Source organism: Hippocampus guttulatus, chromosome 18 (assembly GCF_054856545.1).
Source record: "Hippocampus guttulatus isolate MCC_2025c chromosome 18, RoL_Hgut_1.0, whole genome shotgun sequence".
NCBI classification, from domain to species: Eukaryota; Metazoa; Chordata; class Actinopteri; order Syngnathiformes; family Syngnathidae; genus Hippocampus; species Hippocampus guttulatus.
The window spans coordinates 4,483,173-4,621,559 of record NC_141278.1 but is presented as its reverse complement, the minus strand read 5'-3'; the positions used below and the strand labels follow the sequence as shown (position 1 = coordinate 4,621,559).

The window sequence follows — 138,387 nt, the reverse complement described above, 5'->3', positions numbered from 1 at the left end:
CTGGATTCGTCGTTTCAGCAAATATATGATTTGGGCCGTCTGAACGGCGTTTGACGTCACCAGGAAACTCAAGGGAGGGGGAAAAAAAACCCGAATGACTGAGGGACAGTAGAAATTACAGGCCCAACTTGTTGCACGGAGCTAAGATTTGGGCATTTTCTTCCAGTTTCCAGTTACATGCAAGTTCAAATCGTGCTGTCAAGCAAGGCGCCCTCGGTAAGGTGCGGCCAGTCCAGACACAAGACCTCCTCCCAATGAGCACATGCAAGTTTCCAGCAGGGGGGCGCGCACACAAACACAAACAGGCACCCGCCAAACACAAGCACCCAAATTCAACTCCGACTTAAACTATTATTTCAATTCATTCTCCAGAAATGAGATCGAGCGTGGGGCTACAACCGTCGTGACAATTTTCTGTTGCCGCTCTTCTACATGCAGGGGCCACTCCAAAAACAACTCAGAAGGAGACACGAGGCTGCACAGTAGTTACATTGGAACTGTATTGGGAATTGCATCTGATTTACGCCCAAAGCAAAACGAAGAAAGCCACATTTATTAGGACTTGACACGTGGGAAATGTCTCAAAATGCCGTGAACTGCATAACGCTATAACATATAATCAAAGAAAATGTTGAGGACGTCTATTGAGTCGACAGATAATGTTGAAATAATATATCAATTTTTTTTTTGGGGGGGGGGGGTGAACGTTCCAAACCACATGCGAACATTTTCGGCTTGCTTTGCATCCAGACCCGGATGTGCTTTCACGCACCGTATTTTCAGATGTACATAATGTGCTAAAATTGAATCTCTGTTTTCAAATCAAATCAGTCTGGCCCCACATTACATTTAAAAGAAGCTTGGAGGCCCGATCCATAATCGATGATATAGTCTCTGGTGGGAACTGGGTGCTTTGTATTCTGAAAATGCGCGGTAGTCGGCTACATATGATGAATAAGTATCACAAACGCAACAATGCAACCCTTTCTTCCCCGTAATAAAACATAGGCCATGCCCCCCCCCTAGAATTTAATATAATCTTATCCAAACAGAATATTAAAGCAGGCGGACAAAAGACAAGTGGGCCTTGCATGCAACCGGGTGATTTCGGTTCAAGATCGAGGACTCAGATGTCAATATAGAGCGACTTTCAATGACAACATTTAGCGATATAAACGTTCATGTTCGTCACACATTACATTTTTTGACCCTTCACAAGTTTGATCTTCGATTGTCGACCAGCAAAATCTTCCTTTTTTTTTTTAAGCACGTTTGTTTTTAGTGTACCCCAAATGATTGTTTGGCCCTCGGTAATTGATTCGTGGCGTAATTTGTTTTGCCGTTATGACGTCATTACTTTGGGATATGTAGCCGCTCCCATCACGTGCAATGAATCACACTTGTCCCGTCTTCTCTCTCACACACACACACACACACACACTTCGTTATATTCTTGTTCTTCACATAACCGTTTAATTTAAAAAAAAAAGTACAATATAGGGCAGAGATTGAACGCAATGGCGGCCAGGCTCTAAAACGAAAAAACGGTTTGCAAGCAGAGACTTGTAAACATGTTTCTCAAGTGATGCCAGTCTGACGAAGCCGGATTCTTGTGAAACGCTCCGGCTTTGCACCTGGAGTGTTACCCTGCTACTGATGTTGGCCCACTTTATGCCATGAGCCCAGCGCCAATTTTTGAGTTCAACGCATGCCCAACGTTGGAGTCTCGCCCAGGTACAGTAAAAGTGTTTGCAGGGATGAGACAAAGGTTTCCAGCTGTAGTCACCCGGACGAGTTTGGCTCCAAGGTCAGCGAGTTACGTCTGCATGCGTCATCGCTTTCAAGGCCAAACTGAAGCGACGGAGAGAATGAGAGAAACGGGAGGGGCAACAAAATTGTTTGATTTCCGTCCAGTTTACGAAGCTTTTCTCCTAAAAAGTGCATCAAAACATGTGCGTAATTGTGTTCCCCAAAATTCTGGTCTATCCGTGGATCGGGTTACGCGTGTACTGCATAGACTCCATGGTCAAGTTCAAGTTGGGCTGCCTGCTGCCTCATAAAAGTGAGGGGTGCATTAGACCCCCCCCCCCCCCCCGACCCTCTTCCTTGAACTTCCCCCAGCAAAGAAGAAGTCACGAGTAGAGTTCTGCTCTATGTCACAAAGAATGGCCCAATTTTAATGGCAGCGGTGGCAAAAGTACTTAGGTCGACTTAAGGAAAAAATACAGATACTCGTGGATGACAACAGTGTAAAAACGCAACTTTTATTTGGGGGGTGGAGGGTGAAAACAATGACGTCATTCAAGTTGGACACATTTTTCAATCTAAATTACTGATATTGAAGACAACAATATCAATTGGCACAACAAAGCAAGCAAGTTGTTGGGACCCAAGAATGTGCAGAATTGTTTCTTTCCTATATCTAAGAAGATGGACAATGCAAGGAACAATTAGCTCCGTAAACGGTTATTTCTTTGTTGTGAAATTCGGGAAAGGTAATATTCACAACAGCGCAAGCAAAATATTTCCTCCAATGCCGAAACCGAATTTTTATTGGTTTTGTTGCCTTGAAGTTTTGAGTTAACCCAATTTTTATTTTTATTTAATTACTTTTTTTGGGGGGGGGGGAGGCTGTTAAAAGTAGAAGCACTGAGTCAACTTATTTACTATAAGTAAGAAATGGTCTGATAGGTACTGCAGTACAAAACCAAAGTATCTATTTTTACTGTCAATTATAGCCTATGCATGTTTCGAAAGTGCGAAGAAGAAAATCACATGACAGGTTAGATGTTTAGCAACGAGCTTCTTGGCTCCACAATTTATGCTATCAAAACGTCTCGCTAAAGTTATGAATTGAACTACAAAAAAGAAATATACATCATCAAATTAGTTTAAAAATATACACCCATATCTTATGTGTGTGTCGATATATATATTTTTTTAGATTAGAGCAATCTTTTTTTTTTTTGAACCATCGGGTCTCCCACACGACGATGCAGTTTCAACGGATTTCGTGCACAACGTTAAATTCCCGGATGGGGACGATCTTGCTTTCTCCAAATCATCGTCAATGCTCCCTCGTTCACGATCCAACATTTCACCAGTGTCTTATTTTTCCTCCCGATACGATCACAATCACTCAAAATCAACGTCATCTGTTTATGTCGTGTGATCATCCACGTACCACAAAAAAAAAAAGTCAACATGCTATTTGCCAAACTAAACTTTTTGGACTGAAACATATCCCTTCCACCTGTGTATGTCTTCATCTTTTTAAGACCCCCCCCCCCCCCGACACACACACACCGCAAAGTCTCCAAGCCCCTTCCGCTGTCCTTCCCTATCTAAAACACACACACTATAAGTGCCACTACTGTAAAGCAACCAAGGTCATGACGGTTGCGCAAAAGCCTCTCAAACGCGTTATCTCGGAAGGGTCACAAGATTCCATCTGCCCTGGCCAAGCCCGGTTGCATAACATCAGGTAGCACAAAACAACAAGAGACCATCCAAGAGAGTTTGTTGCCAAGAGACAACGACAGCCAACTACCAAAATGTTTGATACCGAATGCAGACAAGCTTCTGTCTCATGTATGCGCACAACTGAACCAACATTCTTAATCCAAAGATTTTTTTTTGTTTAATTGGACACTTACGCAACCCTTAAGCTTTACGACAATATCACCGAATTCAATGTTCAAACTGTGGACAATATAAAGTGTTACAGTGCCTGAAATGTTACTCGGGGGGGGGGGGGGGATCCAGTATGGGGTGCATTTGAAATACTTTTGAGTTGTATTTCATTTAATTAAGCACAATAGATTTGCTTTTCAACCCTTGTTTTGAATACATTTTTTTTTTACATTTTCATTGAATCATTTTTCAAGCTTTCCCCCCCGACACACATTTAAGTGGAATGTGCATGACTGAAAAATGCATTCCACTTTTTTTTTTAATGTACGGTTCAGTTGCATTTAACTTTTTAGTACAACGCATCTGTATTTTAGAACGGTTCTTTAGTTACCATTTGTGCAATACATTTGAATTGAATCAGGACGGAATTGCAGCGTCGCTTTTATTCTCCGATATTCCAACGCGCCCGTTGATGTTCAAAAATGTGCTCCAAATGATTTCTTTTCAAAACATCACGACAATCCAAACAGCTCGAGGGGGTAACGGAGAAAGCGAGATTGTGCTCCTTTTCTCTCCATCTTTTACAGGCCGGATGAAAGAGTTGGGGGAGAAAAAAAACCCCAAAGGAATTTCCCCACACTTCTCGGCAAGCAAGCAGGGAGCGAGGGAGGGAGGCTGGGGGAGGGGAGAAGACCCACTCGGGCCTTTACTTCTGTTCGACAGGCGAGGGCGCACAAGGACAGCAGAGGATGCTGCAATTTGAAGCTTCCCTCCCCAAGTAACTTCATGACACGACCCCGCCCAGATGCACGGCCACGCATCACAAAACCCACCTTGCCTTGCCTTTCAGCTGCCCGACCGTATCGACAAAAGTTGGGCTGTATCGAGACGCGCGAGGAAAAGTGGATCAACTCTCAAGGGGAAATCGCGGAATGTTTGCAAGGTGGAGCTTTGAATTGGTGACAGGAATGCACACCAGACACTGGGTGTCATTTCATCTCAATAATCAAGTCAACAGAAAAAAACCCCACATCATCCCTAATAATCTACTGCGCTGTCAAAGTTACAATCAGGCCATTCGGTCAGGAATGAATCTGTGAAAGTGTGCAAAATGAAAGGAGGCGCGCAGACGGGTGGGGGTGGGGGGGTGACCTCATACACCGACAGAGATGAAAATCACGTCATGGCGCCAAGCTTTAAAACTGAAGGCAGCAGGATATTTTTTTTTTTGAACGGGATGTTTCCTGACTTGGCTCTTAACGCTTAAAGACTTCAATGTCAAAGGGTCTCTTATCTAAACGGACCCTGCGACTTGACCTTTAAGGACTTTACTTGACTCCACTTATGGTAGGGTGTGCGTGTGTGTGTGGGGGGGGGGCACAAGAGAGGGATGAGCTGCGTGTGGGTTTTGCATGTGGGGGCTAAGGGGTGGAAAGAGGTGAGACAGCATGATTTATAAATACTAATAACTAGCTAAAATGGAAAATGTCTATCTGGAACGAGAGTTGCCCAAAAAATACCGACACTGATACTTGTTTCAAAGTAAAACTATTGATTCGACACTTTTACTGAACTAAAGGGAAAAACAACAACAAAAAAAGTACAGAATCGGAATTGTACTTAAGAACAAAATTTAAGTAAATTCTCACCATACGAAATGGTTTCAATGTAAACTTGCGCAGCGCTATTGAAGAACAACAAATGCAACAAAAATAAAAACACAAGATATGCTCGCAAAACGTGTTGTCGCGGCTTTAGGAACTGACTGAAATTAACCAAACTGAAATGATAGCTCAACCGCAAAAACACCATGTGTTTTGTTTTGTTTTGTTTTCCAGATTAGATGCAGAACATTTCAACGCCAAAAACTGTTTTTATAGTCATGGGACAAGACGATGTATTCGCTGCCAATCATGGTGCGGAGAGCAAACAATTGACTCTTAAATCAGGCCGTGGACGGGGAAAATGCTGTCAGTGCTTGTCCCAAGTCCCCAAAACCAAATCGGCCCATCAAAATTTCAATCAGTGTTAAACTTTCCTTGAGAGAAAGAAAAATAATTTTCCCAACCTATAAGAAAGTACAGGTATCCGTTTTTAAATGGTAAAACGTCAACAGAAACCAATTTTAACGTACTGTACAGACACTGAGAAAATATATTTAAGTACAGTAACAAGGTGTTATTATCCCACCGCTGACTGCAGTTTCGTTTTGGAGTTACTATTACAAAAAAAAAAAAAAAAAGTGATGTGAACTCAACATTTCAAGGCAAAATATTTGCAGTTTTGAAAATTGGCTTTCCTGCATTTCACAACACCACCAACAACAACTAAATCCGAGTTGACAACACCGTCTCTTGTATCTTTCCCCCATGCGAGTGAAAGTAATAGCTCGGCAATTTGCTTGGGCGGAAACTACTTTCCTGCTTTGCCGTGCGAACCAAACATCGTCGCCATGAATGCCAATTGATATTTCCAAGTTGATCCAACCTAAACGACTGTTTTATCCAACCCCGCCGATATTTTTTATTTTTTTTTACACATCGCAACTCACGCCACCATTGCGCCTTCCGTTTAAATGTACGATCCATACGTGACGTCACGGGGCATCCTCGAACTGGCCTATTAAGACTGGCAGCTCGAGAGAGAGAGGTGGGAGGGGGCGAGGTAACGGTGATCCCTCCCAGAGCTCCTTCTCCACACTCTTCTCTCAGGGTCAGACCGGATTGCATCCAGCCTCTTTTACTACAAGCCTCTCCTCCTTTCCTTCCTCCTCCTCCTCTTCTTCTTCTTCCAGACTCGGCCCACAACACGCCACCGCATCGGCCATCACACTCTCGCCCCACACACCCGAAAAACAGCCTGACATTTTTTGCTCACCACGGGTTTTTTTCCCCCCACCTTCTTTGGGATTGTTCGCGCGGGATGGAGAGCCGAGAGGAGATGTTGCAGGAGGCTCAGCCGCGCAACGGCAAGCCGGCTTTGGCGAACGGGAGCCCCGGGAAGCCGGACCGCAGAGGCTGCTTGACGGAAGCGGTGATGGAGGAGATCGCCCGCAGGAATTTGTGCGCGGAGATAGGGGACAGGCACCGGGGCGATGGGCCCCACAGGGACGGCAGCAGCTCGGACACAGAGTCGGACTTCTACGAGGACATCGACGTGAGCTGCACGCCGGAAAGCATGGACTACCCCTCCGCTAAGGGTACGGTACGAATGATGTTTAGCCAATAACGATGTCGAATTCCATCAGAAATACAACTGCAGTTTAACCCCAAAAAATAAATAAAAGCTGCAGTCACGGGTTGTTATTGCTACTTTTCTGCCAATGCACCTGTATGATGGAAATAAAATATACCAGAAACATTAAAATATTAGCGTTTTGGATGACATGGTCTTAATTATCAGCAATAATTAAAATTAAAATATTGGCGTTGAAAATTTTAAATGCAGTGTCTAAAGGATTGATGTCAATTTTTATTTTCACAAATGTTGAAAATAAATGACGGCATGACACCGTTCACTTTAAAATTACAGAATATATTATTATTAAGGGTATATGGCGTCCTTTTGACCCCCCCCCCCCTCCCAATTTGTCACAATCTCCATTTTATACCGTTATCGTCTCTCTCTAGGTCGAAATGGGGAATCGCCTGGTCTGCCAAGCGATTCCGGTTCTGACCCGGGTAAGAGCGTCCCAGGTCAGAACTCTCTGTCCTACTCGGCGGATCAGATTCGCAGGTACCGCACAGCCTTCACCCGGGAGCAGATCGCGCGGCTGGAGAAGGAATTTTACCGGGAGAATTATGTGTCCAGGCCGAGGAGGTGCGAGCTGGCTGCCGCATTGAATCTACCGGAAACGACTATTAAGGTATGATGGAGAGAGAAGAAATCCTGCAATAATAAAGGACGAACTGAGCTCATTAAAATGAATTTGTTGGAAAAGTATAATACATAAAATCACAGTTGCTGTTGTTGGGTCAAAAATAATCCAATTGTGGGTTAAAAAGCTATTTGGGTCAATGTGACCCCTTTTTTTTTCGTGCAAAAAAAAAATCCATGTGTAATTTTGGGGGGTCATTTTGGATCCAACCGTTTTTTATAGACATCAAAGTAAAACCAATAGCGTTGAAAGGCGAATGTCCACACAAGGCAAAGCCAGTTCAAGTGAGTTGTTATGGTCTGTAATAGAGTTGGGCGGGTGGTTAATATTTGACCCGGTCCGTCTCCGGTCCCCAGGTGTGGTTCCAGAACCGCAGAATGAAAGACAAGCGTCAACGTCTGGCAATGACGTGGCCTCACCCCGCCGACCCGGCCTTCTACACGTACATGATGAGCCACGCAGCGGCCACGGGGAACCTGCCCTACCCCTTCTCATCCCACCTGCCGCTGCCCTACTACTCGCACCTGGGGATGGGAGCCGGCTCCACTCCGGCCCCCGCCACTCCTTTCCCCAACGGCCTGCGCTCCCTGGACAGTTTCCGCATGCTGTCCCACCCCTACCAGAGGCCGGAACTCCTGTGCGCCTTCAGGCACCCGTCCTTGTACCAGAGTCCGGCTCACGGGCTCGGTCCCGGGGGAAGCCCGTGCACTTGCCTGGCCTGTCACTCGGCTCCATCCGGCGGCCTCTCATCCAGGGCCCCGGCCTCGGACTTCACCTGCTCCCCAACGAGCAGGACTGATGCCTTTGTCACTTTTACGCCTTCCGTGTTGAGCAAAGCTTCAACCGTGACAGTGGACCAACGGGAGGAGGTGCCACTGACCAGATAAAAAACCCTCAAATCTCCCATACGCAGCATATCGCCTTTAATACTCTTATATTTAACCCAATTGCAACAGTCTTCAAATTGGGACCGGACCATAAGAGCACAACAAATCATTTGGGGAATGGTGGCATATTTAAAATAAAAATATGACAATTCGTACACACGCACACGAGCACCAAAAAAATAATTTCGAGGTAATGAAATATTTCAATTCCTAATTATTTTTTATTTTTAGGTTATGCCGTTTTCCACATCCGTAGAATGATGCTTCCAGAGGCTACTTCTAACAAGGGGTGGGGGAAGAGATTCGTCAACGGGGCCGGGGCCGTCTCATTAGCGGCGGATGTCAGCCATGCGCACATGAAATTACAGCGTGATGTATATGTAGGAGCCGGTGAATTTTGAGTGCGGAATTAATGATTACACCAGGAAGGGGATGGTTGCTGCCGAAAGGTAACAAGGCGCCAGGGGAGGGGAATTCAGAGGAATGGGGGGGGGGGGGGGGTGGAGAGTGGACAATCAAATATCTAAATAAATAAATATTTGGTGTTACCTCCTACAACTTTATAAGAGCCAGCACATCAATATGATTATCTTTTGATCACAGTCTATAATTGCTGCACTCGTTTTTAGTGTACATTTCTGCATTTGTCTTTCCATTGATTTTCTGTTATAAGGATGGGGTTGTATCTCGACGTCTAATTTGCAATAAACTGTCATAAAAGTGCAGCTGGCGAGTTTTCTTATGGTCATTTTCCAGTGTTCATTTTCTTGGGGGTCCATATTGTTGGCTCATAAAAGCCCCCCCTGTCGCCCCACCTTCCGATAATAATTTTCTTCTCAAACGGTGGGCGTCAAGATGAGTATGAGGCCTCCTATCACGTGATGGGTCCGCTAGATTGACCGTGACACTTGAGTGGTCCCTGTGCTTTTTTTTCCCCCTCTCGCAGCCACTTAATAGAGAGAGGAGCGAAAGAGAGAGAGAGCGAGAGAGCGATACACTTGAGGTGCAAAGAGATCGATCGCGGACCAATCAGTTGGTACTTAATTGCACGAGTTGACTCAAAGTGATTGCATTGAAAAACCGATTCAAGTCACATTTGCAGCCACTCGATACGCCCGAACGACTGCTGGCCTTTTTGGCATCCTTGCATAAAAATTTACGAATATGATTCGGACTGAAATATGGAATTACGGTTGCAGTTTTGAGCATATGCTGCACTAGACCATTAAGAGGCTTTACATGCATTTTTTTTCCATTTAGCTGCAGCAAAATGGAGAGTAGGCTCATGAATCACCTTCAATGTTTTTTGAATTACCACATAAATTAAGTTCTAGTTTGCATTTATTAACCCTACCACCTCAGATATTATTGTCAAATGCATTTTTTTTTAATTACAGCATCTCTCCTTCCTTCACAAAACACACTTCACGTATACAAAAAATATTTTATATATATATATCAATCAGTATGATACAGACTCTGCAAAAAACCGCACAGTAATCAACACCTTAAACGAATACCTCACTGGCACACAGACGCACACAAAAAGAGCACGTTCCTCCTTTATAACAGCACAGCTTTTGACCAAGTTGGGGTCAGTGAACACATGACAGGAAACACAAAAATAAAACCATTCATCACGGATGCATCATCATCCATCCTCGCTACACAGAAACCAAGAAAACTTCTCCGTCATCCCGGTGCCCCCGATGCGTGCTAATAAGACGGTTTCTGCACCCATGCGTGGTGCAACCCCCCCCCCCCCCCCCCTACACACACACACACCTCAATGCACTCCCCCTCCCAGCTCCATCTTGATTGATGGCCTTATTAACTGCTGTTCTTGTAAGTGTGACCACGCTGATTAAAATGCATATGTTTGGAACAATACACCGTTTAAGACGCGCGCACGCGGGCAGATTTATGTAAACTACCAAGGGCTGTTTTCTTGGGAAGGGACGAGGGTCATTCAAATGGCTACATAATAATTAAAAACAAAAGACGACACATCGAGGAGCCACCGTCTTTCAAACAGGTGCATCAGGGTATATATATTTTTCATATACTGTACTGAGCTCATGTGGGGGGGGGGGGGGGGATTACAGGCAGGTTTAAGACGCATGCACGGCGCCTAATGCACCAATTTCACTCAATTTCAGCACACAAATACAAAAAAACCCCCAACACATTAATTCAACATTGCATCAGTCGTAAAAGGGCGAAATGGCGCACAGCTCCCCAGCTTCCACTCGATCACACAAAGCATTCGGATAGGGGCGGTGCAGTGCAGATGTCCCAAATTGAAGCACACACAAACGCGCTGCCGCTGTTTAAATTGGCTTACATCCCTAATTTACAGGCCCTCCCCGTAGAACGCAAAGGGCTGGCGTGGGGTGGAGTGAGGGAGGGGGGGCGTGTGTGACCCAATCGCGCCGTAATGATGATGAATGGGAGATTAATACACATACAAGCAAGACAATTTAGACCTTCATCTGTTTAAATAGGCTTCCAATATCACAATATCATTTGGAAGCGGGGGTCACGTTAAATCAATGGAGGGGGGGGGGGGGGGGGGGGACACGTGAAAGTCATTCTAACCGGCGTCTTTATCAACATTATTTACAAGAGATTTTGCAAATAGAACATAGAAATGACAATTATGACAAGACAATCAGACTTGTTTCTACCAAACATTTTCGAAGCCCTCGTGGGCCTCACAACACAATTGCACCGCCAATAGACACAAGCCTTCAATTCGAAAAGCTGTAAACCACACCATGAGCAATCGTCTTTCTTCTCAATGCAAGCACAAACATTTTCGGAATGTAAAAGCGCTCCTACCTTTGTTCGACGTCCGGGGACTCCTATCCAAAAGGAAAGCACGAATAAAATATATTCCTCAGGTGCAAGAAACGTAAGGCTTACAAATAGGGTACTCCCAAACATGTTACATTTGAAGTAAAAAAAACAAAAAAACCGAATTATCATTCGTGACATTTTGTTTCAAAACGAGACCTCACCATTGGAGCATTTTTGAATGGTGCACCCCGGGAAAATTCACCTGGAATCTACCACTTGGATAGGGGTGTTCATCCTTTCACAGGTGTGGAGTACGTTAATAACTTTAACACAATAACTCACAAACATCACGTGGGTTCTCGTAGACCTCGACATGCTTTCCGTTCGAACTGTAATCAGATTGGAGATGGAATGACATTGAACGGCAGAAGAATTTCACATATTGCACCCCCGCTTGTTAACAGTGGTTTGTTCTTCGAGCTTTTAAACAGGTGTGGCGACGCCCGCTCGTCTTCTTTCTCCGTACCGTAATTGTCACAAACGCTCCCGAAACGCTTGTTCTTGTCTCATAAAATTGAAATGACATAAAATCAACAACTGACCTTACGGTGGCTCATTGCATGATTTCTCATTTTCCAATTCACACAACTGTGATTCAATTATTTGCAGAGCTGAATAAATTCTCCTAAAATATTACAATATTCCAAATCATATCACAGGGCTTGTGATATGATCCATTGTTACAATTAATATTGACTCTGATGAGCAAGTGTCGGCAATGTTGTGAGAGTACCATGATTTCATGATTGTCTTCAACTTTATTTTGATTGTCCAGCTGCTATCCTCATCAGATCATTTTTGTTTTGTGGGGCCTCCCGCAGGATGCCTTGCAATCGACCAATATTGCTTGAAAATGATTTAATAAGCACTTTGTTTTATGACGGCGTGTTATTATTTTACAACCCACTCGGCGGCCAATGGCCGTGTGGATGCGTCCAATTCTCTCCGCACTTCATTTTATTTTACAGCTCGCTGGCTGCGTTTACTGCTCTGCAACCATGGCGGCTGAGGGCCACAGGAAAGTTGTTCAAGCCCCCCCCCCCCCCCCCCCCCCACACACACGAGTCCAAAAAGTTCCCACAGTCTCACTGGAAAATGCTTTTGTGTAAGTGTTAATGGCAGGAAGGGGCTCACTTTTGAGACTTGAGCTCAATATGGTCATGTGACATGGATCCAAGGGTCAACCATACTTGGACTCTCCACTTTTATGGGTAGACACAAAATACATACTGTATATCCACAAAAAGTTGGGTTGTTTTGATCCAAAACAACCCCATGTTGGGTCAAAGTGACCCAAGGAGCAGGTCAGGTTATTTTTGTTTCCGTAGTTTTAAAGGTGTTGCTATTTCACTCAGCTTAGGTTACTTTTAAGCCGGCGTTTTTCAGAGTGTATACTCGCACGATTGCATCCACGCTTTGGTGCACGGAATATGCTCGGCTCACAAAATGGCTCACCGCTGCAGTGATGTATCCTCATTAAGCCCCCATCCTGCGACTGTCACTGCAAGCCCCTTGGTTCCATTCCTGGCCAATGAGTGCCCCCCCCCTCCCCTTCAGCCACCTCATCCCATCGGCACGGTGAAGTGCCGAGTTGTCCTCCTGACCTTTGGATGCTGCTGACCAACGTTTGTTGTTGATAGGATCGTCTGAAGGGATACCGAAAAGCCTCAATGGGGAATCTGGTTTCGAGACAAAAGGGTGTCAAAACGTTTTACTCCAAAGATAGAATATACACATATAAAAAAAAAAAAAAGAAAAATCCAACAGCACTTTAAACCTTTCAGGGACTGTGGTTACTAGAGTGGACAGCTTATCATGTCATCAGGTTACAGGGTGCATGAAAGGGTTAACATTCTTCATTTTTAATTCATTCATTACTGACTTACTTTACTTATACTCTTTGTTCTCCTACTTTCTTCCTTTCATAACTTGAGTCCTTAAAATTGGGAAAACTAGTCCGGGAGGGCTCCAAGAGCCAGCCCAACAATTGTGAAGGAGCTGCACAAATCTCTGACAGGTTCCGGCTGCTTAGCACATGTCACAATAATTTCCCGTCTTCATCTGTGTGGGCTATCGGGTCAGGTGGCAATACAAAAAGCCTTCCTTATGCGTCACGTGGAGACGGAAATCTGATTGGGCAAAAATTCCAATATCCTGGTGGACTGTTCGTGGAAAAGCCTGGAGGGGAAAAAAAATAAAGTAGTTAAATTTAGGTTGATGTACTACTGTAACGTAGCATCGGAAAACTCCAGGGTGTATTGGAGTCAAGCATGCTCAATTAGGGAGGTAAGATTACACCATGGGAAACGGAGCAGGGGAGATAGCGGTACCAGATAGCGAGGGGATCAGAAGAGGAGCTAAGAGCCTGTGCTTAGTGGCCTAATGGATGACTTAAAAGTGCACTCGCACTCTTTGGCCAGGAGCAGACTTCCCTAAAACTATAAAACGGAGGGGACTGACAAGGTAGAGGTGGGGTCAAGTGTGTGCGCGTTTGTTTTCCAACGATGTCAGGACATGATTCTGTTTACACAGACTTGCCTTGCTTTTTGGGGACAATCATAAAAGACTAAAAGGGTTTCAGTTGAAATAATAAGTACGTGCGTATTTTTTTTACTTTTAGTTATTAACAACCCACACACTGCCCAAATAAAAAAAAAATGCTGATAAACATTCTATATATGATTTCTATCAAAAACAGGTTGACACGGGGGGGGGGGGGGATTCTCTGAAAAACATGAAAGATGCCAAACATGAAAAGAATATTGAAAAAAAAAATCGGCAAATATGAGAATCCGCAAACTGCAACCGTAGGGGTAGACGGTATTCTTAAGTTGTAATATCACCAGTAACCAGTAGAGGGCAGAGATGTCTGCATGGCGCTAATTGTCCTACATAGCACCCCAGCAGCAGTGATGAAAAATCCTGGCCCCCTCTAGCATTCAAGTTGCCCATCCTTAACGAAAGACGAACACGAGACCGGATGGCGAGTTTAATTAGACGGACAAGCTGATGTAAATAGACCCGCGGCGTCTTCGGGTTGTGACTCACGGTTCAGGAAGCCAGATTCCGAGTTCGGAGGTGGAGGGGGGGTGGTTTGAACAAGGGAGTCCTGTTTTGGTCATCCGAGTCTTACTCGGGAGGAATGTTGTTAAAACCTGCACGAGAAGATGCAATATCTCCACACGAATCATCAACGTGTCAATAAATGCACCACTGGAAATAACGCCGGGACGAGATGGAAAAACCAGACCGCCCGTCGCGGCTGCATCGGGGATGAAGAGGAAAGGAAGGAGGATACGTTTTATGCTGATGCTTTGTTTGTGACGGCTGTCCGCTGGATGAAAACAGGGCCTCTTTAACGTCTCGTGGGTTAATGGAACTTTTATGAGTTTGTCCTGCAATCATGCAACCGCTGGCGTCTCCGAGCCTCTCGGCTCCCACGTCTCCGTCTCTTTCTATCGTAAGGCAGATCAGAGGTGAGCCGCTGCGGCGTATCTGTAAACACCGCTCTCCGCACGCCGCCTTTATGAGGACGGGGACCGCGTCTAAAATGGCGGGTGAGTCACTGGCCTGGATGAGTTTACATTGGGTAAAGACTTGTTTAGGCAGTGGTTAGTACGGTCAGGCGGAGGAGCGTACGCAAAGCAGGACAAAAAAAAAAACAACTCCAGAAAGCCACCCTACCAAGAGGAGATCATTGATTTCACTTTCTGCAGCGTGGCAATGGGCGCTTAGCTCAAATTAAGGAAGCGGCTCATTTGTTTTAGTAGCCGGGCACACCGAGGAGTCATCACATTGCTTTCCCGATCCCCCGCCGCTTCAAAAGTCAGCCGCCAGCATAAAAAAAAAGGTAGACGGGGAAGAAGGGGGCGAGGGCGGGGATTGATGGAGAAAGGCATGGGGGGAACCTTTCCCATCATAAAGCACGACAGAGTCAAGAACGCCCGAGTGTCAGATACAACTTTTAATGCGTAGCCGTGACTCACACGCGGGCTTGTCACGAGGAGTTTTATTCACTTCCATCATCGGAGTGTCGATTGCAATCATGGAGCGAGCTGAGAGGCATGATTGACGCGGTGGAATCAAAGGCGTTGTGGTGGGGAGGTGGAAGGAGCGATACAAAGGAGCTGCCGCGCTGAAATCAGCTGCCATACCATCATAAAGGGGATTATTTTTTGGGGGGGGGGGGGGTGTTGGAATAGGGAATTTGGAATTTGGAATTTTCAAATCAGTTCAACACAATCGTTGTGCAGCCCGGTGTGCTCAGGGCGAGTACGTCTGGCTCACAATTCTGAGGTTGACGTCCGAATCAGAACTCAAAGCTGGAATATTGGCATGAAACTATGACATTTCTCACTAAACTGAAACGGTATTTCTGCGTGCCGGATGAAAACTGAGGGGGCTTGGAAGTAGAATGAGATTATTTTCCACCAATTGGGGAAAACTGATTTGCATGCACTAAGGCATGAATCAGATGGTTAGCATGAATTACCGTGGCTGCTCAACAATCATAGCTCAGCCTTTCAGTCCGCTAGCTTAATGCTAATGCCAAATAGCAAATATGCTGCAGCGCTATTTACCTTTTAGCAACGGATCTAAAACAAACGGTGTGGCGGCAACGTGTACATTGATGTCAGACTGATATAAATCGCTCACGACTAATAGTGCCGTACTGATGAGTTGAGCGAGGAGTTGAATGAATCCCAGGTTTTGCGTGAATGCAGCGGGGATTCATTCAATTTTCACCACTGCCAATAGGGATCCGGATCTTTCTCTGCATCATCGCGAGAGGTTTACTACCGTCCTGCTCGATCCAGCATCAAACCTACAACAAGCCTCGTCGGCCTCTTGGACCTCTACAGGAAGCTTCCGGCTTTCGGCTGTTTGCGGTCAAGCTGGCCAGCTATCAGCTACTTCTGGCGTCGACTTTTATTAGAACGGCATAATAACGTTCCATCACTGGAGGCAGCCAGCCAGATCTCGCCCTCCCGATTGCCCACGGCCGATTGGCTGCGATGGTCTCGAGAAGTCATTTGTCACAGTCACCCTCCCGTTTTCTTGGCTCTCCCCGGCAGTGAGTGTTTAAGTCCTCGGAGGACGGTTTGAGCATTCCATCTTAGTGCGGCATCGAGAAATAGGGAGACAACTATCCACCCACACTCGCCACTCGGCAAGTCAGTGGAATGACATTAATGAGCATTTCATTTTGTCCCCTCGCCTTCTATTCCTCACACGCAAGCAATATGATTGCGCTCGCGCAGGCGTGTGTTGGTGTGAGTCAAATCCACCCGGCTCTAAAGGAACCAATTATAGGTGTTTATGTTGCTTTCATGCTTGTAAGCGTCAGGAGAGAAACATTGCGGCGCTCACCACCTAATCAATGAGGTCTTGAATCCCCCCCCCCCCCTTCACCCCCACCAGCCCTGCCGCCCATTCCTCTTCCTCTCTCTTTCCCGCATCTTGCTCTCCCTTGTTCCATCTCTTGTTCAATTAGCGCGAGACAAGCATAGCGTATCAGTCCAATTGGCCATGAAGAGAATTTTAAACGGAACGAGATGAACCCATCGCAAACAATAAAAGCCATAAATCCTCAAGCTCGGTGTAATGCGCCGATGTGCCTTTGATCGGATGGCGAGGAGTTGAACGGTGCGCCATCAAGGTTGAAAACTGCGACCCGTATCGGAGGCACCCGCACGAGCCCATCTTGGAGCGCCCGCCCACGATGCAGACTGAGACCCGTTTCACTTCATCGTGTCACAATACACACAAAAACAAATGCTGAGTTCCTAAACCGCTTCCTGGGTAGCAGATTGTGTTACTTTTCCAACCAAGGTTGGGTTATTTACTTGAACTCAGCAGGCCGGGTTGCGAGATTGGGTTTGGGTGAGCTGAGGAGCTCCAGCTGAGTGCCATGATTCTTACAAAATGTTGGTGATAAAATGATATCTAATTTTATTTTTAACAACCAATATACTGATAAGCCGGTAACTCATTTCTTGGTAGCCTTAACTCAGCAGTGTGGGTAGTTTGTACCCCATTGTTGGGTCAAAGTCTTGATCCAACGCCCCGAATCAAATCCTCAATCCAATGCAGGAGGTATTGATAACCCAGCATTTGCTTTTGGGTGACTTTGTCGACAAAGCTAACTTTTGAAACAAGCTGTTGTCATGGACACGCAAGCGCAGATTCATGAGGTAAAATAAAAGGGTTGGGTCAAAAATAACCCAATTTGAGTCAAAAGGAGACCGACCGACTACTAGGGTCGATGTGACCCCACTTTCTTGGTTGTTTTATACAAAACGGTGGAAATTTGGGTATGGGGTGTTAAATACAAAACAGAAAGTTGGTTTCTAATTGACCGAAGTTGTGGATCAGCACCTTTTTGACCCAAACTGGGTTATTTTCAATGCGTCTGTTTTTAGGGTAGCAGCTATCGCGCTGATCCGAGTGTGTTCTCGCAACCCTAACCAATTTGAACAACAGCAGGATCGAAAAGCGGCACCTGTAGCGTTTGCATGCGCTACCCGAAGGCAGACAGAGATGAATGTGGTTTACCGGGATGCTGCGTCACCCACTGGGTATTTAGGGGCCCACCCCGGTGGGTGAAGCGAGATCGGTGGGGCCTGGCCGGGGCCCTGTAAAATTAAAAAACGATTACTCACCTCAGACTTGGTCTCCGTGGGTGCCAGGCGGCCATGTCGTCTGACGGCGGAGATGATCACTCTTCCAATGAGAGTAATTAATGTAATGAAGACTACTGAGCATGTGCGGCAGTGTGTGAGGAATAGAGCGCATGTGCTGTCGTTACTCACAGGTGACACTGTGTGTGTGTGTGTGTGTGTGGGCGCGAATGTTGCAAGTGTATTGTGGGGAGGAAAGGGCGACAAACATGTCTCTCACGTAGATGAGAACAACACCAACACAACTTATTACAATTCCTGTAGCATAACATGCAATAGGATTGGAATTATTCTGATCAAGTAAAATAACGCTGTCGTACAAAACTGAGCATTTAGTATCTAATAAAGAAGGAATTATTGATACACCTCATGGCTTGGATCTTATTAATGGTAGGGGATGCATTTTAGGGTCATATCGAGGTACATTTTGCACTCATTCATCATTCAAGTCCTTCTCCCGCCGGTTACATCCGTACAGTGGCACCTTGACTTATCAGTGCCCCAACTTGCGGGTTTTTCCACATTATGAGCCGTCGATGAGTCGAAATTTTTATGGATTCTTTTTTTGCTTTGTGTTGCAGCCACTCGAATCAAATAAAAAAAAAAATGTAAAAAAAAAAAAGGAAATGAGTTGCTGATGCACTTTTGGCTGTCGGGTAAGCCATCAAACATGGCAACAGAAAATGAAACACATTGCGCAATCGTTCCTGATGTAATTCATCAGGCCAAGCCCCATTTTTTTTTAACTCAAAAGTACTTGAAAAAGTGGGGATATACTGTGTCAACATTTCCTATAAAAAAACAAAAAACAAAAAAAAAACGTTACGTCCCCCCCCCAAAAAAAGTTGTGGTATTTCCATTATGAACCCTTTCAGGCACAGCGGTTACTACATGCATGAAAGGGCTAAACATGTAAAAAAAAATAATAATAATAATAAACGGCAGTGGATTTTGGGAGGAATACAAAGTGAGATGGAAGCGAGTTTATTCATATTGTTGAACCTTTTGCCCGTGTAGTGGGCCGACGTTGCACAGGCGCCGCGCAAATATATTCTAATACAGACGTGATGCTATAATTAGCTGTCATCGTGATATGTTATATGCTAACCTACTGCCTGCCTGCAGTGAAATTATCTTCACTAATGAACCTAAGCGGAGTCAATGACTCAGAAAGGGGGAGGCGGTGTTGTCAGCTAAACAAGACTTGTTTGGGTGTTGACGTGTAGACTCTGCCGCCGTGCACCGGGGGGCCCGGGGGCTAAATTATTATTGGCGGCATTGTGGCAAAGATATCAAGTCCACAATACTTTACAGTGAGGGGCTTGTTATGCGCTGCTGGGCAAGCTATTATCGCTGCCAGTTTCCAGTAGCTAATTTAGCTGCATGTCACTTTGGGTGCTTTTGGAATGAATCACTCGGATGCTATAAGGAGCCAACAATACCAACCCCCCCCACCCCCCTCACCCGGGGACCTCGCGGCCATGCAGCATGAACCCCCACCGTGCTGATTGCTTGTAAAAAAAAAAAAACAAGACGTTAAGCAGCAAAGAGGATCCAACAACGGTCATAATGGGGAAATAATGAAGAAAGTCACCTCAGGTATTTATCATAGCAGCGGGTTTGAATGCTGAGGCAGCAACGGACGGAGGGGCTGGTTACCACGTAGGCCATTAACTTCAAAGTCTTGAAAGCGCGCTAGCTCAAATAGGCTCCACGCTCACATTGGTGCAGCTTTTGCAAAATGCGTGCTGGTTTCCAGTTTGAAGGCGACACATACTCAAATTTATGATTCGTTTGTCTCAAATTGGATTTCTGATTTAGTTCAAACCTTGAATTTTGATTTGTGAGGGGGAATTTTCACAGCTGAGCCGTGACTTGCGAACAGCGATACAGTGAGTCACAAAACATTGACGCAACCGTCAAGGAGAGCCACAGTCCACCTTACAGAGCTTCTTTAACCTGTCCAATTTTTAGCCATCGGCCGAGCACATCGAAAGAAAAAGTACAACACGCATACAGCTGCCGATATGAACTGAAAAGGGTTCAAATGAACCCTTTCATGCACCCTGTAACCTGATAACATGATAAGCTGTCCACTGTAGTAACCGCTGTCCCTGAAAAGGGTTTTTTTAAAAAACGTGCATTAAATAATCGATTTAAAAAGTTTCTTCGAAGCAAGTCTACTACATTATGACGAAAGAGTATGCGTTGACATCAGCTATGTTCGAGTTCAGTGTAAACATGCAGGCGGCCAAGCACGGATACACCTAAAACCCAAAGTACACAGAACACAATTTAATGAACATTTTAGTTCCACGGGGCAAAAGACAAAACGTAGACAATTATTGTGACAACAAGTTGCTGACGACAGATTTCAAAAAACACTACAAACAAAATGAAATATACATTATGTACATTTGCTTGAGTCTTGTGACTTGAAATCCAAATGAAAACGGACAACAGGAAAGACGCAAAAGTTTTCCAGTGAACAGTGTTTGACGTGGAATAATACGACAGTGGCATCGAGGTAAATTTAAGTGGATTGGGTAACATCCAACGCCCCTGAGCATTGCGCAGCGTGCCCAAAGTGCAAAACTACACATCGAAATCTCACCATATTTCACAACGAGGAGCAGGTCCTATCGCTTACCAGTGAACAACTTTTTAAGTAAAAAAAACCCCAAACAACAATTGCTACGATCATCCTGAGGAAAAATAACGGGATCAAGTAAACCTGAACTGTGTCCGTCTGTACCTTTGGTATTCCGAAACCGATTTGAGGCCAGGTTTAGCATTTCCCGGAATGTTGCGAAGTGAAAAATCGGACGACGACGACGAGGGCTTACGATGTCGAATAATTGGACTGTAGATCCGCCTAAGTGCAAACGTGTCGTCTCTCCTGAGTATTGCGGGACAAAGCGGCTCGGGTGTGAGATTGTACTTAAGCGTGTGCCTTCCGCTTACTGTCCCTCCTCCTCGCGCAGGAACTGGAAGACGGATGAGAAGTCCTTGTTGGCGTAGCCGCGGGATCCCATGACTCTGTAGATCTGGTGGGCAAGAGAACCGAGAGGAATGGGCGTCTTGGTGTTGGTGGCTGTGTTTTGGGCCAAGCCAAGATCCTGCATCGGGGAGAGAGTGAGGGAGGAGGAGGAGGTTTTAGACGGAACAACAGCAAAAAGAGTACGTCGCGGGTTTTCCCGCATGAACCCTTTTGCGCACCCCGTAACCCGATAACACGACAAGCCGTCCACTGTAGTAACCGCTGTCCCCGAAAGGGTTAAATGGCGAACCGCATCGGTTTCATCCGATATGGCAGATCGGCAATTGGACCACAAAAAGGGTTTTGCGCGGAGCATATGGACCATCAAACTGAGCAAGCCAGCAGACATGTTAAAGCCCGAAATGTGTCAGCTGGTGACCGTGATTGAAGTCGCCGGGGCTCATACATGCGGACGCACAATAACTGCGCGCTCCCACTATATAGCGACAGCTTCACGAATGAGCAAAGTAGTAAAAAAAAAAAAAAAAAAGAATTAAAAAATAATTAACACAGTAAATCGCACATGAAGCAGAATGGGGAGAAAGTAGGACCAAGGGGGTAACAAGCATCCGCCTAGCATTTGATTCCCTGCAAAATGGACGATTAAGTGAATCGAGTGGAACCCAAAACGAAGACTCAAAACTTGAAGCGCATTTCAATGGACGAAAAAGATATATTTTTAAACACATTGAACAAATGAAATTGTCAGAGGCGCCTGACAGCGGCGAGTCTGCGTGAGAGTTTCTGGATGCGAGCTGTGGCAGACAGCAGCATGACAATTTTGCTCGGGTTTTAGCGTTTCCACCGGGAACCGTGGCTCTCCTTTCCCAAAGGAGGGATACATGTAAGTTTTGTTTTTTACCTTGGCCATGAGTGTGGTTCCAAAGCCTCCCTGATAGTTGTTGGCAGAAGGGACTCCCTCCATGACACCGGGGACAGGATTGTATGTGTCACTGGACCAGCAGCGACCCGAGGACATGTTGAGGATCTTGGCCAGAAGTTTGGGGTCCAAACCCAGTCTAGAGGGAAGAGCTAAAGAGTTAGTTCACACAAACGAGCCTCTTAATCGCTTAATGAATATATAGAGAGAGATTTGAGTTTACGTTAAAAAAAAAGTACATTTGATGACATTTTGAGAACTGTTGGGATATTTCATTCATTCCATCTCTGGAGCCATTCAAGGAAAACCCCTTGAGGCGGAGTGAGGCAGGGCGTAAAGTAAAACATGGGAGAAAAATGGGTGCGGGGCAGCGCATGACCCCCGTTGAACCTTGCGCCCGGCCGCGGCCATTCCTCAGCGTTAATGGCTGAAGGTTTTGTAATGGCGCCTAATGCAGTATTGATGTTTGGCGCCACGTCCATCCTTCATCATCCCTCTTTCACGAAAAAGAGAAGTGGAAGAGGAGGAGGCGAAGTGGTTTAAGCAGCATGGGGGAGCCATAAACCTCACTGTCACTGAGCGTTTTTTTTTTTCTTTTTTAAATCTCCAGCTGCAGCGGCAGCTTCCGATTACGCATGCGAGCGGACACACGAGGAAAAGGAAGACGCAGGCGGCGTGATGGCGGAGAGGGAGTAATTCCGGCGACAAATCCGCAAAGGAACGCTCGCCACGTCAAGCCCAGTGTTAAGTTTGGGGCCTCATGCTCGGCTCGGCTGTCAATATGAAGGCAGAACCATCACGGCGCCCGGCAGCCTCCCTCCACTTCGCTCTCGTTTTGCCATTACTGCGACAGTACAGCTTTTTATTCGCCGTCTACGAACGAATTAAGGATGGTTTGCATTTACAAGAGCTCCATGGCTTTTGCCTCCTCGGCTCTTTCGTATCCCGTGTTGGATATGGAAATGTGGCATCAGTGGATCTCTCCTCCCTGATGGCTTTTTCAATCATAGCCGCCCCCCCCCCCCCCCACCCACGGCCCCTTCCGCATCTCCTGTGCTGACACGTCCCCTGTCTGAGGACTCCAGGGGACATATGTTTGACATCACCACCATCCCCCTTGCGCCACCCCCCGCGTCCACTTTCACACCCCCCACCCCCCCTGAAAATTGGACTCCTATGCCTGGCGGCCCCTCCCTACGTTCAGGGTCAGCAGCTGAAAAGGTTACAAGCTGGGCGCACAATACAAGCGCGTCCTGAGCGCACGCATCATTTGTTACCGGCGAGCTGTTGTCCTCCGTTAACGATAAATCAATGAATTTCCCCCTCCTGCTCCCGTCGCAGGCGCGCGAGCGTCAACCGCTCAAAACGGCCACGGTTGTTAGCCTGCGCGGTGGAGGTGTTCCTCGCCCGCGGTAATTTGCGCGGCGAAGGCGACATGTCACGCTTTAACAAGATTGTCACGGACACGCGCGGTCGCAGGCGGTCGACGCCGACGTGTTGCTGTGCGATGCCGACGATAGAAATGTGCTGGCGGAGATGTGATGGAAGTGAAGAGAGCGCGTTGTTTTATGTGCAAGCGGGTGGAATTCAGTTTCGCTGCGATTAGCTCCTCATCCTCACGTGACGCCAGACGAGAGCCTGACTCCTGTTTTGTTATTACACGGAGGAGGTATCGAGCGGACGCACGAGCCTGAAAAGTTTCATTCAGGGAGGCAACGAGCACATTTATAAGCGCTAATCAATTCGAGAAGATTTAATTCCTCTCCGCTAAAAACAGCAGTCTGTTGTCATGACCTTTTTCAATCGCCCGCACTAGCGTATGAATGGATGCAAGGTAGATGTGCGAAGCTATAAATCCTCTCCTTTCACGTACACCACAGGTGTCAAACTCAAGGCCCAGGGGCCAGATCCGGCCCGCCACATCATTTTATGTGGCCCCCTGAAAGAAAATCACGTGTGTCAACTTGCATGATCCTTATTAAAAAAATGTACCAAAAATGCCAAATTGCCGTGTGTCATAAATGACGTTGAAATTTTGCAAGAATTCCGTTACCCTTACAAGTAATAATGCGATAATGCAATTAAACATTTTTGTGGTTACACTGTCATAATGTCCCTTTGGGGGAAGACGTAACTCAAAAGTGGCCCGCGACAAAAATGAGTTTGACACCCCTGACGTACTCTTATTTTAAAAAAAATAAATAAATAAACAGTTGGGCCACTTTCCGACTACTTCTCTGCGGTCCTCCTCCGCCCCTTTCAGTGACTGCTTGACTGCTTGCAGAAATTACAGCAGGCACAAATGAGGCAGGGGAGAGTAGAAGGGATTAAAAGGACAGAATAAAACAAGGAGGAGGCACAAATCGGGACGAGGAAAGCGAAGCGGGGAAGAAAGACCGCCTGAGCATGTGCGCGCGTGAGCTTTGTAATTGTCATGGGTGGCGATTCCCTGCACTCTGAGAAAGTCACGCTCCGGTGGAGACGGGCCGAGCCTCCATCCGAGATCAACAAATTAGCTTGCTGAAAAGAACTGTGTGTGCGTGGCTGAGTGTGAGAGAAAATGGTGCGGTTGGGCCCAAGCGGACAGGTAAGGTTTTTGTTTGGAGAAATGCCAGCTTTATTAGCCGAACCTTGCACGATAACATTTTAGAATGTCAGTGTGTGCATTTCAGGACAATGGGTCCACACGATAATAAAACCTCTCTAGAAAAAAAAAAATGCTCACAATTGAAAATCAACTTTGGCTCAAACCTAAAAACAATAATTGGTCAGAATTTCTTGTCAAGGCTTTTGCGTCTTCGTTATAATGCGCACGGTCATTTGGTCAAAGCGCGCAGGCTTCGGTGCGTCAGCATAGAAATGGGGCGGTGTGCACACGTGTGTGTTTGTGCAATGCTGCAACGTGTAAATCCATTTTGCTCCTTTAACGCCGCCATATTTCAGTGGCCGAGCGCGGTGGCGGGGGGGGGGGGGGGGATTTATGTGCGACGACTCATGCCAATTCTATTCTTCTGCCTCCGCCATGATAAATCAGTCGCACCGCCACAGCTGCCCTCGGCCCGTGCGCGCACTCATGCGTGTGCTTCAAATCCAGGTGCGCCGTGGCATTTAAGTCGTCAAAACCCATACAAACTAGCACTGAACGGAGGAAGTAGTAGGGAGCAGTGTATTTTTTGGAAGATTGGTCATTTACATTTACGATCTCAGGAAAACAGAGGCCTCGAAGACTATTTGTGGAATCCATATGAGAAAAAAATCTGTTTCAACCTGTTCAGGATATTGGTGATTTTTAAATTTATTATTATTTTTTAATCCTCAATCTGACAAGATCCTATTTTTAACGCCCTAAGAGGTCATCTCATTTAAGTGGTGCCCACTGACAGGATCCTTGGTGAGAGCTCAATCTGTAGATGTAAATCAGAGCCAGCGACTCCGCCCCCTCATCCATCTCCCGAGCAGACACCGACCTCTTCTGCACTTTCATAAACGAAACATTTCAAAATCCGGACAGAAGCAGTAAATACAACGACGGTTACACTACGACTACGGTTTAGTCAGAATGAGCTGACCTGATGCCGAGGTTCATGGTCTCTGCGGTTCCAATCATCCCGATGGCCAGCAGCATGTTGTTGCAGATCTTTGCAGCCTTAAGAGGACGACGAAAAGAAGAAAAACGTCACCTGTCCGGCATACGATTGCATACCCCCCCCCCCCAAGAGACTCATTTTGTGCGTAGGCTTGAAGTTGTGGTTAAAACAAGGGGTGTCAAGCTCATTTCACATTGTGGGCCACATACGGCCTCGATAGATGTTAAGCGGGCCGGACCATTAAAATGATACCATACTCTGCTATAAATAACCAAAATATAGTTTCATGTCTTTCCTTTGTTTTTGTAGAAAGAATCACAAGAACATTAGGAAAATGTTGAAATTTAATGAACATATCTTTTACAAAACATTTGACAAAATGACTTGACTCTCTGTTTCAATTGGCTGTCTAAATCTGCTCATAGGTCCGAAATCCTTTCTGGTATAGTATTCCTCGTCAGGCTAATAATGGCAAAAGTTTGTCGTTTCTCGGGACATACAAGTTCAGCCGCCTTCATCATGCACCGTTTAACAAAGTCACCGTCGGAATACGGCTTGGATGCTAATGCTATTTCGCTAGCAATTAGGTAGCTGGCTTTTACTGCTGTGTTGGGTCTTTCTCAGTGACAGAATGAGACTGCTGATGTCCTCTTCTCTGATCAAAACAATGCCATCTTCTACTGTGATCAAAACAGTGTTCCCCTAGCGGATGATCCATTAATTGCAGCTCACTAAAAATATGAATTCTGTGTCTTTTATGTATTTTTTCACTTTTAAATTATCCCGCGGGCCTGATAGAACCTCCCTGGGGGCCGGTTCCGGCCCACGGGCCGTATGTTTGACACCCCTGGGTTAAACTGTGCAGGCACGGGGGGAATCACATCAGTGAGTTTTTAACCTGTCCGGTGCCAACTTGTCCGCAGTAGATGACGTTGGCTCCCATGCAGGTGAGCAGCTCCCGTGCGGCGTTGTACTCCTCCTTCGCCCCGCCCACCATGAAGGTCAGCTTGGCCAGGCTGGCAGCTCCGACACCTGAACGCACCACAGCACATGAGAGTAGATAGTAACTGAGGTGAACACCTATTGTACATTTACTGAATGTGAATTTTTCGAATCGTTGTAATCATTCTCTCTCCAACCACACCAGTTCCCTTTTAAAAAAATGTTTTGGGCGCGCAGCGGGACTTGAACCGATTGATGAGCTGCTGCCGCTTCCGCTCCGAGTCCGAATTAAGAGTAATCAATCACAAATAGAATTATTTCGAAAGGAGATGGCTACATCAGCCACTTGACTGTGTTTCAAAAGGTCGGTCGGCTTTGCGCTGGTGCCACACGCCCACGGCGGGACCGGCGTGTTAAGTGGCGGCGCACCATAGGGACAGACGCATCTTTAAAAGCCGATTGTTGCAATCATCCGCTGCACAGCCCTCGTGGGAGCTCTTGCCTTTTGTCCCGTCAGCCCTTCTCTTCGCTCCCCTCTCGCAAACACACAGACGTGTATCCAACGCGCGCACAAAACACAGCAGCTGTGCCTGAGGCCGCCCCCTCCTCTTGGGGCTATCAGTGACATGCGTGAGGGGTAATTAACTTTACACTTTATCATGTTCAATTAGGCATCCCTCCCCATGCCTGATGGCTTAAGGAGCGTGCCATGTTGTGGGAGGCAACACCCCCCCCCATCCCCTGCAGTCTCCACAGAGTCCTTAATGTGACACTATAAGACTAGCGTTTCCCCTTAAACGCTTTTGTAAATATCCATTGACAGCCCCCGCCAACAGATTACTGGTAAACGCACATGCAAATCCACACAGAAAAAGATGCCCAAAATATCAAGCAGCTTGCTCGAATCGTCCATGTTTGCACTTTTAGCTTCCCCCCCCCCCCCCCCCCCCCCCAAAGGAGGAGGGGGAAGACTTTCAAAATCTCTTCAGGGCATCGTGAAACCGCAAAGGAAAGGCCTCTTAAGACTGAACACCTAATAATGGCAGTGTTAATAATTAAACAGGGATTTGCAACTGGCAAAACAGCAGAAATCACATTATCAGTGCAGGAAAGCGGCTAGAGTCAACGCAACCAAATAAATATACGGTACTTTTATTTATTTTTTCATTCCTACCTCTTGTTTAATTAGCCCAGCTACTGTAGCATGTGTGACGACGTTCAGATTATGTCAGTGCTTAGTTGTCATCATCGCTCTCTTTCGACCACTGCAGACGCACAGTCAATATCCGTCATAATCACAAACGTTTGCTTTGCACATCATTCGAACGATCCACTTGCTTCCAGAAGGGGTTGCTTTCTATTGTACAACTGTTTGGCCACCAAATGACATGTTTATTTGTAAATGAGTCACAGAAGTTGAAAATAAGGTCAAAAAAAAAATCAGGTGCTATCAGGAAAAGTATAAGAGTCTTTTTTTTCTTTTTCCCAGCAGCAGACAAAAGTCCCGCTTTAAACCCATCCACTTAGAAAGGGCAGCGCGAGAACTACCGCTTAATTAGCAAAGATCACAGTTTGCGGACGACTAAAGAGCCAATTATTGATAGCACAGTCCATGTCCCGATCAATAGAACTCACTAAAAGGGAAACCAAGAGGAAGCTCGAGAGATGGGGAGACACCAGAGGATAAGACCAAGCGCTCTCGTCTGACCTCCCAACACTCCCTTCCCGCAAATCAACTAATCACCCTAATAAGCTCTTATGATATGTAGAGGATTTCTATCAGCAGTGGTCATGCAGGAATGATGGACGATCTATGTGAGTGAGAGAAAAAAAAAAAAAACAACAACAAAAAAAAAAGATCACTAGCATAATGTGTGTGTGCGCATCCGCTAAAGTTCAGCCGTTGTCACTAATGTGTGTGGCGTGTGTGTGTGTGTATAATGCAGTTTTCTTTGCAGGGTGAAACACTTTCACAGTGTATATTATGCACATATGCATCAGCGTGCGTGTGCAGAGGGACGTCCCGTTCTCGGGCCGGTTGTGTCAGAGACGGATTAAAGAGGAATCCTAATGAGGCTTCCCGAGAGCCCGGGTGCAACGGCTCATCCATCCCAGCGGGAGTGACAGTCGTGGATCGTTAGCACTGCACAACCACACGGCGCCCTCTAGGGGGAGGGGGAGTCAGGATGTGTGTGAGTGTGTATGGGGGTAGGAGGGCTAAGAAGACAGAAAGTTGTTATTATGATGCAATAATGGATTTCGTGTGTGTGTGTGGAAGCAAGAAGGACCACTGTACTGTCTCAAAGCGATGCACAGCTAGCGAGTATGCTAACGTTAGCATGCGGATGTGTCATTTGACCGTGAGCATTGACCGACCATCCGAGGTTTTATGTCACCCGTACAATAACGGCTCTGCATGCTTGGAACCCAAACGGTACCCGTTTTTTGCCAAATGGTCTGCTTCAATAGCAAGTCCAAACGGTGCCGAGCCGAGCAGCGGATGCGTCTTGAGAGTTGAATGGAAATTGGCTGCTTCATGCTGTTGTGTAACAGATGGGGGGAGGCACTGCGACGTGTGCGCAAAGCGGAGGTGCTCGTAGCCAACGACGCCTCTACACGCCTCTCCTCCGTCTAAGCTTCTCCTGCAGCAAAAGTTAACGAGCAGGCAATCCAACATTATTAGGGCAGATGCTTCGCAGCACGTCATTAAACATTAACGTCAGAGGGGCGAAACTTGCGGAGGCAAAGCAACATCAGAGAAACAATTTCGGGGAAGCCGGTTTGTAGTGAGCACTGTCATCGGTAGCACAAGGTTCATAACACTAAACAAAACAAACGACAAAATAGACCCAAAAACATTATCACACATACATACCCATAAAGTGACGTCCAAACCTCTCAGAAAGTTGCAGTCATACAAGTGGGTTTCACACAGGATAATGAACATATGTCTGTGAGTATTGTCATACTGTCGGTCTACATGTGTGGCTGCACCATTTGTGTTCTTATGCGTTTTGACTGATGTACTAGCATTAAGATAGTGGACTTCCATTAGACAAAGTGGTGTTTGGATAAATACACAACTTGTAATTCTCTCCGTTTTATGTTTAGTTTTGCGGTAAACTTCAGTGTTGATGACCAACTTGAAGGAACCACAATGCCCCCCAACCCCCTCCTAAATTGCTGCCAAACCGCTGCTTGTTCCGAAGTGTGGTGCAGCCATCAAGCGCTTGTAACAGAATTTTTTGCTTGCAACTCAAGACGAAAAATAAAAATAAATAATAAATAATAATCCATCATCTGAGCGATGGCTTGCAAGGGCTCAAGGTACCAGGGCACAACGCGTTTCATGGCACCACTTGAGTTTCCAAGTCCACTTGCTGTAAACAAACGCAAGCTTGTTTGCGACCAAGTTTTCTCATCTAAGTTTGGCTTTCTTTTTTCTTTTCCCCCTCCCCTAGGAGTCTATCAATGGGAGTTGACTGCCTGCAGTTTAAGGCAGCGGGGGTTAGGATGTTTAGAGGCCATCAACACAGCCTCATGTGGTCCACCATCATAATTACACCCACGGGAACATTTCTTTCTCAAACAAATTAAAAACCAAGGAAGGCGCCATAAAACCCATAACGGATATCAAGTAATTCAGTGAAACAGTACAAGGGAGTATGCTGGCCCAAATCACACGCACACATAAAAACGTACTGTCAAGTGTTATCTGCCAACTTCACTCATACGGCACTGTTGTGTTTGAAAGAAACTCTTTTTCAGCTCCAGTTAATGAGTGCAGAACCGTGAGAACTAAGTCATACAGATGAGACAGTAAATATAATCCAGTTTAGGCATCAGCTTGTATTTTAGGGCTCCGGTAGCTGCAAGTTTGCCATGCCCCGTCTATTGACCACAAGACCAACTTTAATAATCATCGCCATCATCGCCATCAGTAACCGTTCAATTCCGCCGGGTTCGAGTCCGCTCGATGGTAGGTGACAGGAGAATGGAGTGGGAAGGAGAGATCCGCAATCAATCGTTTCTCTTCCCCGATGAGGCTCATTTAGAGAGAGAGAGAGAAAAAAAAAGCGTAAACTAATAATGGTGCACAATTATTCTGCATGATAATGATAAAATGATAATGGCTGTTATCACAAGTGTCCTTCAAAATGAACATCATGCTAATTCCTCCGCATGTGAGTGACATTCGAGTTACATTTGACGGACAGAGTGGGTTCACATGACTCATTCACCAGCTGACTCTTTGTCTGCACGTGCACACAAACACACACACGGGCACGCACAAACATACACAACAGATGACATCGGGCAAGTGAGAGCCAGTCCACAGCTGCTGAGTCTACCTCCATCTGGAGCGCGGGCTCGTGTGCCCCCCCCCCCGCCTCCCACTCCCATCAGCATCCCCCCTCCATCGAACGCTACCCTGACTTCTCTTTACTACCCTTCCATTCCCATTCCCTCCCATGCGCACAGCCGTGTCACCACAACCCCGTCAATGGGAGGCTTGTTATGCTAATCGAGTCTTTGGGCCGCTGTCTCGCTAGTACTGGTTAGCCATCAAAATGACAGACTGCGACTGCAACGCCCCTCCTTCCTACTCAAGCTCCAGTCATCGGCCTTCGAGCTCTGAGACTCGTCTTCTCATTAATCCCATTCTCAGACCGGATTAACCTGGCCTGAGTTCTATCTCGGGTGGGACTGTTTTTTTTTTCTTCCTTCAATGTAACTGCATTGAGGTAATGAGCATGGAACGCATAAAGAAAATCGAATCTTCTGGGAAGTGTCATTCGGATCGATGTCCTGCCGGCCCGTAGGTACAAGTGTCAAACGGGTTGCGTACACAATCGCCACTGTCCGTTAAGAACAGAGATCATCACATGTGCCGTGAGGAAGCTATCCGATTTAGTCGCCAAAATATTATTTCTTGACGACAAGTAATGCATCGCTCGTCTTCTATCTATGCCAAAGACGTATCGTGAAACGCAGAAAAATTAAATGATGGCAGCGTATCCACTTGTTGCAAAAGTGATACAAGATCCTTGATGTCTCTTCGACAGCCCCATTTGTGAGGAAATTGAGACGAGATCATCATTATTTTAGCGTACGTACGGTTTTAGCGCCATTTTTGTTTGGTGGCGCGCTGTGAGATGTAATATAGCGCCTTGGCTTGAGAACGGTTGGCTAACACCAAATTAGAGAATCGTGCAGATGTGAGCAAAGCATACCCGTAAGTTTTAGGAATAGATATGATAATCAATTCATCAACTTGTCTTCACAGTCGCGGGTAAGATGGGCCCCATCCCATCGGACTTTTTGGCTTGAGGCGGCTTGTAGCCTCAGTCTCAATCAGCCCGCAGCCCAAAGAAGGACAACATGACATCAGTGAAATATAGCCCACAAAGTCCTGCGGGAAATATGATTCTGCTGAACTAGACTTCCAAACATTTGGTGAGATTTTCCCATCCTATTAAAATATAGAAGAAAAGAAATACATTTTCCTCATGGTCGCTAAAGGCAATGGAGCCAAATGCCTATATCGAGTACATTTATAGCATTGTTACTGCGACCGGCGTGGATTTATTATTTGTATAGCAGACAGGCCACATTCACTACATACTGTCTGACATTGCGGTCTGGCATCAATTTTACTGCCTTGTGAGTCGTTGTTTTTTTTTTTTTTTTTTAAATTGGAAATAATGGTCCGTGTTTCCGATGAATAAATTTTGACGTTTATAAATGTAACTGAAATCGCAGGCCGGTACACTGGCAAGACGGACTACAGACAAAACCGTTGCCGGCCTTGGTTTTGGAAAAAAAAAAATCTCCTTCAAACTTGAGAATGACGTTCCAACAGTCAGCAAATGATACGCTGCAACCAATGAACTGCGTTTGATGTGGCGTGGATATGATTAGTGCTGTGTGTAAATAAGCAGTCGGTCGAGGTCTTTTAAGGCCTCGCCAATGAGCAGCATCCGCCTGATCCAACAACAGCTCAGCTATTCTCATTTCCATTTGCGGCAACATTGCTTTCCCAGTGCTGGGGAAAAAAACTCACACAATGAAAGTTGGGTTTTTCTTGGGGTGGGGGGTTAAAGCCGTCATGCGTGGCACACAGGCACCAACACAGGCATTCTGGGTGATTACTGCTAACGACCTCGCCACGTGTTAGGCAAAGCTTCTATTTTTGCAAGTTGTGTGCCAACACCCTTGGCTTGTGACATAAGAGTATTGCATTTTACGGGGGGAGAGGGTTGTGCGAGTGAGGGCGCTATAAGGAGAGCCGAGACCCAGTCTCGGCGTGAATATACTGCACAATGCCCTCATGTAGTCGAGCTGCATTAGCATTGGCACTAGCCAAGGTTTTGCAGATGCCATTGAAGGAGGCTTGCCAAAGAAAACGTTTCTTCCATCTTGGATTAAGTTATTGAATTTCTAAATTGACTTGTAGTCCTTATAATAATGATTATATTAAATTGGTAGCGCCTTGACCTGTTTGGCTGTATCTGGATCGGCAGCAGGAATTTAGAGTTGGGTGGGGCAGTTTTGCCATTTCAAAGGCAACGCAGGTTCCTGTCTATCACCAGTTTGTGTTTTTATATGCGGATGGTTGCAGACTTCAGCCTGTTTAGAATGATACATAAGAAGAATTAAAAAAAAAAAAAACACGACGGCTTCCGTAGGCCTTTTTCACAGCAAACATTTGGATGATTCTCAGACTGAATGACGGAACTGTTTTTAAAACTCCACAAAAGCGTGACAACTCAGGACTTCCATTGAAGAGCAAGCAAGGGATTAAACAATAATCATGAGCACCTAATTCAAGGCGGTGCTCTGCTTACTGTGACATGTTTCGCTTGGCCTGTGGAAAAAAGCAGGGTAGTCAGAGAGCCCAGTTTTTAATTTTCACAACCCTCTGTGTGCACCCTATTTGGGTAGGGTGCCATCTCCTGGTAGGAGCAGAGTATATTAATTAGGTTCCCATCAAAGAAACAAATGTATGTAGATTAATTATTTTGGTTTGCTTATTTTGGTGTGCTAATGGAATGCACTCACTCAACGCAAAGAGTTTCAATGAACTACATATTTTTCTGGTTTAGAGAATGAACGGATGGACGTAAAATCTAATTTCTGAATGTGGACGGCATAGCTCATTGCTAATTGCTAAATAGCACGCAAAGAGTAAAAAAAAAAGGTCAATCATTGGTCATCTCGGGCTCGTAAAAGAGGCTTATTTGGGAGACAGGGAAGAAGCACAAACCTTCACAGAGGAGTGCACACACTAACTGTTCACTGTCTGTCGTATGTAAACAGCGTGTGTGTTAAGGGAGAGTATCTGGCTTAAGGGATCTGATCTCCAGTCGCTCGCTCCTGCAGACGCCAGCTGGTAAACATGCCAAAGGCCCAGTCTGTGTTTGTAAGGGGAGCGCACGGGCAGCGGAGTGTGTCGTGATTAATTTGGCATTGTGCAATCGAAAGTCAGCTACTGTCACAAATAGCAGGCGGGCGCGTTCCCGGAATGTGGCACGCTTGAAATGCACACCGAAACCCAAATTTACTTGCGAGTCTGATGAGATGATGCGGCGGACCGCTTAACGGTGGAAGGGTCTCCCTCTCGTCTTATCGTCCTCCTCTCCTCTCCCCCATTTGAGGAAAGCTTTTCTCCTCTTTATGACTCTTTATCCCACATGAAAGGCACGAACATGGGATAGCCGCCATTACTGCTCCATCAACATGAAAAAGCTCTGACGTGGGACTTCTCCAGCACGGCTCGGCCCATTAAGAGCGACGGGCGATCCTGTGCTCTGTCAAGGAGCCATCACGAGCAGACAGCATCGTCATAATGAGGACTTAAAACCTCAATCTTGCCTCGAGAAGCTCTCGGTCAAATGCAGCAATAAAATCCCGAGATGGCACCTGACTGGCTCAGTAATTACAACCCATGTTGCGGTATTAACCCTAAAGGTCCCACGGTTTAAATTGACAAAGAGTGCAAGACAGGTCAGGAACTTGGCAATGGGGTCACAGGATTACCACTGCGGTGGGTACAATTGGATTCTTCTTTACTTTCACTCCTTTATGTCTAACACCAGAGCGTTTGGTTAAGCGAGAAATAAAACTGAAGTAGTAATGGCTTAGAAAATAAAGTCCTTCAAATACATTTTCCCTCTTTAAATAGTGGCCTCTGCTCTATGAGACGTCATTCCCCAAGTCATCAGAATGTCCTAAACTTGAATGAATAAACGCCATTGATGGAGATGCTATCATGACGAGCCATAGATTTTTTTTGGTTTGTTTTGCTCAGTCAGCGGCGAAGGTTTGTGAGTTTTGCGCACGGCCTATGGTCGCTCATACTCGGAAGCTTTTGCTGCTCAGGACGATACAGGCTGAAAAGTGCAAAATGTTTTACCTCCTGACACCGGTGCGTCCATAAACACAGCGCCCATCTTCTCCGCAGCTAACGCCATCTCTTTCGAGACGGCAGGGTCGATGGTGGAAGAGTCGATCAAAAGTGTCCCCTTCTTTACTTTCCTAATGATAAACCAAACTGAATTTTAGTTCCACATTTACGAAACACAGCAAATGTTCTTTTTGCATGCATAACACCTGAATCGGGAAAGTATCGAAAACATACTTAAGGATGCCGCTGGGGCCTGTGTAGACTTCTATGACGTTTGGACTGGAAGGAAGCATTGTAAAAATGCGGTCTGCTTTCTCAGCGACTTCTGCAGGGGAGTCCACTACCTATAAAAATAAATACATTTCATACGTCGCCAAACACAAACACCCTCTCATTGAGCAAAAAACCTCCACAGAGGTGGTCATAAGAAACTACTGGTAAGAGTTGTCAAACTTCAATCGAGTGCCCGTAGGATTTGAATTAGGTAGACTGTCACTGGTGGATGCAGCATTTCATCAACAAGTCACCAAATTAAAAGCCAACTATTTGAGCACAAATATTACAACCCCCCCAAATTACATATCTCCCCTTTAAAATTCATTGACAGGTTGTGTGTTACCTGGGCACCGAGATCCCGCAGCTCCTTGCAGGACTCAGGAAAAACGTCAGTAGCAATAATGGGGTACCCATTTTTCAGCAGGTTCTTGGCCATGGGACTCCCCATGTTTCCCAAACCAATAAACCCAACTGGTGTTTTCGAGGCCATTGATCGCATGGACACTGAATGGGGTAGTGGAGGGGTTAGGGGTGGAGAAAGATGGAATCTTGATGAATTGAAATTCAAAGGCGTGCAGTAGAGTACAGTAGCTGGCTGCAATAAACTCCTAGCTTAGTTGTGACAAGCCAAGTGACAAGTCTCATTCAGTCTTTTGCAAGATTAACGTTCCTAAATAAAACACAGCATGGGGGGAACGCAATGAGAATCAGATTAAATATCATCAAAAACATTGTTAAATGACGTGCAAGTCACTTACAGCCAGCTTTTGGGAACTGCGGCCAGGCTATTAAACAGTTCAGGCTCAGCCAAAGCCCTGGCAGGGTAACAATACTAAACACTGGCAGTTTACCAACCAGACAACAAAAAGGCTTTACAATTAAGTACAAACGACAAGTCTATCTTAAATCTGCCAAACCATAGTAAGCCAAGTTCATCACAGTAGTGCTAATTAGACAAACAAGGCTTACTCGTGGTCCAGTGCCATCAGAAAATAACAATAACTGTTGAGTGTTTCGAACAACAATTTGCGCCAAGTACTGGTTCTTTTCACTGTCTCATATCGGCTTGAAAAGTAAATTAATCGTACATGTGATGAAGTACTGTTAGGTGCTCTTTAAATATTGTTTTGGTTATTGCAAGAATTGAATATTTATAAGCTCTTGCATGGTATTTATCCGCCATGTGGACCTAATGAAATGCATTTGACAATTGATAGATTTGACAAATGATAGATTTGAAATCACACCAAACAGAGAACGCACACAATAATAGTAGCATTAATACATCACATTTCACATACATACGAACATTTAATGGCTAATGTAAGGTTACAATTATTGCACGATGAATTCTCAGAGCAGGTGGTCAACAATAGAATTATGACGTCAATGTGTTAACCCAGCTAGCATTGGCGAACATACTGGGGAAGTCACGATAGCTAGCATTTTCTGGGTCCGAACACACGGAAATATAAGACAGAAAAAACGATACATTACCTAAGGTGGGGTTGACATGTTTATTCCACTTTAATAAAATATTTCGACACCCTCTCAACAACGCTGCCATGCTTCTCTCCCCTTGACCTAGGCAGTAGGCATGAAACCGTGACAGTTTTCCACGCCGGTACAGCAAACTCGAGCAGTCATGATTGAAAGTTAGTTCAACCAATTGTAGTTTGAGAATTGCCACCTTAGCCAATGGAAATGAGCCAGAGGCGGGGTATACTTTGTTTTTACACGTAAATGCCCTTTAGTCGTGAATACTCCCAAAATAACACTAATTTATTTTATATTAGCCACTTTTGAGTAGACTTACAGGCAAAATATCAGCAAAAAGAGCAATTTGATTGCGGTGTGCCTTCATTTTATCAATCTCTTTGCAGTCTCAGCATCCGTAGCCGCCTCCTCATCCCGGAAGTTGTCCATCGTTGGCTTTCAGGAAGCGGCGCATCACCATCGTCTGTGTTTTCACAACATCGCAGACAGGACAGGGACCGAAACAACGATCAGATCGTGAGATATTCCCTTTTTCCCAATTTGGGGTTCTTTAAAATGGATCCTGTTTACTTTTGAAGCCGATTTGACATCCGTGATGTTGTCGGTTGAGCCATTCTATGTGCAAGCTTCGTCACGAGTGCAAGCAATGTCTAGCTAGCGTATGACTTGACACGACATGGCCTGTTCCCAGGCTTAATGTTAGCTGCTTAGCAACTATAATTGAGACGCCGACTGCATAGTCAACATCGGATCTCCTCAGAGTTGAGCACACGTATGGCAGTTAGGATATCTGCAATAACGGAGGATCGCGTACTAGCAGATCTATAATTTAACAGCTCATTTGTTTACCTCATCTTTTTGGTAGACTGTTTATACAAGGGACTGCTTCCATTCGAAAGATGTCAGCAACAAATGTGCAAAATATGGATATAAAATAGCAGTAATATCCATCAATATCGTTTCTATTGTATATTGCAGGGGTTTTATCCATTTGTCATGAATCCACATAGGTAATATAATGAACCCCCCCCCCCACACACACACACATAAAACAGATATCGTGAGGGTACTATAAAGGAACTGTCCCTTTGTCTTGTATTTTGTACAATAATGTGTATGACATCATGTATTATTTGATGTGCACGTTCAAGGAAGTGGGCGTGTCAAACTTGTTTTCATCTTGGGACAAACCGTGGTCATGGTGTTGCCTTCAGGAGTGCCGATTACACAATACACCATAAACATTGGAAGAAATTTTAAGACATTCAAACCGAAACATCAACAAGTCTTTTTCGTAAAGCGCTCCTGCAGTTGGCTATTATCCATTTTCATGTTGGCTGACTAATTTCGAACAGAAGTTAAGAAAAACAAAAACTTAGCACCCATGACATGAAGGACAATATCTGACCCGTTTTAAAGGAAGCCGTTGGACGTCAAAAAGTAAGTGGCTGATGCTCACCTTCTTTTGCTTCGTTTCATCCACAGACAAATGAAGTGAGCGGCAGATACAATGTCCTCGTTCCAGGTGGTGGATTCCTCACCTGGCAGCAGTCTCAGTATCATGGAAACATCCAACTTTGCACACGTCATCTTCCAGAATGTTGGCAAAAGTTTCCTGCCTCAGGCACCCCTGGAGTGTCGCTACACTCTCACCACTTACATCACACCTCACCCCAAAGACTGGGTGGGCATCTTCAAGGTAAATCATATGCTCATTCAGACCCTTGCAGAGTAATTTAGATGACACCCGCCTCCACACGAATAGCTCAGCAGCTCGTCCAAGCGCCGCCGACGCTTCAACACAAGCTTTGATGTGGTGGCTTTGCAAGCAGTAAGAGTGTACATACATGGTGGACTTGATGCAGCAGATTGCACTGGGGGCTGGGGGGGGGGCAAACATTGTGAACCACTTTCCTTTACCCATTTGTGTCTAGGTCATCAATCTGATCTCTCCATTTACTCTTGAATCAAGCCTATACAATCTAAACCGAGTGAACAGGAAATGCAAAATAAGAAACTAAATTAAACTCGTTTGATGCTTCGGGCCTCGTGTTGGAGAAGGCATCTGATGTCTGTATCTGAGCCCTCACACAATTCCAGAGGATCTGGGTGTTGTCTGTGCACTAAACAGCATTCCCAGCAACATTCAGTCTTGTACATATCACGCCTGTTTCGGTGAGAGAGAGAAAGTGGAAGCTGCCAGGATACAGGGATGACTCACTGCATAGCCTGACATGCTTCAATCCAGTTGTGCAACGACGCCTCCTAGTGACTGAAAGTGTTCACAGCCTACCGTGTAAAGGTGTATTGACTGCAACCCCCAGCATTGTACACTCTTGTCAGCGTTTGTAATTTTCCTATCAACCCATTAGTATATTTCTCTGTTCGAATGTTGATTTATTTTCAATCTGATGAAGCCAACAGCTGTCTAAAAAACCCCGTGAGGATTTTGGTCGTGGCATGTTTGTTGGGTGAGGAGGGACAAACCCGCCACGCAAGAGTATAATTTAGGTGTCATCGTGCCATTCCCTCACACCTTGGCTGAATGATTGATAGTCACCGTGCCTGTGATTACTTTATAACATCACTGCCGCTCTGGAATGCACACCATACCAAAGTCAACTTCACTCTGCAATTAGCCAAATTATTTATGTGTCTTTGCTGTTCTGCAAACACGCGTGAGTAGACAAGCCTAGCTGGCGGGAGGCCATTGCAGGCCAAGACAGAAAGGACAGAAGCACGTGTTCTGCTTTTTCTTTATCGGATGAAACTCATCACAATTTTCCTCAATTCCGGTACCGATACCCCTTGATGTAGTAGCATCACAAAATAGAAGCAGCTAAACGCAGCTGTGCCGTTAGTCGATTTAGATTTAGTTTTAGATTTTCCAAGTGATGTGCACGACACCAGTTAAGACCCTGCATTTTTGCACAACTTTAGAGGTAACATTTTATACATTCAACTTAGAAAAAAAAAATGCGGATCCCCTTTCCACAATCAAGCGGTCTCCTGTCACACATTTCGTGACACGTTTCAGTGGCATGCATCCTGCTCCTTCCTGCACAGCCACTAACGGCTATGCGGCTGCCATCCAAGTGAGAAACTCTTGTGGCGCGACATTTTTTTTCTCATAATTAACAAAGTTGTCGCACGCGTGAGCGCGGCTCTGCAATCACGCGGACATGAGCTTGGAGCAACAGGTTTATGACGCGGGACTCACTTTCATCATCTGCCACCTTGCAACACATGCCGTCCAACTTCTCCCTTGCTATTTTGTGTAAAATTGTAAAACTTTTCTTTGCCTCACCCACACCCCCCAGCAACACACAGACACAAATTTTACACGATCACCCGCGAGACGCACTCCGTGTATACCATACATAATACATCGTTTGTTCGAGTGTAATATCCCTGAACTTGTCATGTTGGCATTTGTCTTCCTGATAATCGATGTGACAAGCAGAGCTTCACCCCAGTCCTTTAAATCGGTGCCTCGGCGCAAGAAAGACCGTGAACCACTGCCCTACTACCTCTGCAGTGGTTCACGGTATGTAACTACAGTAGTATGACCTAAGTTGTTTTGATGAAGGGCAAAAATAGTACATGCCGAATTGCGATTCAAATATGTTGATACTGGAGTAAAGATCTCCTGGACATGCATGCTTTTATTCTACCTTTCATTCCTCGCATGTGGTGTGTCCTCAGGTGGGCTGGAGCACAGCTCGAGATTATTACACCTTCCTGTGGTCCCCCATGCCTGAAAAATATGAACCAGGAAGTACTGTGCACAGGACTGTGGTGTTTCAAGGTACACACGCCACGCGCGCACCGCTTTAAGACGGCGTGCCGACCCAGGCTTTTCCGAAGTAACTTCACAATTTTATGACGCACATAAAAAGCAGCACTTTTTATTTCATAAGGAAACATAACCGCACATGTCGGGCCGAGGACTTAAAGCGCCTCTGAAACCGCACGGTAAGGGCCTGCAAACTAGTTTTTACTGTCCCTGGAATGGTCAGATTTTTACACAATGAAAATATGAGCGCATGCTGCGATGTGTCACGAGGCAGTAGACGCGGTTTGCAGATGGATTTCCTGCACTTAACGCACCCTATGGTGAACCAGGCGAGCGAAAGACCTTCAAATCACAGTAGACATTAGTGGGGAAAAAAACAAACATCTAATTTAAAAAAAAAAAAAAGTTTGTGCAGAATTGAATCAAAATGAGACTTTCTTCAGTGCGAAGCAGATACAGGTATCAACCGAAGACTCCGACTGATACATCCGTTCTTCTATCGTCTAGGTTACTATGTTCCCAAGTCTGATGGAGAATTCTACCAGTTCTGTTACGTGACACACGGCGGTGACATAAGAGGGGCAAGCACACCTTTCCAGTTCAGGTCAGCCACACCCACCGAGGAGCTGCTGACTGTCAGTGAAGATGACAGCAATTCAGACATCCTGGTGGTCACCACCAAGACTGGCCTGCTTGAGGTACGACCCCTTTTGCATGTGGATTATCGGCCATTCGATTCTCTTCAGCCTTGGACACACACACACAGCGCAAAGTGTTATCCGAATAAAACTGTACATATTTGACTTCTCATTCTTACCGTTTGGCAGCGCGTGGAGGAGGCGCAGCAGGAGCGCAGGGAGCTCCTGAAGGCCATGCGGCTCCTCCAGGAAGAAAAGCAGCAGCTGCAGGATGAGCAGAAGCGACTTTCCCGGGAGCGGGAGCAGGAGAGGGAGACGTGTTGCCTGCTGCGCACACACAACCAGGTCAGATTTGAAGACCGTAATTATTTTGTCGGTGTAGACTTCCAATTAACTGTTTTTATATGTTGGAATGCCGGTCCGTCATAAAATTTTGCTTTGGATGAAGCTGTTCCGTGGTGGAAAAAGGAAAAAAAAAAAGGTTTGGGGACTGCTGCTGAAAATAGTTCATAAATAGAAGGCCTACGCAACAATGAAGGTGATGAAGTTCAGTATGTACTTTTCTTTTTTTTTTTTAAGAGCCGGAGCCGGTTTCTCACCAGTGATCACAAGTCTAAAGTCTTCAAAGGCACCGGATTTATGAATAATCTGCATCCAAGCTCAAGAGACACACAATTAGCTACGGCATACGTGTGTGTCTTTAACTCTGCGTGTATGTGCACGGCAATCTTTTGTCTGCGGCTTTAACGACCCAGCTCAGTGGGCCGGAACGAAATTGCGACTCCCGATTTCCCGGGCATCCGGCGTCAAGGACGATGCCATCGCAACCACAGAGTTTACCAAACATGACGTCAAACGCGCACTCACACACTTGCAGGTCCACTGGGCTCCCCAAAGCACACACACACGTACACACACACTCATTATGCTCGCAAACCCTTTTTGGCCATGTGTGGAATGAGAGGAGGGTAGTTCACAAAACCGCCGTAGCCCTGGCTGAGGGACAAACACCCCTCAGTCACGCGATGGCTTTCTCACAAATTTTTTTCTTCCCGTCTCTGTTTCCTTTTTCATTTAAAATTGTTTAGGGCTGAAATGCATACACAGCCATTTGTCAAATTAGGTTGACTCTTAAAACACGGTTGCTAATTGTAACAAAAATTTAAAATATATATTTCTGTGAAACGCATAAAATGTTTTCCACTCCCCCGTGGCTACTATTCGTATTAATGGCTAATTTGACAGACTAGTTTGGCTGGAAGATGTGATCTGATTGATCAGCTTTGGATTCTTGTGCCATATCGCCCTCTAGCGGTGGTGTGTGGCGCAGGCCCAACGTCAGCAGGCTGCTTTGAGTTAGACTTTTTAGTTGCTCTTTTTACGAAGGGCAAAATCGCCATAAATTACAGGGGTAATACACACACACTCTGTTATTACTACTCCACTTTTCATTCAACTGCATTTTCGAGATGTATAACCTGTGTGTGCGCGCCTCAACGTTTATTTTTACAGTCGGCACGTCACGCTTGATGAAAATATCCTTTTGAGTTTTACATGCGATGCTAAGTACATTTTTTTTGTGGCTGCTAATTTTATGACTACACTTTTTTATAAGGTCTTTATGAACTGCTAAAGTGTTTCTCAAACAGCAGCCATAAAAAAAAAAAAAAAATCTTCGTGATGTTCGCAGAGCTAAGCCCTTTGGAGTCATGTACCAGTGCAGCTATGTGTGTGCATGCACTGTAAATAAATTGCAAATGAGGGTGTGGAGTAGCTCTCATTTGGTGACAACTGATTTTAGTCGCGCTTGATTTGCTGCTCCTTGTCATTGATTGACGCACAAGTTCAAACAATTTTGTTACCTCGGGAGATGCGCCACGTGAAGACAACTGACATCCTCTTATCATTCATTGATCGCAGGCACAAGCCACATGACATTTGTTCGCGCTTGCCTTTGCAGCATACCACTGCTGTTATTTGTCATGTTGAGCCTATGACTTTTCCAGAGAGTGACTTGAACATCTATCGCGATTATGACACACGCATATACAATACATTGCACTTTTCATTCTTAGTCATTTGACAGCAGCAGGAAACGACGAAATTCATATTCACATGTCCAATTTGTTATCGCCGTCTCCTTGCCTTGCAATTTTCAAGTCAAGATTAGAGTTTATTGCTCTGCTGTTGTACGGTAGCAAAAGATAACATCATCTGAATGGAACGCGGCGAGATAACGAACCACCTGTCATTCAGTCGCCGGTGTAGCGTGACTCACCGTTCAGCCTGCTGAATCACGCCGCCGAATCCAAAGTCGTGATCTTTCCGCATGCCCTCTCTGTTCCCCAGGAGCTCCTGCGCTCCTCGCAGTGTCTGTCGGAGGAGCGGGAGGAGGTGAGGAGGAGGCTGACGGAGGCGACGGATCGAGTGCGCCAGCTTGAGGGGGACCTGCTGGGCGTCACTCAGAGAGGCCTGCAGAAAGAGACAGAGCTGGATTGGTGAGAGACGGGACGGCTGCCAACGTCCATCTATCATTTCTTCCCGTGAGGAAGGGTGTCGGAAGCTTTTGTCCCTGCCTCCTAATCATATGAATTAAATGCTGACATGAGGCGCGGGGGAGCGGGCTTGTAATTGAAGAGACAATAATTTCAACGAAGGCGGTGTTTCCCAATCTGATGTTGTTTGCCCCCCCCCCCCCGCCCGTAATTATAAACTACAACAAAAAATCAAATAACACCTCTCTGAAAGTCGCAATAAAAACGGACACACTGATCTCAAACTCTGTAGCCTGCGTGACCGTCTGAAGAAGCTAGCAGCCGAGCGGGACACCTTGGACAGTCAGCTGAAGAATGAGAAAGACGAGAGGGACCTCTACAAAGTGAGAGAAAAAGAAAAACACTTGCTGACCAACAATGAGTTTCTCCTTCTGACTCGTTTTGATCTTACTCACACTCGTCGGGCAGGCTCATCTGCGCAGCACCGAGCTGGAGAACACCAAGCTGAGCGCCGAGCTGCAGATGCTGAAGGCAGTGGAGCTCAACCGAGAGGTGACAATCGCTCAGTTCCAGGAGGAGCTGGAGAGGCTCAGGAGCTGCGTGGCCCAGCGGGACAGTTTGGAGAAAGAGTTGCTCACGCTCAAAGCGGAGAAGGTATTATTTGTGACCAATGCGCAAGCGAACTCATCTAAAGACACGCTTGTGCACAATCAGTGAAAAACCGCAATTGAACCACGCAACTCTAAATGTGGACTTGCGTGTGTGGACCCTGTAAAAAAACAAAACAAAACAAGGTTATTATTGTTCATGAAAATTAACAAAATAGGTGACACTGAAGAAAGATTTCCATTAACGAAATGAGATAAAAACCAGAGTGCTTTTACATTTTTTTTTAAAGTTAACTCGATCTAAACTAATACAACTCCTCAAAACTAAACTACAAACAAATACTTTTGGAAGTAACATCAATTCACAAGCCCGTTCTCTAGGCTAATTAAAACCAACTAAATTGAACCCTTTCATGCACCCTGCAACCCGATAACATGATAAGCTGTCCACTGTAGTAACCGCTGTCCCTGAAAGGGGTTAAAAAAAGGAAAAGTCCAAACGAAATGAAGGACGATGAAGAATTCCAGAGTATTCTATAACCTTGCTTCTCTCTGCAGGCCGAGCTGACACGTGTGCGCGAGCAGCTCCGTCAGGCTGAGGAGCAGCTCGCCGCGTCCCGTCAACAAGCGGCCTTGCTGGCCTCTGAGCTGCGTGACTCAGCCAGCGCCCGGGACCATTCCATGACCGAACTCTACCGCGCCCGCCTGGAGGCTGATAAGCTCCGCACCAGCCTGGCCGAAGCGCAGGCCGAGTGCCAACGCATGGAAAGTCAGCTGGACCGCATGAGGAGCTCTGCACACAAGGAAGTGGTCAGTAAATCACGAAAATATTGTGTATCTCTTTGTATTTGGATCCATTTCAATTTGCATCAGCTCAGTCAGGTTTTTTTTTTTTTAACTCATTCACTCCCAAAGACGTTTTTAAACGTCTTTTCAGACTTGGTCTAGAATTCGCTGGTCCTGAATGAGTTTTAAATATTTTTACATTTCCAGTTTTTTATGTGGATTTTTTTCAGGGTGTTGGCACCGGTGGAGAGCTAGCACCCGGTGTGCTGATTGTCTCAGAGGCGGAAGCCGAGCTGCAGAGGGAGGTGGAGGAACTGAAGCTGCGCCTCCACATGGCGGCCGAGCACTATAAGGAAAAATACCGAGAGTGCCAGCGGCTCCGCAGGCAGGTGGCCAAACTGAACACGAGCGAGTCACACGCGGTGAGTGACTGTGCGGCAAAACCAGAAAGACGCAGCTCAAATATTACGCATACATAATATTTGCATATGTTTTTTGGTGTGCACAGGAGCACAAGAGAAATGCATCTACCGAGACAGTCTTGGAACCTATGACCCCAAGTCCTGAATCACCCACGGGCGGTATGATTTCCCAATTGAAAAGGTCAAAGGAGCCTTTTTGACAACATGATCATCTCTGAACTTTAATTTTTTTTTTTTTTTTTACAGGAAGTATTGCCGCAAGAGCCCTCCAAGAGGCTTCCACCTTGACAATCAGCACTGAACTTGAAAACCTGGAATGTACACACGGCAGCACAGAGATTGAGGCGAAGCAGACTGAGAACAAGCCGACGGGGAGCGCCGAGGCGGAGGGAGATGTGAACCAACAAGAGGAGCGAGAAGAGAGGAGGGAGGCCGCGCGGGAGGACAGCCTGCGGCTGACAAGCTGGGTGGAGGTGGAGACCAAGTGGGCGGGCGGCAAGGGGAGCGCCGAGGCTGAGCAGACGGAGGGGGAGGGGGAGCCGGAGGGCAGGAGAAGAGGGGAAGGAGAAACGGCAGAGAGGGAGCAGAGCAACTCAGTGGAGGAGGAGCTGGCCCTGATGGAGGAGAAGTGGAAGGAGCAGTGCGCCATCAATGAGACTCTCAAACAGCGTCTGGCCAATGAAGAAGAGCGATTTCGAGTGAGCTGCCTATTGTACTTTTACACTCTTGTGCCACATTAGGTGGAGCTCCAGAATCGAATGAGATCCTACGAGCGCGAATGCCAACTGCAACCACAACATTAAATGTGCTTGAATAAATGCCTCCCTGGCATTGTCAATCAAAACTGAGCGTTTTGCTCTTTGTCAGCTCCCATTAGGGAGCTGTTGTACCTAATTGATCTGTGGTGAGGGTACAGTAATTTAACAAAAAAAAAGTAGTTAATGGCCCACTATGTTGGCTGTGTAAGGAGCTAAGACATAAACGTGCAACAAGCTACAATCCCAAAACAATGTGACTATCATTTCAAACCCGTCTTACAACATAACATAAATGGCTTCAGTCAGCCACTGGTTTTGATCCTCGCTGCACGTGAGCAATGTACGTACCACGCCAGGTACAGTCAATGAATGCGAGCAGCGCAGCCAATCTGAGCTCACTGCTTTTTTCTTGCCACTTCCCCTCTTTGGGGCAACCTTGATTATCACCCTATAGTGTTACGGTTTCATGAAAGAATATCTGGCATGTGGAGCCTCAAAACCCAGTAGAGGGTTGCGTTTTTTTGTCGCACCAATTACCCAGGCATAGCTCCTTCTACCCAGCACAAACTACTACTTTCCCTTTAAAAAAAAAAAAAACTTTGGTGCCATGTTGTGACATCGTAGGGAGTTTCAGAAAATGTTAAACATTCACTCCCATTATTTCCGTTACTTTTGAGGTCTGCTTTTCCGCACCCGAACACCTTGCACCTTAACAGCCCAAGTTAAGATGAACCTAACGACTTGAGCGCAACCGTGTTTATCGGCGCTATAAGCAAAAGGCTAACCCCCCCCTCGCCCTGGCCCCCACCCCGCCGTCTTTGATCGGACCTCCTGTCTGAGTTGAGGGACTCGTGTGTCCTGTGCGGCTCTTAATGGCTGGGGGGGGGGGGGGGGGGGGGGGCAGCCGCCGACTGCCATGTTTTACGACTGTTTACATCAGGCGCAGAGGGGATGAAGCCAGAGAGAGAGACAGACAGACGGTACTGCTGACTCGCCACCTGAACTTCACCCTCTAATGCTGCACCATAAATCCCTCAGAGGGGTGGGCGGGGAGGGAGAGCACCAGAGGAGATGAAAGAGAACTGGGGTGGGGGGAAGTGGAAAAAAAGCAAACACAATTCAAGAGTTGGGAAAGTGGGCCGGACAGACAGACAAGAAGCAGAGAGTGAAGCCGAGGGGATTTGGAATCTTTGTAATGGGATGAAATGAGAGACGACGAGACATCCACCATCCCGCTGTGTCTCCCAGATTTACTGCCATCCTGTGTTTTGGCGGCCCGCGGTCCAAGATCAATAACAGATCAACAATGAAACTCCTGTTATCGGGGAATTGTTTCTCTTTCAGGTTCCCTGCAGGCGCTTCCCAAGCTGAACTAAAAAACTCTGGAGTGAAAGGCACCTTTGCTGGTTATTAACTTCTATTCCGTGTGTGTGTGTGTGTGTGTGTGTGTTTAGGTACAGATGGCAGAGCGGACCAGCGAGGTGATGGAGTTGAAACGTGACCTTGCCCAGGCTTTGAAAGACAAGGAGCGACTGCAGGAGGTAGGGCTGGCCGGTTGATCAATTTCATTAATTTGTTAACTGTCAGGGCCGTCATAGTTTTGGATGTTCAGTTTTACGCAGTTTCGGGGGGAATTATTGTTTTATTTGAGCTTAATTTTTATTGGTTTTAGTATTATTTCATCTTCTTTCATATTGGTGGAGTGCAAGAAGAAAAAGACACTTATGAAGTGAAGTAAACTATATATACTTTTATGGCCGTACAGTAATATTAAAATCAACATGAAAGTTCATGTATGACATTAAACGACGAAGGATGAAACCGAAAGACATTTTTTAAAACGTCTTTGGGCGTGAATGAGTTAAAACCCATTGAATTTGTCACTGGTAGTTGGAGCCACTCTCAGATGACAACAAGCAAGCACAATTTAGAACATAAGTATCCAGAGGGACACGGAACAATATAAAGCGTTTACAAGTGCAGTAATCCCGTGACAACAATAAGTGTGTAAACCATGACTCTCATTATGATATACTGTATTTTAAAACCAGAGAGCTCAGGCCTCCAGCCATCCAGTCCTCCTTCCTGGTGCACTAAATCCTCAGAGTTGATTCAGAAAATGCATGTGCTCTTTAGTCACGTCTTTTTCTCCCTTCTGCTCCCCCACTCATTAATCTAGCCATACCTACCTCCACTCCCGGTGCCATTATTCCATGCAAATGCCAGGCGGCGTGTCTGTTTCACCTCCCAACCCTGGTTGAAATGTTAAAACTGCTAACAGAGCACTAATGAAGTAATCCAGGGAGGTCGGGGGGGGGGGGGGGGCAAGTCTGACACCCATTACAGTAATGAGTAGGCTACTAATGCTAGTGCGTCACATATTATCACAAAGGGCAGCAACAGTGTCGAAAGAAATTAAAGTTGGGACGATTTGACGTTCTTCGCTAATTCCCCCCCAGGAATTGTATCTCTTCTTGAGTCGGCGAAGAGAGCAGGATGCCCACGGTGAAGGCGCTGAGGTCAGGCAGCCCATGGTGCTGCGCTACCCGCTGCCCTACCCCCAAGACCCCTCGCCACCTCCACTGGTACCGCAGAGGCCCGCCGAGCTGCAGTTTGGCAATCCTTATGCCACGGACCCCATGCAAGGTGCTGTATTGCCTTTGTGTGGCATCACGCTAGTCATTCGAAGGGTTGCGGTTGGCGACCCCAGTCCACGTTTTCCCCCGAAATCATTTGCGATATATCTTTGCAATCGACGTTTTTGTTTTGAAATGTGTTTATAGATCGAGAAGCGGATGTTTCACTAACTCTCGAGCAACTGAGCCGTCCTCCACCCGAAGCCCCAACTTGCGCCACTCCCTGCGCCCCTCCAATCACTCCATTAAATCCGAATCCCGGCCCAGTGGCACCAGGCTGGGACAGAGAAGTGGTCTGCATTCAGCCGTCACGCAGCACTAGCCCCCCGGAGACCATGGAGCGCCCACCCGCTGAGCCTCAGGCCGTAAGAAAGGATGCACATTCATTTGCCGGATGTAAAATAAATGCCCTCCGTTCGAATTGATACCATTCATGGAAAAGTGCCATTGCACGCATTTGTTGGCCTAGGTTTGATGTCCATCAGTTTGAGATTTTAAGCGATTTTGCTAACCAATACTAATGATGAGCTTCACGCGAATATGGTTTATTCGTGTTCAATTCTTCAATCACGGACTACAGCCTTTTACGGTTCGATTACGTACATGCTAGATGTATGACGTTGATAATTTATGACACGATTTTAAGTTTTTTGGCGCCATCTTGTGGCTTTCATACGTAATCCCAAACTCAGTTTGGCTACGGAGCCGTCAATTCTTTGCAGGAGTTATGCAGCAGGCCTGGCCCCATTTCACAAAATAATGAAGTGCACAGTACATTACTTGTAAGAAATAATAAATCATTTTGCTTCACCGCTTTGGGACATAATTGTTTGGGTCATTGTTGTTCATGCTTACGTGCACTTTGTGTTGTAGGCGGGCGACGGGGCTCAGCCTCCTTGTGACCATCAGTCCAGCAGACCTGGCGAAACAAGAAGCAGCTTCTGCTTTGACTCGAGGTAGTTCACACAAAATGTATGTGCGTGTGTGTGTATAGAGAGAGAAAGAGAGAGATGCATAAAAACATTTTAAGGGCCTCTTCCCATGTATTTTTTTTAAACTAAAACAAGCAATAAATTAATCAGTGTCACAATAGACTCTACCAGATTGATTATACGCAAATGTTTTTGTTTTATAGAATAACCTTCCCACTAAAATAAAGGGAAATGACTTGGCCCATCTGTCCACTTTCAAACTCGCAATAACCAACGCTTATCCCTTTGTCGACTGGCAATCCCACAGGAGTGACGTCCACAAGCGCTGCCCGCTGTGCGAGGTGATATTCCCGCCACACTTTGAGCAGAGCAGCTTCGAGCAGCACGTGGAGAGCCACTGGAAGGTGTGCCCCGTGTGCTCGGAGCAGTTCCCCCTTGACTGCCAGCAGCACCTCTTCGAGAGGCACGTCCTCACGCACTTCGATGGCCACGTGCTCAACTTCGATCAGATTGAGTGATGCGCCCCCGGGCCCCTTCCCGAGTGTCATTCTGTTAGCTGTTACAGGTTCGGCTGTGTCGTTAAGTGTACAATCATCGGCACGTTTTTTGCAGGTTACAGGTTATGTTAAAGCTGTTTGAGAAGTTATTCCAGATCCTTGATAGCCAATTTAAAGTTCATGCACTAGTCTGCTCTTTGTCCTCACTAAGTCCTAGTTTTATATTTTTTTTTCCACTGCTAATGTCACTTTTAGCTTACTAGTATGCAGTTAGACCGTACTAGTAAATATCCGTGGTACAGGACCAGGCCCAACTAGTAGGCAAGTGTCATGCACTGGTTTGTAGCTTGCCTATCAAGGATGTTCAATACATTATCCAACAGCTTTCTATATGCCAACACATAAAAAGCTTTGCTTCCACTTTATTATTATTATTATTTTTCCTAAAGCTCAACTTCGTTTCTCTGAAGCACCTTTGGCAGCGCATGTGGATATTCATGTGTTCAGAACAATGAGAAAAAAAAACAGACACGCCCCATCTGCTGTAAATAAATCTAAACAGACATTTCAACTGTAAATGCAAAGTGTGATACTCACGAATGGACTTCCAAACCAGAAGGCTGCTCTGCTTCAGGAAATAAATTTAAAATAAATAAATGAATCAGATGTATATATTAAAACTATAATAATAATAATAATTATAGAGTAATACATTTCAATGAATCTGCACTAAAAAGAAAATGGCTTTATTCCGAATGTAATGTACATAAGGAAATATGTGTGTGTGTGTGTGTGTGTGTGTGTGTGTGTGTGTGTGTGTGCGTGCGTGTGTGTGATATGTACTGTTACTGCCCTCGGTTTGGTCATCTTGATGACTGCTGTGCACTTTTCTGCTTTATGTTCTGGTGTTCGGAAGATCTTGAGCAAAACGACAGACGGAAGACCGTTTGAGCATTTATTCCATAACCTCGATACCCATCTTAAGGTTCATGTTCTAGTAAAGTGCTGGATCTTGGAAGATAGTGAATAAATGCTGAAACTGTTTTCCATGGTCATCATTTATGTGGTCATAAATTAGAACATATTTCGAGTTCTCATGAAAAGTCATTGCTCTGTATACATGTTAGACCTCATGAACGAATGTCCTCCACGTGTATCGACATGGCTCCATGACCGCCGCTGTCATGACGTGAGCCCCGACGGTGTTGTTTCTATTCAGGCTTTACAAAACCGCGCACCAATCACAAGGCCTCCGTGTGTGTGTGTGTGTGTGTGTGCGTGTGTATATGTCGGTATGTGAATGGCAGAAATCTTGATGAATAAATGAACATATCCAAGTGCATGTGACCCTCAGTCTTTATTTTTGCACTTTATTTTCCAGGCGGGTACCTGTTTACATTGAAGCAGCTTCTCTTTTATATCGAAAGACAGTACCCCCCCCCCCCCCCCCCCCACTGAATACAAAACACTTATGTCCACGTTACATACGAAAATATAATTTAAAAGCACTTAACGAAAGGACATGTTACGATACATTCACTGTACATTGTAAATATGGGACTCCCGCGTCTGGGGGTTGCACCCACCCCACCCACCTACTCGACGTGTGGAATACTGTCCTACCATTGGTCCATGTTTGGAGTTGTTACCATGACGAGTTTTAATGACACAGCTGCTCTGGATCATGGAGAGGAATTTTCTTAATGCACAAAAAAAGAGTGGAGCATGAGTGCAAATGTCACTGGACCCGTGGCAAACACAATGCTCTTTTGATCATGTGGTTCATGTCTCTTGATATCCCCCCCCCCCGCACCCCCCCCCCCCTCCCCTCTCAAGAGGCATTGCGTGACAATATGAATCCTTGTAAGGGATTAACACCACTACTGTCCTGCCTGCTCCACAGGAGTGACCTGGCACAGAGACATGACATCCATTCACAAAAACGACACAAGAACACTCTAGGCTGATGTCTTGATATGCAAACAGACTCTCAACACACACTTTCACACACGCACGCACGCACCTGGAATGCTGTCATTTACAACACACAGAACAGGTTGCCGGTGCTACTGTAATCTCTCTTTTTTTTTTAAGTACAAATCAACCTCAGAGTGCATGCATGAGAACATTCAATGTACACCCACTTTTTTTTTTTTAAGGTTGGCGAACACACAAATATGGCCGCCCTGTTGTTCTTCCCCTCCCACCCAACCCCAATCAGGCACACGGTATGGTGGATGTTTGGCAGTGAAGAGCTGTTGGCAACCGTCATGGAAAGAACAAAAATAATAATAATAATAATAATAATATGTTGGCAATTGGAATGACACATCCAACAAGGCGCTCTGTATGAGAAGAAAGGGGTGGGGGGCGGTCTACGGGGCCCCAGATATGACATTGCAAAACTTAAATTGTGGACGCAAAATAATTTGCGGCTGAGCATATGGTAAAAGGAAAATTCTGCGCGCAATAGAGAAATTATGTGGGCACAATCCACTTTCTCTATATGTTTAGCTTCCCATGTACAAAACGAACATATGGGTAAGCAAATGGAGCGCTGCCTTGCCAGAAACTTATAAGGGAAAGTGCGCACGATTTGCTTACTACTTGTTCAGGAATGATGTTCATGTTATCAATATGTATTTTCTGTGCACATTACACTTAATTTATGGCCCCGAATTTGTGTTTGGTGCATTTGTTGCACATAACTTCTATCCATCCATCTTCCGAACCGCTTTATCCTCACTAGGGTCGCGGGGGGTGCTGGAGCCTATCCCAGCTGTCTTCGGGCAGTACGCGGGGGACACGCTGAACCGGTTGCCAGCCAATCCCAGGGCACACAGAGACGAACAACCATCCGCGCTCACACTCACACCTAGGGACAATTTGGAGTGTTCAGCCTGCCATGCATGTTTTTGGAATGTGGGAGGAAACCGGAGGACCCGGAGAAAACCCATGCAAGCACGGGGAGAACATGCGAACTCCACACAGGAAGGCCGGAGCTGCAAGTCGACGTGCTAACCACTCGACTACCGGCCCGCCTTGCACATAACTTGTGGTCATAAATTAGAATTCTGGATCCACAAGTCTTGTGGTAGCAATTTCATATTTCATTGTCACAAATTAGCTTTCTTTATCTAGTGTTCCTTTCTACGCACGGGGATAGAGAGCGTGAATAATTTACGCCCTCCCCAAAGAAGGTCGGCAATCGCTTAGCGATGGCAGCAAAGCACTACCATAGTCTGAATGAAACCCCTTGGCCCATAGAAAGAAAGTGCACGATGGCAGCAAAACACTGTCGAAATGGAGTTCCTCAACTCACTTCTACAAAGTGCCTTGGCGCCACGATGCGACAAGATGGTGGAAAAGCGCCTCGCTTCACTTCAACATGATTCATTTGGCACCAAGATACCCAAAGATGGCATCAACGCACTTCTCTTGTTTAAATGAAGCTCCTCAATCCACTTCAACTTCGTTAATTAGCACCAAAATACCACAGGAGAGTGCCAAAGTCATAAAGACTGCTGGATTTAAAAAATAAAATAAAATCACTGCATATTGTGGCCATAATTTACATAATAATAAATGACTTTGTCATGTCATGTCTGGGGCTCCATAATAAGCTGTGAAAGTATTGAACATGAACCGGAGTATTAGAAAAATATTAGCGATGAAACTTCGGACTATTCAAGTCAAAATACTGACAATAAAATACTGTATACAAAATAAAGTTTGCAAATAAAAGGTAACTATTCATGGATAATGCTTGTGAATAAGCGTATAGTTTTTATATATATACACAACTACATATGCGTCTACTGTTTATATAGCAACATACCTATTTCAAATAGAACTTAGGCAGAACCCCAGACGTTCCTGTGAGGCCACCAATCCAAAGTCAGCAAACAAAGCAAAATAGTCAAGGCGTTTCCTGACTTGGATCGGAGCCTAATAGGCGGGGCTTGCTTGCACTTCCTGTCAACTTCTTTAAGCACCTTATGCAAGTCAAACCGAGAAATCAAATGATGATAGCAAAGACGAAATGTGCAAATGTACAATCAAAATAAAACAAAAGATATACTTTTGGAAATACGCGTGATATATAAGGTGGATAGAAAACGTAAATAGTCATGTAAAAAGACCTTAAAGCATGCACTTTACTGTGAGGTGAGGACCTTTTCAAGGGAGCCCTTCAAGGTCTAGCCTTGAATCTTGCGCAGAATCTCGGTGGAGACGGGCGGGTGGAAATTGATGGTGTGGTGCCTCAGGCCCTGCGATGTCTTGTAGCTCTTCCCGCAGCGGCACTTGAACGGCTTCCTCACACGGATCTGCGTGCGGTGGCCGTTCTTGGCGTGGTACTTGATGCCGTTCACGTTCTGAGACGAGGGGAGACGCCAAGCGTTCACTTTGACATGCAACGTTGCACCAGAACCTTTTTTTTTTTTTAATAAGCATAAATCTTAACGAGTGGGCGTAGAGTGATCGGGAACGCGTCCATAAAAACGTCAACAACTCATCAAGTGCTCTGTCATGTTCACATGTGTCAATGTGACATTGAAATTACCTTTAATGGCGTTGTAAAAACGTCACTATTGTTAGCTACCGGAATCTGATCTTGTCAAGGGTGCCTACTCACTACTCGATGCTTCTCACTCACTTTTTGGTAACTTTATAGATTACAATGGCACCTCTAACAATTAAATGTAATGAAAAGAGTTTAACTCTTCATTGTACAGCTCCTTCTGGTGAGTACCCTCAACCACCAATGTTAAAAAGTAACAGTAATCTGGCGCGTAAATGTACAGACTGCGCTGAACTTATTCTTGGATATATGAGAGAAAGATAAAGCTACATTTCCTCTGTGGGAATATTACAGTTAGGCTGAATAATCGAATGTTCCTGTCCTCTTTAAAGGTCTCACACGCAACAGTCATGTGACAGTAAAGTTCCCATACAAGCCCACAAATAGAAAATAAATTAATCTGAATGAGATTCTTGTTTGCTGTTGCATGATGACACAACATAACATTATCACGACTTTTAATCATGACAGTGTGGTTTCCCTTTTTTTTTTTTTTTAAAAGAAGGGCAACGTGATATTCTATTTGCATAACATCCATAGAACTATGTGGGTTCCGCCACCTCACCTTGTATCTCTTCTTGCAGCCCGGCACGGGGCAAGCAAAGGGCTTCTCCTCCCCGCCATTCATGCACATGGAACTGAGGATGGACTCGGAGCTGATGGCGCTTTCGGTGGTCCATGACTCATCACTGTCCGACTCCTCGTAGTCTACCTCCTCTTCGTCGTACTCGCTACCTGTAATCGTTCATATGTTTGACGTATAACTACAATGACGTTGCACCGGAATGTTTTTTTTTTTTAATTGTCTGTCTACATGTGTTGAGGCACCGTTAAGGACAATAAAATCAATGCTATTCATTAGCTCCTCATTTGGTGTTAGCATGAAGCTAGCGGAAGGCAAGTTTGGTGGTTGTTTTAAATCAACAGTGCATACTATTCTTTGTTTTACGTTTTGTGTGTGTTCGTGTCAGTGGACCACATGCTCTCACACAAAGGGGGGGGGAAAAAAAAAAACAACACCTTGCCTGTATTCTCATGAGCCTGTGAGTGCAGGGATTGGCACCTGGAAGGCGATCATTAAGTGGGAGTGATCCCCATTGCGCAGGCTGGAAAAGTACTCTGGAGAATAGTTTCCACTCACGTGCATGCACACACCAACAGACTCAGGCCCCCACACAGGAAATGCTGCAACTCCGCCATGAGGAAATGGATGGTACTCTGGCACATGTTGAATTGTGTGCCAAAAGTGTGTGTAAAAGTGCAGAACTAACACTACGTTTAGGAACCATTTGGGCTGCTCCTGAGCTGTGCACATGGATACACACACATACACAGCCCCATGTGAACACACAGTGTGACAGCTGCAATGTAATTAAAGTGTTGACTGGTCTGCTCACTGCAGGAGCCTCTAAAACACACACACACACACACACACACACACACACACACACACACACACACACACACACACACACACACACACACACACACACACACACAAACGCACGCACAGTCTAATGGGGTAAAAAGAGCTCATCCGAGTATTGTGTGAACCAGCGAAAATGTCCACAAAATGACAAAAGCTCACACAGCAGGACATAGAATCAAACAGTTTGTACATCATTTTATGCTTCAATGCGCATTGACTTTCTCCCTCTGGTGTGTGCGTCTTAGCCACCCCTTGGGGGGGGCGGCAGTATAATCAACATACGATGAAGAGTTAATCACAAATAAGACACGCACCGTGCACACCTGTCGTACCTGTCGGCGTGCTACTGCGGAAGGAGGAGGAAGGGGTGATGGGGGGCGTGACCGGCGGCGTCAGGTTGCCGCTGGTATGGCGAGGGGGCGTGGCCGTGCTGTTCCTCGACACGGCGCCCGTGATGGACAGCGAGAGTTTGGGCGTGACCTTCTTCTTCAGGGTCTCCTGCTCCCGCCGCGCAGCGTCAGTCATGAACCTGACGACAAACGCGTCAGCGGTTACGAACACGAAAATTGCGACAGCTATGTGGACATTTCCACACTTCTTACTTTGTTCGGTCGAGGCCATTTTCTTTTTCTTTTTCTTTTGTCTGCGATCTACTGGATGACCACCAAGTCTTTACATTCCCGGGAGGACAGTGCGGAAAGACTATGTCGCGATATTGAAGAGGTTTAAATGACGGTCACTAACAGCCACCATTACAAGTGATAGATTTTGACAAGATCGAATTAAGCTGAACAATCTGCTCGTGAAAATACATCTCACCTTCATAGAACATATTACGGGGACTGCAGATGACATTTACAAGTTTGCCACGTTAACAATTACTCTCCCACTCCTTATGAAAAAAGAACTCGCTCTCTCTTTCAGGCACAGACATACTTCTCCGTGTTGCGGCCTCAAGTGATTTAAGAGGCGAGTGATGTATTGGTCTGCCACGCTTCCAAACAAACAAAAGCGCACGCACGCACGCACACACACACACAAACAAACAAACACACAAACACACACACAAACAGCGCCGCATGAGCTGTCGTCCTGAGTTAGGCGTCTCATGTCTTCTGCGGTTTTCTCTGCCGCTCTGTCAATGAGTCACAACATTGTCGAAGGGAAGACATCCGTCATTTGGACGGCTGCCCCCCCTTAGGCTAAATGAACAGATGCAAAGGTGAGATTCGACGAGGCGGCGCAACGCTGCCACCTAAAGACAGGGCGACGGTACCTGTTGATGTAGCTGAGGGCCAAGTAGGTGGGCTGCTGTTGCTCCTGCTTCTCCAGGACCCGAGGGTCTGTGTCTTGAGACAGAGAGAGGGTACGCATTTAATCAAGAGGACTTATCTGTTCTTTCTGCCTGATAAATTACTGGACCATTCACCACGGTTCGTCACGAACGACACATCGCATGCAGTCATGGGTGCCCATGACGGCTTCTATGAACGCATCTTTGGGGTGTTCCCAGACTTTGTGTCTTGAGAGTCACAGAAAGAAAAAAAAAACTTTCACATGTGAGTAAAGGAGACCCAAAGGCGCTGGGATGAATGTAGACAGTGTATTGCTAAAACACACACAGACGTTCTTCGGGGAGACTTCCGCTCCCTGAGGGGAGCACCATTAAGTCTGCCTGCCAACCTCCCAGGGAAACCAGTGGAGGGCTGGGGTGGGAGCTTGCTTGTGGGGCTACTGTGAAGTGCCAGCGCCATCAAGTGTCCGGCATGGGAACGCTCAAAGGAACCCAAAGAACCACCACCGGACCCTAGCGTGCTAGTCGGCATAGCAGTACATGTGGCGTAATGGCTATCAGATGGCTGTGATGAAGGAGTTGAATCATTTCAGTGCAACTGTGAACAAAACACACGCCGAACACTCCTTTTTCCAGCCCCCCCCCCCCAAGTGTGGCTCTGTGTGTGTGTGTGTGCGTGCCAGCCATCTTTGGTTTTCAGACTTTCACACCTCATAATCTGAAACAAAAGCAGACGTCCGACAGAGTGGGACAGCACCGACGAGAACGGCAAATGACTAAACAAAATATGACACATAAAATGTGCTGGTGTCTCAATTAGGGTTCCGTAGATGTTGACATTTGAGCAAGTCTGCCATATGACGGCTGATGACTGGAAACACACACACACACACACACACACAGAACTGCATGCACGCACACAAACACAAGAGTAATGCAATTAAACATATCGGTGGTGGTTGTTCATCAAGGTGGGGGTAAAACGGCATACAAAACGCATCCCTCATGAGATACTGGAGTTCACCGCATGGCAACCAGCGACGGCTTTATGCGGACACGACGCCAGAGAGGTGAGCCAGGTGTGCAGACGTTGCCATGTTAAATGTGCGCCGCGTTTACGACGTCCGCTCGCCTGGCAGCACAGGAAGCTGACGGGCAGGAGGGGAGCCGCGTCTGTGTGCTCTGCTCCTAATAGGTTTGACTCATTCCAGTAACCAATGGTGGTAACTACAATTTGGGACACAGCTCTTGTTCTGCAGGACACTGCTGCAAGCGCAACTAGAACCAGAAAAACAAATCGATCCGGTTCTTTTAGCGCTTGTCAATTCTGACATGTCTCAGATTCTCAAGGTTGCATCCAAATAGGAGACAGCAGTGCTCTAAACGTCAACTGTTTTATCAGCGGCACACTACTGCCCCCTGCCGACCCATTACAGTGTGTGCGTGTGTGTGTGCGCGTGTGTGTGTGTGTGTCTCCCTCCACGTTTTGGAAGCAGGCCAAGAATGCACAGCTTGTTTTGCAGGCTGCTAATTAAGCCACACACCGCATTTTAACGTGTTTCTCAAGCAGCAGGCAACCGGATGGAGGCCAAGAACTGGGAATGTGGGAGGGGTTCAAAAATAAATTGTGAGAGAGGTAAACTTCCCTGTAATTATGCACCGCGGTACATGGCATGGCACTTGGGGGCCCGGCGACTTCCGCCACGCGATGATGTGTGAGCTTGTGTGCACGGCCTGAAAAAAGAGCTTCCACAGTTCCGCTTTGGGGATGCCAGTCCACTAATTGCGCCGCTACACCATCACAGGTCATTCAGGAAGTAGTATGGCACGCGCAAACACACGCACACACACTTCCCCGTGTGTAATTATTAATATATTCAGTATTTAGCTCAGATTTTCATGTTTTTATTTTCAAAGAGAAAAAAAAATATGTAAGCCATTATTTCAGGCAGGTGACGATGTGATCTAATCACCTAACATAAAGAACTATCGCAAAGACTCACGAACTGCGGCTGCGGGCGGATAATCGTCACAAAAACAAGTCAGAACGCCGACAATATTTGACCTGATGCTCATCAAGTCGCAGCGTGTATTCAGGGAGAACAAAGACGTTTGGGATTCCCCCACTTTCGCCCCCGGGTGTTTTTCTCCTTGTTTGAATCCTCACCGCTCTTGGCTTATTTGTGCTACTTTTGTTTTCTTTTGAGGTTGCGGGGCAGGTTGATGCGTGTGTAGGTAACACACAAACCTGCGCAGCAGGCAGATGGGCCTGACATCACCACATTCCTCAGACCTGACCTATTGGGATAACAACTACTCAACACGGTCTTCTGAAAACGATTCCCTCAAAGCAGGGGCTTTGTTACTGCTGAGTTGTTATCTCTTTTTGTAGGATGAGGTAGTCGAGGCGTATTAAGGGCTTCTCTCACGGAAACACTCAGCTCTTGTTTACTGAAACGTGTGTGGAGCGTTTGAATGAACGGAGGGGGAGGGATAAATGTGGCACAGGCCAAGTAAGACCACAAGAGGACAGTATTGTCAAACGAAACGCTTTGGGTCGTCGTGATGGTGGGGGGCCGGGGGTTTCAAGAAAAAGAAACTGCATGCACTTCGGTATTATAATGGAATTTTGAGGGGGATGAGAAATGAATTCTATTCCCTTTAAATACATTCCGGATGCACTCCATCCCACGCAAAATAGGAGCTCAACTGATGCACCGAACTATTTGGCGCCGCACTCCCACCTCAACCCCCTCCTAATCGTCTTGCACATCACCACGGTAACTGATCTGCGTGAGCTATTGATTGAACTTGTAGCTGGGGAGGCCGCCAATGACCAGCTGCGGCATTAAAATCGAGCGTAGCGGCCGGTCATTAAAGGGACTGGTAAATGACCTCCCCGCACGCTTGATGGCCGTGGGCTCGAGGGTCAAACTACAGTGCAGACGGGGGGGGCCTTGATGGGCAAGTGATAGCTGAATAATGTGACTGAGGAGGGCACATTCATCCGTTCATTTTATACACCACTTGCCCTCATAATGTCACTTTTTTATGTCTACTAATGTGTCCTATTTTATCATAGGCTATCTTACCAAGAGTATGTCAGATCTATTCCCAGATTCCCCCCTTTCAACTCACGGGATGAATAAGTGTCGCGGAACGTGTGCAGCCCCCACCCCCTTTTCCACTCATTCACAGCCCATAAACACATCCCCTGTTCTGACCCTAAAGTGGTGTGACATCACATAGGGTGTCCTCGCCCATACTGAAGGCCCGGCCTTGCTCTTTGTGGACGAGACAGCAGGTGTGCCAAGTTGACGCCGAGGCACTGCCTCCCTGACCCTTTTTCGAGACTGCCAGTTGCCATGGCGACTGGCTCCATGAAACCTCCGGTCTACGCCCACCGTCATCCACCGCTTCCTTCAAACACACCATGAATAGTGAATATTGATGGATACACATATTAATTCTCATTGTCTGCCATCTCGTGAGAGAGCTTACAACATAAACTGCTAGCATAAACAAAGGTACATTGAATGCCTGCAAATTTCCAGTTCGGCAGTTGAGAATTCACCGATTGGCTAATTTTGTGCCCAGGCCGGAACTGTAACATTTTTACTTTTGCACTAACCTGTTGTCAAGATGAAGTGAATTGAGGACTTTTCATTGAGACAAAAATGGTGCTTTGTGGCTCACTTATAAACCTTAAGGGAGGGTATCAATTGTGAATTGTCTCAATTCACCACATGGCAGTGCAGCATTTTTGGTGGACAATTTAGGTGAAATTGGCTAAGTACCTACAGTAAACCTCATGTGGTAGGGATGCTTTAAATTGTGGTGCGAGGGCAAGTATAAATTATTTGTCTGGGTAAACTTAATGAAAAGTGCAACAAGTTGAAACTTGTGCATGGGGGGGGGGGGGGGTGGTGGAAACCAAAATATGAGTAATGCGCTGAAGTCACTTCAAAGTGACAACGCGCTTACGTCAAAGAACTTGAAAGGAGTGATTTGTTAATGCGGTCAGACACCTGAAGCAGACGCGTTCAATACACTACCCGAGTGGCATCAGGCCCGCTGGGGTCTACGTTGAAATGTTAGCTGGCGAACCGCTGTCTGCTCAGGATGCTAATGACACTCATATGCCGCTGAAGTGACGGTGGAAAATGGCAAACACTGACGATAAAAAAAAACGCTTAGTTGATTTTTGAACGTCGTACGAGTATAGATTAAGTAAAGGAAAAAAACGGAGGAGGCTCCGCGCAAAGCCCCAAGCAGGAATAGCGGAACCCTAGCCTATGAGGCTTTAGCTCGCTAGCTAGCGGCGGCTAGCTAGTTAGCTCTCTACACCCCCCACCCCACCGCCCCACCCACCCAGGCAGACTCACCGATGTGATTGTCTTCGATGTGGACGATGAGCTCGGCGAGAGACTCGAACTGCAGCCCGCAGCCTCCGAACCTGCAGGAGTTGGAGAAGAAGGAAGCAGCGGCGATGCCCGTCATGTTGTTTTCACCCGGGGGCGCGCTGGTGCGTTGACCGGGCGGAGGGGTGGGCGGGAGACGGGGCTCGGGGTGGGGTGGGAAGTGGGGGTTCTTGCGGGAGCCGGGGCAGTGGAAGCGAGGGAGGCAGTCTGGTAGTGAGGGGTTCGGGGAGGAAACGGGGAGAAGAGTCCGGAGCAGACACCGGGGCGGCCAGACGGACGCAGCTGGGAGGCAAGCTCGGCGGTGGGTGGGGGTTGGGGTGGGGGCTGCCTGGTGTCAGCTACGTCATGACCTGCTTACCTGTTTGCAAATGTGAAATTACAAAAACACACCGCATTCATATTCTCGCCACATTCCTCATTTCCGCGTATTCTAACCCCCAAATTTCACAAATAAGCAACAAATGACGTTGCAAGTATGATATATGCATTAGAGTAAATGCTCATACATACTTTTGCAATGAGCGATGTGTTTGCACCAAATTTACACCCCTCCTCCAAATAAAGTTCAACCTCGGTTTTATCGTCCTTCTTCTCCAAGATCCTTGCGAGTGTTTTCAGTTTGTGTTGGTTTGTCGCACATGTAACGCCTGGATACAACTAAACGGAAGCTATTCTCATCTTATTACGACGGGGATGGATAGTGACAGACATTTCTCTTCCACTAGATGGCAGAAAATCCAGATATCATACATAAAACAGAATTATGGCTGTTTTCAAATCAACAGGTGTCAAAAATGTTGGGCACCCCTGCATTAATGTAACAGTTGGATTGAGTATAAATCCATTAGCTATACCTGGAGAATATGAGGCAAGAATTAGCTTGCTGCTGGTGATTTTACTGTTACTCGGGTCATAAATTCAATAAACTTGTCATACGTGTGTATCAGATGCCAGCTCGATGAGCAGCAGGATGAATTCTGAAGTGTTTCCGCCGATATTCACTGGGCACATTCAGGCAAATGCTTCAAAAGTAATTGGACTGAGCTTCACAGTGCAGATGGACAATGACCTGAAGCATACCGCAAAGGCAACTAATAACCGAAAACTGCTAATGCAGCCATGCAATAAATCATTCTGAAAAGAAGGGGGAAGCTGGGGGTTAATTTTGCCATGGCAGATGACAGCAATCTTGTCATGTCGTGCCCCATCTCACTTTTAAAAGTTATTCTGGAGAGGAATGACCCATGATTGTCACAGATACACATAGAGTGGTAAAGGTAGATGTAACCCAAGTGATATGGTTTGCCCCTCAGAACCAACCCTTGATTTCCTGGCTGCCGTCATTCGCTTGCGAATGGGACCACCCCCTCTTGTTAAGTGTTACTGTGCACTGGCACGCACTCTTGCTGTAAAACATCCCCTATCTTGGCTGAAAACAAAACTCTGATTCACATCCACATGGGGGGAATGGCTGTCCACACACCATGACATCATCACAACTTCCTGTTTGGGCTTGTTGCCGCGGCCCCGCTCATTTGCATACTTCACTCCATTGGTGGATGATGAGTCAGTCGGGCTCAGTCCCATTTCGCACTCGTACCACAACAAAAAATTCACTCCGCCAGTCTGCCCCAGCTTGGCTCGGGTGCAGGAAAGCCTGACCAAACGTGGCAGACATTACTGCCATTATTGGTTCAATGGACACGTGAATGGACGCTTTCCATTTGTGCTCTTGAGGATGTGAAACGTTTCTAAACTAACAGTTCATTGGATTGAGGCTCGTGAGTCCAAATGCTGTAATTTATTTCTAAGTCTTAGGAAACAAAGACCGAGGAGTATATGGATAAGTGGTCAGGGAGAATGCAGGCCTGTGATCAAACAGTCAGTGGCTTGACCCCCCAGGATTTCCAAGTATCTAATTTTGAGGTGCTATTAAACAACACACCAAATTAAAGGGCAAAAAATGTGTAGTGTCAGTATCACAGCAATCATTCAAGAGAAAAGTATGAGTAAAAAACTATTCAGTGTACATTTACAGTATTCAAATTTTATTCATGCTAGGCATGAGCAACAAGAGCTTCCAACCCAGTAGGAGATGCATGAGATTGGAACCCACCACCTGACAAATGTGAGGGAGACATTTAAATTTACGCAACAGTGTTTCACACAGTGTGGTGAATGGGCTCGAGCACAGTTCCGTTCTATTTAACTTTTAGGTTTAATACATTTGCATTTCATCTGTAAAAACGGATGCTTTAAACATTTATTTCGGTACATTTTTGATGTGCTATATACATTTTCAGGTATACTGTGTAGCCCCTAAGATTTTTTAAGTGCATTCGTTTGCCCCTTATGTTTAATTGCTGTGTAATGTTTGGACTACATAATTTTATGAAGGTTTACAATAATATTAAATATACGTTGAGGAATAAAACTTCTGTATGGTTGTGATTGTCCTGTATTTAAATTTTGGACGATATGGTTATACTTGGAGGGCTTTTTTTCGTGGTACTTTTCCATTGATCCATCGTGTTTGCAGATGAATCAGTCACCGGAGTTCGAGAGCGTCGCTCGACTTTGACGCCTACTTCGACACGACGACGACGACCACGGGACGTCCCGTCGCGCTGCCCCAGCAGACAAAGGCCCACCCGACGGTTCGTCTCGCCACGAGTGGGCAGCCCGGATCGAAATCAAGTTGCTGAAAAGTCTCCCTTCACTTCCCTAACGCGACCGGCCGGTGTGGAGCTAAGCCCCGCCCACCCCAGTCCGCAATGATTTAGAAGTTCAGGAATCCCACGTGACGTCACGGGGGATGATGTAATGCGACTGTAAATAGAAAGTATTGTAATCTCGCGCCAGTCCAACGTGGTTCCTCGCGCCGCTTGTCCCTCCTCACTTGAAGGTAAGCGAGCGGCCGTCTGCTCCCCATTCATAAAACTTCCGAGCAGCCCTCGCAACTTGGTGACTTGTTTTATGCTTTCTTTTTTTTTTCTATGATTTTTTTTTTTTTTTTTTTAATTTTAACAGCGGTGGGAAGTTTGGGGTTCCCGAAGAGCGTCTTTTCGCCGGTCGGTGGTCTATTTGGGGGCGATGACAGCAGCTCAACGCCGTACCGGACTTGTTTTTGTTTGAAGGAACTTTGGAAAACACGAATACTGTACACTGGATCGTCACGGGAAGAGGACTTGATGCTCAGAAGAGCCGAGCCGCTAATTTTGTTTTGAATGAACTCCAAATGCGATGTTGACATCCGGCAACAGCAGGAAGTTAGTATGCATCATCATTATTATTGTCATCATTTTTAGTTTTGCTATTACTACCACCTGTGGTATATTTTATGAAATATGACATTTATTCTATTCGATGGAAAATAATTGTTTCTGCTTCTAGCTCCTATTACTTCTATTTTCTATAACAATAATAATATATTACCTAAAATATTGTTTTAAAATATTATACTGCAAGTACACATGTGTACTGTATATATAGTGTAAGAAATAGTCTAGTTATGTACAATTTAATTCTGGTTATCACTACTTTTAGAATAAAAATACACAAATATATGGTTATTATTATTATCATATTGCATACACTATATGATGTATTATTTGTTGAATATGATAACTTATATATTACATTTACATGACATTATTCATGTCACACATTGAATATCATATGCATTAAATATAAGTAAGCAATATTATATTCAAATATATCTTTTTCTAATTATATAAATAATGGGTATGTGATTCTTTTACATTTATTATTTTAATCTGACAAATATGGAATATTATGTTTAAGATATATTATAGTTAATATAATTATCTCACTTCCTACTTCTATTCCTATAACTTAAAAAAAATCTAATGCACGATTATTATGCATGATTATTATTTAAGCAGGTAAAGAAAGCAGTCCAATTTCAGTGACTATCCCAAGGTGTTATCAGGTGTAAAATGACAAGATGTTGTCTGGTATGTTGTTGGAATTATGTTTGTAAAAGTTGACGTCACCCTGGTTCGATGTAACCAGTCTGACAGAAGGTTTTTGCTTGAAATGTGCTGACTCGGCTCATTTTCCAAGCACTGCTCAAAGAGGCCACGGGGCCATAAACTGTACACTGTAATGTGCAAAAAAAAATCTCTATCTATCTATCATTTCTTTTTCCATCTTGACACACGCACACTGGACACTTGCTCACACGGGCGTGTGTGCGCGCGCACGCACGCACACACCTATGAAGTCACCTCCACTTGCCAGGGGTTGGAAAATGGGGGCTGAAGCAGGTTCAAACCTGTCAGGAGTGGGCCGGTGCAAGCCCTCCCCTTATGCCGCCACCTCCTGCCCTCATTCCATTCATTGTCGCCGCCCGCTCTTCTCTGCCTCTCTCTTTACCCCGCTGCCATTTCCAGTCCAACACCTCAATCACCTTTCTGTCATTTTACACCACGTATCCCATCCATGCCTGACGCCCCCCCAGCCCCCTCCACACTTGTTTCTACGTCATATGGAGGCATGTGCTTCTGACCCAAGTATCAAATAGTCTGAAAGCCAGTACAGTAAGCCAACTTTTACAGTTAGTCTGACGGTACACCACCAAACAAAAATGCAGAAAAATATCAACTCAATCATAATATTGACTAACTCATTTTGAAATCGAATCTAATCTAAAATAAATCTGCTCGCAGGAAAGCTGTGATTTATTCTGCTGGATCAATGGCAACAGGTGGCTAGGTACATATATTTATTGTACCTTCTGCCATTGAATGGAATAGCATTTTACTGTTCTGCCTGCCACTTGACATTGCTGGCATGGACTGTCGAGCAAAGATATGCAATTAATGAATTATTTTGGACCAGTGAAGTCAATTAGATCATTTCCTGAGGCACCTAAGGGTGCCACAGCAACAAAGTTGCAGTAAACGAGAGAAAAAACAGCCAGCATTTTGGATTCATGCCATCGTTTGGGTGCAAGTGTCCCCAAAAGTTACACGGTTGTGTTTTTGGTATGGATTACAGTTGCGAAATTGGAATTTTGGTTCAGTACAGACATTAACCAAACGTCACAATTGGTAGCCGAGATTGTCGTGTTCTGCTGTGGGCAGAATCAAGATATCTCCACGTACAATGCAATCTAAGATCCCGTTTGGTGCTGCTTCGACTCGCACCGAAGGGATAGTTTTCCTCAGGCAACGGCAACTACCTCAGAACACCTCATTTCTCAGTGCAAACACACACACTAGGAAATGGAACACACACTATCAGAGGTTGCGGGATTTGGCTCTTGGAAATATAGGACAGAAGATGCCTCCTGCATGACATCACTGCTTAGTAACTGCAAGATGAGTAAGATAGTCCCCTCGCATGCAGTGTGATTATCCTGCTGCTAAACATGCTGCCCTCATTCTCTCTTTGTGTAGGCCTGCATATGACATGAATGACAAACAGGACGGGCCTTATGTGTGCGAGGCCCCTGGCTGCTCTCAGGTCAGTTTCAAATCGAGCTCCAATTCTGAACATAGCCACATCCCCAGTTATAAGTGGGTGTGCACACTTCTGCAACCACGGCTGTTTTGTTTGTTTGTTTTTTCAATTGAGTTGGACAGGTTGCAGGTCACGTTAATGGTGGGAAACGTTTTCAAATGATGTATCTTTTTGTTGTTTCTTTTTTTTTTTTGTAAATATATCCACTACATATGTGCCCTGCGATTGACTGGCTCCAGTGACCAACAACCCTAAATTAGGACAAGTGGGAAAGAAAACATATGAATCCTCATCTGTTGATCTCATTTTCATCCTGCAGCGCTTCCAGTTTGAGGAGCATCTTATCATTCACAGACACAAACATGAGATGACCCTCAGATTCTCCTCCACCAAGACGGATACGACTTTTACCGGTGAGGGAGCACGCACAGTTCAGGCTCTATTTTAAATGATTTATTTTTTTTAATTTTTTTTACCGCAGTATTCACACTATCCTCCGTCAGATTATCGTCAATGATGTCACCATCTGTATCGACCACTTAAAATTAAAAACAGCGGCCGCTTCAGGCGTCGGTTTTCACTGAGATGATAAATCAGAAAAGGAACCGCGACGTGTCAGTCGTCAGTGTCAGGCCATTGGGTTCGACGGATGGTCACGTGACCCGGCCGTAACCATGGAAGCGTTTGCATGTCTGGACACTTACTGTACTTCGCCATGATTTAAAAGCTCTCCCGTGGTGTTGTATATGTGACCCCCCTCTAGACCAGACGCCAACTCCCACTCGGTTTTTGCAGAACTGTGAAGAAGTTGGTCTGTTCAAGGAGATAGAGGAGGAGTTTCTTCAGGAGCAGGAAGCGGAGGAGAGCAAACAGGTATGTACCAACTGTAGGGGAGAAAATGTAAATACAATAACGAGCGTCATTTATTTGCGGATTTTCATCACGCTCTTTGATTGATGGTCAGTGTTATGGAATATAGTGACAACAAAACACTTAAGTACACGAGTTTTAAGGGATCTGGTGCCAAAATGCCTGTTGAAACAAAAGAGAATGTGTTAATTTGCTGCGGATTTTCTGCCAAAATGAAAAGGAACAAATGAATTATTTGCTTTCGGGGGCCACGTAAAATGATGTCATAGGCCTTATCTTGCCACCGGTCCTTGAGTGCTTCAGTGATTCAGACATAAATACTTCTCTGCCTCCATGTTGAGCCACTAAACTCTTTCGGGAGGGGGCCATCAATGGCTCACGTATCTTCGCTATTCGCTAGCAGGGATTTGGTCCCCATTCCCGTTCAATTGCAGAAAGAACACAGCAGGCCATATGAGGGCCCCGGGCCAGTCTTTTGCCACCACTGGTGTGTGTGGCATGAGCATCGTGAACATGACTACCAAGGCAGTCTACCCACATCAAAAAAACGCATCCGGCTGTTTTGCCGCTCTTCCCGCAGACGCTTTCCCATAATGGGCCTTCTTGTATGAATCAGCAGCAGCTCAAAGCCCAGCTCAGGCACCCACAGCAGCAGCCGGCGCTGCACCATCCCCACGCCCATTCCCTGCAGCACCCGCAGGCCCACGGCCCAATGATTGGCCCGAGTTGCAGCCTGGCTACCCAGCAAGCCGTATCCTCCTCCATGTCTGGCTCGGTCAACAGCCAAGCTCCATCCACGCTCACACACTCGGGGTAAGTATAATTGGTAGACACACCCAATCGGTTAATACCCATCCTCATCGTTTCTCTCAAAAGTGAGAACAAAAATAGGAAACGACAGGGGGAAAGCTACTTATTACGAAAAACATTACGCCCCCGGCACCCAATGCTTATGGAGATCCGGACAGTGAGTAAGTCGCTTTCATTACTCCCACGGATTATGATTACACATTTCAACAGACAGATGGGATTAGATAATCCTCTAATAGTCCCAGGACTGGAAAATCTATACCGCAAGGAATGAAAAAACAAACAATAAATTTGTTCTAAGCTATTTTTTCCCCTGTTGGTTAATAAGGCAAAAAATTTTTTGTTTTTTTATCTGTCTTGGACACATGAACTGTCTGAGAAGTGCCCAAAAACGCCACCTTATTCACTCTCTCTGCGGGAGCCGTGCGACGTTATGTTACCTCAAGATTTCAATTCTGGGTCATTTTTAGGAAGTAACAAATGAAAATAGTTAGGTCAAATACATTTCACTAAGCAAGATTTGTTTAAAAAATAAGTCGCTGTTACGCTAAGGAAGTGGTCAGGCATCGAGGTAGCATCTAGCAATTTGTAGCATATTAATTGAGCGTTTTAACATGATTTTGGGGTGCTGTTGTGTTGCCACTGTGCACAATGACATATTGTGGCAATCTGTAGGCAGCCATCTTATATGATTTTCTGTACAGTAATTCGGCAAGCAGCTGCATTCAGACAGCGTGTCCACCAAAGTGTTGCTAAATCAACCAGGGATCAAGTATCTGAAGGTTTCCCCTGATGTTTGCCTTCGGTTTCCATAGCAACCAGGTCCCCTGGCCGTCCGCCTGAAGGCCCCGGTAGAAAGTATTGCGGTTCCGTCGAGAAATGCTGCTTTTGGACCGTCTGCACTTCGCTGTAAAGCTAAATGGTCCACATGCCTCAGAATCAGTCATGACATCATCTGCGATGACCTCAGCACGGCCGTGAAGGCCCCACACTGTCACACTGGCCGACGACCAGAGCGGTTCGGTCGACACATGGAACCATCCCCTGCTGTGATTCCTGAGCTTCTCCTTTTCGTCCTTAGCTGCCCCCCCCCCGCCCCCACCTGTACACAGTATGCCTGCTCTCAATTGTTGTCATTTTTATCACAGATAACAGTATACTTTTTACATTTTGCTCACAGAATGTTTTTTTTTGAAAGAACAGGAAATTCCAAAGTACTGTGAATCAGCCGAACCACAATCGATGAAAAATAGGTGATATCGAAAGCCCATTGAAGATTTTTTTATATGACTTTAGCCCTTCAACACACTTCAAACACACTTAAACTTTTGGGAAAAAAACTTTTTCAAGGGTTAGGCCTTCTACTTGAACAGTGTGAGCTATTTTGCCGCCTCTGACTGGAAGTACAGTACATGTCATCTATTTACCTGTCCCCATTTTATCTCAGCTCTGTCTGCCATTCCAACTTGGATATAAATGTCAATTTGCACCTCTGTCTCTAAGCCGCATTAGCGAAACATGAACCGCACCCGACCCCCAAACCCCCCTCTCATTCGCCCTCTCTCTGGTTGACAACAGACCCGTTCCTGGTCCGCCCTCCTCTCTCCTCCACATACGCAACAGACACCGTCAACCGCTGCCAGCCTCACTGCCTGGCACCCTGCCCGACCCCGCCATGCAAGGGGCATCTGCTCAGCACATGTCCGTAAGTACAGGCGACTGGCTCCGTGCGCCGTCTCTGACCTACACGCGAATCATATTATTCTCAATCCGAATGATACACAAGACGCAAATACACTGCATAGTGGTTGAGATGCCCTTGTGGTTGAAATATTCATGGCTGACAGGGGGAAAAAAAAAGCACTTCTCTCTTGAGGATGAATTGTCATATGTATCAAACAAACAGATGGATGTGACCTTGTAGGGAGGGATTGTTTGTTTGTTTTTCTCGGGGAAAAAAAAAAGACAGATTTTTGCATCATTCATTCATCATATTCTTCAGATGGAGAAGCAGATGTCTTGTATAATGGGTATACCAGGCCCCATAAACAACCCGTCCTGTTCCTCGCCTCAGGTACTGAACAGTTAGCTATAAAGGAAATATTTTCTTCCCGCGTATGCAGATCACTCCCCTTCTACTCTGCTAAGAACATCAGGCCCCATAAAACTCGATGGCTGTAGGAGCAAAGTAAGAATGCAACCCGAATCATGACACGTTCTTTTTCAGTTCCCCTATAGCGATGTCGTAACCTGTCTGTCTCGCATAAAAAAGAACCCCCATCGATTTGGAATCATTTGCCATGCAAGTTCAAGGTGGTAACAAAGGTCACATGTTAAATCGGTGGATATAAAAAGTTTACACACCCCTGTTGAAATGCCACGTTTGTGTTGTGTGATGCAAAAAAAATTAAAGCAAGACAATTCCACCATTAATAACTTGTTGTATTCAATTGTGATAAAAAATGTTGAGATGGGAAGTCAAAACAAACAGCTTAAATGATGTGGTTGCACAAGTGTTCACACCCTTCAGGATCGAGTCGGCGCACATTCACGACCGTTCAAAGTGCCTCTGATGAGCCCCAAAATGAAGTTCAGATGTTCTAGTAAGATTTTCCTGACTTTTCTTTTTCCTTTTTTGCTTGGTGGAAGAAGCCTGAAAAATCTTGTGTCGCCACTGACTGCTTCCTTCCACCTTGTCAAAGGCCCCAGTTACAACTGAATACAACCGGTCCAGAAGCATGATGCTGCCGCCGCAGATGAATTACATTTCCTCAATTCGGATAAAGTGTATGCAAATGCCTCGATGGTACAGTAAAAAAGCTAAAGTGTGTCAGGTACACTTTCTGTCTTTCTCTACTGATGCCCCTCAGTCAGAAATATCAACGGTGTGTGTCATCCAGGCCAAGGAGATCCATGATGTAATCACAGGCCCCACTGTCAGAGTGTTTCTATGTAGTAAACAGAGCTGAAATACTCGTGCCCCGTCCTGTTCCCTCCGTGCGTCTGCGCGTGCGTGCGTGCGTGTGTGTGTGTGTCTGTGAGTGTGTGTGTGTGTGTTTGTGTGTCTGGTAAAGCTGGCACAGACAGCTGAGTGATCTCATCCTTGGCAGCCGTTAAATGTGCTCCCTTTTTTCCCCTGTCTATGGATGGTTGAAGTGGAAGAGGGGTGGGGAGGGGATGGGGGGAGTCAGCTTGCCTCTCTTAAAGAAATATTGTGTAACTTGGAGCAGATAGCAATATTGCCATGGAGGGGGGGTGATGTCATGCTGCAAACATGATCCCTCCCCCTTTCCCTCCCTCTCTCGCTCTTCAGAGCTCTCTTGCACACTCGTTCTCTCCTTTGTCAAGTGCAAGAGAAAGGTGAAATGCGGTTTTAATTAGCTGGTCAAATATGCAAGTTATTCACACTTTTCAACCGCGGACCACAGGAATTCGCTGACATTTGTTTTTAACTGTTTGATTTCAAATAGGGGCCATTGTTTGACTTTCTTTGAAGGAAGAATCTTACTGGTTTGTATGATGTCATGGATTAACAGGGGGTGGGGGGGGGCTGAGGGCAAACCGTTACACATTCCAACCTTGTGTCTACTTCTGGCCAGTGGTCCTCAGCTTTTCGATAACAAGAATGTAACACAAAGGTCATGTGATACACAGACCTTATTGTGAACTCTCCAAACTTTTGGAAGAAACACTTTGAAAAGTATAAGAAGTAGGGCATGACCGATATGGATTTTTATTTTTAAGGCCGACTCCACTATTTGACAGAATAAAATTCTGATCACTGATTAATTGACGGATCCATGAGAAAAAAAAATACATCATGAATAAAATAACCTCCTTTTTTCATCCCTTGAAACAGTAAAGATATGAATTACAGGCAGAATAGTTGATTGTTTTACATGACTTTGTCCTTTAGTATTTGTTTAACTTTTTATTTGGGGCTCATCAGAGGTTATTTACATTCCAAGTTTTGTGCTTCCATTTAGAGGTGCAAGCAGATGATGGGGCATCCCTACCAACACCAGCACCCGATAATGGCTCCCGTAAACAATACTACGAGCGCAATGATGGAGATCATGTCACAGCGCCACCAGGCTCCTCCACTACAACACCCCCATCATTCCCATCACCATCCTCAGCTTACCGCTCCACCCCTCAGCTACCATCAGCGATGTCAGCCAACCCATCCGCAACACCTCGGAAACCCCCACAGCCACGCTCACCCATCAAGGAACGCACCCGCTCACCAATCACCCCCCACCCACCTCCCCCAAGGGTCACCCCCTGCACCTCCTCTGTCTGTACCTGCACAGGTGTGATGCCTCTTCATCACCGGTCGGCTTCTTCAACTCATCTTTCAGCATTGAGATATCACCGTGCTTTCACAGGTATCGCCGGTTCCGCAGCAAATGCACCCCTGTCAATCGCCGCACTCCCAGCATGCACTGCAGGCAGGCGGAAGCTGCAGCCGGCGGAGGAGGACGACCGACCAAGACCCCGACGAGCGCAGGCAAAAGTTCCTGGAACGCAATCGAGCGGCCGCTACCCGGTGCAGACAGAAGCGGAAATTGTGGGTGTCGTCTCTGGAGAAGAAAGCCGAGGAGCTGACTCACACCAACCTTCAGCTACAGGTGCAACGCAGCGCTTTCTGACAAGCACACGTGTTTTGTGGACAGGTTTCGAGATGTATTTTACTTTTCCCCCAGAATGAGGTGACGTCACTGAGGTCGGAGGTCGGTCAGCTGAAGCAGATTCTCCTCACCCACAAGGACTGCCCTGTCACAGCCCGACAGAGAGAAACACACGGGTACAACAGTAAGTAACGCTCCCATTACCCTGCACTACAGCCCAAACGTGGCCTTATCGCCCTAGAAACCATTTAAAGTGCCGCAAATTCACCCCAAATAAACTTCAGCCGTTCTAGTAGACTGTGCTTCGTGGCACAAAAAAACTCATAGTGACTTCTGATATCCAATGGTGTCTCGAAATGAATCTCCATTCACCTGCAATGCAAAGGATTTTGTTGAATCGTTGCGCATGCACCACACAGGAGCACGGCCCAGAGTCCGCAGGACAACCAGCGAAGGATCAAGTGACTTTGATTGACAGCTGTCTCTGTGTCCAGCTGCAGGGGTGAGTCCGGGAGGAAGTCCCACCCCTGTAGATTCTGCGTGTCACCGGCAGGCCATCCAACACAACAGCATCACCACGTCCTCGGTGAGAGGCATCACACAGCACGAGCCCAAGCCTGGACGCTAGAGATCGGATTGGATTATTTTGTTTTTTTTCAATGTTCACATCATTCGCTCTGTCCATTTCAAATGGTGCATAAAATGCCTTCTCTAAAAGCTTTTTCGAATGGTTGCAGCATTGAGTTTTTTTTGGACCGCTAACTTAGGGACGCTCATTTCGTTTGGCCTTGCTCGTGTATCTTGCACTAATTTTGAAAGCTCCTATTTTTAACAGAGCATGAATATTATGCAAATGTGCACCTTTTGCCTTCTCCTCAAAGCAGAGGCAGCTTCTAAAAGAAATGATGACTATATATTTTTCTACAATTCAGAATAAGAACACCTTTTTAGATACAAGTGTCGTTGCGTCATAATTTCGAATCAATACGTTGTGTTGGAAGCCATTTCATGATGCAATATTTCCTTCCAGGCACTTTTGAAATAACTTTCTCTCTGAAGCTGAATCCCTGTTAGCATAATTTAATTTGCACTTGAGTTTGTCTTTTTGTACTGTAAAATGGTGACTGTACATCTATAAAATTAATAATTAAAAAAACAATTTTATTCTGCTTTGTTCCGTTCTTGTTGAGCATTTTTATGTCGTTGGATACAGTACTTGAGTGGTCGAGAGCGCCCTCTTGTGACCGATTTTTTTTGCTCTTCTGCAACAGGGTTTGTGAAGCGGCCTATGAAATGTTGCTGCAAGTCTGCTCAGTCTTTATTTTAATGAAATCTCTTGAAATTGTCAAACTATTCTATATGTAATGTCATTTTTTTGATAATGAACTCATCCTAATTCACAGGTTGACCAAATAATACATAAAATAATCATTTTGAATTGTGCTTCATAATAAAGTCAGGTTCATTTCAGCACAGAAATAAAATTCCATCTCCAGGGGACAAAAATGTTATGAAGATCCCTTTAATGACAAACAAACCAAAAAAAAGGGAAAAAACATTGTAGAAAACAGAACACGGTACACATTGACATTAGGATATCTGTAAAAGTGAAAACTAGCACCACAGTTGAAATCAGTGATTTATCATTCATTCTCACACACTCGCATTAAAAACATTTCAAAACAAAAGCTCATTTGAAAGATCTTGCAGGTGGGAGTAAATGAAAGGCACGAGTAGAGAAGAGGATGTGTGTGGTTGAGGACTTTTGTCTTCCTCTGGGCTCTCGAAGGGCCCTGCTGACTCAGCTGCACATGAGGTCATGAGGTGTGCAGCGAGAATTTATCCAATTTCCAATCTTTGTTTATCTACGTCTGCGACGTATAGGCACAGGCAGAATGGTTAGATAATGCTCGACAAGATGACAGAAGTTAGAATTAGCTTGAAAATCATGAAAAAAAACAAAAAACAATCTTCTCCCTCCGCTCTCAAACAATGAGGACGTGTCCATTGAATGTGTGAAACCACGCCCTCCTTTACAATCCTAGTCGGAGAATCTGGGCAGGTCAATGTCTCTGCGAGAGGATCCGGTATCATGAACGCGGTCACAAGGGAATTCGATGAGGTCTCCCAGTTCTGGTGGTACCAGTCGGGCTGGGCGACTGCTGTGGTAGCTGGTAAAGTCGGTGGACGCGGTGTTTGCTACGTTAGCCCGAAAAGGTCTTCTGGTGGAGTACATGTGGCGTACGTGAACTGCCGACTTCCTCCTCTGCAACCTCTTCTTGAGGCTGCGTCCCAGCCAGACCAATCCCAGGATGAGGAGCAGCACAGCATTCCCGGCCAACGTCAGCACCGTCACCAGCTGGAGGTTGGCGGTCGAGACCGAATCCTCCGAAAGAGTGACCAGACCTGAGCAGTGATCGCGGGGCGCCACTTGACACACCGAACCGGAAACCACGCCTTCCACGCACACCATGTAGGTGACATCCGGGCGGAGCTCCCGCAGGGTCACTGAGCGGCTTGAGCCAGGGCTGTAAACGTAACGTGGAAACCGGTCGGATGTTCCAAACCGGTCAAACATAATCCGGTAGTGCACCTCATCCAGGACTGGACTGAGTCCAGGTGTCGCCCAATAGACCGTGACTGTAGTGCTCGTGACCTGGTCCACGGACACATTCGTGATGAAATGGCTGTTGAACGCGCACGGATCGGTGATGATCGATGGGGCCCCCTGGTGGTCCATCCTAAGAAGATCAAACATTTCTATAGGTGGGATGAGAGTAATGGAGGCACTCTCCTGGGTCCCATCATGACTTGGTGTGGTCTTTTGCTTCTCTGGTTTGGTTCTGGAAAGTTTCCCACCAACTTTGGCACTTTTTCGAAGTACGTCTGTTGGTGACTTGGATCGGTGAGAGTCCTTTTTAAATGAATGAACCAACAGTGGCACCTCTGTCCCCCCTTGGTCTCCTTGTATCCCCGCCTCTTCCTTTCCTTGTCTTGTCTTATCCCGCTTTTGTTGCTTGGGATCATCTCTTCCGCTTTCTTCCTGCCAAACGTCACCCTTCATCTTGGCTCCCTGGTTCCCTTCGGGTGCGCTGTGGCTCCCGCACAAATGGCTCCAGTTCCCAACAGTCTGTAACTGGGAACTGTTCACATGGTCCAGGGGGGTGCCCCTCAGGGTTGCTGGGTGATGACACCGTACAAACACATCAAAGAGTTTGCCCTCAGAATGTGTTGCCGACATCCATCTTTTCAGCTTCTCGAGGCGACAGTCGCAGCTCCAGTTGTTGCCATGGAGATCCAGGTCGCGAAGAAAGTTATTTCGATTGAAAATGTCACCGGGTAGGCTTGTTAGGACGTTATTCCTTAGCTTCAGAACCCTGAGATGTTTTAGGTGAATAAATGCTAAAGAGGCAACACGAGAGATCCGGTTGCGGCTAAAGTCCAAATGCTCCACAAGCTCCAGAGGATCCAGAAGCCCGGCCGGGATGTCCTCCAGCTCATTCCCATCTATCAGGAACTCTTTGAGGCTTGATAAACCGAGCAGAGTACCCCTGTGCAGATGAGCAATCCTGTTATTACAGAGAGATAATGTGGACAGTTTGTTTAGATTGTGGAAAACTTTATTGCCGACGTGTTGGATCTCATTTTCAGACAGCAGTAAAGTTGTCAAGGCTGTGAGATGCGCAAAGGTGAGAGCACCACGCAGGGCGGGCAGCTTATTGTGGGACAGGTTGAGAAAGCGCAGGTTGGCAAGTTTGGAAAAGGCATTCCTGTGAATGTGTTGCAGCTGATTCGACTCCAGATGAAGATAGCGCAGATTGTCCAAGTCTTTAAAAAATGAATCCTGCAAACTTTGAATTTTGTTGCCATCCAAGCGCAATTTAACAAGATGGTCCAAAGTGTCCAAAAGCCCTGGCGTTATTTCAATGATGTCATTATTATTCCCATAAAGGACTGTCAGCTTCTTCAAGGGCTGCAAAGTCCCAGTGGGAATGTCAGATAAACGATTATGTCCCAAGTAGAGCTCCTCCAAATGACACAGTTTCTCAAATGCTCTAGGATGGATGCTTTGGATTTGATTGAACTGTAAATCCAAACGTACTAAACCGGTGAAGCTTCCCAGGTCGACTGCAGAGATGTTTCCGATGAAGTTGCCCCCGAGACTCAAGACCAGCACCTCCTCCCGGTCGCCGCTTTGAGGGGGGACAAAGCGCAAACCTCTGTTGGCGCACGTGAGACGCTGTGGTTGCTGGCAGTCACAGCGGTCGGGACAAACTCCAGGGGAGGCGAAACCACGGAGGCACAGCAGGACCACGCAGATCCCTGCCAGGAAATAGTCGGTCTCCATCCCCACGGCGCTGGTGACACCGGTGCGGCATTCGCGTCCGATTTATCAGGCGCAATTGCATCCGCACTCATGCGCCGGGCAAAGGCTCCATCACCACGCGGCTTAAAAGTGTTTGAGCCGTCTGCGGAAACGCTCACATCCCCAGTAAACCTCCATCCCCTCAACTGGTCATCTGCTGTGAATTACCCACGCACACTCAGATGCACCCAGACTCGCGCACTGGTGTAATTTAGTCCCTCCTCTGCAACCGTGACAAGCGAGCTCGTGATGGTTGCAGGGTGGCGCGTGCACGCGAGGAGGTGGGGGTGGGGGGGGGAGACTTTGACCGAGTTTCCTGCTCGTGCGCTGTGCGCAGCCTGCCGCGACAACGATCCGCTTGAATGGACGTAGCAACCGTTAACACTCCAAAAAGAATGTGTGGAGTGTCAACTAAGCAGGTTTTTAAAGGCATATTGTATGATTAAGTTCATATTTTCATTTTCATTTCGTGTGTTTGTATTTTTACCTCGAGGGACCGAAATATTGCTGGCATTGTAGCGTCTTCTCATTAGTACACCTTACAATGAAGGGGGCGGGAGGTGCACACATGGTTCACATTTGCAGGCAAAGGGATTCAGGTCGCAGACATCGGAGGGAGGCCAAATCTGATCTGTCAAATCGAGAGAAAGGGATTAATGTGCGGATATTGAGCCCAGTGAGATGGATTCCCCCCCAAGACATCTGAACATTTATGACCAATGAGGTAAAATGCTATTAGCCACTGGCACACATAAGTAGTGTCATTTTTTTTCTTCCAAAATATACTTGCAGATTAAATGCCAAGGACAAACACAGGCACGCACACAAAGACACACACACACACACACACACAAATCTTTTTCGGTCAGAGCTGAGGGTCAATTGCTCAAATCACTTCCAGAGCCAGCTCGGATTGGATGACTTTTCTTCAACAAAAGCTCCAAATCCCCCCTTGATGGGCCTGATTCTCATGCTCTCATCGGTTGGAAGACATCAGACTGAGATGGGAGCTCACTCTGAGTCAGGGTCTGTATATGACAGACAGCAAAAGGCAACCCTTTGGGAAGCTCCTACTTTCTAGGAGTCATTTCCTGTCTGGCCATATTTCTCATGGATTCCCATAATCCCCCTCTCCCTACACATTTTGCGACTGCGGAACACACACAGGAGAAGAAGACATAAGCCACCATGACTGTTTGCCTGGTTTGTGTTACAGCTCAAAGATGATGGCTTTGCGCGTTGGCATTGATGTAATTCATTAGAGGAAGCATGGGGGAGGTGGGGCTCTTTGGAACTGGAAACATAAAATGAAACATGCACGGCAATAAATTGTAAACGAGTCAAAGGGATGCAAGGAGGAAGGAAGGAAACGTGTTCTGGGGCCTGACCCAGATTGAAAAAAGAAGCTGGTGCACTCGTCAGCTGTTAGGACCCCGCGCGGAGCTGTCTGCCACCGTGCCTGCGCCGGGTCAGCCTGCAGCTACATCAGCAACTATCTCTGTCTCAGGGTGACGACCAAGAAACACAAGCGTGAAGCACTCTTCTTGTTTCTACGTTGTTTACGTGCATCCTCCCAAAACCGGCCGAATGACTCTCCCCAAAGCAATAAAGTCAAAGCAAATGTGCCCGAGTAGAAACATGTGCATCCTGTAGTAAATCAGATTGCATTCATCGCTTTCCCCTCTGTGGGCCTGACCCTCACCAAAGAGTCCATCCATATGGGACTGTCACGAAAACAAATCCTAGCTCTTAGTGTCTCAAAAGGAAGATGAATGGTATCTTCGTTCCTGCAGCATCTAATCAAATAGACTCGGTTAGCTTGCCACAGATTGTCACCTTATCTGACAATGGCACCTATTACAAAGACTAAATCGTGAACATTTTTGTGTTGGTTACTCGCCGGTGGAAATCAAGGAGAGGAAGCGAAAGAGGCAGCGAGGAGGTGGTGGACTTGTGTGTTTACAAGAGCAACAGCTGGTGGGATCATTAAGAGCTTTGCACACGGACTCATGCTCACGCGCACTGAGACATGCAGTATGTGCGCCCGCGTATGTTTGTGCGGGGGTGAAGAGAGCATGTTTATGCACTTAGAGGGGGAAGGTGAAAGAGACTCTTTCCTATCTGTCACTCGTGCTTAGAAAGGTCTATGTGCACAAAAGATGAGGATGACACAGGCGCTGTACACGATAAAAATATTGGAACAGCAATGTGGCCAGCTGTGGTGGGCGGTCAGGCCTCCAAGACCTCATCGAAACGCCATCAGAAACGCTGACCTACATTTACAAACTCAATTGTAATATTTGTTCTTTTATCCATTTAGTGTCATCTCATTGGATCAAACATGTACTTTGTATAAAGGTGGAGGAAGTGTGGGAGGGACACCTTGGACAGGAAAGCGGCAAACCTCCATCTTCCCATTGCTCTCCAGCTGGCTTTCATTCCAGGGGGCATGTAATGCTAAGAAAACTCACACGATACAGTGCGTATAACAAAAGAACAATAAAGTCCTTGTTGCACAAAAAAAAAAAACCACACACCCAATGTAAGATGGGGAATGCATTTCTTGTCTGCATTCCGTTCAGCTCGAGTCCCCGCTTGCTTGACCTCCCGAGGCAAATATGTTGAGGAGAGGGGGAAGAAAAAGAGGCGACAGCGCAACTACAAGAGCTTTGGTCTCCTCTGTGAGAATGCAGAAGGGGAGAACGGAAGATATACTTCTGCATCTGGAAATAATTACAACGCGCCATTGCCCTGTTGAAAGGGTGACGAGTGTAGGGGGGGGGGGTATGATTAAAAAAAAAAAAAGGAGGAGGCCACGGGATAAAGGAAAATGAGTGAGAACAAGCCTTTGATGGAATATGTTTGAAAGAAACTGCAAATCATCAGACTGAATCACGTAATGACTCAGAGAATGTGCCTTTAGATCTTATCAAGGCAATGCCAGTGAGTGAGCACGAATCCCATTGAAAACCTGAACTAAGGAGTGTGAGCATGGACAACTGCATACATTCAATATCTGTATGCTTGCACCTTGCCCTATTACCAATTACTATTAGATTAAATACCACCCCCCGCAAAAAACAAAAAACAAAACGTGGTCTCCAGTACTCATTCGAAGAAAGCTGAGGCATCTGATTTGCAGCTGTTATTTCTCAAATGAATTGAGTCTGTTCAACATCGCCCTCTGCAGTGACAAAGGCCACATTGAAAATCTTAAAGTGGAACTTGCACAACCGCGCAGCTACCGAAAATTGTCGTTGTTTGCGTTAGTCAGTCAATTAAGACGTACAATTGCGCTCGGTCCCAAAATATACTGCGTTCACAAACTAGCATTAGCGAGCTGTGTTCACAAACTAGCATTAGCGAGCTGTACTCAAACATTCCTCATCACATACCTTTTTAATTGTTTCAAAAACATATTGTCAATTACTTTATTCTCTTATCAATTAGATGCTGAATCGACGTGAAAGCTTAGTTAATGTTTGACTAGCTATCGCTTCGCTAAACTGTGAAGTTAGCATGTTAGCACCAACCTGTCTGTGGGTTTCATATTCACGCGTTAGGCTCTTGATGTCCTCGTTGTTAATGTCTCTCATCTTTGAAACTTGCATGTTGCCATGCTCTTTTTCAGGTTTTTATCAAAAAACATCATCCTTGTATCCAAATATAACTTCGGAGTCCCCTCAATGATACACATGCTTCATTTGGGTGGCGTCCGCACCTGCTGAGACGGAAAAAAAAGGTGACTGTCATCATCTAAACCAATTTGAAAATATCTATTTTCAAACTGAACAGACAAGAAAAGTCAGGACATAGTTCAAATCTAGGTCAAGTCAGTTCTCTCGCAAATTTGAGTTAAGCAAGACCTACATTTCAGATGTACTGTCTTCACAAAAGTATGCTAATAGGGATCTTGTTTCCAGAGGGACTTGTCAAGCTAGTGGCGACAACCGGGACAACTTTGCAAATAAAAAACTTTATTTGCAACTTGATTTTTTTTTTTTTTACTTGATTTTTTGAAGAGATCATTTCGGGCAATAAAAAGTTATCTGTTCTTCCCTGAAGAACATTCCAATCTTCGCTAGTATGCATTTTTTTGCGTAAGCATTTAGCATGATGCTGTCACACTGTCAATCATGCATGTTGGAGGTGTCTTTGTGAGACAGAAATATGATATAGGAGATGTAAATAATAGCTATTCAGGAATCCGCTTTCGTTGTGTTATTTTATTAATGAGCCACTCTGTCTCTTCTTTCGCTTTTCAAATTGCACAACGTTAAAGTGTTTGAAAGTCATCGTGGGCTTAATGCATAGGTGTCAAACTCAGGTCCTGGAGGGCCGCTGTCCTGCATGTTTTCCAAGTCTCCCTGTTTTAACACACCTCATTCAAATGAACAGGTTCAATGTCAGGCTTCCGCAGAGCTTGCTGATGATCTGATCATTCGAATCAGGTGTGTTGCAACAGGGAGACTTGGAAAACACGCAGGACAGCGGCCCTCCAGGACCTGAGTTTGACACCTATGGCTTAATGCATTAGGCCTTGTCACATCTGAATGCATGACAGGTGTGGCTCAAAATTTATGTCCGTGCCAAAATCACGCGAGGGTGTGTTGCCTGTTGTTTAGTCTGCGCACAAGGAAATGTGTTGTTCTTAAATGACAAGTCTCCTGAAAATGATCTCTCTTTATTTTCCAAACATTCATCATCGACAACATTAGGTATATGTTCAAATGAGAGCCAATGCATGTGCTCTAATACACGCTTTCAAATCCCAAACACCTTCAGCCATGGAATCTAAGTAAGTTTCTGCAAACACTTTCCTAAATGTTCTCCTCCCTTTGAATGTTAATTATCCAACCTCCTTGTTGCTAAAGAAACAACCACAAGCAGGGAGGGAGCACAGCCCTGTGCTCATGCAGAGGGAAATTTCTTTTGTTGGATAAACAAAACCTGAAACAGCAAGGCATTCCGAGGAAAATAGAGGTGTACTCATCAGAAGCGCTTCACCCCCATTTGCTTATTCTCGTACACTGCAAACAGACATTTCTCACTTGTGTCTGGTTGAAACCACCATTTACTGTAGACTGTCTAAACAATCTGTTATGTAACTGCAGGTCTTACAATGAAGCCAAGTAAAGTGTAAAACTTGTTTTTTTCCCCGCAGATGTACCACACAATTACACTCGTTGAAATAAACAGATTACACAAACAGGTGTAGTATTTTGTACTGAAGAGAAATAGTGACATTGATGTCACTGTAGTTGAGAAGTCATTAAGTACAAATACGTTATTACTGTACTAAAAAGTACTCCAGTATTTTTCTTCTGACAAGTTTTTAACTTTTACCACCACCATTTGAAAAGAGATGTGTACTTTGTCGTCTACTTTGTCGCAGTGTCACTTGCAGGTACTTTACATAGGACTGGTAAACAATAAAGTGATTCAACTTTGTGTGCAGAGATTATTTTTAACAGTACAATTCATTTTTACTTTTGTGGGGGAGGGTTCCATACGTATCCGTCCTTCTACTTAAGTAGAGCCAATGGGTACTGGAGTTTCCTACCTCTGCATCGTTTTTTTATTTTCTGTCCCTTTACACAGCTCGAATGTTCATTGTTTTGACGCTCAACTTTCAGCTTATTAACGCCATCGGCAAATTGCAATTCTGTCCACGTCATTCGAACGGTCTGTTTTTGTGAAACCTTCCTCAATCGCATCCCGTGTCTTGATGCCGGCTTGTGATTGGCTAACACAAGCGTCCCTCAACCCAAACGCCACTCAAACTCCGCCTCTTTCCATAGTTTTCGAGCAATGAAGCGAGGAATCGGGAGGACTTCCCGGACAGGTACTTCACCTCTCTGCAACCAGGATGCGACGCGGTTGTTTTCACCTCTTTTCTCCCCACTAACACCACCAACTCAGGTAGCTATCTCCATATTAATGTCAACCCTCGTTTTGAATAGCGCCGCGTCGTAATCGGGTTTTTGACGGAGGAATAAAAACATCGCTTTCGATAGAATGACTAATGAGACTGTCGTGACATTTGTGGGCCAACCAGTGCCTGAAAGCAGGACCGCATCGAAATGGGGAATTGATTGAGTTGCGAGCGATGCTTTGAGCGCACCGGTTTGACGATGAAGTCAGGAGTATCGGACTCTCTCACTCCTGACGAATTGCACCGTTGCCAGGTCGCCGTGGGAACCGAACGTTTTAAACTGGACACCTGTGGAGTTTATCTCCATTCAAGAATGTTTATTAGCTATTTTAGGTAATCGACGTTGCCGCCTGTCTACAATTGCCCGATTACTGTTAGGAATATGAAGCCTTTTTCGAAGTCATTGGTGAAACGTAGAAAAAATGACTTTATTTCAAAATGTTATTATTGTCTTTTACTAGGCACTTTTTCACTTTTTGTATGCGCTGTGTATACACTACTAATTTGTCAAAATAAAAGATGATGCCCTCAGAAAAACTGTCAAAATAAAAGATGATGCCCTCAGAAAAAGTAGGTACTCGATGCTGCTTTTTGATTTCATGGGGTTAAAAAAAGCTGAGTAATAGTCCTAAAAACAAACCAAATCTAATCGGGTCTGACTGAAATGCCTGCCTAAGCAGATATGAAATCTGTAACGGCACTGTACAAAATTGATTTGGGTCTGTATCACAATAGAGGTGGATTTGATAGAGTGAACTAGAAGGTAACAGGTGAAGTCACAGTACTGCCAACGTGTTTTTCCCCATTACGTTTTTGGGTGTCACCATTCAGATTGGCTGATATTACTGATTTATGATTCTGTCACTCTTTACAGTACACGCCTACAGTACTTAAAAATATGTGAAACATTCCGCCTTGATTAATAGGCCACTCTGTTTAATTGTCATTCCTTATTCAAATTGTTACGGTGTATTTCACGCCCCCCCCCCACCCCTCAAAAAAAAAAAAAAAGACAGGTAGCCTCATTGGATGTACTTCATGTTTTGTTCCCAAAGCAATGAGCTGTAACATCAAGCTTGAAAGTTATCCTAAATGACATGGTCTGCAAACGATTGCAGGCTGCTGATGTCTGTATTCAACCAATACGGGCTTTTAAATTGAAGTTAAGCATGGTGTTAAAAATATGCCCGCTCAGCGCTAGACTATGTGGACATGATGTCAGAAGGTCAGATAAGGGCTGCTAAGTGCTGCTACCACCATATGTTTTCCACAAAACGGCTGCTATGGTTTTGTCACAAAATTTGGGTGCTTGTGAGTCGGTTTAAAGCAACTTTACTCTCACAGTCTGATAATCACAGGATCATGCGCAGTTTTCATCGGATAATTCCCGGAAGGAGCTTTGCCGCAAGATTCTGGAGGTTTACCGGAGGGAATATCACCCATTTGCAAGGACTTCTTTGCTGTCCATTTCGATGCTAATCCACTGCAGGCGATACAGCTTGTCCGGTTGACAGCATCTCGTGCTGCTATGGATAGCTGTTTGAGAATTTATTCAATATCGTTAATATCCCGCGTAAGCGCCATGCACAGTATTCGCACACTCTTTGTCCTCCTTAATAAGACCGCTCAGCACACTAGTAGCACATTGAATAAATGCTCAATTGGCGTTCCGTGTCGATTACTAGATGAATCACTCGACGGATTGGAAGAATACATGCTCAAAGGCCGATGTAGTAGTTGTGAAACGACGTCTGTTTATGTCACTCTCGTTCACGACTGGAAAGTCCAGTCTGACATTTTCTCAGGCTGGAACTTAGCTCGTGTCAAACTTCCGCAAGACAATCGAGATGGGAAAAGTTGCAATCTGTTCTCACGTGACAGAACGAAAAATATTACTGCAATTACTGCAAAAGTCCCGATTGTCATTCATGAATGACCCTCATTCATTCAGCCGGTCGCGTTTGCATTGACTCTTCTTTCCTTTCACCCATTTTACCAAAAAAAAAAAAAAAACCCATAATTTTGCTTCACCTTGACGCCTTTCTTCCCTCACGTCTGCCTTGTGACTTTGCCAATGACATAACCTCATTGCGCCGTTAACGGATCATTTACAATCGTTCGTGTCATTAATGATTGACACGTTTCGGGATAACGCGGGTTTACCAGTTGCCGATAAACTGCAATGAAATTTCAGACCGCTAGTGTTACCGTTTCACGTTGTAGTTCTGACCTGGTTTTCTGTCTGAGGGTCAGAGTTGTCTTTAGGCCTCATCCACCCAGCAATAGAAAATAAACCGCGAACTGTGTTGCGCTACATGAAGCTGTTCAAGTGTGTTGTTTCTATGATGTCTGTGTTTTGAGTCCAAGCCCCAGCGTGGGGATTCAATGTGCCTTTAGACACGCTTGCTATGGTGTACCAAAGCACATTCTTTCCTGTTGATGACTCACCCCCTGGGCACGGCCGCGAGGGAGGCCCCCGAGATAGCGCAAAATAGCACACACGCATTTTAACCATGACACTGTTTGCATAGGCTGCATGGAGCCGCGCCTTATTATTAAGTGCACTCTACACAATTTGCCATTTACGTAAACTCCGAGCAGTCCCTGTCAGCCATTTTGGGAAGCATTTTGTTGCACAGGTCTCTCGCATTCACTTCACAGTATCGTGCACACGCGGGGCGTGGCTAGCAAACGCTCATGGCTCTGCAACAAAAGCATGAACAAACACAGCCCGGTTGGGGCATGCGTGGCAAGGAGAGGAATGTCTGTTTTATCACAGCGAGAAGCTGATTTTTTTTTTTCTCATCTCATGTAAACACGAGCTAAGCATTATCACCAACAAGAACGCCACGCTTTTCACCGGCCTTTGTTTCGATGCGGGATTGTTCTAAAAACAAACTGAAGCATCTAGGATGAGGAGTATTTACCAGTAAAAAAAAAATGACAACCGTTTGCGGCAGGAATAAGCATTTTTAAGGGAGGGTGGCAGGATGTCCACACAGGAAAGCCGTAGCCAACATTTAAACCCCTAACCTGAGAACTCGTGAGGCGGATCCCCTCGCCACTCGTCCGCCCTAATTTTAATATACTTGCTTGCTTAAAATAATTGCACTTTTACGGGGGGATATTATCACTTCCATTTTGGAGTTTTTCCGGTTGCACGTGCACATGAAAAGAGCGAAACCCATTTGCTCTGTCCTCGCCTGAGTTTCTCTGAACCTGTCTCGGCAGCACTGCCTTCCGTTGCGTGACCTTCAAAGGTCAGAGTGGCTGCCGTCTGCCGCTCCACTGTGATCCCCAGCGCTGGACTTGACGCCCAAAAAAGGGACGACGACAAAGATGATGTCGCCATCGCCAACTCCTAGTGACAGTAGTGGCTCTTCGAAGCAAGATAGTAACCAGGTGAGGGGTTTTTTTTCTTCCCCCTTTGGTCAACAATATGAGTTTGCTGCAGATGAAATGTTTTTGTCAAACCTCTGCTATGTGCTGTTTTTCCCGGTTCCCCCTTGCAGGATAATTGGGAAATTGTTGAGGGGCTCAGGGGGGCTCCTGCCGTCATGCAGCAGCCTGAGCCACAGCGGGGCTTCCTGTTAAAGAGAAGGAAGTGGCCGATGAAAGGATGGCATAAGGTGAGCACCTCATAAAACAGGATTGGAGGCCCATAGCGTATAATTCATCACGTGGGCGTCTTAGCGCAGCGCATGACATGAAATAATTGTTGTGAAGCCAAATCTGTGTTTTCAAAAATGACTGCTGGGAAGTCCTCATCATCTCACCTGCCATCTTATGACGTCTCTGGTCATTTTTCTGTTGATTGCTTTCTTTCCTGTCACCCTGACTGATCCTCATCCTCCTTCCTCCTCCGCCCCTTTTTTTTGTCTTCGCTCATCAATGCCATTCAGAGATTTTTCGTGTTGGACAAAGGCATCCTGAAGTATGCGAAGCATGGCACGGATGTAAGTATCTCCTTTGGACTGTTGTTGTTGTCATTTTTTGCATGCTAAGGCGCACTTTGTTGAACTGACAGCTGAGAAAGGGAAAGATTCACGGCTGCATCGATGTCGGCCTTTCCGTCATGACAATCAAGAAGTCAACCATGTGCATCGACCTGGACACCGAGGACAACATCTATCACCTCAAGGTACCGTCGACGATCCACACGAAACACGCATCCAAAACGGGCCGCCTATGACATCATTCGATTCACGACTCTTATTTGTGGCACCCAGACAAAGTCTCCCGAGGTGTTTGAGGAGTGGGTGTCAAAGCTGCGTCATCACCGCGTGTTTCGGCAGAACGAGATTTCCTCGTATCCTCACCCTCACCACTACCACACTCACACCTTATCCTCGCCCGCTGTCACGGACTCCATAAGGAAGGTAAGTTGCGTCAGTGCGGCTTGATTTGCGGAAAATCGGTAATTAGCAAAGGGCCAAATTCATTTCATCGCCCTCGCGCGCAGAGGGCTTCTCTCCCCAAGCAGATGTCGATCCATCAGGCCAAGGTCAGCTCTTGGCTTCACTCCTCAGAGGACATGAACAAGTGTGCCAAAGGTTTGTTTGTTTTTTCCCCACAACTCGCCTTGCCAAGAGGTCTGGCACTTGAACGCCACACGCTCTGGCCAAAAACGTTCTGAACCGAGGTTCGACTGAACTCTCTTTTCTTGCGGGAACTTTGGTCCTCATGGAAATGATGTTCTTTCCCTAGACTTGGAAGAGTGTGAATCCCACCTCCTGGAACTCAACCTGCTGCTGAGGAGCATGGAGGTCATGCATCGCACATACTCTGCGTCATCGATCAACGCACTCCAAGTCAGCATGCCACGTTCACTCTTTGTGCAGCTGAGATGAAATCGGCGTCAATTTTGGATTGTGTGCGGGCGCTCGACAGACGTCATTTTCTTATGTCACCACAGGCATCGACTTCTGATATCTCAAAGAAAGAGAAGAAGACAAAGAAATGGCGAACCAGGAATAGCAAAAACAGCAAAGTAACAACACAGGTATTTATACCACATATTTTGTCGCCGATTCATTTGGAAGGACTGGCTTTCATGCTGCCACGTATTTTCATTCTTCTTTTCGCCACTAAGATGCCTCAAAATAATGCCTCCAATCCCAATCTCCCAACGATGGAGGCAAACAGCCAAGAGGTCTGTCCGGAATCTCCGGACTCCCCCGTTGACGTTTCTCGCCTGCAAGACAACTTCAACAGGCTAGCTAACAGCAGTGAGTCTGTTGATGCCATTTTTCTCCCGTGACGTAATGTGTGTCGTTTTAATCACGTGTTGTTGTTTTTTTTTCTGTTTGTTTCTCTCTCCAGTCCACAGCACGCTGAAATCAGCGTATAGTTCCCTGTCAGCAGAAAGGGAGAGATTAAGGCAAAGCATCGAAATGCAAGCTCCCCAGCCGTTGCAGGTTACGGCCTTAAAGACCACCTACGGCTCAGTGAGTGACACGGCGCCCCCCCCCCTGAGCGCGTGCGCTCATGTGATTGCTCCATAACCACGTCCTGTAATAATTCGCTCTGTCGACTTTTATCACCCGACCAGGATTGTCCAGGCGAAGGCCATTCTTTGGTCCACCAGGCATCAAATGAAAGCAAAGCGTCAATCGCCGAGTCGATCTCAGAGTTCTACGATGCGCAGGAGTACCTCCTCTCCTCGTCCTCCTCTGAGAATGAGGTGATGCTCGATCGACTTCGGAAGCCTTCTCCTTTCAACGCTGGTCTTTTCAAAAGACTGTTTTATTCTTCACTCGCAAATCAAATTTTTGGAATTTCCGATTTGAATTGATAGATCTCAAGCAAATTAAATCAAAACATGTCCAGCAGGGGTCACCGTACTCTTTTATTTATTTTTTAACTGAGAGCTACAGCTTGGCGACTGATCTACTAACTACCTGCAATGATTTACCAGGATAAGGAAACAGATGTGATCATTTCAAATGATCACTCTCACCGAATTCCCGGGAAATCACAATGTCCCATCACGGGTGAGCTGTTTTTCGAACAGGCCCGCAGTCTACTTCAGGCGCTACTTACAAGCTTGCCTGATGAAAATCAATCAAGCATTGCGCATCAGTGAGGATGTGCGTTCAACTCTAAACTCACGTTCATCAATAAGATCTATGAATCGCCTGAGCCTGATCGCACATGAAATATGTTTTGATTGTCGCAGCACCATAAAGCACAGTTCGGGAAAATGACCTTTAACCTCAACCGACGCGTCAGTGGTCCAACGGTTGGATGTATGGAGTCATTCGGTGTCGTTGTGGAAAATGTTTCTCTTTGTTCATTCTGGTCGCCTGCTGACCTTTCACGATTGCTCATCGCCAGCTGTCCGACGACGACTCGTACATCAGCGACGTGAGCGACAGCATTTCCGTGGATACCTGTAGCAACGGAGGGGGCAGCGAGAGACACGATTCAGGTAGGCGAAAGCCGCGGCGCTCTTTGTATGCACGAGTCCACCTTTCTATTCTGTTCAAGGCAAGCTTATCCCCTTCCATCTGGGAGTGGGACAAATTCCTCTTGCGTGTTTATTTTCAGAGACTCATTCACTCCCAAAGACGTTTTTAAACGTCTTTCCAGACTTGGTCCAGAATTGGCTGGTACTGAATGAGTTAAATGAACGTTGTGCTCAGTCAAGGCGCGCAGAACAAATCCGGAAAGTGCCGTGTTCATTTGAGAAAACCGAATTCGCTCTGGTCTGTGATCAAAAACTCAAAGTGCAACGATATTTTTTTAAAGCAAAGCCAGTTTAGCATCTCAGTTGTTTTCTGGTTCTTCCTCTCTTATTTTTTTTTTTTTCCATTCAACGCCTCCCCTCGTCAGTGAGTAGCGTCGGCTCTGTGATTCGTCGTCGCACCACGCTGCCCGCTCCCAGTCCCCCCTGCAGCGTGAGTCTGTGGAACATCCTCAGGAACAACATTGGGAAGGACTTGTCCAAAGTGGCGATGCCGGTCCAATTGAACGAGCCACTCAACACCCTGCAGAGGTTGTGTGAGGAGCTGGAGTACAGCGAGCTGCTGGACACAGCCAACAAGACCGCCAACCCTTACCAGCGTATGGTGAGAGGAGACAGAGCTTCCTCTTGAAATGTGAAGAGTAAAATTTAATGACGCCTTTCTTCCCCCACAAAGGTTTACGTTGCGACCTTTGCGATTACCGCATACACGTCTTCCTACTATCGAGCTGGAAGCAAGCCTTTCAATCCGGTTTTGGGAGAAACCTACGAGTGCGACAGACCTGACAAGGGCTTCCGGTTTATCGGCGAACAGGTAGGTTTGACACGGGTAACGTCAAAGTTTGAATTTGACTTTGGAATGTTGTACTAGTATCGCTTTGTCATTCCCCTCGTGACGCGACAGTCATTTGAAAAGATCGGTAAGCGGCGGGTGACTCATTCTCGTTACCCGTGTGAGGCGGAACAGCACCCTCTTCCTGTTTTCTGACGCATTCACCTAACAGGTTACACAGTCGAGTAATTAGCTATTTTATTTTTTTAATCCCTATTATTTTCCCTTTGTATTTGCCCAGGTGAGCCATCACCCGCCTGTGTCAGTATGTCACTCGGATTCAAAGAACTTTTCTTTTTGGCAAGGTGAGCATGAAGGACCTTTTTTTTTTTTGTTTGTTTGTTTCTGCTGCTTCTCGTCATGTTAAAATGTGCGTCCGCAGCAGTTATGTTTATTCGATGGAGACATGATCTTTCTAGCTTGATTTGTGAACCCTTAACACATTTTGTTCTCTTCCTTTTGTAGATGTTCGGTTGAAAAATAAATTTTGGGGAAAATCCATGGAAATTGTTCCAATCGGTACGACCAACGTCACGCTGCCTTCGTAAGTCATTCACTTTCCTTTTTTGGGTGATAAATACCGCCGTCTTGTCCGGGATAGAGAGGTCTTCTGTTGATTGAACTTGATAAATTCCCCAACTTTTGAAAACTACAACTGTATGTATTTGGTAGGTTTGGGGACCATTATGAATGGAACAAAGTGACATCCTGCATCCATAACATCCTCAGTGGGCAGCGTTGGATTGAACACTATGGAGAGATGACCATCAAAAATGTCAACAGTAACACTTGCGAGTGTAAAGTCACATTTGTCAAGGTCAGACGCGACAGAGTGACTCCTTTTGATTTATTAGTTAGTCTCAGTCTATGTTCTTACACTCTTTATTTAAAAAAAAAAAAGTAATAATAAAAGGTGACCTCATTTATCCTCATGTCATTTTATGTTGTTTTATCAAAACATGACTATTGGAACATTTATTTTCAGACTTTCCCTCTTTGCAACACTTTTCATTCACTATCAAGAGCACAGCACCATCTGTTGACCAAAGAAGGAATTACAAAAAAAAGTTTTAGGCAGCCTGAAATCAAATCCTTTCGTGGATTAATTAGTAGAGTTACGACAGGACCATGTCAGAAGGTCTTTGATTTTACATTTAGTTGTCCTTTTATCTCTTTCAGGCGAAATCATGGAGCTCCTCCGTCAATGAGATCGAGGGCGTGGTGACCGATTCCAACGGACAGGTTGTGCACTCCATTTTTGGGAAATGGCACGAGTCCATTTTCCAGGGCCACCCGCCTTCTGCCACGTGCATCTGGAGAGCAAGTGAGTCAAGGGCCATTTTACAAAAAGGAAGCGTTACTTGCACCTTACACTGACATCATGCAATATCTGCGGATTTGTTTCTGTAGATCCCATGCCGGTGGACCAGGACCAGTACTATGGCTTCACTCAGTTTGCAATGGAGTTAAACGAGTTGGATCCCACCATCAGACCTCTACTGCCCCCTACAGACACACGCTTCCGATTGGACCAGAGGTTGCCTTTTTTTTTTTTTAAATACATTTTTTCTTTCTCCTTCAAGACACTAAGTGAGTGATGTCGAACTTCCTTTGGCCTCTTTGTTCAGGCTCTTGGAGGAGGGAAACGTGGAAGGAGCCGAAGAACAGAAGCAGAGGATAGAGCAGCTGCAGAGGGAGAGGAGGAAAGTGCTGGAGGACAACAACATGACCCACCGACCGTGCTTCTTCAAGTATGCCGCCACTGTCCTTGTGTGTTTGGATGCACAATCGGACGTGTGTCTTTCTTCACCCACATGACTAAGAGATAACATATACCCGTGCTACTGTATCACAAGTGAGAGTCTGCATACTCCTTGAGCCCCGTTATTTTCAACCAAGCATACATTTGGTCACAAGAAACACACGCGCATTGTAGGTACACGTAACAGATGCGTGCTGCATTTATATTTCAACAAAAGTGCAAAGCACGTTTCGACGACACTCCTACATTTGAAAGTTTGCCTGTTGTAAATTTAGTTGATTTTTTTTTCCCAAGCACCAGCCATCATCATTTGTTGACCACTTCCCCTTTTCACTGTGGGTTGACCTGACGTGTCGATGAGTCAATTCCCCTAATTGGCACGAATGTCTAAAGCTTGAAGATGACTAATCGCCAATCAGGTGTTTTTGTCATCGCTGGTCTTTGCGTCGGCCAATTGACCGAAGCCTTTAGATTCGCCCTTCAGCAATGAAATGTTTGGCCAACAAGGCGACAGTCCTCAAACATCTGCACCAGTCAGTATGAAAATAAGATGGCTGTGGATGACAATAGCTGCTATTCCGATTGCCGCTAGCAGCTGGACCATCAGACTGTTGGCGAGGACAGTGGAGCGAAGTGACGCTGTCGCTGTTGCCGAAATGTTATTTCTAATCGTGTGTGGGCAACAACAGATTGACAACAAGGACTTTATTTTTTCCCATACTGCAACGAGCACCGACCGGTTCGTTAGTCCTAGTGCAGATCATGGCCGTACTGCGCTATTAGCGTGTGGAAATACTTGACCAAAAATGAGACTGGAAGCACAGTCACATTCATAATTTGAAAGTCTGCCCGCAAATGCCATAAAAGCACAAGTGAAATTGAAAAATGCGTTTTTTTTGGGAGGAGCCTTGCTACGATTTCCTACCTTCCAACACGCAGTACTATGGAACACAAAATGGCTAATTGAAGAGAGGTCAACTGGAAACTGACCTCATTCATCAAGAAAATACTGTATCCACACATGCTTTTATTGTGTTCACAGAAAGTCAGAAGATGACACATGGGTGAGCAACAACTCGTATTGGGAGTTACGCAGAGAACCCGGCTTCACTAAAGTGGACTTTCCTGTGCTGTGGTGACCTGTCAATTCAACTCGCACTCCACTCGACTACAAATTATCAGAAAAGGGAAGTCGAAAACTGAAGTGGGGCTGGAGTTCAAGTGGCCCTGATTCATGTCACAGTAACCAAAAACCAACATGGACTTCCTGTGCCCTCTTTTAAGAGCCAGCAGACTCTTTTCCAATTTCACCACCTTCTTTATCGTGTACATGATTGTCTCATTTCTATTCTTATTTACACTTTGTTTGTGTAGACTCAAGGTATACTGCATAACAGAGATTTATGGCTCACCTTTTACCAAAGTGCCTTTTACTGCAATGCTGCACACATTCAACTGCTGTTGCAGTTACTTTTTCCAAAAAAGACTTTCAAATATCATTGGTCAAGGGAAGAGGAAAAACCACAGAACTGTTTAAAAAAAAAAAAAGTACAGAATTACAGGAGCGGATCCCGAGCAGTGTTGCAGTTCCCGAGCGACTTTGGCTCTGTGGTATCCTCCAGCTCATCATACTCTGGATGGACGGGAATCTCAACAAAAAAAAAGGCACTGGTGCTTCGAAAGTGGTAATAAATAACACTAAAGATCGACAACTTGCTCGAGCTTTTGGTTGGTTTATTTCAGAGATCAAACTCCATGTAAGATCGGAACGATTTGCCTTCTGATCACTGCACTCATACAACATCCTGAAAGACAACATGACGACTCTTCCAGGGTGACGGGGACACTCTGTGACTGAAATATATTTGCAAGTATATTGCTCAACAAACGCACATCTATTCTGGGTCGACTTCAAGGAGTTTTACAAATTCTGACTCGACAAAAGTTGTCGACATCGTGACAAATCAGTCTAACCGTCTTGATTGTGGTTTTAGGGAGGACTGCATTGCATCATCGTGCATGCATGGATATTGTTCTCACATATCTCTCATGCAACTACGTGAGAAGAAAATTTCTAGTTGCCGCTTTTCATCAGATTCTTATTCTAAGAGGTGGACCTCGTGGAGGCATTTGACTGAATTTGTCTCCTACAGTTATTTGGTTTTATGGATCAATATACTTCACGGCAACAGGAGAAGAGAATAGAACGAGTTCATTTGAAGAAATGTCTTGTGTGGTTCACAGGCTGGTTAGTGGGCTTGTGAGCTCAGAAGTTACACTTGTGTGTGTGTGTGTGTGTGTGCCCCATTTCTTTGTGACAAATTGAGATGCTAGCCGAACCACAAAAATCCCCGATCATGTCATACATTGCATCACTTTCAGTATTTCCTGTATGCATTTTTAGACTGAAAATTTGATTGAGGCAAGGACAGCTCCTGTCTTGGAAACACGCGAAGCTTGCCTGTGAAATTGAGTCCAGCTGAGAGTGCCAGTGGGAGGAGGCACAAGTCTGCGCATAGACTGGAAAAGTGTCATTTCCAGCTCGCTCACACACACACACACACCATCGTGCTGCTCCCACCATTTTCTAATAACTGCGAGAGTGAGCAAACTCAATCTACTAAACCCAAGTGGACGACTATTCGCCCGCCTCGGTGACATTGACTTCGGTGACAACGTCATCGCGGGGCTCGAACGGCGACGTCACAACCTCCTGGCAAGGTAAGTCATCGATAAGTACTACTTTAACCTCCCTTTGCGTGAGGTAAACGCTACATTGGTGGCCTTAGATTCATTTCTCACTTTTGTCGGGGGCGTCTTATGTGATTTTAATTTGAAAATCCAAGTCATGAGATTCGCTTTGGACCGCGGTGGTACGCGCGAGGCGCGTGTATGTTGTTGCCGGACTTGAGGAAGGTAGTCAAACGCATTTTTTTTTAAATGTCACTTTCAACTTCTTGTGCTTCTAATCTAATGATTCAATTCAGAGTTCGCATTTGAAAGAGCATCGTTAAGAACTGTATGGACCGGAAGAGATTTCTCAGATGAAAATATGTCATCATGCAGTGGCGGGTCCTTTTTTTTTTTTTTAACCTGCATGGGCCTTGAGTGAGTGGGGGACTTCCCTGACTTCATCCACATCTTCAAAAACACCAACCAATTACAGCAGCTTTCAATGTTATGCAACACAATCGAACAGCACGCAAGTGTGCCATGTGCAGCATCTTACTAGTTGAAGTTGACTGACGCGAATTTAGTCAAACAACATGAATTAGTTCTTGTGCTGTATGGGTGTGACAAAAGCAGGCACATTTGGTTGGAAAGTCAGAAGGTACATTCTGGGGGTTCGTGTGGGGAATAGATGACAGTATTTGCTTAACCTCCAGCGGGAAAGATTTTCTGCTTTTCATTTCTTGCAACCAACTTTCTGTTCTTCGCCTTTACCGTTTTAACGGCAAAGTCATGGAGGTCAAACCCACTTCAGCTGATTTTTTTTTTTTTACATATTGCCCTTTGAAATCCGAGCTTGAAGAAGTCCTGCACGTGTGTGTGTTTTATCGGACTGTATTAATAACCGAGAACTTTGCGTGGACCGCTCATTGGATGACACTGACGTGTGTCAATTTTTGTGGCCTACTCGCACAGGGTTTGATTGAATTGTCTTTTTTTCGACTTTTCTGGGAACGTTTGGGGGGGGGGGGGACTCCAAATTGTCCTCAGCTCTCGTGTGTTCTTTTTCTTCCCCACAGTTGCAGCCATGTTTTCCAAGGCCACTGCCAACTTTGTCCGTCAGGTTGACCCCGAGGGAAGCCTCATCCACGTGTCCCGCATGAATGACTCTTCCAAGCTGCTTCCGATGGCTCTGGTGGTCAAACGCAAGCGTGTCTGGTTCTGGCAGAGGCCCAAATACCGACCGACAGATTTCAAGCTCAACGATTTGTTGCTGGGCGAAAAGGGGCTTACGCCTGGTATGTAAGTCTTGCTGGCTGTTTGTGTTTATTTCTTGACATTAAAAGTACAGTACCTAATAGTGCAGGTCATCGTTCGCTCTCCTGATATATCTTATTGATCTGAACGAAGTGATTGGGGGTTTTTTTCTTAGGTTTTTACAGTACAAAGCCCAGTACGGATTTAGAGCTGTGCGCCCAAACACTATTTTCCTCTGTTCTCATGTTCCTCTTTATACTCCTTTTAGATGTTTGGTCTTTTTTTTAACAAAAAAAAAAGGCAAAGAAAGAGGAAAATACATGCAGAGTTACTCCTTAAGTTAGTGACAACTCGACTTTTGTGCTGCATAGTTTTCCCGAAAATGCACTGTACATAAATCATTGTACGTGAAACGACATTGGGTCACGTGACCGTACGTTCGAATTTCAGGATGTACTAACGCCTCACGTTGATGCCCGTTTCAGTTGTGTCCAAGAAAGAATTCGTGACCTACATGGGCATTTTTGGAAACAAACTCGCTGGCAAGCTGGACACGAAGGCTGCTTCTGTCGGCATAAAAGTCGAGGCTGTGGGCTCATCTAAACTCCAATCGGATTTCGGCATGCTGAAGAAAGAGGAAGTGGATGTGAACAAGTTGTTACAGGACTCCAACAAGAGGTACTAAATAATTCCTGATAAAGAACAATCGACACCAACACCTACATTCAGTGGTGTTTTGTTACTGCGGCTATCTCCATTGCGTGGAGTGCGCATTCATCTCTCCTTTGTACCAGGCTGGTTGACATGGAGCACGTGTTGGTGCAGCAGCTCGAGAAGCGATCCAACATCCTGGCCGTTGTCAAAGAGAGGATCCTCACCACCGCCGCCTGCACTGTCACGGAGACCAAAAAGGAGCAGTGTGCCTTGCACGCCATGGTGGGACTGTTGGGCAAGCTGGGGGCCAACATTAAGGTGAGTGTCTTGTGCATCGAAGAACAGTTAGAGGACTTGTGCCAAAGTCTTGTCTCGCCTCGTGTTCGCAATCTCCATGGGGTAAGAGCAGTGGCGGTTTTTGTGATGCGCGATATGTGCGGCCCCGCACGCTCTGAGGGTAACGGTATGTCGATTTAAAGTTATACGACAAGATTGCAGCCGTGAAGGAATTTGTTAACTCATTCAGTACCAGCCAATTCTAGACCAAGTCTGAAAAGACGTTTAAAAACGTCTTTGGGCGTGAATGAGTTCATAGCGAGTGCGTGTATCTCATTTCAGGTCTGCATCAAGGAGAGCAACGACATAGAGGCGGACATGGATGTTTTTTTGGAAATCCCGTCTGATGTCGTCATTGCATATAGCGTCCTGGAACTTAACATTGAAAAAGACGGACACTTCAGTGAGTGTGTAACGGTCGTGAATGTCATGTTGCGAGGTGGTGGTGGACCCCAAAAAGCAGGCAAGAGGGACGAGCAGGGTGTACTTGACAAATTGTATTAAAACGGAGAAAACTAAATCCAAAACAAACAGTCCAAAGTATCAAACAAAAATCATGACTGAAGCTAAAACATAACAGTGACCGAAACATGACAGAAACAAACCTGACAGCACTAAACAACAATGACCCGACAATGAGTGGTCGGGCGGGGGTCCTTTTATACTCCTAATTCCATAACGACCAACAGGTGAGCAGCTGCAGGGAGAGCCCTACAGTGCCACCTGTTGGTCACAAACTGAAACATGACAGTGAACGCCACTTCTCCATTCTTGGAAAGATAAAGTCGTTCCCAGAAACGCTTGGAACAGCTGGATTGACATTTTATTTATTTTATTTTTTTGTGACATGTGTAAACTGTTCATCCGTCCCGTAATGACGTGCATACGTCTTTTCAGAGATATGCGTCCAGCCTGGGCTAATCGGAGGCTTTGAGGCCGACAAGGTGAGGTCGTGGTCCTCTCAGGACGAGATAGACGTCGTGGACGGGAGGTGCTTTGATGGGAATATTCTGGAAGAATCACCGCAACAAAATGGTTTGTGTCCGAGGAGAAGTCTTTCTTCACCTTTCACCATCGTCTTACAATGTTCACTCTTCATTGTTTTGGAAGTGAAGTGAAACTCAGAATTACATCTATTAATTGTTGCTGGTTCCCCTTTCTCCCCATCAGGACAAATTATGAATGACTATTGGGGTTTTTCTTCCAGGAACTGGTGTTTCTTCTCAAATTACAAGGGAAAGTCCAACTGAAAGTAACCCAAAGAAACGTAAAACATATGAATGATCCGCACTTCAGATTTTATCCGTGCGGGAAGTAGTAGCATTAATTTTTTTTCTGTAAGTATTTCACCAGAATGGAAAAACATGTCAGGTTAAGGTCTAATTGAACCTTTCAGGGACAACGGTTACTACAGTGGACGGCTTATCGTGTTATCAGGTTACAGGTTATCATGATTGGTGCATGAAAGGGTTAAAGTCATACCGACTGTTTGTACAAATATGACCCAAAATTTTGGGCTTTCACTGTGCACTTATTTTACGCGGCGTTCAGAGAGGAGAACGTCCCAGCTCACGCTTGCTATTTGTGTGGCTGGTTGCTAGGCGACTAAACGGGAAGTGGCCCGGTGCCTCTTCCCCCTTTTTGGAATGTGGAGTTGACTGCAACTTGAGTGATTTACCGCTGTCATTCCTTCGTAGGAGCTCCCGTGGAAGACCTCTCTCCACTAGCCGCGCTTCCTCAATCAACTCGGTGGGCCTTGTATTGCAAACTGCAAGATATCCTGAGGGACAGAGTGACTCTGTCGCATCTGCAGTGTGCGGTCAGCGAACTTTCACAACGCGACCACCCATGACGATTTGGATTCCAATCTTGTCTTTCGTCTCTTTCAGCTTGAGGAATTGTGCGTTGGCAGAACACCGGACACGACTCGGCAGGAGAAGCTCTCAGACTCTGTCGAGAACGCTTCTCCTTCTTTGCATGCTGTTCATCTCTTGGTCACTGCCTTGGAAGGTGAGAGGAGACATCCTCAAGGACAGATACCCGAAAAGCTTTTTCCAGTCTTACATGTGGTCTTTTTTTTTTTTGTTTTTTGTAGAGCTCCCTGATAAAACTTTGAGCCTCATGTGTGACAGTCAGCCCGAGTTCATAAAGGCCTTCAGCATCTTGGTGAGTAGTTTCAAGAAACTGCTCATCGTCATGTTCGCTGACAAAAAAGAAGCTTTTATTCACTATGTTTCCCAGAATTTTGACCCCCGTGGCGTAGTCATTATCAGGCATGTTTTGAAATATGTTTAAAAGCTGAAAGGCGTTTAATGTCGTCATGTGATGTGCCCATTTTTTTGTGAGGCTCATCGCCATCTTTTTAACCTGAGAGGGTGATCAAAATGGAACATGCAAACCAAAATGCCTCACTGCAAATAGAGCTAAATGTGATTTGTCACAGCCAATCGACTTTGCTTCTGAAAAGTGTGACTTCAAAAACATCACTCGTACATCAATTGAAAAGCCCAATGATTACTGCAACTAAATTCCCCGTCATCCATCTCCCTTCGTTCTAGTTGAACCTGATGAAGGAGAGCGGCCGTGCCCTCTCTCTCGAGTGTCTTCCTACTCCGATGCGGGAAGAGCAAACTTTCCAGCAAGCAAAGAAGCTTCTCGGCTCCATTGGCGTGACCATCGGCGTCGACGGCGACCAGCTGTGGTGGGAGAAGGGAGTAAAAAGTCAAATCCAATTCTTGGTCCTCTGCCTCAGCGCGTATGGACTGTCCCTGCTGTGCAGTGGACAAAAACAGGAATTATTTTCCTGTGTGGTCTAGGTTCTCGCTTGATTGTAAAAGGTACCCGTACTCAGTATTTGTGTTCTTGCATTTACAGACGAGAACAGTGTTTCCCAACCGTTATTGAGTATTAATCCAAGACACATACAGTATTTTATTTAATTTTTTTCAAGTGTAACATATATATATAAATATATATATGTACAACTGCGCCACGTACGTCATCTGGAGCAGTTTATATTTATATTTAACTCGGAAGGTATTGATTAATATCTTGACATTATGTTGCATGAATGGCAGCTGGTGAATACACAGGGTAACGGTCCTTTGCGCCATCTTGTGGTGGAGCATTTAATACACCTGGCTGTCGCAATCTGTCGCTGGCTGGCTTGGGTTGATGAACAAAGGTACGTTTTTGTCGGCAATGATAATTATCAGACCACTTTTACCTGATGATTTCTCACAACACACTAATGTGGCTGGGAATCGCTGGACTGTCATGTTTATTTATATGTAGATATATATTTTGAATGGAAGAAATGATTGTATTTCTATAATGTGTCACTGTTATTGTGGTAAACATGAAGGAGGTCGGTTGTGAAAAAATGTTTTTACATCTATTTTTATTCATCTTTTATTGACTGAAAGAACTTTATGGGCTCGTTCTCGGTTAGGTACAGAGATTGGAATTTTAAAGGAAAGACCAGTGAAGTCATATTTGGTGGCGAAATAGTATCCTGTTATTTCTTGACTGTTTCTGTTTCAAAAACAGAAAATTTAACGTATGCTAATATGCACTACTACATTTATACTGATGCATGCTAAAACTGTTCCCAGATTCTTGCCATGGTGGTGTTCTACTTTTATTCAGGCTGCTTTTAACTATAGCTATTGAGAAGACGTTACAGATATTTATCAGAAATAATGAATGTATCTAATTCCATAAAATGTAACAAGGTACCATATTTGTGTTGTGAATTTATTTGTTGGATGGATTCACTTTGACTCCATATAGGAAGGTGCCATTTTTTTATGCACTTAAATTTCTTGTTTGACAATATGCACAAATAAACGCTTTATGAATTTTCTTCGGTGTGTATTGGTGATTTCATGAATTACTTATTGTGGGCTTTGGGGATTGATCTTAGTATGTGTGTTGAAACTGCAAGAAAAAAAATGTTCACAGGAGGATTAAGGGTTTATGGTGTCACTCCAGTTTAGCATTTGGTCAATTAAACATCCTGTGAGGAAAAGGAATTCCAATCGGTTTTCTTTGTAAGAGTTAACGTTGAGCTAATTGTACTGCAGGGCTTAAGCAAGCAGACAATATGTTTGTCACAACAATTATGTGTTCATGACATCTGTGACTGTGCAGAGGAAGCACAAAGTATCTGGATGCAAACACGAGCATAATTATTGTGTTTATGTTGTGCAAACCTTCAAGAACAATCAATGACAGTATTTGCACGCAGAGCAGCAAGTAATTAAATACAATGCATGACAAGTGTTAATGGGATGAGAAGAGAACTGGATACAAAGTAAACGACATGCATAATTATTTGGGGTCAGAATTTAAGACACAAAGAGTATGATTATAAGAATAACTGGAAAATATTTTGAGAGAATAGGGAAGTTTGCTTTGTTCGGAGATGATTACTGTATCTTAAAACAGGTTCATACGTGAAACGTTGTTTTGCTTTTGAATTACATTTGAACACATTTGAACTTCCGCTATCTTCGCGACTGTGTTCTTTCTGACCAATCACAACCTCTTTAGTTTGTGACGAGTGCGCATGCGCCTTTTAAGCCGTGCGCTCGCAGAGAAGTCAGTGGTCCAGCTAATCTCGCTGGTAAACACCATGACATTTTGATTATTTAAATGATTATTCGACTTGTAATGTGCTTTAATACGTGTTTCAGTCACACGTAATTACCCTTTTCGCTGTAATACATGGTCCCAAGGGCTAAATCATGTCGAACGTGCCACGCTGTTGTTGTTGTCATGTGCTAGCATGTTGTGGAAACTCTGCTAACGTACGTCTTGTATATTTTCAAGACACAAAATGGAGCCCCAGCAGGACGTGCAACCACCAAGGCAACAGCCTATGTTTTATATCTGTGGAGGTAACTGTTGCTTTTGCTACATAAAAGTATTTATTAATTGTATGAAGTGACGTTGCAGATTTTGATTCCATATTTGTGTCGTAACTATGCGAATGGTGAAGAGCAGACTATTGTACCGTTTTCCAAATTTACACTGTAAAATTTCCAAATCAAGAGATGTATTTTAAATTTTAAGAAATAATTTCACCTCCCCATTTCAACAATTCAGTGAAGTCTATTGCATTTTAGTAATGTGTGTTGTGTGGGTGTTTGCAGAGTGCCACACTGAAAACGAAATCAAGGCCCGTGATCCAATCCGGTGCAGAGACTGTGGGTACAGGATCATGTACAAAAAGAGGACAAATCGATGTATCCTTTTGGTGTCTGCATAAAACGTGAGCGTATGTATGTATGTATGAATGATAATGATAATATCGGTGCCTTTCCTTGACTGGTGATTCATAGTGGTTGTGTTTGATGCCCGGTGAAGTGGATCTTTTTTGTATTCTTGTGTCTGAACATGTGAATAAAAATGGCAAATCAATAAGTGACCCACATTGAACTCCTTTTTCTTCAGTGCTTTTTGTTCTGGAAAACTGGTGGTATACTGTATTTGCCACTCGTCCTGCACTACTATGTTTATGAATGATTATAATGGGAAAGAATGATTCAACATTTGGTGTCATATTACAGTGTCCATTAGCACAACACTTTAAAAATCATAACATATGCTAGCAGTGGATAAGGAGCATCACTGCACAGCCATCGCCCCTCCCCTTCAAAATGTAACGTCATTGAGGGGGTGTAACCTATCAGAAACCGCCCATCCAGATGAAGCTGCTGCAGCTTTGGGAGCGCAGGAAGAGGAAGAGGAAAGACGTACTGCTGAGGCGGTGCGGGCATGGGGAATGCACAGGAGAAGCCTCCCGACAGTAGGGGACCAGATTGGACCACCACAACAGCCGGGGGGGCCATGGAGAACAGGAGCAGAACTAAGGTGATACCCAATGGGAACGACGAGGGCACCCTGTCTTTCCGGTGCCTTGCAGCGGATGAAAGTTATCTGGATGCCCCAGCTGGGGGTCTCCCTCCTCACCTGGCCCGCATCAAAAACGAGGGCAACCACCTCTTTAAGCACGGACAGTTTGGGGACGCCCTGGAGAAGTACAGCCAGGCCATTGATGGATGTGCTCAAGCAGGTCAGTTGACAGACAATGCAGATTTTTTTTGGTATTTAATGTTTAGATTTTTACACACGAAATGGCACATCAGTTTCACTATGACTAGCGGTGCATCGATTAATGGACAACTAATCAATTAGGAAATTAACGAATCATTATTTTGATACTTTTTTTTTTTTAATTCAAAATTACCCAAATGCATCTTGCGTACATTAGGTTCAATGTTATCTTTACGGCAACACAAAGTTAGAAGACTAAAGTGTCTGTTTACAAAAACCCATTGAAGACTATGAATGATATTTCAAACACTTTTATCACTGACCACTATCGAGACTTTGATCTTCACGAAAACCAGTACCATTGGCTGACTGCACAAATATCTCTTTGATATGAACAAAAACGGGAAAGTTACATTTGCTGACGTGTTTACAGAAAAATAGGTTGCCTGAACTCCATAATGTCGATGTTTACAAAAATGTGAAAGCTAGATTAGCTCTCTTAATATTTACAGAAACCCATTAGGGTGACTGAACATTATATTCTACAAAAACCTGCACTTCAAATGGAAGAAGTGTCATTGACAAAAACAACAAACAGATATTCTGTCTTGCAGGCGTCAGCAACCCAGAGGACTTGTGCATTCTGTACTCCAACCGGGCCGCTTGCTACCTAAAGGACGGCAACAGCGCTGACTGCATTGAGGACTGCACCAAGTACGTTTGTGATGTGTATGTGTGGGAGAGGGGGGTTGGTGTTGGGAAGGCAATGAACAGTGACCCACAATGGTGTGCGATCCTCTCAGGGCTTTGCAGCTGCAGCCGTTCTTCCTGAAGGCTTTGCTGCGCAGAGCCATGGCCTATGAGTCGCTGGAGCGCTACCGCAAGGCCTACGTGGATTACAAAACGGTCCTGCAGATCGACACCGGCGTGCAAGCGGCGCACGACAGCGTCCACAGGTCAGGTAAAAAACAAAAACAAAAACAACCCTCCATTAAATGACATAACATGACAGAAAAGTGACATCAAATGAAATTGAATTTGACTTCTGTACGCTTTTCTGTCCATTCAGAATCACCAGGATGCTAATTGAGCAGGACGGGCTTGAGTGGCGGGAGAAGCTTCCGGAGATTCCCACCGTCCCACTGGCGGTGCAGCGGGAACACCGCGAGAAACCCGCTAGCGTCCAGCAGGCCCAAGCCAGGGCGGCCCGGGCCTTGCAGGAGGAAGGTTTGTGTGCGTGCGTGTGCGCGTGCGTGTGTTAAAACATTCAGACAGTGTGTAAAATGCGCAGCATCAATAATGCAGAAGGGAAGGAGTCACATAATGTCGCTGTAATGGAACAATCTAGATCAGGTTTCTTCCTGCAGTGCGCTCGTCACATGACTCCGCTGTCAATATGATTATTATTCCTGCTCGCAGCTGACATCACCCATTTCTACAATAAAGAAAAGCACATTGCCTGTAAGATCTGGCATTCTTTGAAGTTGACAAAAAAAAACTGACTACATTTTTTTGAAGACCAATCAACGATAGCTAACAAACGATAACATTTCACTCGCAACAATGGATGCCAATTTTCTTTTAATCCAGCCAGGCGAAAAGAGTCCCGCTTGAGTGTGTTGAAGCACGAAGGCAACGAGCTGGTGAAGAAGGGTCACTTTGAGGACGCTCTCCACAAGTACAGCCAATGCCTCGCCTTAAAACCAGACGACTGTGCCCTCTACACTAACAGGTACACCTAAAGATGAAAGACGCAAACCTATATAAAATAGATATGAAATACATTCATCATGAAATAACACGTAGGCCAAAACCTAACATGATACAAATAAATTGCTTAATAGTACATGCCATGAGTCCATAGCATATCATAAAATTGACCAAAAAGTCAAGAATTCACATTTAAACAAGTGTACCACGACCAGATTATATAACATGACATAAAATAAATCAATAAAAAGTTACTGCATTAAAAAAAAAAAAAAAAAAAAAAAGAACCATCTCACCCCAAAAAAAGAAAATATGATTGAAATAATGCAGAAAAGCGCCCGGCCGCCACACATTTACTGTAAGCTTGCTGAGCCTCCCACAGAGCCGTCTGCCTGCTGAAGCTGAGCCGCTTCCAAGAGGCCAAGCAGGACTGCGACTCTGCTCTGCGCTTGGAGCCCGCCAACAAGAAAGCCTTCTACAGACGAGCGCTGGCCCACAAGGGTCTGCAGGTGCCCGCCTGTGATTGCAGTACAGTACTTAAAATGGAGAGGATGCATCCAAGCCATACATGTCGAATGTACGCTATCATGACCCAATGTTACATAAACATCTCTTATTTCGGTAGTCAATTACTCAACGCAGACAAACCACCTTTCAATAGTATCGGTTTGCATACCAGCCTAAACTATCTGTATTAATATGTGAGGGTTCACCGTGCTGGATTTTTGGACTCTTACCCAATCTACGCTTGTCTCCACGCCCAGGATTACTTAACGGCCAGCGGTGACCTGCAGGAGGTCCTCCAACTGGACCCCAACGTCAAGGAGGCGGAGCAGGAGCTACTGGAGGTCACCGCCCTGCTGAGACAAAGCCTCATGGAGGACGCAGCGCACACGTAGAGCGGTATGACTCTGCCGGGGGGGGGGGGGGGGGGGGGGGCTCATTTTTCCACTGTCTGCTACCCTGAATTGCCCATTGATGCCACGAGATGGCGACAAAGCACACCACTTTGTTTCACCTTGGTGTTATTTTCTATTGCCTTGTTTTGTTTAATTTGGATGTTTTTGTGATAACCGTCGAACAGGAAATGATCTTAAACGTCACATGATCCCCCCCCCCCCAAATTCAGAAGGGGAATGGAGCGTTGTCAGCACAAGGTGGAGTGGAAGCGCAAGTGTTTTGTGTGTGCCTTGCTGAGATTTACACCACCGTTGATATGATACAGTACGCCAAGTTTGACTGCAATTCAGTTTTGAGGAACTCGTGTGCAGTGGAATCTCAAAGTGGAATTTTCATACAATTTTACAGGATGCCTACTTCAAGAGTCTAAAACAGTGATTCAGATCAAAAGTGTGACGATGATAGAACAGCCATTTTTTTTGGTCAGTCTTGACATTGCACAACATCAATGTGCTGCATGGATTTGATGTGAAATAGCACAAATGTACAAAATAAAAAAAAATGACAAGACTTCATTTGAGAAATTTTATTCTTTTAAAGGATATGCATTTGGATGCACATTACAAAGCCGATAATTAGTAAATATATGCTTCCCCGCCCCAGAATGAAAAAAAGATACACTGTAAATAAACATAGCACTCTTCTGTTAGCATTCAGAGAGTTAAGGTATTTTGATGACAGTGAAGAGGAAAAACCTTGGAAGTTTTCCCCAAAAGGCACTGAGGGACAAACAAACACTGTATTTGCATTCATCAACTGAACGAAAGGGCTCGAAATAGAAACTAAAGTACAGAATGGGATTCATTCAAGGGAGAATCCAAATTAAAATACTTAAAAGATTTTGTTGTACAAGTGCTACACAGCTTGACTAAAAATATGAACTTTGGCGAAATGTGAGGCAACAAAATGCTTCTTAGTGATTTTTTTTTTGCATAGTTTCCATGTGGTTTGTCGAATATTTTTTTCCCATTCAAATTCTTGTAAACTTACAAAAAAAAGAGACCCAACACAGGGTTGCGAAATTTAAAAAAAAAAAACTTTCCAAAAATGGAAAATAAGCAAAAATAAAGCACATTTGCACAAACAATAATACATGTTAAAAGAAAAACATATTGACTTATAACTGTGCTACTAAATGGTCCCTCTCAGTAAGAATGGGTGGCACAGTGGTGGACATGTCTTTTTTTTGTTGGTTTAATCTCCACCTTTGCTTTTCTAGAGCGAGCGCCTTACTTGCACGCGTACATTCAAGTTGACCTTCTGATTACCAATTTAAATCCTCCCGCCCTTCGCCATCAACGCTGACATTCCGCTTCCTGTTTTCCAGAACGAGACTTAAGACAGACAGTTCGTGAGTTTTTTTTTTTTGTTGTTGTTGTTGTTGTTGTTTTTAGATGTCTGTTGTGGTGCAGTCACGAGTGTCGGCGGGGGCGGCGTCTTCGGCAATATACAGAACCTCGCTAAGCGAAGACGTGGGGCGGTGGCTTAAGGCGGCGGCGTGGCTACGCTGAGGCGGCAGCTGCTCCAGGCGGTCGTGCTCCACCTCGGGCAGCGGCATGACGGCCGGCCCATCGCTCAGCTCCACCGCCTTGAGCGCTTCCGTCTCGCTGAGCTCAGCGGACAGGCGGCTGCAGTGCGAGTCGGCCACCGATGGCAGGCTGCCGCTTAGCGACGGCGAATCCAACTCGGACGAGATGGTGCTGCGGCGCTCTGCGTCTGCGTGCGTGTGGTTGACTTTGGACTCCGCCTTGCCTCCGCCGCGTTTCCACAGTTTCCCTTTGTTATTCTTGCTACCCGCCAAGGAGCTCGACAACTCCCTGGGGTGGCTGCCGCCTACGCTTTTACTGCTGCAGCTGGCTTCATCCAGGCTGCTGCTGGCACTGCAGTGTCGCAACTTCTCTTTGGACTCCACGTCTGCTTGCACCTCCAGACTGTTGTCTCTGCGCGGTATGCATGCACATCAACTCCTTTCAATCACATATCAAGGCAGCACTAATGTCAGGTCAATTTGTGCTCGCTAACGAGCCCCATGTGAATCTGGTTTGTTTATCCTGAATAACTTAAAACTATTGACGGATTTGTGAATGTGTCCATATTAGATGCACGCCGTTGATACTTTATGATCCACTCCTTAAGTGCTATTCCACCATCTGGTAACAGCCACAGGCAATTGCAAACTCTTCAGAGAGGCATTCCTTATTTACAGATTTTTGTTATTTGCGGCAAGTGTGGCTGATATCTACTTGTGGTAATTAAATATTTTGCCAGCCCATCCTCAATGCATATAAGTAGTATAGAATAACGTTTTTTTTTGTCCAGTACTAACTCAAATGTTATTGACTAAATTTATTTAACACAAGAAAATTGGAAAGATCTGAAAGAAGAGAAAACCAAGATCAGCATATTTTTTTTATGAATCCCTCCCATCTTGCATTTTATTATGAATGTGATGTACATCTTCGTAGATTGTTGCACTGTTCAATATGTTTTTTTTGTATGATCTTAAAAATGCAAGTGCCATAAATGCTCTAAAAACATATGAAGAGTGATAGCATTTTGCTGCGCTGACCTTTCTAGAGGCATGTAGGCACTGAGGATGGAGCCCGCCATCGCCTTGGTGCTGGCGTTGTCGCTCATGGTGCCGAGGCTGACGGTGGCCGACTCTCCGCTAAGACTGCAGCGCTCCTTCTGGACATCTGCCTGCACCTCCATCCTAGAAAATACACATTGTCTCTAGTACAACAAACTATACTGCTGCGGGATTTGTTATACCTGCATTTCAAAAAAGATTCGTATATTTTGGATCACCTTAGGAAATGACATTAAATCTCAGGGTGAAAGAATGAGAGTTAGGATGTTGTTGTCAAATATAACAGGACAACGTTTATCCAAAAGGTATGAAGAGGTAAAGGATCTGGGGCATTTTAGATTCATCCTGAAATTTCAGCCAATCAATATCTCCGATTCGTTATGAATATTAGACATCTGGCTGTCCCCCCCCCCCCCCCCCCACCTGTTGTAGCAACTGCCTGACAGGCTCCCGGTGATGCTCGTGCCAGCGAGGGCGGTTGTGCTGGCGTTGTCACTCATATTGTCGCGTTGGGCCGAGCCGACGCCACAGCGCTCCATGTGGCTGCCGCTCACGCTGAGGCTCAGGCCCGTCAGGCCGCCCACGCTGGCGCCGTCTCCCAGGCTGCCGTTGTTTAGTCTCGTCTCGGCCACCGACGTAGTGTCTGGACGGGTCAATGGATTTTGCGGTTTTATTCAAAATCTCACAAGACTTCCGTTCAGGGGATTTATTTGTAATGCCACCACCACATAATCATCTTTTATTACTGGACTTTTTTTTTTAGAAAATGCCGGAAGTCACCTGTAGCTGCTGCGCCGGCACCCATGTTTTCATTCTCGTCGTCAAACTCGATTCGCACGCCTTTGCCGCTGCCCGCTGACACACCGCAGCCGCCACTCCGGCAAAGCGAGATGGGCACCACGCCGTAAACGTACGCCAACATGATGGGCACGCCGATGCCTGTAAGTACATTATTGAGATCCGAGAGGGATTAACTCAGAGCACTGTTTTTTTTGTTGTTGTTGTTTGTTTTTTTAATGGGAATGAGTGGAGTAAAGTCTTGGCCAACTCCGGTTTGATCATTCAGCTGGAGTAAAAACCAACATTAACTATGCCCAGCAGACAGCAGCATCAGACCTCTCTTGGATGAGCTCACGGTTGTGCCACAGCAATTTGTAAAACATGAGTTCCCCTTGGAAATACCACCGTAACAAGCAGCTTGTGACTGATCGAAGTGTTTGACATGTTAAATGTACAACAGAGAGTGTCACAACAAAAAAGATGACAGATTTTTTTTAAATTTAGAATTGATGACACAATGAACGTAGGTACACACACCTGTATGCACGCATTACTAAATACTATCATGAAATGGTATGCAAATAGTTTGTAAAGTTTATAAAATGGGAAATTGTTACGCTGGTAATTCACAGGCTTGTTTTGTTTTTAAAAATCGGAAAAATCCTTTTTATAGTCCGGTATTGATTCATAACACCACAAATCAAAATCAATGTAACCCACATTAAACGGATGATTGGGAAAACCCCTACTACTAATGTACGTCCATTGTTGCCGATTAACTGTGAAGTTATCTTAGCTAAAGTTCCAATATCGATACAAATTCATTTACGCTGTGCAAAATCTACAGAACTTCACATAATTAATTGACAGTCTTTCATTTCAATTATTAACATAAAATGAAATGCAAAGGTATGATAGTACATTGTGGTTATGCTAGACTACAGTAATTTTGTATCGGTTCGAAACGTTTTGGCAATGAAAGAGCATCAAATCTTTAATTTGGTACTTTATGTGTTGAGAGAACTAAAAGAATCCTTAGTTAAGGAGTGCTAAGTGAAAGGAAGAACTTTCTTACCAACAGTCACAGCTGCCACTGCGGGTGACACGATGACTGACAGTGTCACGCCGCCCGCAATCACCAAGTTCCTCTTGTGCTTCGAGACGTCTTTGCCCTCATAGCGATTATGGATCTGATGGAGAGGGCCCAAAAAAAATCACAGACTTGCTTACCCCCCATCAAAAAAAAACCCTATGTGGTTCTTTATGACCCGAGGCCTCACCTTTCTGCCCACGTAAACTGGAATGCCGATTATCATGGCGGGGAATGCGATGCCCGCGATGAGGGCGATGCCCACGGGTGCACCCACTAAGGTGCCCAGCTGCCAGAGGATTTTCTTCTTTCTGCTCCACGGCTTTTTCCCCCAGAAGGTACAACCGGATGGACTGGGGGGTGGCGCAAAACGTATAATGGTTTGGATCATCGTTTGGGCTATATTTACAGTTAAAGCCATTAGTATATGCAAAGCTCAGTCCCAGCATCTGTCGCAGGACGGAGCCCGTGCGACTACATTTCATTCATGTGCCTGCGGGGAAGGTTTAAGCGGCTTACCTGAGATAGTGCAGGTCAGAGATCTCCTTCATGCAGAGCCAGCAGAACTCGCAGCCGCAGACGGCGCAGGTCATATGATTGCAGCTGCCGTCGTTCATCTTGATGATGCAGGCGCCGCAGCGCGGGCACGGCTTGATGTCGTCGCCTAGGAGATGGGGCGTCGTCAGCACACGGATAAGAGTTTTACTGTGTGCGATGGCAATTTGAATTTGATTCATTTTCCTTGCCGAACAATAACCCGCCGCCACGGGTTTCTCCACCTAATACTTAACCAGTGAGGCAGGGAAAAGGTGGTGTGGAAACATTTCAACATGCTGGGATTTCAACACGTTATTAAGACACCCGGGGACTATTTTCAATTGTAAAAAATGACATAACATTTCTCCTCTTATACGAGTGTTATTTTTCATTACCGGCAGCGCCACTCTCCTGGCTGTAACTGAGTGACGAAGAGCGGAAACCGCGCAGGCGGAAATGCTGCGCCCGCTGCTGCCGCGCCGTGTCGCACGTCTGGTTGGGATGCCACAGCTGCTTGCAGTGGTAGCAGAATTCCGTGCCGCAGCCCTCGCGGCCGCATGTGATCTTCGGGCAGCTGGCGCAGCCGAATGCGATGACGGCGTAACTGCGTAAGGAAGGGGGAGGGAGGGGGGGGCTTGAGTTAAAAGTAACTGACTGGGATGAAAACAGGGGTGAGGTTTGACAGGATGACACTCGAATGCACTTGAAATAAGGACACTATTTGGATGGTTAGTCATAAAAAAGATTTTGTGAATAAGCGATAATGACTGTTAATAATAATAAAAAAAAAGAGGGGCGGGGGGCACTTAACGATTGCCGAAACCACCCAGTCAAAGAGGCATTCTTGCAAACAGCTGGGGTTTGACTCAACTAAAGGCGAGGGCTCATCAACCAATCAGGGCTGATCTGACGAAAGCAGGGAACGTCGAGTCTGGGGAGCGGGTGCTCTCGCAACCGCGTGGCATGTGATGGCACCCTGGGGTCAATTGTAAGCTCGGCTCAATTCCAAATCCAACAGGTACGTCTCCCCCGGGAGCAAAGTGTGGACTCTGTGCCCGATACAAACAAACCAGACCCTGGCCTGACCCTCGCGCAAACGTCAATGTGAAGACGCGAAAGGACAAACACCAGCCATTTGAGCTAACGTTTGGTTGTGACTAATCGGAAAAGAACGTGTACTGCCCAGCTTAATATTGTAATAAATGTGTTTCATTTGTTCGGTTTGTTGAACAGAATGTGGCACGTTGCACATCCATTAGAGAGAATATATTGGCTGGAGAGACCATGGTGCTATTTATGTTTCAAAAATAGACTATGGTGCTATTTATGTTTCAAAGATATTGTCGTGGAAACGAGAAAGGCTTGATGTTGTGTCTTGAAGTAGATGCTAACGATGGTACATAAAAAAAAAAAAAAATCCTCTATCCATTTTTGAAAGCGTATGTTCTCGTCCTCGTTATCACAGCTAAGTTTTGGCAAGAGAAGCTTGGGCATAGACAAGCTTTGTCTATGCCCAAAATGGACAATTTTGATCCTTCAATGAACCCGAGAGGGCCAGTGAAGACATAAACCGGTGCACAATACTAAAAAAGTGAATACCTGCATTGTTCCTTTGAATTAATCAGCGTATTTCACACTGCCGATCAAAGTCAACTTCTTTTTTCCCCAAGGACCACCTCATAAATATAATGCAAAATGTGCGAAGGGCTTGAGGGGGATGTCAGTCCAAATCTTACCCGCAGTCGGGAGCGGGGCACCAGCGGCAGTCGGGCTCGGCCACCAGCCACCTGCGCAGCATGAACTCCTCATACTTCTCCATGAGGGCACGGTCGGCCAAGATCATGGCAATGTCATGCGGGTTGAAGCGCTCCGAACACTCGGGGCAGCAGATGTTCACTCGTGACTCGGAGATCTCAATGCGCAGGTACTGGCGCAGGCAGTCGGCGCATGAGCGGTGGTGGCATGTCATAATGTCGGGGAAACGGTCGCGCGTGTGCCGCAGCAGGCACAGCGGGCACTCCAGCAGCTCAGAGGACCCCGCCGCCGAGGACGTTGACGCCGCACCCTGCACAGAGTGCGCCGACGTCCTGTCGGCCAAAGCCTCCGGCGGCGCGCTGTCCACGCTGACAGGGCCGGGGGGATCCAGCGCCGCTCTGGACTTGCGCTTGGCGTCGCGCTCGGATCGCCGCCGCCGTCCGAAGAGCGCCTGCAGGGAGAGGCGGCGCTTCTTCGGGGTCTTTCTGACGGAGGGCAGGCTGATGGAGGAGGCGGCTGAGTTGAGGTCGCGCTCCGAGCCGGCGCTCCCATGATGTTGCTGGTGCAGGATGCTCATCATGACCAGAGATCACCGGGTGGGGAGGGGGGGGGGGGTATGATGGAAATAGATGGGGAGGGGTGGGGGAATAGGGATGTCAAGGAAGCTTGGGACTCATGTAAACAAAGACATGATGGCTGGGAAGGGGTTTGTGTTGGAAAAACCTAAAAGTGGGGAAAGAAAGAAAAACATCATGAGGGATGGCCAACTTAAAAAAAAACCCCATTACCCTCACTGTAACTGGCGCCAATATTGAGTCGTTGGTTGCCATGACAACGAAAATACAATTTATTTAGGCTTGTTGTTTTGTAAAAGTACTTTATATTTCTATGTGAACTTTCATATTTGTTTTTTCTTTAAATTCTCTTAATACGTTATTTGCAATGTTTTGTTAAGAATCACTTCCGGGTCACGTGCCGTGGATATCGAGAAGACAACTTGAGAGAGAGACAGAGCTACGATACCGTGTGGTCTACGTGATTTAATTTGAGCTACTTTCGGTTTACCAAGGTGCACACGGTATGTTATTCTGTGTTTATTTATTTAATGTCTTCTTAAAGATATTGTAATTTTGATGTTGTTTGAAATGTGTTTTAGTTTTCACGGTGTTCCACGATTAAACGTTTTTGGACATCAGTACGAGGCGTCATCCTTGACCGGGGTAGATAATCTCACCATGAAGTGGATTTTTCACCACCTGTTACTCTTGTGAGTAGTTTTACTTTATTTGGCTGTAGAATACGGTGGTTCACTCTTTTATTCGAGACAGTTCAGAGCGTTGCGTAATTTGTGAACTCGCATCACTTTGTTGAATTAGTACAACCGAACGGACAACAGAACAAATATAAATGAGGATTCTGTCACATCAATACCCTTGCAGGGGGTTAAAAAAATAGTTATTCGTTTGCATGAGTCATTAACGAACGGAAATTGTGTTTCGCGAAGTCATCTGCATGGAAACGGTCATTGTTTCGGAAAACAAACAGAGTGCAAACAATGTTTCAGCAGTGCATTGACAATCACGCAGTGTAACGCAGCTGGAAAAGCCTGCCGAGAGAGAGTGAGAGAGGGACTTTCCATCTGAGTGTAGTCACCGTTTGAGGAAAAAAAAAGTGTGTTTCCACATTCATACAGTCGAAGTTTGTGGCTCATGCATTATCAGTGCACACACACAATGGGTTGATGTCCCAGTTCCTGAAAACAGGCCCTTGGGGGCAGGAAGCCCGCTGTCGAGCCACAAATGGCTCCCCACCAATCACTGCACATCGGCTGATGATTCGACATGTCTGTAATGATGTCGCACAATTTAAAATGTATGACAGCATACTATAATAATTTCTATTATATGAATATCCTCACCGCTTTCCGTTGTCTGCGGCCAAAGCAAACAGAGGCGCGGTAACCCAAATACCAGCCGCGACTGAACTTTAACACTAAACACACATAAGAGGCCGTGTCGCTCAGCCTTATGTTTTCCTTTAAGGGTGATTATGCCGTCCGCGCGCGTCATTTTCCTCATAAAATATCTAATGAAGTGAAACGAGGCCGCGGTCTCGTGGATCGGACTACGCCAATGGGAGGCGCAAGGTGTACGGTAGCAAGGCTTTTGTGATCATTACAATACCCTTTCCTGACCAACTGCTGCCAGCAAATTGTTCACTTGGACTGACTATTTTTTTCCCAGAGGGCCCATGCAAAGTATGAACAAGATCAGAGTCATAAAACGATAATCTTTTGGTTTTACAGCATATGCTAAAACAAAGCCACACGAACCATTTCACGAATATTAAAGTTTTTTTTAATCGACTGCAAATAGAATTAACTCACTTCGTCTTGCAGTCTTTTAAGCGTTCACTATGACAGCGTCTCAAAAACGCAAACAAATCTGTGCCTTTATTACCTCAACTTTTCATGGAACAATATATCAACACGCCGAGTGTACTTTGCCATTTGAAATTGGACTACATTGCAACGTCGCTTCGAATGCGATTAATTGTTCAGCCCTAATACTGAGATAATTGACAGAAAAGAAAATCATTTTCACTTCTGTACGCATTTCAGAATCAGATTTTTTTTTTTTTTTTTTTTACATCGCCTCACTCAAAGCAGTCGAATCTGTACTTCTACTGTTACCATCTTATCAGTAGTTCTCCTTTAATACAGTGCGTACTCAAGTGCAGAGAGTACTTCATTTGGCAACCTCTGCTACATTCGGACGTTCGAGACATTTTCCAGAACTTTGCTTTGACATTTCGTTAGTGCCACAGCCTGGTTCTGTCCCACCAAACGCTAAAACTATTTTCCAGAGCGATGCCACCGTTTACGAGCGACGTGCTGGAATCTTCGCCGAGGGTTCAGCCAGTTCTTAATCGCAACCAAACCTCAGCGGGGATGACGTCATCTTCCTGCCATTTTGCAACTTTCGGCTTCAAAGTAACCCCTCGCACAATGACAATCTGGGAATGGGGAGATTCCGATTGGACATCGCGTACGCTGGCGTCCGGTGACATTTCAGTCAAAGGGCAGACTTCCTGAGCGCGACAATGCGCGAGCTGCCAGTGCCGCACCGGGCCTCGCCGGCAATGTCGCTTTTTATAACCGCGTCTGTAGTACTGTAATTGTTTTCGCTTTCCCGCGGACGACAAAGTAGCGACCGGGCCTTCCCGCGCTGTCATTTCACACTGTGGGAAGAAAGCTATTGTTAGCCGGTGCGGCTGGGGTGAAAGCTGCATTACTATTTTGAGATTGTTCATCTGTCAGCCAAAGTATGACAACCTTAACAGGCGGGATGGAGAGGGCGGCGAGATGCACAATTCTTTTGTTGTCATTTAGCAAAAAAAAAAAAAAAAAAAAAAATGCCATACATGGCTGCAGATGACCAGTTGTTACCTTTCACACTGCCTGTCAAAGTTCCCTGCGATTTTCCCTCCCTCGAGGTAACTAAGCACGCACTGATATCAGATTCTGAAGGTTATTTTTAACCACGAGCAAAAATATCACAATATTAAGATTACAGCTCTGAAATTCCTTTATTGAAATATTTTGGCAAATAAAAACAGCATTTTCCCATTGAAGAATCCGTTTTGTTTTTCAACAAAATTTCAAAACGTGTATCGCATAGGCAGTTGAGGTCTGCAAGTTCTGCTACGGCCCCCGCTCCCCCCCTGACATCTTTAGGATTTCCCCGACACAATAATACTTGGGACTCATGCGATCAATCACGTGACTTCTTTTAAATCCCGGCGGCTGTGTTTACTTCAGGAACAAGGCCGAGGAAGAATGTGGCTGTAAAAAGACGCTTGGCCGAGGAAAAAAGGTCATCAAGCGGCCCTAAGAACGACTCTCGAGTTCCTATCGACGCAGTTGTCTTTGTCGAGGGTAGCTTGAATTCATCTTAATCTTTCAAGCGGAAGCATTTTCACACCACCTCTGGATGAGTGTGAGAAGAGCATTCATTAATAAGGGTTAGTAAATAAGCACTGTTCTCTGCAGTTGAAGCCTTATCTTGACAAGGAAAACAGCTGACAGCCCATCATAAAACGTTTGTAGAAGGCCGTAATTTTTCATTTACACTCTGTTAAGGTTAGTGATCACCAAATTTGTAAGCTGCGGTCGGAACAAAAATCCGCCGTCACTGGTTTTAATGACTCGACTGTGTTCATATTCTTGTATCGACTCGTATGAAATGCGTGCAATTAATGTTACGGCGAGGTCGACTGTTGCTGCCATTTTTTTTGACGGTTACATTATGTGAGCAGATCATGAAAGCGGAGTGAGGAAAATAAAATAACACACCCATCAGGCATGAGATCTTGTAGTATGAAAAGATGCCTTTGAAACGTTGCTGGACCCAAAACGTCAATTTAAACTAAAATGTCAATTATGTATGCAATAATTTTTTTGAAAACAAAAAATTGTTTGTGTCTGACAGCTTATGTCACTTCCAAAATGTTCACAGAGTAAAAAAAATATGGTTCGAACAATCATCAAAGCACAAGGTCCTGTTTGCCCTCTTTGTGACACCAAAAAGATCAAGCACAATGCTGACAATGAAATGTTAAGAATATAAGAGGCTACTTAAAAACATTGCCCGTGGTGACCCGTTGCAGTTAAATCCAATTATGACCAGTTAATGGTTTGCTTTTTAATTTTTTTTGCAAAGCGCAAGCAATCTGGGCATGATCTTGTCGTGAGTCCAAGTCAACTTGGTTAAACGTGTGGTTTACAGGACCAGTCGAGTCGGTTTTTGACATTGGTTGCAGGATAACTCAATTTCGCGATAATCGTGTGATGTAAGCAATAGAAAATGAAAGCAGTAAGGGGAAACTTTCAACAAAAGAAACGCTCATTGGGACATCCCTAAGAGACAGAAGCAACAATCGCCAATTTGAACTGAACGACACTGACAGCAAATATTGTAATTCTAATTGTTTTTACACTAAAAATAACAACTTATTTCTGTCGTTTCTTTCTGTGACAGCCAATGTTAACGGCAATAAAAATGATGACTTTCACTACTTCTTATAACCTCTCCACGGATTGGTTGATTGTCTAAATTACGCATTTGCTACGAAACTATATATTACGACTTTTGACGAGAATCGACGCACAGAATATCCCTTTCGAGCAGTTAGTGACGGTTAGGATGACGCGTGCTGACAATTACAAAGCTTGCCCGTGCAAGGGTCTGTATTTTCTAAGAGCAAGCAACAGAAAATGCGTTTATATTTAGCGTTGGCTAATCGCGTTTAGCCTGTTAGCTCTCCCTTAGCATATCCGCTAGCGCCCAACTTTAATAACCGTCTAAAGAGGAGTTGCCACCGATTGGGTTTGATCTCATTTGTTACACGCGCCGCGGCTAGCCGCTTCAATACTAAAGCATTTTAACTCCACGCAGGGCCGAAGGAAACTTTAAAGCGAAACGATTGATCGCGCTGAACCTTAAAAGGGAAAACTGTTTACATGCTAACCGACTAGCTCCGCCGTCGCCCCGAAACATGAAGGAAGTTGCAGCTTGCGAGGCGATCAAAAAAGATCCCGAGGTTTTTGCGTCTTTTCGGATAAACTTACCGTCGAAGTTGTTGGTGGAAGTCTTATTCTGGGAGCTGACAATTCACCGCCGTGTGACGATAGTTAGTGGAAGAAGGAAAAAAAGTTGCTTTGGACGACCAGGTTTAACGTACGTCCCCTGGGTGTGTGTGTCCGTCATCAAGCGGTACTGTTGTGAAACTGGAAAGCGTTGGCATCTGGTTAAAATGTTTTTCATAATAAAATATCCTCGTTTTGGTCAGCACCAGGAGCCTTGTCGAATTAGATGCTTACCTTTTCATTACAACGTTGTAACCTGATCTTTGTAAACTAAGCAATCCTACATCACGTGCATTCGGGTTTAAAACGGTGTATTTAATGTTAAAACATTCCTGTTTTAAAATGAGTACCTTATTAAATGTAAACATGTTTAATGTGTTGTACATAAAAAATGAACATAGATTGCAAAACATTTGCTTTCAAGTGTGGCATTTCGCATTAAAGCTTACCCTTTTGAAGTAGGAACCTCGGAAAATAAAAACTGTGTTCATGTAATGTTTTCAATGTGTTGTACGTCTAAAAATAACGGACAAATGTAAGTCTGCATAGCATCCGTTTTAAAATGTAACATTTCCCAATAAAACAAATCCATTTAAAGTAGAACTGTTTCAATGTGAATCAAAATTATCGAAAATCCTTTACATTTGTTTTATGTGTGAAAGTAAAACAACCTCAACCTATGTAATATCACGTTTAAACTCACCTACACTCATCCCTTTATAAGGAAAGAACTCACCTCAACAAAACAAGCAAAAAAAACATTTTGAAAATTCGGCGTACGTTAAAATAAATGCCAGCGTGACTCGCTTATTTTGTGAGAAAACCGGATGTGGTCTATTTGAAAAACGCTGACTTGAGTTTGAGTTTCAATTTTAAAACGAATGAATTATGACGTAATCCCTAAAAGGACACAAAAAAGGCGAGGTAGTTCATTATGAATGTAGCCGTTCATTCAGTGAGTATTTAAAGAATACAAGTCCTTAAAAGGTCATGTTTTCATCAAATGAGACACTGTCACGCATTTGCATTATCAAAACAGTTTTTCATTTATTTCAAACTTTGGATTGAACACATAAAACATTCTATTGACAAGATATTTATACATATTGACACAATAACAAGATTTTTTAAAAGGCAGTTTAACCAAGCTACATCTTTTTGTGCATACTCCATGAAATACACTTTACAATGGCAATTAGACCTCTATTGGTGCAGCAAAGGTGCAAATGTTTTGGCCTCTTTTCACCTTTAAAACAAGCAGGCACTTTATTTTCTTTAATCACGATTGAATGCCAGCCTTGCTGCTTTATTTTACACTGACTGTCCCTGAAATGCGTTTGATTGGGGAGGTACCTCCATCTCAACTTGACAAAACAACTTCAAACCATTTTAATTCAGTGATTCCCAACCACTGTGCCAAAGTGATTCAATTGCCCTTTAAACTACTTCACTGCCATTGGCAGCGACAGAAGTCAAATATCCAATCTAACTGGGAGGTTTGGCAGTGAATAAGTTGGTGAGAAAAGGAGTTATTAATCACAAATGTTTATCTGTGCCAGTACGCTGGACTTTGTTTTTAACCGTAAATTATATGATTGGCGCTATGAGGGTTAGGAAACACTGCTTTATTGTGTAAAATGGATGGCAAAAACAAATAAACATTCATAGAAATATTATGTTTCAACTTGAGAGCATGCATCTGTGTAAAGTGCAAAAGCATTTGCCGGTTGTTCAACCCCTGCAGCAAATCACTATAACAACCTGAAAAACTGTTGATTTCAACAATGGAACATTATTGCAGAGGTGATACACAAAACTTGGAAGGCAACACAACATAGACACAGAAGTCATCGATTATTACACATACTTTGAAGCTTGCATTGTTTGAAGTTGAGAAAATGTTAGTTTTGCTTGTTAGACCCCCCCACCCCACTTCATGTTCCCCATCTTTGGCCATTGATTGAAAATAGGACCTCCGAGTTGGTTTGGTCCAGGCTATGTGCCGCAGTGCGTGACATAGTAGTCATGCACGTACATCAGCACGGCGACCGGTTGGCCGATGATGAGCGACATCCAAACGGCTGCGTTGCCGTAGATGCCGTTCAGGAAGCGACCCACGAACCAAGCCAGGGGAACCTGGTGAGCATGGGGAGGTAAAATGGTGAGATAACGCTTTTTTTTTTAAACTAATGTTAATTTTTAGGGTGAGGGGGGGGATTATCCCCAAAAGAGAAATTTGAGTTAACTTCTGATCCTATATGAGCTTGTTGCTAACCAACACAGCAGCACCTGACATGTTTTTCTTTGTCTTTTATATTTTCTTTCCCACTCCGTTCAAATGGTACTTTCAATATAGGTAAAATGACCCCCACCTCTGCGTTTGAGCAAACAAACGTAATTGCTGCCACTTTGTCTCACCTGAGCCATCATGCCCATAAAGGCCCAGAGTCGGAACATCTTCAAAGGGATGCTCACCAAATACTGAGGAGCACAACCCAATCCAAAAGAGTTAATACGAACAGACAAAAAAAAAAATCCAACCGTGAAGGTTTTTGGTGATTACCTCGTGGAAGAACGCGGATAGCAGAAAGACGGCGCTTTGGGCCACCAGCTTGTTGACGCCTCTCCTCAGCAGCGGCTTGTAGAAATGTCTACAAAATGGAGACTATGAGATGAGCGACATGTAGAGTAGGCAGGTATTCCTAATAATGTGTCCGCTCACCTCAGACACCACTTGTGAACCGGGATGTTCCAGTTGGCCCAGAAGTAGGTGACGCTCTCAGAGTTCCTGCATAAATTACATTTCTGTGTACTTGCATGTACAGTACATGCGATAGGAAAAATTCACTGTCTGTCTTTAGTACCGACCACCAATCTCTGTAGAACTCTCTGTCCCCAAACTGTAGCAGCTCGGCCACAAAGTTCATGGACGAGTGGAAGAACCAATAGAAAAAGATTAACCAGATCAGATGGTTGGGGACCTGAGGAGGAGAATTGAGAAAGATAAGGAGATGAGAAGACGGGGTTGCCATGCGTCACATGGTTTGACCGGCTCGAAAATGCCTTAAAACGTCCCCACTTCTGAAATAACACTTACCCATGCTACCTTTTATAATCACATTTGTGAACACACAGAATGATGCTAATCATTTCTCACAATTGTCCCTAATTTTACAAAATAAGAAACATAAATATCAATGTGTAACTCTTATTTCGATCAATCTCTGCAAGCGTTGATATTTTCAATCGAGCACTCCTACAATGACCCGTGTTCCCGGTGAGCTATTTTTAGATCAGGCTTGCGGTCCACATGTAGTCCTCGGTGATAAATACTCTCTGGTGTCACACATCGCAACACCCACCGTCGTTAATTCTCATCCTACCCGAGATGCAAAGTCATCTACAGCGCGTCCCAGAATGCACGGCGACACTCACCGCCAATTTGAGAAGGCGCTCCACCATTCGAGAAAAGTCCATTTCCTTTGAAAAACACAACTGTCACTCGAATCACACAACACAACATGTTTGACGTGTAACTTCACTCATCCTCCATCCCACCTGGAAGGGCTTCATGGAGTTCCGTATGGTCGGAACCATCCACTGGGAGAGGATCATGCGAGTTAGCTCATTGAATTCACTTTTGTGTATGACTGCAGCAACATTACCTGCTGGATTAACCCCACCAGCAGTTGCATAAAGAACAGCTGTAAGGAGAAGCAGACCACACATTTAAAACTAACCCAAAACAACCCTTTGGTGGGTCATTCCAGGATTTCAAACATCACCATTTCGAAGAGCCTCCTCAGGAGGAAGCGTTTGCGTATCCGGGGCGAGCGCGGGAAGTTGAGCTGGTAGCAGAGCGTTGGCGCAAACACAAAGTAGTACATGTCTGAGGATAAACCAGGTTGAGGTGACTAATCCAGTATTTCAAAATGAGTCCCCCCAAAAGATGTTGTCACCTCTGTGGGTGAGATTCCCAGGGTAGGAGACATTGCTGTGCACGGCTGAGCCATTGGACTGAGCCACAGATGGACCTGGAAATCACATACAGAGGGCACAAGTGAGCTTGAAGTTTAATACACACTGTCAAAATCCACACTCACTGAGCTGATGTCTCACAAGATTTGTGCTAACTACGAAGTGTAACGAGACTCACATGAATAAGAGCGAGTCAGTCTCCTGGCTTTGGCTAGTCTGATCTCCCGGCACCACCTGTTGGTGTCCTGGTAGGAGTACAGCTTGAGGAACAACACCGTGTAGACGCCCAAGGAGAGGATACCGCCAACTGACCAAAAAAAAAAAAAAAAAAAAAAAAAAAAAAAAAAAGATTACTGTAGCGGATGAAAAAAAAAAAGACATAGTAAGCATTTACCTACCAGGGGTAACGGAGGTGACGGTGAGGACCGTCACGGAGGGAAAAATCAGCAGTGACGTCAAGTTGAATATATGAAGAATCAAGCCAGTTGTTTCTGACACTGTTCCCTAGAAAGCCACCCCCCCCAACCAGGCCAAAAAAAAAGCGATTAGAATGAAAATAATTTCGTTGTAAAATCATTTGTGTATTCTCTGAAAAAAATGTTTCAATATGATGAAATACTTGAATCAATACAAAACTATTAGCATTCATAATTACAATACATGTATCCTATTTATAAAACTGCTAATCAAATTACATAAATGTGGGGGGAAAAAAAGCAGAGCAGTATCTCACCACAGCCAAACGTCTCTCCGTATACAAAGCTGCCAAAATGAACACGTTGGATGCTGGAAAAACAGCACAGCAAAGGAGAGTGAGAAAAAAACGTGTGTGTGAACTTTGGCAGGAATCCTTGACTTTATGACTGGGACAGCTCTTGTTCAAAACAGCTGCATGGACTTGACCCTAGAAGGACTCATCTAAAAACAACTTGTTGTATGGCTGAAATGAAAGTCATTACAAAAAGAATAAAATAGCATAAAAAGAATAAACGCCACTAAGTACCACTCTACAGTCTTGTCTCGTGTGTGTCGGTTATAAATCCACACAGTGTGCACCTTGGCCACAAGAGGGCAGTACAATGCAGACATTCCTAAACAACTGATTCCGTAAAATGCAGTTTTGCTTTATTTTTTAACATTATATTCCAGTGAGTATTGTTGTATTGTCATTATTGTCTGCCTGCATACGTTGCAGCACAATTTGTTTTCAAATATCTGTCGCTTGAAGGGTTATAAGTACGACAAACATTGATGCTAGTTTTGTTAGCCTGTCTATTTTGTTTTGCATTGCGTGTTAGCATTAAGCTAGTGGATTTATGTTATGTGGTGTGCACGATTCTCTTTGTTTGACATTTCTAAGTATGTAATAATTACGATCTCCTGCTTGTCACTTGACACCATTTAGTGACTCGAAGACTCTTGAAAAACTCATACATGGAAGGACCACTACGAATGAAAGAATTGTTGATATTAACTCAAAAACACTACTAAAATTGCTCATACAAAATCAAAAACTAACATTAAATTAAAACATGAATTAAATGATGATTAAAAAAACGAATTCAATGATGAACTGTCATACCAATGATGAGGCAGGCGGCTGGCCAGCTGTAGGGGTCTTTCAAGAATAGTGACACCACCTGGATGGGGTCTACCAGGATGCCATACCTAAGGGAGACAAGAACAGCTTGGGTTCAGACTAATTGCAGGCAACAAATGTGGGGAAAATATATCGGCGTAACTCACTTTATTATATTCTCCAGGAAGAGACGCGCATTACTCAAGACCTGAGACAGTCAAAAATTATTTTTTTTAGTTTTATTTTCATTATCTTTGCAGAGTGATCACAATCGGCCATCATGAAGGGGCGGGTGCTTATTGTGGTTTCGTTCAATAAAAAGGTTGAGGTGCGGCCGAGGGCGCGCTGTTGACAACATATCTGATAAACGTTTATGGCGGCGCTTGTTTCTGAGGAATAAGGTCTGAAGTTTGAGATAAAAAAAAAAAAATTGGCAGGGGGTTTGGTCATGCCGCCACACGAACACACACAAACAAACAACTTAAACTAATGAAAGTTGAAGCAAAAGTCAATCCATACGTTCCATTTCTAATCTTTTGGTTATCATCAAACGTCTGTGGTGACATCACAAAAAGAAAAGTGACGTGGCATTCCATGTTGAATTGTTATTGTCTTCAAAATGTAAGTTCAATTTCCTGTTGTATGGTTGTCATCGTCGAAAAAGAAAAGAAATTCCAGAAATGTCCATTTCCTGTTCTATGGTTATCATCACACTTTGGTGGTAACATCACATACAAAAAAAAGAAAAAAATATATACAATATTGCAACAAATTCCATTTCCCGTTCTACGATGACCATCACACTTCTGTGATGTAACAAAAACTGCTCTAGAAAAAGCAAAACGAGTCACAGTAAATCCGTTTTCTGCTTTGCACATTCCGCCGGTTGCCTACTTCATCAAGCTCTCGTGCAACTGTTGCTCTTTCTAAACGTACCGTCTGACTTATGTTTTAGTAACCTTTCGCAAGGACTGCAGCAGGCCATCGTGGTGTAACCCTGAATAAGATGGCAAGTGGCATGCGTTACCAACGAAGAAGAGTGACGCGGCACTATAGACTTAAGGTGAGTAAACGAAATGGATGATGACTTGTCTGTCTTGCGGGACATGTTACTTGGATGATATGTGATGATATGATGCAATTGTATACTCACCAACATGACAACACACCAGTTGAGGATTCCTCTATAGTTACTGAAGCCACTGGCAGAGCTTAGAAGAGACTCCTGTTGTACATGGCAGCTGTGCGTGTGTTCATATATATTAAAAAAATCATTATGACAAGATATTATATATGGGGCATGCGAAAAATAAAGAGGGAGAAATTGTTGAGCAAATTTTTGTGCTCAAGGGCCACATTTGAGTTATAAAAAGAACAGATGGGCAGGGTCATTCGAGATGAAGTAAACTTAAAAAAACAAAACAAAACATGACTGTATAACTGGACCAATTATCAATTGAAATAATTAATAATTTGTTATTCACAATGAATGCATGAACCAATTATCTAATGAAAAAATTTGAATAAAAAGTAAGAAAAAAACTGATTTGAAAGTATCCAATTTTATGAAAACAAACAAACAAACAAGGAAAGCAGGACTATTTATAATGTAAATTGTTGGTCGACTGGTTTAAAGAATGAAGTCTGCGGTATGTGGCCCCTGGGCTAAATGTTGAAATTAAGTATGACAAATATTTCACGAAAAAAAAGAGAGTACATTTTCACTTTGCAACAACTGTGCATGTTTGTAACTTGCCCGTGGAGAATTGCATATCATTTTTTGGCTGTTATTCACCAATGATGTTTCGCAATACAGTACAACATCACAATATGCTTGTCGCCAAACATGGACACTCGACTTGTTATAAAGATGCAACAATTGAATCATTATATCTCGAGCATTCGTGAGTTATTTTGGGACATTTCAAGAGTTTACCTGAGGTTTTGTTTTTTTGCAATGCATGACGGTTCCACACCTGTCCCCGCTATATTCAGGTAATCCTGCATTTTCCTCAACTCCAGTTAATTTACACACTGACAAATTACAGATATGTATTGAGTAAAAGTGCAGATATGTGCAGTACGGATAGCAAATGGGAAGAGCGGTCAGTCAGGCTGAAAGTTTAGTATCTTACTAGTTGAGTACTGAGTTCTGTGCAAATCTAGTAAAGGATTGCACGATTGGAAAGTGGTGTTATTAAAGGTTACCTGAGTCCCTCGCTGATTTCGTCCACCGGACTCTTCGGCTTTTTCTGTTTATCGGCGCGCTGTTGGCCCGGTTCTCTCTCCACCTTTCCGTTGCTGTTAAGACGCCTGGCCGACTCGTCCGTCTTCTTACCGGGACACGGCGGTGGTTTGCTCCCGTTGGATTGCTGCTTCACGCCGCCAGAAATTGTCGTCCTCCTTGCGCGGGCTCCGGGCCCTCTCATCTCGGCTCGATCATTCATCCTACTTCACGCAGTGTTCACCTGCCACGACATGTCGGCCCGCCGATGTCCTTCGCTTGTCAGTGGCCCCCGCAGGAAACGCGTGACACGATTACCAGCGCAGAAGTTGGAGTGTCCGTGCGTAAGCTCGTAGGGGGTGTTTCATACTTACGCTATCAAGATCATTGGGCAATTAGCTGATGGGTTGCCAGATCTCATCTATCCCCCTCCCCGCTTCACAGAGCCTAATATCTCCCGGATGGCGTCATCTTTCGCATTTCAGTCACCAAATTACGTGTCAAAATATTATTTCACACTGAAATCGTAAACGACGCTAATGAAAAAGGAATTCGACTTTTCTTCCTGTTGACTTGTAGGCCATTATGAATATCACCACTAGATGTCAGTAGATCCTAAAGCAATGTGGCAACAACAAGGCGTTTGTTGGATAAAATACCAACCTAAATACCAACACAGCGTCGCGGATGTTCTCAAAATTATATATTTTTAATTCAAAGTAGCAGGAGATGTTCTTACAAGGAAAGGTAAATGCTTCCAATCTCACCAAATCTCAAAATTTGTTTACTTTCCATGAAGAACTACAAACAAGTTTGCATGAAGTGTCACGACCTCTAAACAACCAATCGCCTTCGACATTTTAGTCACGAGCTCATTTTAACCAATGGTTAGCGCAGAGGTTTCATTTGTCGACGTTGTCTCACAAGGAGAGTCAAATGTTATAAGTTGTGGTCGACAATGTTTGCTCAAAATTATATATTTTTAATTAAAGGTAGCAGGAGATGTTCTTACAAGGAAAGGTAAATGCTTCCAAACTCACCAAATCTCAAAATTTGTTTACTTTCCATGAAGAACTACAAACAAGTTTGCATGAAGTGTCACGACCTCTAAACAACCAATCGCCTTCGACATTTTAGTCACGAGCTCATTTTAACCAATGGTTAGCGCAGCGGTTTCATTTGTCGACGTTGTCTCACAAGGAGAGTCAAATGTTATAAGTTGTGGTCGACAATGTTTGTAAAAGCCTTTATTTAGCTTCTAAATAAGTTTGTGTGTGGCCATGACACAACGCAGCTTCGTTTTATAGTGAGAAGTTTTTGAAAGGAGATGAAAATGCTCAAGAGAAAGAAACTAAAAGGGGCGAATGTACCTGTCACCAGAGGTAAGTCGCGCAAAACCTAACAAGCAAGTAATAAAGATACAATTTGGACACATTCAGCTTCTTTTCTCCAGCGACTTACAACGTTCCCATTCGTGGTTACACTTCAATTATAGCATTCCTCCGTAAATTCACCCCTGAAAGGGTTGCCTGCGTGGCAGTATGTCATCATCTAACAGATGGTTGATGTTTATCACAAAAAAAAAAGATTTTCATGATTAAAAAAAATTGGATTGGGATTTTTGGTTCAGCAACACCAGCACAATCGCAATAAACACCTTTTGTATTTTCTGTCATTGTTCCTGTTCCAGAAGTGGACTGTGGGAGGAAGCAGAAGATGACTGAGATCCACCAGGCATTATACAGGTAGAAAATTATTGCATTGTTGTTAAATATCTCTAGTGCTGCGCCAAAATGATTCCATGACAACTGGGGCACAGTTATTGACATGCCTGAAAGTGAATCTTAATTTTCACCCAGCCAAGTAACTGTGGAGAAGAGTGCTGAACACAGACACTTCCTCATAAATAGGCAGAAAACATATAATACTACTTTGCACTTAATGGGTAGACAAACACCCATCCAGTCGTTTCTAGACAAGTCATTAAAAAGTTAATTTATATGTTTACCCTTCATTGCACAGTGATCCGGTGGACGTTGAGACCCTCAGGAGAGCCGCGGCCAGTAAGGGAGGACTGCTTTCAAATGAACTCCGCAGGAAAGTTTGGCCCAAACTGCTCAACATCAACGCATATGAGCTTCCTTATAAGCCCGGTTAGCGTCAAACTCAAGTATCGTACTTTCTTAAGGGATCAAATGTATGATCCAGGATATGTTGCAGGAAAAGATGGACGGGAGAACCACAAGGACTACAACCAGGTGGTCCTGGATGTCAGCAGATCCATGAAGCGCTTTCCAAAAGGTCCTTCTCTTGTCCAGTTTTTGTGTGGCCTATGCGGCACAGTAGACATTGACTTTTCAAGCGCTTATTTCACTTGTCTTCTCTGGCAGGTATGCCGTCTGCGGAGCGAGCCGTACTACAGGAGCAGCTGGTGGATATCATTTTGGAGGTTCTGAGGTGCAACCCGCAGCTCAGCTACTATCAGGGCTACCACGACGTGGCTGTCACGTTGCTGCTGGTTGTCGGCGAGCGTATGGCCATCGCCATGCTGCATAAATTATCCAAATATCATCTCAGGTAGCAAAAAGTATAAGTATTATTTTGTAACATTACTTAACTTCTTATTTGTAATATATTACCTAGTATTGCATTTGCGCTTGTGGGACTTTCTACATTTACTTTTTTTTGTATTCTAGCCTTTTTGGTGGAAAATATTGGGCTTTTTAAAAAATACCAGCAGTGTGCTGTCATGACATCTAGATGGCAGCAATGCCTCAGGGATGCAGTTCCTGTGGCAGGTGTTCGTTTGGAATGGAACAGGACATAAAAACCTTCTGTCTATGGTGTGATTCATTCATATCAATACACTTGTCGCTGTCTTGGCAGTCTCAAACTCTGGACTAATTTAGCGCACAAAAAATACATATGTAAAATTCAGCATACACGGAGCTCTGTGATAGAAAGTACAAATGACTGTGAAGGAAACGTAGCACAGACGAAAGCATAGTGCGTAAACCGAGGAAATATTTCTTTCAAAAATATTTTTTGCATATTCATGAATTGAGGTTCCACTGTTTTCTGTTTGCAGGGACTTCATGGATCCGACAATGGATAGCACAAAGCACATTTTAAACTACCTGATGCCTATCTTGGAAGAAGTTGACAAAGAGCTGCATGACTTCATGATCAGGTACAAGTCTTTCCATCATTTCTTTTTGTTTTGCAAAATATTGTGAACGCTTTCAAGACTGCATGTCAAAGTGTTTAAAAGTCAAATTGAAAGAGATAAACTGTCTTTCATATGATTTCATTGTTCATTTGCCTTTATTTTAGCGTAAGCCTAACCTATAAGACCAAAACATTTATGTATAATAAATTGATCTTGTTTACTGTAGTACAGGTTAATTTACAGTTTTTTTTTGTTAAAAAACGTCTATGGGAAAGAAGATGAAAAAAATAATTGCAGATTAAAATCAGGGTCATATTGAGTGGGGAAAGCATTTTCAAACAGAGTTACCATGCCTCACTTAGTTGTTTTGATGTTGTCTATTAGAGCGGAGGTGGGCACCATCTTTGCCCTCTCCTGGCTCATCACGTGGTATGGACACGTCCTGTCTGAGTTCAAACACACTCTGAGACTCTACGACTTCTTCTTGGCCTCACACCCCATGATGCCCATCTATCTCGCTGCGACAGTAAGCAAACCACATACCCGGTCTTCCCGTGAAAGAGGAGATAATAAATAATTTCATCCTTGCATCAAAGCTATTTGAACGTGTTCTGTCCTTCTCCCAGATCGTGTTGCACAGAGAGCAGGAAGTGAAGCAGACGGAATGTGACATGGCCATGCTGCACCACCTCCTCTCACGCATCCCCCAGGACCTCCCGTACGAACTCCTGATCAGCCAGTCCCAAGAACTGTTCCGCTGCTACCCTCCTGCCTTGCTGGCTAAGCGGCCTGCGCTACGATCTCGTAAAAGGTTCGGAGCACCCACCTAAACCAACTAAACATTTCACACAAAGATCCTGCCAAAAGTGACCAAGGAATTTTCCATCTTCAGAGGTAGTATCAGAGCCGTAACAAACCGACCAAGGGCCTAGGAGCAATGTCATCTGGTGGCAATTTTTCATTGGCTGTTGCTTCTAGGCGACGCGCAGTAAAAGGACCGCAACTCCTCTGCAATTTGTCGACTTTCCTTCTTCTAGTTAATGGCCATGAGCTAATACCTAATGAATACATTCAAAATCATCCCAAAGGCTCATGTATTAAATTAATTGCCTAATAGTTTTAGGAACGTCAAATGTAGCTTCAATAGTTTTCATTTTTTATTTTATTTTAACAAAAATGTTTTGGAAGTTTTAGTTTAGTTTGCTAAAATAACCGGGATCAGAACGGGAAGTCCTAGACTCATACAATTCTTGTTGTTCTCCAGCTTGTCCATAAGCACCTTCAAGGACTTTCAGCTTTCAACACTCCACCAAAGACCGGACTCGGTTCTCCAGCGTCTCACCAAGGCTCAGGCCTCTGCCACTTCAAGAAAAGGTACTGATAGAGATATTCTGAGGGTCTCCATATAATGATGGCCCTTGTCTTATTTAGTCAGAGAGAAGGCCAATAAAAAAGTAAACAAATGTCGTAGAATGCCACAACCAAATGGTGTGGTGCCATCACCGAACGCTATCCAGACCTTAGGAATAACCTTCAGCGGGGTTCAACAGTCGGGTCAAACAAAATCAGCAAAGCCCTAATATTTGATTGTCTTTAAAAGTTGAAATCGCAAGTCTTGAAACGGAATTAGTCCGATCCGCAGACTCTGTGATCTCCCCCAATCAGAAAGCTCACTGAGGCTGGCGCTGTTGCTGGACACAGAGGAGGAAATGTTTATGATGAGTAGTTATAAAATTTGTCTCAAGTCATTCGTCACAAAAACAATTATAAAGAGAAGATTTTACAACCACAACGCAGGTTATTTATTTACTTGTTTATTTTTGTGGTGGTTTTTCTCGTCGGCATGCCGGGTGTTGAAGTATTTACGTATCGGGTAAGATATTAAAAACCGGTATGTGTCTGCCTTGCTTAGGCAGTTTGTGTTCCATTTCACATGACAGTCACCGGCGAAGTACTTGGCTCAGCCTAACCTGGTGGTGGTGTTAATAAGAGTGGATGAAAAAAAATAATCACATCTTTACGCTTCTGTGTCTCTACTTCCGATGTTGTAATATTCCTCAAACACTCCTCAAAAAACAAAAAAATCCGCATAAAACCCTTCACCCTCGTCATCCTCTTCTTCACCCTTGTTCTGTGCTCGCCGCAGCTCGCTACTCGGGCTTGGACGTGGCTTTACCCTACGACGGGGTCCAGCGAAGGGGTAAGGGGAGCAGGATGGTCAAGATGGCAGTGTGGGGGCTGTCGGCCACACTGGGGGCGGCCATTTTCGCCGTGGCCCAGACGGCCATGGAGTGGGCACCTGATGTGTTGCTGCAGCTCTTCTGATGGGCTTCGTCTTAGCCTCACTGCAAGGACTCGAACCTTGTATCTGAGGAGGACGCAGCTCACTGGGACAAGGTTTAAAGTACTGCCGTTGGCCATTAATTTGCCCTTTGGTTCTTTGTGTGATTTATATATACCCTTTTCTGTCTTTTTTATCTTCTTTTTTTATTTTATTTTTTTGTGCGCTTGTGAGAATCATGAAATATTTAGCAGGGTTGTGCCCACACACGAACATTTACTTACTCAGTATCCTAGTCTCAGAGAAACGTTATCATTTATTATCTGTAATGGTAACAAAAATAATTTGAAATTTTTATTTATTCCTCAGAAATAAAGTAGCCTGTGGGAGGACTGTAGAGGACTACAATTGTTTTATAACCGAAAGGGAAATATTAATAATACGTGTCTGTGTGTGTGAGTGTGTGTGTGTTAGCAATGTAGCGATTTTCCCCAGTAATGTCTGCTCCATGTACCGACAGACGTCTTTGGCTCTGAAATATTCATCAGCTTTTACGACTACGTACCCGCTGCATTTGTTTGCGAAGCACAGCTTCGACCTCACTTGGGGGTTTGCCCTTTTGGTCAGGCTAAACGTTGCCCAATAATGTGTACGACAGTTTTTGTATAGTACTTATTGATTTTCATGCGCCAGGTTTAGTGCCAGTTGGATGCTCCGATGACTGGTGCTTTACACTGTTACACTTCAAAACAAGTCTAGACGGTGCCATTTTTGCTCATGCCCCCCCCCCCCAAAAAAACCCCAGTGGTACAAACAACATGCTTTGAGGCCTGCAGAAAACGTAGAGAGAAAGTTGAGCGACTTGTTGTTTCACTTCAGTCCTTTATGGCACTAAATTGCCTTTCAAATTGTTGCCGACTGTCAAAACAAGTTCAGACATTTCCAAACTCAGAATGGTGAACACCTCAAAGAAAGAGAGACACCTTTCAAAAAGTGATTGTTGACTCCAGGTTGGTACACTTCAGTCCTGTCGCGAGCATGCATTTTCAACTGTAGCCCGTTGTCAATACAAATCAAAACCTCACTCCGCACTTCAGGGTGGTAGGTGTTGTGTGTTTTAAGCTTGCTGACTGTCAAAATGAATCAAAGGGACATTTCTGCCTCTGTTCGATACATACTGTCGCACTAAAGTCCTGTAAGTGTTGCTCATGTGCATTGCGCCGTTGCAACAAATCGAGATGGCATTTCTCCTTTCCCGTGCGTCCCGAATGCCGGCGGTCAGGCAATGATCACGACGATGTGCTTTGACGCGTGCCGACAACTCAAAGAAAGAACTCGGCTACTCATAGACTTACTTAAGTCCTGCCTTTCAAACTGTTGCGGTCTTTCAAAACAACATATCCGGTGTACTCCAGTCTATCACTCAATTAGCTCGTTTGTTCGTTTGCCGCCTTTCTACAATAGAAAGCAAAATCGAGACTTTTATTGGTAATCACTTTAATTCGGCAACTTCCAGGCCAATTTAAATTTTTATCTTTGTGGTGGTGTGCTTTATGCACAGACATATTGTTTTATTTCCAACAGCGTGGCTTTCTCTTGTATGGTGCCATTATGGCTCACTGGGGTCAGTAAATGTGAAAATGAAACCAAAAAAAAATCATGGTTCCAGTAAGGGATTCCAAAATTTGGACAAACTTGCCTAATCGTCAATGTCCTGTGAAAAACACATTTTTGTATGAAACGCGGACATTAACAAAAAAAATAAAGAATTTTTAATGACAAAAATGGACTTGTTTTCACAGGACAGTGATGATATGCTATCAACTGACGTGTGTCCAAATTTTTGACTAGTATGGAATATTTATTATGCCAACATGCTTTAAACAAGTTTTTTTTTCAATGAAGGAAAGCAAGAAAATGCAACATTTAAATAAATATTATTTCAGCACTATCCGACTTTATCCCACAAAATGATGTTAAGTTATGACTCTGAAACTGAGCTTGTGCTCTTGTGTAAAGCAGTGAATAAATGATTGATGTTATTTCTTGTTTTCTGTTGTCCGTATCATTTTTTTTGTTTAACTTACAAAAAACTAAGTGGTGTTCAATTTTATATAAAATATAAACTTGTATATATACAGTATAAGTTTATATTTTTTAAATGTGTATATATATATATATATAAAGTGACCAATACTGATTTCGTACAAGTTGTACAGAGAGCATTGCAGTTATATTACTCATAATAATTCAATTCAGTCGAACTTGTATTGCAGGTAAACTCCAAGAATTTGGAAAGATTCTTTTTAAAAAGCAGTTAAGGTGCTCGCAAAAATGTAGGAAGATCTGTGCAAAAAGCAGTGCAGTGACATTTGAAAATTTTAGTAGCACTCTCTACAAAATGTAATTTTTAAAAATACTGTAGATCTAATGCAATCAAATGATTAGAAGAATATGCACAAAAAGTAATGCATTGGAATTTATGCGGCGGCTGTCCAAACAAATCAAGACGACATTTTTACTGCGGTCTCTGAATGCGAATGCTAAAAGCAACGCAACCACTGAAGCTTTTGTCTGTGGTACTTTGCGTTTGCAATTAAATGACGCGGAAATCCAGATGTTGTCAAATGGCATCCACTGAAAATGGAGGTCATAGATTCATGTGTGCGTTGTGCACCCCTGGCGAGAGACGCACGTGTGCACACAAATGCGCACGTTTTGCTCGCTACTTGTTGGTGCGCCTAAAAAGGCAGACTCTGGTTACCTTCCAAATCTGCAAGCATGTGTTTGTGTTGCATGTGTGCGTGTCTGGCTTATAGCATACGGCCCTCGCGAGGGACAACAGCCGCTCCAGGGGGTCTGCCTGTTTACATACTGCACGCATTTATTTTTGGGGCTTTCTCGTGACAAACTCACGCAACAGACTGTGTGCCATCAATAAGAGCACCTTGACTCTAGTCACTGATGGGCTTTACAGTACTGTGTTTAAAAAAAAAAAAAAAAAGGCAGCGCAGTCCATTTTGTATCAATTGGGAAGTTTATATAAAAAGGCATGTAGGAACATTATTTCCAAACACTTGTATTTTGTAGGATTATCACCAGTCATATATGGCAGGGAAGTTTCCTTCATTGGTGTGCTGCCATGGAGACTTGAAAGGATTTTGTCGGGTTCTGCCCCCCACCCCCCAAAAAAAAACCCCAAAACTAAACAAAACTAAAAAAATCCCCAAAGTGCAAAATTCGGCAGGTTTTGTGTAAAAAGGACTGAAGTAAGATTTAGTTGTATTCTGGACAAATTATATTGCAGTGGAATTACTAACCATAGTTTGGTAGGCTTTATGCATAAACTATGCATAAAATGGCTCTCATTTCGTCACATTCAGCTTATTTTTATTTATTTTTATTTTTTTTTAAAGGCAGCGGAAGTGCAAAAACGTATCCCATTTTGTGCAAAAGGTAATTCACTGAAGTTACGAACACGTATTTTGTTGGAATTTTAATTTGCCAAAAGAAACCGTGAAATTACAACAATTGACTTGGATTATGTACAGTTTGTCATGCGGTGATATTACGTGAAATAATTGAGTAGGAATTGGACAAAAACTCATTTAAAATGATGAAATGGTAGTAAGACTTTGTCCAAAAACTGTTAGAGTGCAATGAGTATGGCTGTAAAATCCATCCTGCGCCCAAGCCCTCCTGTCGTCCTCCCTTGCCTTACAAGTCCCCCTCCCCCACTCAGCCCTTCACTCTGTCATGGATCAGAGAACATGTCGCAAAGTGCTTCGCAGGCAACACGTGTGCGCTGCACCCCTGCATACTGATGATGTGTCTCCGCAGCTTCTTCCTGCCTGTACTCCGAATGAGATTTTAGTAGCAAAGAGTACACGGCGTCATGCCCTGTAGTATACAATTGGCACCTCGATTTAATAGGAGCATGACTTACATTTTTTTTGTTTTGTGTTTCACCCTCAATTAATCTTACAGGAGAACTTCAAAACTAATATTGAACCAAACGCCACGTAACAGTCCGACGAAAGTCGGTTAGCTTCATGATAACACACAATGCAAAACACCATAGACAGGCTAATAAAACTAGCATCAGTGTCGCAGCATCATATCCATTTAAGCAACGGATATTTCAATGAGGAATGTAAAACTCCTGCTGTGTGCACATTGACCACTGGGAGCAGTACAAAACATCCATGAAGACAACAGACTAAACTGCTCGGTAAACTGCAGTGATATTAGTTTGCAGATGATAAAGAATACATGGCATTGAAGTGGCATGATGCACAAACTGTTAGACTCTTTACATTCTTTTTAATAATTACTGTATATTTTACAAACAAAATTGCCAAGTGCTATTTTCTTAAATGTTCTGATTAATAAAAACACAATGCATTTTTTGGGGGGGGAGATATTAATGCCATTTAGATTCATTTTAATGGAGAAAGCTGATTTGGTTTTAATGCTCAAGAAATTAAATATGCATCATCTTGGTTGATGAAACAAACGTTTAAATGAAACCTTGTATTTTTAAACTATCTTTCGAGACTCCATGGCAACACATAAATGAAAGCAAAGTATCCTGCAAGAAGATAAAATCCACGAAAGCTCCTATGTTGACATCAACTCCAGTCTTCTTTAAAAAAAAAAAAAAAAACTCCCTTAATTGGTGTTCAGAGCCATCAAGGCACTCTCGCGTGTCCTGGCCCAAATTAAACTGAAACTATTCGGAACATCTGTGCAGCAGGTGTGATCTTTGCAAGCGAAACCTTTCAATTTAAACCTTTTCAGCATCAAGTGCAGCAAAAGGAAGTGTTATATCGTGAATCTCCGATAACCCCCGGGCCTCATTAGGCTCAAAGTAGAGCCCGGTCATACAGTTCTGTGAATATCTTTTAAGACTTTTCGCGCATGCCTTTAGCGCGTGTCAATGTGGACTCCTCTTGGGCTTTCCACACGTGACCTCTCGTCTTCTTAGTCCGGCTGGGGTGTCGCGTTGGGTCCAACCTCAGTCCGGACCTCACCTCGTTTCCATGGACACCACAGAAATTTGGAGGCGCTCCAATCGGATGATTTTTCATCTTTTAGACAAGTTGTCCAATGGTCAAATCTTCAACATTTCCGCCAAACTTGACAGCTCTGCTCAGTTTTTCTTTCGAAGCCCTAAAAATGTTTTCCAAAGTGAACAAAACATGACTTTTTTTTTACCGTATTTTCCGCACTAAAAGGCACAAAATATGGTACAAAAATCCTCCAAAATTATTTTTGAGTCATTGCCCAGCGTCACGTTTTCATCCTTGAATATTTCCTCTCTTATAGTCTAGATAGAATTATAGCCTACACAGAGAAATTACACTGTATTATTTCTTTCATCCAAAATCCTACTCAATTCTTTCCTGGTCGATTCAAATGTCAAAACAAAACCACGGAAGCTGCATTAGTCCTAAAATAGCCAAACTGGTTTTGTCCAGCCAGCAGACTTGCTTCCGAAGCTGACTGATTTCACAGTTCGTTAATGTTCCCCCGACATGGTGATGATGTCCTGTTAATCTTTTCAGCTTCTCTGTCAGTACTTCGCTCATCTGCTCGTCCGCTAATACGCCGACGACGCCAGCCGGAGATAGCTTGTTCATATTTTTTTTTTTTAAAGCTTCAATTGGATCTGTCCATGTCATTTTTATTTTTATTTTTTCTGACAAACGGGGGGAACACATCAATCTGTCTTAAATCGCACGGGCCCCGGCTCACGTCCTTCATTTGAAAACGCCTCGCTGAACAAAAATGTGCAGTTGCAAAATGTCAACAAGCGTTCAGTGGCGTGTGCACGCCTGTTTGCATGTGTGTGAGAAATGTGAATTTGTGGGTAAATGTCAAGAAGTTGGCAGTCTAACGGCCTGCTCTGACAAATGATCCATAAAGGCACAAAGTGATTGCCTGGGAGATTGTCATTCATTCTAATGTGAGTGTCGCGGTGACACAGTGCGGCGCAGTCACGCGCTTGCCGTTTAATTACAGACCAAATGGACTCACTGCTTTGCTTCGACGTTTGTCGCTTTGTCCGCAATCGCCAGGATCTTGTAAGA

At 44.8% G+C, this 138,387-nt stretch overlaps 13 protein-coding genes and 1 long non-coding RNA gene across 24 annotated transcripts; 8 read left to right on the top strand and 6 right to left on the bottom strand.

The window, feature by feature from the left end:
* Nucleotides 1-6,552: 6,552 nt before the first annotated feature.
* Nucleotides 6,553-8,397, top strand: evx1 (even-skipped homeobox 1). Its single transcript, XM_086137106.1, has 3 exons — nt 6,553-6,832; nt 7,263-7,498; nt 7,867-8,397. The coding sequence occupies exons 1-3, from the start codon at nt 6,556-6,558 to the stop codon at nt 8,395-8,397; spliced, it is 1,044 nt and encodes a 347-aa protein (XP_085993232.1). The 5' UTR covers nt 6,553-6,555.
* An 11,819-nt stretch (nt 8,398-20,216) lies between these two features.
* Nucleotides 20,217-36,727, bottom strand: hibadha (3-hydroxyisobutyrate dehydrogenase a). Its single transcript, XM_086136670.1, has 8 exons — nt 36,566-36,727; nt 35,412-35,572; nt 35,027-35,136; nt 34,802-34,923; nt 26,342-26,475; nt 25,426-25,502; nt 21,839-21,995; nt 20,217-21,055 (listed from the first exon to the last, which is right to left on the bottom strand). The coding sequence occupies exons 1-8, from the start codon at nt 36,633-36,635 to the stop codon at nt 20,897-20,899; spliced, it is 990 nt and encodes a 329-aa protein (XP_085992796.1). The 5' UTR covers nt 36,636-36,727; the 3' UTR covers nt 20,217-20,896.
* Nucleotides 36,728-36,960: 233 nt separating this feature from the next.
* On the top strand, nt 36,961-51,475 carry tax1bp1a (Tax1 (human T-cell leukemia virus type I) binding protein 1a). Its single transcript, XM_086136641.1, has 17 exons — nt 36,961-37,081; nt 38,051-38,264; nt 40,271-40,373; nt 40,869-41,059; nt 41,189-41,344; nt 43,349-43,497; nt 43,787-43,877; nt 43,963-44,148; nt 44,661-44,912; nt 45,119-45,310; nt 45,397-45,469; nt 45,557-46,008; nt 47,523-47,609; nt 48,528-48,714; nt 48,852-49,069; nt 49,578-49,660; nt 49,944-51,475. Exons 2-17 carry the CDS (start codon nt 38,076-38,078, stop codon nt 50,152-50,154), a joined length of 2,820 nt encoding a protein of 939 aa, XP_085992767.1. The 5' UTR covers nt 36,961-37,081; nt 38,051-38,075; the 3' UTR covers nt 50,155-51,475.
* A 482-nt stretch (nt 51,476-51,957) lies between these two features.
* Nucleotides 51,958-62,097, bottom strand: LOC147190712 (juxtaposed with another zinc finger protein 1). The gene is made up of 5 exons (XM_086136672.1): nt 61,824-62,097; nt 57,421-57,493; nt 56,477-56,673; nt 55,281-55,450; nt 51,958-54,509 (listed from the first exon to the last, which is right to left on the bottom strand). Exons 1-5 carry the CDS (start codon nt 61,936-61,938, stop codon nt 54,333-54,335), a joined length of 732 nt encoding a protein of 243 aa, XP_085992798.1. The 5' UTR covers nt 61,939-62,097; the 3' UTR covers nt 51,958-54,332.
* Nucleotides 62,098-64,467: 2,370 nt separating this feature from the next.
* Nucleotides 64,468-74,809, top strand: LOC147190711 (cyclic AMP-responsive element-binding protein 5-like). Of its 6 annotated transcripts, XM_086136653.1 has the most exons (11): nt 64,468-64,764; nt 64,890-65,128; nt 67,283-67,349; nt 67,666-67,759; nt 68,110-68,219; nt 68,797-69,029; nt 70,605-70,731; nt 73,013-73,339; nt 73,415-73,657; nt 73,733-73,841; nt 74,152-74,809. In XM_086136653.1, the coding sequence occupies exons 2-11, from the start codon at nt 65,103-65,105 to the stop codon at nt 74,283-74,285; spliced, it is 1,470 nt and encodes a 489-aa protein (XP_085992779.1). In that variant the 5' UTR covers nt 64,468-64,764; nt 64,890-65,102; the 3' UTR covers nt 74,286-74,809. The 6 variants fall into 6 exon arrangements, with proteins under 6 accessions (XP_085992779.1, XP_085992780.1, XP_085992777.1 ...); XM_086136654.1 differs by having other exon boundaries at nt 64,468-65,128; nt 68,833-69,029; XM_086136651.1 differs by having other exon boundaries at nt 64,468-65,128.
* On the bottom strand, nt 67,785-81,920 carry LOC147190709 (uncharacterized). Of its 2 annotated transcripts, none has more exons than XR_015103706.1 (7): nt 81,894-81,920; nt 81,557-81,747; nt 78,511-78,654; nt 74,030-74,281; nt 73,646-73,802; nt 73,332-73,568; nt 67,785-68,230 (listed from the first exon to the last, which is right to left on the bottom strand). It is a non-coding gene; the product is annotated as an uncharacterized LOC147190709 (long non-coding RNA). The 2 variants fall into 2 exon arrangements; XR_015103707.1 differs by having other exon boundaries at nt 73,332-73,609; nt 73,722-73,802.
* Nucleotides 75,164-78,494, bottom strand: tril (TLR4 interactor with leucine-rich repeats). Its single transcript, XM_086136645.1, has one exon. The coding sequence runs from the start codon at nt 78,003-78,005 to the stop codon at nt 75,699-75,701; it is 2,307 nt and encodes a 768-aa protein (XP_085992771.1). The 5' UTR covers nt 78,006-78,494; the 3' UTR covers nt 75,164-75,698.
* A 1,918-nt stretch (nt 81,921-83,838) lies between the features above and the next one.
* Nucleotides 83,839-94,734, top strand: LOC147190708 (oxysterol-binding protein-related protein 3-like). 2 transcript variants are annotated; one of them, XM_086136643.1, is made up of 22 exons: nt 83,839-83,945; nt 87,190-87,360; nt 87,471-87,587; nt 87,861-87,914; nt 87,986-88,099; nt 88,188-88,337; nt 88,421-88,511; nt 88,666-88,769; nt 88,874-88,960; nt 89,051-89,186; nt 89,281-89,405; nt 89,510-89,641; nt 90,295-90,388; nt 90,793-91,028; nt 91,101-91,238; nt 91,498-91,561; nt 91,722-91,800; nt 91,929-92,073; nt 92,436-92,580; nt 92,667-92,793; nt 92,885-93,007; nt 94,061-94,734. In XM_086136643.1, the coding sequence occupies exons 2-22, from the start codon at nt 87,298-87,300 to the stop codon at nt 94,155-94,157; spliced, it is 2,421 nt and encodes an 806-aa protein (XP_085992769.1). In that variant the 5' UTR covers nt 83,839-83,945; nt 87,190-87,297; the 3' UTR covers nt 94,158-94,734. The 2 variants fall into 2 exon arrangements, with proteins under 2 accessions (XP_085992769.1, XP_085992768.1); XM_086136642.1 differs by having other exon boundaries at nt 88,874-89,186.
* Nucleotides 94,735-95,516: 782 nt separating this feature from the next.
* LOC147190707 (gasdermin-E-like) lies at nt 95,517-101,800 on the top strand. The gene is made up of 10 exons (XM_086136662.1): nt 95,517-95,739; nt 96,768-96,986; nt 97,431-97,623; nt 97,740-97,917; nt 98,218-98,338; nt 98,833-98,970; nt 99,633-99,754; nt 99,825-99,945; nt 100,031-100,101; nt 100,494-101,800. Exons 2-10 carry the CDS (start codon nt 96,776-96,778, stop codon nt 100,749-100,751), a joined length of 1,413 nt encoding a protein of 470 aa, XP_085992788.1. The 5' UTR covers nt 95,517-95,739; nt 96,768-96,775; the 3' UTR covers nt 100,752-101,800.
* Nucleotides 101,801-102,494: 694 nt separating this feature from the next.
* polr2k (RNA polymerase II, I and III subunit K) lies at nt 102,495-103,366 on the top strand. Its single transcript, XM_086136673.1, has 4 exons — nt 102,495-102,562; nt 102,769-102,836; nt 103,092-103,184; nt 103,281-103,366. Exons 2-4 carry the CDS (start codon nt 102,776-102,778, stop codon nt 103,301-103,303), a joined length of 177 nt encoding a protein of 58 aa, XP_085992799.1. The 5' UTR covers nt 102,495-102,562; nt 102,769-102,775; the 3' UTR covers nt 103,304-103,366.
* Nucleotides 103,367-103,671: 305 nt separating this feature from the next.
* Nucleotides 103,672-108,204, top strand: LOC147190705 (sperm-associated antigen 1A-like). 4 transcript variants are annotated; one of them, XM_086136668.1, is made up of 8 exons: nt 103,672-104,014; nt 104,610-104,709; nt 104,799-104,951; nt 105,065-105,222; nt 105,586-105,727; nt 106,088-106,214; nt 106,470-106,608; nt 108,060-108,204. In XM_086136668.1, the coding sequence occupies exons 1-7, from the start codon at nt 103,717-103,719 to the stop codon at nt 106,602-106,604; spliced, it is 1,113 nt and encodes a 370-aa protein (XP_085992794.1). In that variant the 5' UTR covers nt 103,672-103,716; the 3' UTR covers nt 106,605-106,608; nt 108,060-108,204. The 4 variants fall into 4 exon arrangements, with proteins under 4 accessions (XP_085992794.1, XP_085992793.1, XP_085992792.1 ...); XM_086136667.1 differs by having other exon boundaries at nt 104,610-104,724; XM_086136666.1 differs by lacking the exon at nt 108,060-108,204 and having other exon boundaries at nt 106,088-106,597.
* On the bottom strand, nt 107,177-119,213 carry LOC147190704 (E3 ubiquitin-protein ligase RNF19A-like). The gene is made up of 10 exons (XM_086136646.1): nt 119,047-119,213; nt 113,399-114,140; nt 112,058-112,266; nt 111,645-111,789; nt 111,316-111,478; nt 111,111-111,225; nt 110,036-110,194; nt 109,679-109,898; nt 109,235-109,378; nt 107,177-108,605 (listed from the first exon to the last, which is right to left on the bottom strand). The coding sequence occupies exons 2-10, from the start codon at nt 113,995-113,997 to the stop codon at nt 108,056-108,058; spliced, it is 2,304 nt and encodes a 767-aa protein (XP_085992772.1). The 5' UTR covers nt 113,998-114,140; nt 119,047-119,213; the 3' UTR covers nt 107,177-108,055.
* An 872-nt stretch (nt 119,214-120,085) lies between these two features.
* On the bottom strand, nt 120,086-127,426 carry dgat1a (diacylglycerol O-acyltransferase 1a). The gene is made up of 17 exons (XM_086136657.1): nt 126,830-127,426; nt 125,775-125,862; nt 124,789-124,829; nt 124,625-124,710; nt 123,776-123,828; nt 123,441-123,546; nt 123,221-123,349; nt 123,024-123,098; nt 122,850-122,953; nt 122,730-122,768; nt 122,623-122,664; nt 122,500-122,544; nt 121,933-122,045; nt 121,787-121,852; nt 121,628-121,715; nt 121,483-121,545; nt 120,086-121,200 (listed from the first exon to the last, which is right to left on the bottom strand). Exons 1-17 carry the CDS (start codon nt 127,066-127,068, stop codon nt 121,060-121,062), a joined length of 1,518 nt encoding a protein of 505 aa, XP_085992783.1. The 5' UTR covers nt 127,069-127,426; the 3' UTR covers nt 120,086-121,059.
* Nucleotides 127,427-128,024: 598 nt separating this feature from the next.
* LOC147190702 (TBC1 domain family member 20) lies at nt 128,025-134,337 on the top strand. Its single transcript, XM_086136663.1, has 10 exons — nt 128,025-128,227; nt 128,536-128,590; nt 128,868-128,998; nt 129,066-129,146; nt 129,236-129,422; nt 129,934-130,035; nt 130,399-130,540; nt 130,641-130,825; nt 131,279-131,388; nt 132,161-134,337. Exons 1-10 carry the CDS (start codon nt 128,173-128,175, stop codon nt 132,337-132,339), a joined length of 1,227 nt encoding a protein of 408 aa, XP_085992789.1. The 5' UTR covers nt 128,025-128,172; the 3' UTR covers nt 132,340-134,337.
* The last annotated feature ends 4,050 nt before the right edge of the window (nt 134,338-138,387 follow it).

Coding starts and splice junctions, on each gene's coding strand:
- LOC147190705 (XM_086136664.1), top strand. CDS start 103,717: ATGGGGAATGCACAGGAGAAGCCTCCCGACAGTAGGGGACCAGATTGG. Junction 105,223..105,585: donor CCGGGCCTTGCAGGAGGAAG/GTTTGTGTGCGT, acceptor CTTTTAATCCAG/CCAGGCGAAAAGAGTCCCGC. Junction 105,728..106,087: donor TGTGCCCTCTACACTAACAG/GTACACCTAAAG, acceptor AGCCTCCCACAG/AGCCGTCTGCCTGCTGAAGC.
- tril (XM_086136645.1), bottom strand. CDS start 78,005: ATGGAGACCGACTATTTCCTGGCAGGGATCTGCGTGGTCCTGCTGTGC.
- LOC147190711 (XM_086136656.1), top strand. CDS start 67,227: ATGCAGTGTGATTATCCTGCTGCTAAACATGCTGCCCTCATTCTCTCT. Junction 69,030..70,604: donor TCCACGCTCACACACTCGGG/GTAAGTATAATT, acceptor GGTTGACAACAG/ACCCGTTCCTGGTCCGCCCT. Junction 70,732..71,028: donor CATCTGCTCAGCACATGTCC/GTAAGTACAGGC, acceptor CATATTCTTCAG/ATGGAGAAGCAGATGTCTTG.
- evx1 (XM_086137106.1), top strand. CDS start 6,556: ATGGAGAGCCGAGAGGAGATGTTGCAGGAGGCTCAGCCGCGCAACGGC. Junction 6,833..7,262: donor GGACTACCCCTCCGCTAAGG/GTACGGTACGAA, acceptor GTCTCTCTCTAG/GTCGAAATGGGGAATCGCCT. Junction 7,499..7,866: donor TACCGGAAACGACTATTAAG/GTATGATGGAGA, acceptor TCCGGTCCCCAG/GTGTGGTTCCAGAACCGCAG.
- LOC147190702 (XM_086136663.1), top strand. CDS start 128,173: ATGAAAATGCTCAAGAGAAAGAAACTAAAAGGGGCGAATGTACCTGTC. Junction 130,826..131,278: donor GCGCTACGATCTCGTAAAAG/GTTCGGAGCACC, acceptor GTTGTTCTCCAG/CTTGTCCATAAGCACCTTCA. Junction 131,389..132,160: donor CTCTGCCACTTCAAGAAAAG/GTACTGATAGAG, acceptor TGCTCGCCGCAG/CTCGCTACTCGGGCTTGGAC.
- LOC147190712 (XM_086136672.1), bottom strand. CDS start 61,938: ATGACGGGCATCGCCGCTGCTTCCTTCTTCTCCAACTCCTGCAGGTTC. Junction 55,451..56,476: donor CCGCAGTAGCACGCCGACAG/GTACGACAGGTG, acceptor GAACGATTACAG/GTAGCGAGTACGACGAAGAG. Junction 54,510..55,280: donor GCTGCAAGAAGAGATACAAG/GTGAGGTGGCGG, acceptor CCCTCGTCTCAG/AACGTGAACGGCATCAAGTA.
- tax1bp1a (XM_086136641.1), top strand. CDS start 38,076: ATGTCCTCGTTCCAGGTGGTGGATTCCTCACCTGGCAGCAGTCTCAGT. Junction 44,913..45,118: donor GCTCTGCACACAAGGAAGTG/GTCAGTAAATCA, acceptor GATTTTTTTCAG/GGTGTTGGCACCGGTGGAGA. Junction 46,009..47,522: donor ATGAAGAAGAGCGATTTCGA/GTGAGCTGCCTA, acceptor GTGTGTGTTTAG/GTACAGATGGCAGAGCGGAC.
- hibadha (XM_086136670.1), bottom strand. CDS start 36,635: ATGGCAGCGTTGTTGAGAGGGTGTCGAAATATTTTATTAAAGTGGAAT. Junction 35,573..36,565: donor ACATGTCAACCCCACCTTAG/GTAATGTATCGT, acceptor TACCCCATTCAG/TGTCCATGCGATCAATGGCC. Junction 35,137..35,411: donor TGCGGGATCTCGGTGCCCAG/GTAACACACAAC, acceptor TTATTTTTATAG/GTAGTGGACTCCCCTGCAGA.
- LOC147190704 (XM_086136646.1), bottom strand. CDS start 113,997: ATGATGAGCATCCTGCACCAGCAACATCATGGGAGCGCCGGCTCGGAG. Junction 111,226..111,315: donor CAGTTTACGTGGGCAGAAAG/GTGAGGCCTCGG, acceptor CCTCTCCATCAG/ATCCATAATCGCTATGAGGG. Junction 109,899..110,035: donor TGCCGGCGCAGCAGCTACAG/GTGACTTCCGGC, acceptor TGACCCGTCCAG/ACACTACGTCGGTGGCCGAG.
- dgat1a (XM_086136657.1), bottom strand. CDS start 127,068: ATGAATGATCGAGCCGAGATGAGAGGGCCCGGAGCCCGCGCAAGGAGG. Junction 124,711..124,788: donor TTCCTGGAGAATATAATAAA/GTGAGTTACGCC, acceptor TGTCTCCCTTAG/GTATGGCATCCTGGTAGACC. Junction 121,546..121,627: donor TATCCGCGTTCTTCCACGAG/GTAATCACCAAA, acceptor TGTGCTCCTCAG/TATTTGGTGAGCATCCCTTT.
- LOC147190707 (XM_086136662.1), top strand. CDS start 96,776: ATGTTTTCCAAGGCCACTGCCAACTTTGTCCGTCAGGTTGACCCCGAG. Junction 98,339..98,832: donor TGAAAAAGACGGACACTTCA/GTGAGTGTGTAA, acceptor ACGTCTTTTCAG/AGATATGCGTCCAGCCTGGG. Junction 98,971..99,632: donor AGAATCACCGCAACAAAATG/GTTTGTGTCCGA, acceptor ATTCCTTCGTAG/GAGCTCCCGTGGAAGACCTC.
- polr2k (XM_086136673.1), top strand. CDS start 102,776: ATGGAGCCCCAGCAGGACGTGCAACCACCAAGGCAACAGCCTATGTTT. Junction 102,837..103,091: donor TATGTTTTATATCTGTGGAG/GTAACTGTTGCT, acceptor GGGTGTTTGCAG/AGTGCCACACTGAAAACGAA. Junction 103,185..103,280: donor CAAAAAGAGGACAAATCGAT/GTATCCTTTTGG, acceptor GGTGATTCATAG/TGGTTGTGTTTGATGCCCGG.
- LOC147190708 (XM_086136642.1), top strand. CDS start 87,298: ATGATGTCGCCATCGCCAACTCCTAGTGACAGTAGTGGCTCTTCGAAG. Junction 87,588..87,860: donor CGATGAAAGGATGGCATAAG/GTGAGCACCTCA, acceptor AATGCCATTCAG/AGATTTTTCGTGTTGGACAA. Junction 93,008..94,060: donor CACCGACCGTGCTTCTTCAA/GTATGCCGCCAC, acceptor TTGTGTTCACAG/AAAGTCAGAAGATGACACAT.